Source organism: Athene noctua, chromosome 5, assembly GCF_965140245.1.
Source record: "Athene noctua chromosome 5, bAthNoc1.hap1.1, whole genome shotgun sequence".
Lineage (NCBI taxonomy): Eukaryota > Metazoa > Chordata > Aves > Strigiformes > Strigidae > Athene > Athene noctua.
Genome location: NC_134041.1, coordinates 46,681,332 through 46,814,180, shown reverse-complemented (window position 1 = coordinate 46,814,180; position 132,849 = coordinate 46,681,332). Strand labels below are relative to the sequence as shown.

The window sequence follows — 132,849 nt, the reverse complement described above, 5'->3', positions numbered from 1 at the left end:
CTCGTTATTGGGTGTCTGGAGTGCTGTAACGTTTTCTTGTTCTGTGTCTGTTTTCGCACTGTTTTTCCTCTAAATCTTTAGTGCCTCTGTGGGATTTTGAGTTACTCATTACCATTGCCTTTGGCTCTTGGCACCTGACATGAGTATTATCTCCTTGGTTTTTCAGCATTTTATTTGCTATACCATCTTTTTTTTTTTTCTTCTTTTTTTTTTTTTTTTTTTTTTTCCCCCAGGAATGTCACTGCTTAGAGATGAAAGGAGGCCCCTCAGCACCTGTAAGACATGTCAGTAGGGTTGAGGCAAGCCTTTGTATATTTTTACTACACAGTACAAAAAAGGCCTTATGACCAGTATTTAAATACATATAAAATCTTCCAGTTAGGCACAAGATGCTGTACAAATGGATATGTCACATTTAATTCATTGTCAAACATTTGAGTGGCCTATACCACATTTTTGAAGATGCCAAAGTGTTGCTGCTAGCAGCTTTTACCCATGTGTAATAAGCATGGATTTTTACATGGGAAGGGTGTGCTTCAGAATATTCCAGTTTTGCCCACCAAAAGCTTCACTTCCATAAAGCTGTCCATATATTACTCATATGCCAATTTTAGCGAGATCTTTGCACTCTGCCATTAAAATTCTCACTTAATTTAAGCAAGTCCATTTTCACTCCATATGTTAGAAGTGGTTCTTTTACAGTTCCCCACAGACAGATATATGATGCTTCCTTTGGATCTATACAAAAAAACCAAAACAAAACTATTGCTCAGACACCGTCCCCAGTCCTCTTGAGATGCCACTGGGATCTAAGTGTGTTTCTAAGACACACCTCCCACCTCACCTCTGATCATTTCTGTGGGACAGCACTGGAATTGAATTAGCCAGGGGTTTTCTTTAGCTTTGAGGCTTTTTCTTGTTGCCAGACATTGCATTCTCTTCCATGTATGCCAAAGGCAAAGCTCAGCTGGCAGAAGGGGCAATATGCATCCCCAAAATACACTGCAGGCAAAATTTAATTTGGGTAGGTCATATTTATCTTCGCCAGCAGATTATACTAGCCCTGATGATTTTGGCTGATGCATGGCACCTTCAGATGTTTCCTTCTATTGGTCTCTGGTCTCCTGGGGTAAACTCTGATCTCCTCTGCACAGCAAGAAACAGGTGGGGTGACATCATCTTCAGCCAGTTCCGTTATTTGCAACGAGAGCAATGGCCTTACAGATCACTGATGTTACTCCTAAACTTTTTGGGAGAGTAACTGTTCCTGATCATCGCATTTGAAGTAAGACTGCATTGAGATTTGCAAGTGAAGAATCACAGAATCATATCATAGAATGGTTTAGGTTGGAAGTGACCGTAAAGATCATCTAGTGCCAACTACTCTGCCATGGGCAGGGACACCTTCCACTAGACCAGGTTGCTCAAAGCCCCGTCTAACCTCTTCCAACCCATCTGACTTCTCTGGGCAACCTGTTCCAGTGCCTCACCACTCTCACAGTAAAGGATTTCTTTCTTATATCTAATCTAAATCTGCCCTCTTTCAGATTAAAACCATTACCCCTTGTCCTATCACTACCCTCCCTGATACAGAGTCCCTCCCCATCCTTTCTGCATCCCCCCTTCAAGTACTGGAAGGCTGCAATAAGGTCTCCCCAGAGCCTTCTCTCTTCTACCCCAACTCTCTCAGCCTGTCCTCATAAGGGAGGTGTTCCAGCTCCCTGATCATCCTTATGGCCTCCTCTGGACCCCTGCAAGCAGGTTCATGTCCTTCTTATGTTGGGGGCCCCAGAGCTGGACGCAGCACTGCAGGTGGGGTCTCATGAGAGCGGACTAGAGGCAAAGAATCCCCTCCCTCGACCTGCTGGCCACACTTCTCTTGATGCAGCCCAGGATACAGTTGGCTTTTGGGGCTGCGAGTGCACATTGCTGGCTTGTAGTCAATTTTCCACCCACTAATACCCCCAAGTCCTTCTCTGCAGGGCTGCTCTCAAGCCACTCATTGCCCAGTCTGTATTTGTGCATGGGATTGCCTTGACCCATGTGCAGGACCTTGCACTTGGCCTTGTTGAATTTCATGAGGTTTGCACGTGCCCACCTCTCCAGCCTGTCCAGGTCCCTCTGGATGGCACATCCCTTCCCTCCAGTGTGTTGACTGCACCACACAGGTTGGTGTCAAACTTGCCAATGAAGGACAACAGTCCCTTTAAATTATAAAATGGTATTTTGCTTAGTTTACAGATTTGTCACATTTCTTTTTTAGGGCATAATCAAATTCTCATTAAGATTTTATAGTTTACAAAGCCGACGCTTTTAAACAGAGATGTATTTCTAAGTGACTTTTTAAAACTAGTCCTCATAACCTTGGATGCCATCAGCATCTATTGCCATCTTGCATACATAAGCAACAGAAATAATGATGCAGAAATAACACAAAAAGTATTGGTCTTGTTGCAAAGCATAATGAAGAAGCGTATATTTTAATAGGGGCTCCAAAATCTTTAAAGATTTTATGAAGGAAAACTGTGAAAGGAAGATAAGAATTTAATACTGTAAATATGCTACTTATCAGTATAAAAAATAAAGATACTATGATAGATAGGCTGTAAAGGTCCTGTACACTATGCAAAATTTACAAGAAAAAATTTACCTCTAAGTAAGGACAAAGGTTTCTTTCATTGTGTGTGTAATCAATTGTTCAAAACCAAGTCCCTATATAAGAAAATAAAATTCTGAGTGTCATTGAGCATCACTATAGTATTGGTTTTGAAACTGCTTTGCAGAAGTATTTCCCTACAAGCGTAAGGGCATATATTGCATATGTCTCGGTGAAAAGTGTTTTCGGAATTGTCCTGACAGATATCCAAGAAAATACAAAAACTAAAGTTCTGATATCCATGAAAGTAAGCAGGTATTTTTGCAATGGATTTCATCAAAACCCAGCGTTTTTCTCTGGACCTCTTGGCAGATTAGAATGATACAGCAGAGAGCAACAATATGGATGCATTACAACCGAACATACAGGCAAGCATACAGGAGATTGATATTTGTTCATAGATAATCAGTAGCAGAAGGGGAAAAAAAGTTTTGCAGAACAGTATAAAGAGAGAAGATGACACAAGGAAGTGTGGCTACCTGGCAGGGGTGTAGGTCTTTTCAGCAAGGGCTCTCAGACTGTGGCCCTCCCGAGGCCACAGTATGACCTAACTTGATAGGATTTTTGGTGACAGGTTTGGCAATAAAAGCGAATGACAGCCCATGAGAAAGTCTAAAAGCTGATAAGGGTCTGTTTGACAAACTCATGGGAAACACCAGCTTTAGAACTTGAATTTTCCTTTCCAAAATAAACATGAGATTTTATATATAAGGAGAATCTGATGAGCAGTTTTATTTAATAATAGAAACTCCAAAATTAAGTTAATGAATTATCTAGAGAATTAAAATCATCCTCTGCTTACATGTAATTGTTAATCATTCTCTTACCTCCTCATTTTTGGTGTCCATGTAGCATTAGTCTTGGATTTGTACTGCTGCTTTACAATAAGCAGTTGTTGAGTGTTTAATAAGTATTTTGATAAAAAACTGTCAGTAAAATCTGGATTATGTCAAAATACTGCAAGCTTTCTCCCTCCCATATAGCAGTATACAAGTATGTTTATAAACATCATATTAAAACGTCTGGATTCAGCAGTCATGAAATTACATTAATAATGTAGTTTTGTAATTTTTAAATATTTTTATTCTTATCAATTAACACACTCTTAGTAGTAAACACAGTTTTAACATATGAATGTTTATAAACTGTAAAGCAAACAATTCAGGCTGAAATCTCTGGAGTCAAGGCAACAGATCTGAGTCTCTGACCCAAATTTTCGTATCAAAAATTAGAAACTATAACATAAAATAACAAGCCCAAAGATACATGAAACAGTCATTTTTGCCCACAAAACAGCCATAGTAAAAAATAATTATTTATTTTTGCACAGAAATGGATTAGCATAATACACATAGTAACTCAGTATGCTTCAGCTGTGTGGGACAGTAGTGAACAGATACAAAGTGGTAGCTGCTTAAACCACAATAGCTGTTTTTTAAGTAAATACCTGATTATGCCTACAGTCATTTTGAGACAAGCTGAAAATAGAAACAAGATATTCTAGGCATGTGTTGTAATGACAAGATATCAACATGTAGACAAAGAACTGCATATACTGATTTTCTTAAAAATCTTTTTATGTGTTTAAAAATATTTCTTCGCAAGAATGGGCCATCTAACCTTGCTTTTCTTACGCAATCTTCAATAGACTGCACTGTCAAAAATTTAATTTTGTGTGACTTCTCAGGCTGCACTACCTGTGCACACATGCAGGCACTGTAATTCTATCACTTATTTATTTTAGATGTTTATACATCATCATCACACAGGCAGTGAAAGCTGCCTTCTGGAAATTAACCAAATTAACAGACCTTCTCCTCACCTCACTAATTATTTCATCAAGAAGAGATCAACAGGAATTGTGGGTACTCAGGGGGCCCAGTTTTTCCAGGCTTGATTAAGTCACAGCCAGGATCAACATCCATGTCCTCTTATGAAAACAGCTCAATAAATATTGTTTGCTAAGGGAGATGTATGTGGAAAGAAAATCCAGACTTTAAAACAGTTTAGAAAATACTAGAAGTAATACAAATGTTTATGTGAAATGAACAAAGTGGTTTGGTAATATCTTTTCTTAAACATTATTTTACCATTGGTTGTGGCATAGAAGCTGCATTTCATGTAAGATAGTGAAATGGAAATTTGCTAGAAACTAATTACAACCACATACCCAAATTAATAGACATATTAACAGCCTAAAAAGGAAAATGAACCAGGAATCACACATTCTAATTGTTGATAAATACAGCTGATGTTAAAATGTTTCATTTTAGTAATGAAATAGATTTAAAAGAACCTGATAAAAGAAACATTATAACAGTTAGATTTTTTATTTAATTATGTCTTGAAAAGCAGTATGAAATCAACTTCGAGTAATTAGCTGGAGGGACTTGTATTCCCTCTTAGAATAGAACTAGAAGGAGTCAGTAGTTGCCAAATGCTGTTTCACACTTGAATGCTGACTGTTAGCAAATAATCATGAACTGGGATAATTTTTTTATTTTTTTTTTTTTAGTAGCAACCAAAATGAATTGAGCACTTGCTGGCTTGAGCAAATGTAACAGAAGGCAAGCAGCCACCATGGGGCACCCATGCCACAGGTTATAAATGTGAAAGTGAAGGTAGGGCCACCATGGCTAAGGGATACTGAAGCTCAGTAAAAGTGACATTTCTATATGTGTAGTCAAGAAACTGTGTTCTCTGAAATGTCACTAATACTATTAACCCCTTCCTTGCTGATCCTGCAAAGCTCTTTCTGAGCTGCCATAGTTCCATGTACAGCCAATTTATATTAATAGGTATATTGAGTAAATAGGCAACAAAGTATGTACAATCATTAGACATACTCAGCCAACTTGAAATTGTTTGTGGAGAGAAGTGTAACTATTAAAAACTAGTGCTTATGATGACACATGCCTCATATTTCTCTACACTGATATTACACAGCATAGGGTGACCTTTATACTACTATTCAGTTGAATTTTTGCATGGGCAAATTTAGTAAAAGTTCTTGGATTTGGCATTATCTGAGGACAACATTAGACAGTGGGCTCACTGGGCTGGATTGTGGCAATATATTCTACCTATGTCCCAACCAAGTTGTTGTGGTTTCTTTACTGGGGAAATAATGATTGTAAATGTATGCAGCTTTGTAGCTGTGGGGTTTAGTTCAGTGATCTGCCAAACACACTTCTAATTTTTATCTGTACCCCACACCTGTCTTTCTAAATTACATACTGGCATGCCTGATGTCCCTTCCTGCATCCTTATCAATGAAGGCTTTTTATTTGGCTTTCTAAAAATAATTCCAGAGCAAAAGGCATTTCCAGGATTCAGAACAAAGCATAGAGACTTTTATATCAGCTGTTTCTCCCTTGTCATTATAAGGTGACTATAGTTGGAAAAGCACCTGTACCATCCTCTGTTCATGGTTTCTGCTACGTGGGACCATTCAAAGTTGACCAAAATTTAGTGACCTTATACTGAACAACACCACTGATGGCTCTGGCACTGAACTCAGGGGATACCAAAGGCAAACTTTCAGTTTCATTCTCTCCAACCAGCGTTCAATGTTCTTCAGGCCTGAACTTGCTCAATACATCTTTCTGATTAAAAAGACTTATCATGAGTGCACCAATTCTTGTCAGTTTTCTAATTTCAACTCCTAAACGCTAACATCTCTCCCATGTTAGATAGGGTCATACATTATCTCTGAAAAGAGCTAGAGAATGGCTGTGTTTCAAATTAAATTGGACAACACCAATTATCTGACATCCTGTCTAAATGCTAGTTGAATGTAGCATTCCATATAATGATCCCAAAACAAAACCTAATAACTTTGGAATGTAGTTTTGTAAAACAACTAAATGTGGGGACTGTGAGCTAAATGGCAGGTAGAGGAATATGGGCAATTTGGCTCTATCTCTTTTCACTTGGTATTTTAACATTAATTAACCAAAGCATTTTGAAGATAATTAATAGTGTGTGTTACACCTATACTGCACAATACCATGACTTAGCAAGCCACACTAAGCAGAATAAAGAGGATAACTGCAATAACAAATTATTTCCCTTGGGTGAAACTTTACCTCTTAGTGCTAGTTTGGTGCTTGTACACACCTCTGCGTTGTGGAATACTACCCTGTGACCATGTATGTATACTAATTTTACATGAAATTAAAATATATTTTGGTCACTTCAGCTATAGTAGAGAAAATTCTTTTCATTCTGTAAGTAAAGTGTTAGTCCGCTATATACAAGTATATCTGAATGTATGCAGGTTTCATTGTGGTGGCCAAGAGCAAACCAAATATAAAATCTTTTTTCCAAGAGAGAAAAGAGATTCTTATTTTTTTTCCTTATAACCAGCAACCACGTAATTGCTGGCTAAAATTACTATTTTTAATGAAACTATATACATGGAATTCCATCACCATATTCCAGAAATGTTTAACGAAGTTTCCCCCTTTCTTTCCTCAGATTAATGGCCTGAATTTACAGTTCTTATTTAGAGAGTAACTCCATTACAGTGTAAGAGCATTTGTCATTAAACAGTGCCAGTTTATACTTTATATCACAAATTATTTGCTTCAGACCCTCTCTTCTTGTATCCAAGAAAGATGCATTGGAGGATGTATCATAGGAATACTGCCTCATTGAGTTATTTATGGGACCAGCAGAGCTGCCATCAGGTATCACAAACATGAACTACTTGTCCAATCATTTTTCATTGCTTCACATCATATGTCAAAAGCAGTGTAAGAAGCAAAAGCAAATTAAACAGATTGTATTAAAAGTGGTATTTAAATTGGTCTCATCCATTCATAGAACTTCCTAAAGATTTTGAAACCCCCAGGGGGTTGATCCAGCCTTTGCCAACTACTGTTTTTAAGGAAAAACAGTTACTGTCACCAGTGGCAGGTAAGAGTTACACTGCCTTCCTGCCCCCTTTCGAACACAAACTTAAACTGCAAAACACCTCCACTCTCAGTTTAGTGAATTTCTTTAATTAATTTAGGAATTATTTCTTAAAGGGAAACAGGCTGTTCTGGTATGTTTGGTCAGCTGTTCATTTGAAATTAATTTCCTTACATAGATCCTTTCTTTGTATCTTGCTTATATATTGGCTTCTTCTCTTTTTCTTCAAAACTGAGGTCAGGGCTAATCTGACCTGATTGCCATGAAGATACAGCTGTGAAATACCCCTGACAGAAAAGACCAGAACAAGAGCATAGACTCACATCTCTGTATTGCTTTGCTAAGCTAAATATAGATGACTGGACCAATTCTAATCTGCTTAGAAACTGTTATGGAAATAAAACTTTAATTTGTATGTATACTGGGCATAGGGAAGATGCATGGAAGTTCTCTATCAGAAGAAGTGGTTAGGTCCTGTTATTTGACTCGAGCAGACTTAAAAAAACAAGGGAGATTGCCTGATTTTTCTGAAAGTTCAAGTGATCTACATTTAGCTCTGACAGCTCAGGCAGTTCATGACCCCCTATATGGGACTCTGAACTAAAAACAGTTACAACTTAACAGAAACACTGTGAATCTTCTCTATTTAACAGAAACCCCTTGCCTGACCTGTGCTTGTAGTTTTGACAGCCTGCCTTGTACCACCATCATCTGAGAAATAAACAATAATCCTCACCTTTATGTAAACTTTAAGAGCTTCCCACACTTCAGCTTCTGTGGGATGAAAAGGCATTAATGTCAGAGAATAATTGGATTCTAACCCTTGCCAGTTCTCAGAAAGCTGGACAGAACATAAGGGAGGATCCTAAGCCTCCATCCAGCAGTTCCTTCACTGGGATAAATAGTCTTTCATCTTGTTAACCTTCTTTCATAGTGATCTAGTTACATAAAATTTGCCACAATTACATACATGTCATCTCTACACCATAAGGATTCAATAGGTGAGTAGAATAAAAATTGAAGCACTCATACTGTCTGATTTTATGAGTCTGCAATACTACTTTCGTTCAGACCAATATGATGTGAATAATTTTCTAAAATGGCTGTTTTCAATGACTATTTAGAATAGAGAAAGAACCATGGGTGATAATACAACTTCACAAATCTGAAAACATTGCTTACAACAGAACTACCACAGGTTTGCATTGGGCCTATGCTTTCATGAGAAGAATGACTGAGTCTTTTCTTAAAGCGATGGAGCATAAAGTATTCAGGAACTTTGATTAGTTAATCAAATCAACATTTCTACCTGATTTAATGGGAGCATATTCACATAACACATTATTTCTAGCAAAATGATTCAACAAGCCACATGCCCTATTAACTCCATAAACAGCATTATACACACATCTACTTAAATCAAATCTGGTAGCTACAAATGCACCACTCTAAATAACTTCCTATCTCCTCCCTACTCATTACTTGGGGAAGGAATAGCCACAAACTTCTGTGTTGCTTTTCTTCTTCTTTTATGACTGTACTGGACAACCAGGCTGAATACATCCCAAGGTGTATCAATGCTCAGAGTTTCTTTTTATCATCAACAGCCATTTTGCTGATCTGTTGGTGTTTGGATCCATGAATCCAAAAAATGAAGAGCACTATCAATCCCAGTGATCACAGGAAAAGAGTCAACAAACAGTCTTCATTGCACAGTTGGTAAGATTATAAGTAAATGTTTTTTTGCCAATTCTAAAATGTTCTGTTTGAGACATTTCAGATGTGAGACTTTTCTACATAGTTTTATTCCTGCCTGCATTCCAGTTTCCTTCAGATCAGATTTATGACTTCTGGACCAAGACCAAATTTAGGAAAAAATAGATTTATTTTGCTGCTATAAAGAAAAGGGACAAGAGATGGGATATAAAAGATGGGTTATGTGCCCAGTGTTAACATTCAGCAAAATGGACATTTTCAGTGACATTTTGGATAAGGCAATATTGCATTTGTCAGTGTCAGAAGAGAGGGATTTGCAGCAATTGAGATGATGAAAGCTTGAATACATTTTGTTTAAAGATAGATAAAGAATGCCATAGCTTGTAAATTTTATTCAAAAGAACATGTCAAGATAGAGATACAGAGGAAGGGTTGACCCAGGAAGAAGACCAAACTGAATGTGAGACCCAGGGTATGGGCTAGGGACAACAGTGATATCATTCACAGTGATTAAGAAAGGAAAAAGGAGTGAGAAATATGGAAATAAGAGGGCTTTTTTCATCCATGTTGAACTTAAATGACTAGTTGCATGAAGACAGGCAAAGAGAGACAATCTGGGGTTTTCATTTGGACACGGAGAAATCTACAGTGGAGACATCTGTGAGGCACTGGCATACAAATTGTTGCTGAAATTGCATTTGCAAATCACATTTCTCAGGGACAAATTAGAGGGAGAAAGAGTAAACAAATGCAGCTTTGTGGAATGCTTATACAAAGCTGGAGGGAGAAAGTGAAGGATCCTTCAACTATTCCCCAGAAGAGCACTTATGGAAGACAAGAATCAGTAGTGGAGACAGTCTTACAGTCCAAGGAAGGACAAGACACAAAGAAGAACATGGGAACATGGCTGAGTGTCAGCTGATAAATCAAACAGTATGAGGACCTAGGGTAATGATGATTTCAGCTTCTGATGATAAAATAATCTTGACTTGGGTCTACCACAGACATGGACTGCAACAGAGATGTCTGCCTGATGTAAATATTTTCCCTTTGTAGCTTTTGGCCTTTTGTACAATACAATATTTTCTGTTGTATCATCCAAATTTTTAGGGTCTTCTTTAAAAATAAAATGCTGTCTGCTCTAGCTGAATACTAACATCATAAAAGTGGATATTTGCCCTTGCAATACATAACATACATTTTGATAATTTCTTCTGTGTTTGGGCTTTTTTTAATATGTGGAAGTAAAGGAATGAATTCAGACTTTTTGGAGGCAGATGGGCTTTCTATTTAGCTTAAACCAGAAGAAAGCTGTTTAAAGACAGAAGGAATAAAATAGAATGCCAAGAGAAACATAGCTGGGAAGAATGGAGGAACAATTAATGTGAGGAGCTTATTGAATAAGTCCAATAGAATTCTGTTTTATTTTGCTAAGGTTTTTTTTTCTTTACTTTCTTATGCCCAGCTCACAGTTGCCCTGCAGCATCCCATGAGATCCCTTTGCCCTGCTCTGAGCATAGCTGCATCCTGCAATAATTAACCAGAATTTTTCAGATTGAGCAATATTAAAAAAAAAAAATCCAATTCCCTTCTTTCTGTTGTTTTTTTTTTTTTTTCCTGCCAGATATAGCCATCAAAATCTTATCCACATTGTGTATTGAGCCTGAAGAATTTTGCTGCTCCTAAAAGACACATTCACGCCCTTAGACCATCAATCTCTGCTTTGGTGTACTGCTTCTCTCTGGATTGGCAGAGGGCTGAATGTGACATCAGTCTACAGGGCTTTAGGTCTAATGCTCCCGTGTGTGTCAGGTAATCCAATAGAGTTCTTATATGTCGATAGATCCAGAGATTTATATTGAGCACTTCCTAAAAGCTGACTCTCATTACCTGGCAGGTGAAATACCAAAAAAAAGAAAAAAAAAAAAGAAAAAAAAAAAAAAAAGAAAAGAAACGAGGAAGGAGTGTAAACAGCCTCAGCAGACATGACGTTGCACTCAACTTCAAACCAGGAGCTGCTAATCTTGGCTTGCAAGCAAAAGAAGGAACCTTACTGTTTACTTGCTTAGCCATTTGCCAGACCACACAGTGCTTAGTTACGAGATATAAACAAAGCAGTAGAAAGAGAAAAAGGAAGAAGAGAGAGAGAAAGAAAGAGAGAGGACAGAAGGAAAGAAAGAGGAAGAGAGAAAAACCAAGAAACAGAAGTTCAAGCAAGTCCTGATTATGTTTAATGTGACATTTACAACTATGATGATCTAAACAATCAGAATTGGACAAAATCATAGAAGATTTCAGACTTCTGGATGTAGCAACTGTCCAACTTGTACAGGTAGGTTCTTACATATTTCTCTTACTCTCATTATAAATCAAATAAGTATTAAAGCATTCATCTTCTTGGCTTTGTACAGCAGTATCTCAGATTTACCCTGTTGTTTGGGGTTTTTTTAATATATATATATTAAAGCTAATTTAATTTCTCGCAAGTTATTAGCTAATTCTGATTAGAAGGCTGCTTGCTTGTATGAAAAATTATAATATAGAGTTGGTCAGATTGTGGTTCAGAATGTCAGTGCTTCATCACTCCTGCCTTCTTCTGGATTTAGAAAAATTCACCTATGACAGAATTTCACTGATAAAAATTCAGAGAACCTCAGCATATTTTTATTTTCTATTGAAGGCAAAGGAATAGAAGGCATTAAATTGTTACTGCTGTTATGGAAGGGATAATTCTTCATTAGTTAAACACAGTTCATATGATTCTGGAAAACATGTTTAAGTACGTTATGGATTTATGCTGAGTGTTATTATTTAGGAAACAGCACTGAACTCCAAACACCAGAAAGACATATCTCTAGTGATTACAACCTGGGACTGAAGACTTTCAATTAAGAAAGTGATTTCCTGATTTCTTCTCTACTGCCCTCTGATGTGTTTTTAGACACGTCCCTGCATTACAGTTTGCAGTTTCTAAAATAAAAGCAGCCTTATTTTATGGAAGTTTTTGCATATGCTTTGTAAACATTACTGATTTTAGAAATTTTTAGATGGAAATTCCAGAGGAATACAAATAATGGTCATTTACTATTTAGATCTGAAGTGGATCACTAATGATAGCAAACCATATCATCCTCAGTGATGTGGTGAAAAAAGGCACTGAGATCTTTTCAGGCGATAGAGCCAGTCAGCGTCAGAATCAATATCGGAAGCTTTGGATATCCGTCTACTGCAAATAAAGGTATAACTGTGACACTTTCAGGACTCATAAACTAGCTGTAGAGTACCTGTTTAACACATTAACGATAGGCAAACCACAGCAGCATTGACTACAGTAGGATTAGCTGCTTGAGAAGCTATGGAGAGACTTTGGGAAGCCTGGACTGTATAGGCTAAAATCTTAGTTCTCCATCTTTAATTTGGTATTTCATTTTTCTTTGGCACCTGAAGAAGCTACAGTAAAGCCTGCCCAGGTTCTTTTACATGTCTTGTGGTGCTAACTTTTAACCTCAGCATCAGCACATCATTTGACTCTTCATTCCCAGTTCTATGTCCAGAACAAGGCTGCCTCATTGGAGAGACATAATGCCTAAAAAAAGGACATAAGCCAATAAACACAAAATAGAAATAATACTATGGTGCTTGAGTTCTACTGTCCTACTATTTCTGGCACTGCAGCAACAGACAGCATGTCGTTGAAGCTCTAGAATGTAGATTATGTATTTGATACATTAGATTCAGTTCTAGGCCACCAGTTCATTATGCACTCTTGTACAATGAGCTTTTAATGAAAGGTGCATGAAAAAAAAAAAAAAATAGCAGTAGCTCTCTATCATAGATTGATATGACGTCCTTGGGGTTTGACATCAGCCAGGGTGGAGATGATAGGGCATATAAACTTAGCAAGAACAAACATAGCACCACTTTCTTTTGAATGCAGTTATCCTGTGAGATATTTTTATACATTTCTACTGAAATAGTATCTATTTGTTGCAAATTGACTGCAGACAGTGTAATATTCTCCTCTGAAATTCACAGGTAGGTTCTTTTAACAACCTTACTACTCAGCTCATGAAATTCCCCATAGAAAGGCACATAACCACATTGTTCAGGAACTAGATTTCAAGTCTCCTTCAATGATTAGACTTTTTAAAGACTGGTCCAACCCATGAGAAGTTTATGATTTCCTAGCAATGAAATTTGGCTCTCTTCAGCAATGAAATTTTATCCCCCTTGAATGCTGAATACTTTGAAATAGTCTGGTTAATTCTCCTATTGATTAAAGTGAATGTTTCTAGAAAGGACATAAAATAATTTACATCACAGAGGGTGAAAATATATAATTTAAAGAAGGCCGTATCATTACAGCTATAATTTCTGTAGCATTATCTAAGGAAATGTCATCCTCTAGCAACCAGGCCATTCCCTTATTGACTTGTCAGTATTTACAGATTTGTCTCCGCCTGTCTATTTTATTTGAGCAGAATTTTTAAACATCATGTTAAGTGTTTATTCAAATTATAAACCCATAAATTTCCACGCCATATTTCAGAGAGTTGCATTTCATGCTTAATGAGATTCATCTCTCTGGTATGAGGAATACAGTGTATTATCTCCAAAATTCTAATAATAAGTGTACAATGAGTCAGAGTATAAAATTTGTATATGGAATATATGTGAATAAATCAGGCTATGATTGAAATTAATTTTAAACTAGATCTTTCAAAAAATGTGCTCTTTCCAGTCTCTTCCAACTTTTTATGTACATAAAATGTATAGATATTTTATGGACAAGCAGCACTGAAATATAGTAGGTTGTACTTAAACAAAGTAATTAGTAATTATCCAGCTTTTTATCCAATTATTATACTTACATTTCCAGGTAAAAATCATGTTGCCATGAATGATAGCATGTAACAAGAACTGACTTTAAATATATTAAAGGGTTACTGTATTGGCCCTAAGATGTATTATATACACAAGAGGCTCAAGAGTTTAATTTAGACATTTAAAAAAGTCTAAAGTACACAGTGAGGGTTTCTAATCTCCCCAGGTTCTTTCCTTTTTTGTGTCTCTAATAATGAATACAGTTATGATTAAGATATTATATTACACTTATTTTCAATACAGTTTTTTCTTTTTTCTGTATTTCCTCGATTATCAGTAACAGTCATTAGTTTGGTGGTATCAACAATATTCCCTTAATTCAACTGCCTTTTAATATATTTTTGAGAACTTAGTGTTTGAGAATTTACTCGGGTTTTCAATTTTAAATGTTATAGATGAAGAGTGCCTATAAAAACAATATATTTAGCTGTGATTTTTTACTAAATTTCTATACTATATTTTTATAAGCTTAATTTGGTTTATGGAGAGTACTGTTCTTCAAAACAAAATATAACCTGAAGTATTAAACCAAAACTGTCATCAACACAATAGATGCAGTCAGACCCTATTTTAAGCTCACAATTACAGACTGAAGTGATCATTTTCTTACCTCTGTAGCCAATTGCATGTTACAGTTTTGTGGATTTTTATGAATAAGATGCAAAACAAAACAGGATTAGGGTTCTCACTGACAAAGAGTTTGGCCCCAGTTTTCAGTGCTTCTTCAGTATCTCCTAACTACCTTGTCCTAGTCATTTTGGAGACCAACACCTCTCAAAATTTCCATACAGTATTCCAAATCACAGGGTTTGGATTTTTTTTTTTTTTTAAGAAGCAAATAACCTGCAGCCTTGAGCCACAAAAGATTGTGATACTCATGTGAAAATTGTTCATTTAAGAATATTTAAATGTAGACACTCTTGGGTGGGGCAGAATTATTTCACTGATTCCAAACTGCCTGTGGAGACCCAGAATCAGTTTAATACATATTATACAGAATATGCAATATCTTATGCCTCTATAAAAAGTGTGAGATTATAAAAAGCAAGCCCTATCTTCCCTAAATTCAGAAATAATTCTGTACATCAAATATTTAATCTGTATGCATACTAGGGTAATTTTCAATTTCAAAGATGTCTCTGCATTCACATTTATAACTACATAATATTTAAGTGCATAAAAGAAATCAGTTAGGTGTCTTCCTGAAGCTAACACCTACAACATGTAGAGAGGTGATTCTGGCCCTGGTTCAGGTGCATGCCAAATGCTATCACTGCCACCACAACTCAGGGAGCTCAGAGGCAGTGAGATTAATGCTTGCTGCATCTGTTCTTTCTTTATCTGTGACTACAGAAAGTGTTCTGCCTTCATCATGTCACCTCAGTGTATTGCTAGGCTCAGGACAGACTGTTACTAAATTCTGTAAATTTACTTTGAAATTATTACTGATGATTTCAAAACTATATCTCAGTTCAAATATTAATAGTGGCCCTATTTTTAATCCCCCTAATTTTGTAATCCAAGTTTGATTTGTTGCACAGCAAGTCCTAAAATAGGCTGCAAGAACTTTTAGGGTATTTGTAATACTTAATATTAAAAAAGCATTTGTCTTTCTTTGTCAGGTATTATTTGTGTTTTGATTTACTTCTAGTCTCCAATGAATTTTCAGTCCCTTTTGATGAAATTTCTGAACTCATTTTACATTATAAAGATGTAAAGATACAAATTCATCACTAGGCTACTCTTGAACATAAGGAACCTCAAAGCAACATGTAACTGTAATTTATTAATTTTTGAGGGGTGTAACCACAGAGGAAAATCAAGAGATAGGATAGACAGACCAATTTTATCGAGGTTGAAGTCCTCACCTGGGTGTGTTCAGAAATGACATTATTTAACAAGTTAATTAACCCATTGTCCAGCATTATGTCAAGTAAAAGGATGCTGACTAAAAATGCATTTTTCTAGCTGCTTTCCATTCTAAAAGATCTTTAAGAATTAGCAAGTCTGTTCTGTTAATCTGTCTGCCATGGACCCCTTTTCAGCCCTTAAAATCAGTGTATTAGCCCTCCAGCACCCTAGGAAAATGTCACTTCAAGTTCCCATCTTTCCTGGCATTTGATCAGCTTAGATTTGAAAGCCAACTGCTTAACATTTTGCAGAACAGCACCTGAGGTGTCTTGGCTATGTCCCTTCTTCCAAAAAGTTTTTTTTTCCCACTTCATCTTGCTGCCACTGATACAAGAAGTTTTGCCTTTGGTTATACTGAAGCAGGATTAGGTCCCCTTGGTCCTTCGTTTACAGGAGGTGCTTTTAGACTATCAGGCAGCACCTGAGGCCTAAAGGGGTCTGCTAGACATAGCTAAGAAATTGGAGCACAACAGCTGAAAGGGATAGAAGGCTAAGAAAAATACTGTATCTAGAGAAAGCTGGCTGCTGAAGACTATCTTTTTATAGACTTTTGTGTAGTTTTACTGGTGTGTCCTTCAGCGCAGCATGAGAAGAAACAATTCCTGGTCTCTGAAGTTTCCCTTGAAAGTGTCTGATGGAGATTCAGATAATTCCACAACGTGTAGTGGTTAAATTAAGCAAAATCAGTATTAGCCAACTTCATGTATCTTTATGTGCATGGGTTTACAGCACCTTAAACATAGACAATTTTTTCTTGTTATAGTGGTGCAAATGGAAGAGGTTACACTCCAAGCCCCCTCTCACTTGCCTGGCAGTACAAGCCTACACTCATATTCTCTTAGTGAGGTTAGCAACCTCTCAGATCTGTCAGAGGACCTATTTATGTAGTGTCTCTCTGGTTCACTCATGTCAAAATCAATTAGTCACCTCTAGTAGAGAGGCTGTGATGTCCAAACCATAAATAAGCAATAGACCTTTGTCAGACACCTGTTTCCAAAATCTCTGTCTGCTTACACTCTTCAGCAATTTAAAAGCTGGTTGTTTCCAGGTAGGTATTTTGCAATATATGGATAGCATAATGGAGCAGGACTGGATGTTCAGTCACAAGAAAGACAAGATCTCTGCAAGAACAGCTTCCAGACTGTCCTGGTTTCTGGTTATCTCAACCTGCAAATCTCCTTCCCTTTACCCCCACAACCCTCTTCCCTGTCCCCTGGGCAGGGAAGGGTGAGTGAGTGGCTGCATGGTGCTTGACTACCGTCCGGGTTTAAACGACGACACAGGCAGTAAAAACTGAAAGGTATTTCTGTTTTGACAGAAGTCTTTCCAGTTCACAGAATGCTTGATTCCTACCCAAGGTTAATTCTTTGCTGTTGTGTTTATACACAAACTTTTGCCAAAGTTCTCATTTCCAGATGTTCTTCTGGATGCCCAAATGAGGCAAATGTGTTCTTGCTTCATGCCTTTAAAAGTAAACCAGAAACAAATCCAACCTCCTATTTTCAAAATCTAAACATGGTTTCTCCTTCCTCACCATTTTATTCACTGCTGTGTCCTGTGATCTCCCTTTTTTATCTGCTTTTTCACCATCATCCAGGTAATGGATTAAGACCTTTTTGGTATGGAAACTGATTCTACAGCTGAGCCAACTCCCCAGTAAATTCTCTCTGATAAGCTTCCATGAAAAGGACTGTCATTTAGTTAGAAATCCAGATGCCCCATTCCTCTTGAGGATGTTTAATTCACATGACTCTGTTTGATAAGGGAAGATCAGTTCCCCTATAAAAGTTTAGCTCCTTTGTTGTCTTTATGCAGGAAAACAAAGTAGCAAAATTAAAGATGAAGGTTAACAAAAGGCAAGTTGATCCCTTATATTTTGACTAAATAAGATTGACAAATTGCACATAAAGTGACCCTGGCATGTGAAATTACTATTGTGTGATTGTTATTAAGTATTAACTCAGATGCAAAGCTGTAGTTCATTATCTTTTATCATCAATTAAATTTCTTCCACTGACCCTAGATTTCAATGACTGTTTGGACAAAAGCTTACACATATGGTAAAATGAAATGTACCAAAATAGAATAAAATAATTTGGAAAGAAATGTGACAAATAGGTGGATGTTTGTGACAAAATGATGGATTAGCTTCACTTCAGTGTACCTTTAATATCTATGCAAGAAGAGTAGATTAAAATTCTTCCAGGGGAAAATCGTGGACAGCCCATGTAATGAATGAGTGTGTTGCTAAGAATAGAATGGGGAGGATATTTCAGGCTAATTTGTGTACTTCGATGGCACTACCTTCTTCCATAGAAGTGAGCAAAAGATTTGTCTTTGATCTCAGAGAACAAATTGGCACTGAAAGCCCTTCGCTACTTTTTCCAAGGCACAAAAACGTTAACCTCTATATCCTGGCCAAACTCCAAAGGGGGTGATTACATTCTGCTGCTCTAATTTTTCCCTGCAGGCTCAGCTAGATCTAGCATAATTTCCTGATATGTAGTGTCACTGTGAACAATCAAGTCCCTTTTTGCAAGGTTATTGTTAACTTTTTCCTCCTTGCCTCCTAATCTGTCTGCTTTGCCTTATCAGTTGTAGCTTGTTTGAAGATCAGAATTGTTTGTTTCTGGATCATAGCTTTTATTAGACAGAGGGACCATGAATACCTGTGGTGCTACAATGATAACAATATCTTTATGTCACTTTTACTCTCATATCATATACATAGCATAGCCTGGCTGTAAATGGAAATGAAATGTAGTTTTTTTCCCCAGCCACTCACAGTTATGTTTTCATCAAATATCACACCATGCTGGTCTTGAAAAACAAAAGTCAAACATACAGCCCAAAATCACAGGGCATTCTGAGTGTGTTTAAGAATCAATAGACAATTTTCTTGTAAAATAACACATCGCTTAACTCTACATTGCATTAAAGCAATAATTTCTTACACTTTAAATAGATTATGATTTCCATGACCATAAAATCTAATCATGTTTTGAAGAAGTTTGCACACCATTTCTAGCAGAATTCATTTAATTCATCCTTACTATTGATCTGAGACATTACTTTTAGAAAAAACATTCACTACAGAAGTTAAGCGGCTCTGGTGTAACTGCTGATTTCACTTTGGCTCTATAAAGCTGTTATGCCTGCACTCTGGACAGCTGCTTTTTGAGTAACTTAGTTAGAAATACCAGCACTGACATCACTTGGTATAAGCACTTCTACCTGAAATAAGAGGATGCAGTGCTTCTTCTCCCAGCATGTTCTCAAATGGAACAGTACTAAGTACAGTCTGGTGGAATACCCATATGGAGAAGCCACAGAGATTCTAGCTCTGGGGACATGAATTGATTGTTTAGTACCAGTACCACAGGGTTAAGTGAAATGCTATCACAGTAATTTATTATTAAGAGAAATGGTGATGGCTTAGATTAAGAAGATTTGTCTGTCTCTTCTAATTAAAGTTTGGTTCTTAAGAAGCTTTACTATCCTTTGAAGCTACAGAGACTAAAATTAGGACTCTGGTTCTGTTTAAAATGTCACTAGGTTGGTCCATAATCCCATAGTGACTGCAGCAAGGAATCATTCTTCCAATGTTGTGATTCTTTGTTTGGAAACTAGTGAGCCAGGACGAGATACCATGAATCAAAGTCTGAGTAGTCTATTAATCAGCACCAACTTGATCCTTTAGAACATCATAATGCTCTTGCAGTGACCCCTTGAAGACTGCATAATAAATGATAAACTAGCAAAGAAATCAGCTGTAAAACACAGTAAATTCTATTGCAGGCAGAGGCCAAATGGTAGCAGTAATTGGGCTGTGTACAGAGGGTGAAGAAAGGGTTAGGGGGGAAGATCTGTTTTCAGGCTGTAAGTAAACTCATTTTACAGTGGTGTTTATAATCCTATACCTGACAATAGCACCCTAGGCTCTGGTGTCCTCACTTGGTGGTCTACAGACGATGTCAAAACCTCCAAGCAATAGATCACTTCCAGTTTTTCTCATTATGCTCCTATTTACACAGCACACAATGAACCTATGGAGCTCACTGTTACAGGATAGTATCATCAAGAGCATAAATTAAGTCCAAAAATTTTTACCAGATTTTAAGCTTGGATTCAGTTTTCCTTACAGATGTGTAGACCTAGAGCACCTCTGCCAACATTAGTAAATTGCAGAAATGTAAAACTGGTGAAATGGAAAAATCAGACCCATTTATGAAGAACAGAACCTTCTTTGGCAATATTTAGTATGCTAAAATATTCTCAGGAAAATAAGCCTTGATACTTCAAGTTACAAGTCAGTTTCTAGTTGTCTGGGATTAGGAAAATACTTTTCCAATATGTATGACATTAAACTATGATTCACTACAGGATGCCTTTCTCTGAATGATCTGATGCTGCATTGCAACTGAGACAAACCAGGGAAAGTGTGTGGACCAACATTTTTCTGCAGTACACCAAGTCTTATGTACCTATCAGATAGGACAGTGTGCTGGAAGCCACTAAATGTCTATTTATCAGCTCACAAAGGGAATAATCTTTTAATTTGGTTTAGTGAAACAAAGCAAGTTTATATGTATATTGGTATGGATGAACTGCAAGTTCTGACTCTCAGGTATTTGACCAAGAAAATCTCTCATAAAGGAATTCAGTAAGAGTCTACAAGCTTTTACTGATCGATCTGCTGAGCAATGAATGGAACTCAACTGTTCTGTTGGACTGTGTTTATAAACTTCTCATGTTACATCTCTTTTGCTTTGCCATTCTTTTTCTCTTAGATTAACTCTGTCATGTTTTTATAGAAAAGAACATCCCATTAAGCAGCAAAATCAATGCCTACCATTCTGATAACCACTCACAAAGCCTGAACAGCACATATTCATGAAGGATGTCCTGAATAAAAACTATCCACCCCACAGAATCTTGTGATTGGTTTCAAATGATGAGTAAGAGGGCTCAAAAAGATTACAGGAAGTCACTTAGTCCTCTTTATTTACTCTTACTCAGATTAAGATAGGGATGAAAAATATCTACCTTTTGTGAACAAAGAAACAAGGTGGTTCACAAAATATTTCCTGTTGTGAGAGAAGGGTACAGCTGTAATCTGTTTGCTTTGAGCAATTCAGTCTACTTTAGTGTGTTCAAAATCTGGTTTCTGTTGCAGCAGGCATGAGCAGTTCCTGTGTGACACTAGCCGAGGCCCTGTGGGCAAAAGGAAGCCCTTTGGAGGAAGAAGAAATATGGGCACTCTTGTACATGTCCACAGTGCAGCTTCTGGAGGACCTTCACAAAGGTAAGTGAAAAGTATCTTCGTACAGTTCTTACTGTTGGAATTTCATTCTTGAATTATTTTAGCTCTTTTGCATTGTCTGGATTTTCTTCTGAGAGATAAAAAGCAGTACTAGCATATTGCTAATAAAAATGAGAAATCTTTCAATGCTGCTGGGATTACATGCAGACTGCTCTGCCTACATGAGATCTTCACACAGGTGGGTTTTTTTTCCAAATTACACACCAGATATTAACTCATCTAAGTACAATCATACACAGTGGAAGAGGACAGAAGAGTCCTTCCTAAAGTCTGAATAATATATACACACAGAAAGTGCAGTGCCAGCTAGGCTCATGTCCTTCATGTACTGATAGAGGAGGACAGACAAATCCACATAGGTCCTCATTCAGCTAGGAAGAAACTTTTATCCTTAATGATAATAATATGACTTGTCATAATGGCTGTGCAAGTTATCATGATGAATGCTTGCCAAGTGAGACAGCTGTACAAGACAGCACAGCTGAGCAACCTGACACATTTTGAGAACTGTTTGACAATGCATATTCCTTCTGAGGGAAGAATGGATGAGGTGTGTTCTTACCTCATGAGCATGTAGAATCAAAATACAAAATACTGAAAACAAGTGATGTGTAACTTCTGCTATAGCCGGAGGGGTGAACCAACTATTTTTTAATTGACTGGTACAATGACTCCACCATCAATTGACTATACCATCAGTTCTCTATTATCTAGTGTAATGAGGATAGAACAGCCCAGACAAGACAGGCACCAGGAATGTGCAAAGGAGTGCTGCACAGAGATACACACCTGGATAGATTCAGCTCAGGTCCATCACAGCTTATTAACTTAGTGCCAGACACTAAGCTCTCCTGATCTCTTGTTTAAAAAAAAAAAAAAAAGAGACTTGTTGGACATCTATTGAATTGAGATAATCAGGCTATGTTCCCCATACTGCACCGGATAAATTTGATGTATTATGATCAGAAGATGAAGAGTAAAACAAGAGGAAGTAGGGATGTAGAACCAGCTGGTCTATAGGTCAAGTGCAAGGCTGCTCAAACATATCTTTAGAGAGCTGAAGTCCAGAATTGATGCCAAGTTGGACTCATTTTGAAACTGTATCCCCAGTGTTCTAGCTTCTTGGAGGGCAGCAAAGGTGAAATGCCTCTGCAAAGCATCATCCCAGTTAACTAAGGTGTATCTCTGGCTCCACATCTCTTGAATTACAGCTATACTGCTTCTGAAATCAGCCTCTTCTCAGGGCTAGTTACTGCTGTGTTTTTGCTGCATTGTGCTTGATGTAATAAATCCTGCTAGAGTTGGTGATGGTCAGCACCATTTGCTATAGTAATATTTCCAATGGGTTTTGGCACTGACTGGTTAGGCAGGTATGCTCACTCGTTGGCTGGCCAACATTACAGAAGGCCAGGTAGTCTTCATCAAGGCTGAAGAACAAGCTGGCTATCTGTTTCTAAAACAGAAAAATTTCCCAGCATGTGCTAGCTGTACTTTTATACAATAATACAGAAAATAGGGAAGGAGCCAAAGAGAAGGCTAGCTTTAAGACCTTTAATTTTCTAAAGAAGTAAATGCCACAACTGTTGCAAATACTAGTGGTCCGTAAGTCTTGAATTTCTGGGTCCTCTGGTTGTACAAACTTCCTAGGTGTATATGAGTTCCCAGATTAGCATTTTACTCATTTTTACCATCCATTTTCCTGATGTAAAAGTCAGCATGTATAAGAATTAAGTAGCCATTTTTTAATATATAATTTTAAAATGCTAAAATACCAAAGCATTTAGGGCATGTTTCTGAGTTCTTCACCTATGGAGATTTGAATAGTCTCTGTTCTCATGGTCTACACTGAAGAGAGTGGTTCAACAGCCATTTTTTTTTTTTTTTAAATTACCTGTATTTCCAGGAATTCTATATCTAAAAATTGCCATATTTAATGCAGCTTCTCCTGTTTCTAAAGTAAGCAGATTGATCTTAGATGCTTTTTATCATGCTTTTTTAAATGAATGTTTTAGTGAAATCACTTGGATGTCTTTGGTCAAATTCACTTTATGTATGTATACAAGTGTGGAGTGTTTGCAGAAGACTGTACATCTTCATGCTTCCACTCCTGCCTCAGATCACTGGGACTGACCTCAGTGGATTTCTGCAGTGATATTTTTTAAGAGTATTCAACCTTTTACAAGAAGAATCCACTCCATTACTCGGGTACCTTCAAATAGATTTTTTTTCAGTGAACAGCAAGGGCAAGCTGTTCCCTAAGGGACAGGGAGCCCAGACCCAAGAACAGTTACAAGGGTGTCAGGGCAGAGGCTGAGCTAGCCAGAGCCTTATCCCCCCGTACTCAAGTAAAGCAAGCAGGGCAGGTTTGGGGTTAACAACTGACAATCCAGACCACCACACAAGCTGACAAGGCAGGTCAAGCTGGGAAGCTGAGTCAGATCTGGTCTGGTGTGGGCAACCAGGGTCAGACAGCACAGTGATCACCAGGCAAGTCCACAGTGACAAGGCAAGTCTGAGGTCAAGTTGGGAAGTCAATTTGTGGGTGAGGATCAGTGAGGTCCATAGTCAGGCAAAGCATGGCTGTGGCTGAACTGGAGACAGGCACACCTACACCATACCTCAGACAAGTACTCAAGGCCCTGGCTAGGCTTAACTGGAGCCTGAGACTATGGGCGGAGGATGAGGGTAGATCCCAGGTGAGGCTGGGAAGGGCCATTAAGATCTATCAGTGTCCTCAGGATCTTGTCAGGTTTAGGAATCTACATTTATCATTTGAAAACACTTTTGTTTGAAATATTCCCTCTTTTAACAGAACTGACACACAGACAGAAAGACTGAATGTGAGTAAGGCTGAAATATCATGGCTGTTCACATTACTGGTATAATCTAGTCTAAGTTCTAGTTTCAATAGTTTCCATATTTGTATTCTGGTAAAAAAAAATCTCAAAGTTCACATTAGTTGGAAACAATGAAGAAAATCTTAGTAGGTTATAGCACTGGGACTTGGGAAGTTTCTTTCTACTGCTACCTCAGCTTCTGTTGACTGACACAGTATAGTCATTAAAGCTGTGCTCTGCATCAGTTTCTTCATCTGTACAATGGAAATAAAAAGTTATTGACTCCTGACACTGGCTTTCTGGCAAAGTAACTTGGCCTTGCTAGAGACAATACACTGAAAAAGAGGTTACTAAAATGCAGAGCTGACTGACTACAAGCAGCACACAGAACAAAAAAATATCACCACAGATAAGAAATTTGTACCATGGTCATGCAACTTAATGGAAGCTAATTTAAGGTCTTCAGCAAATGCCAGCTTCAAAGTATTCATGCTTTACTGGAAGCAGTGTTCTAATCTTCTGATATTTCTTTGCATAAAAAGATCTACCAAAAATGTCAAGGTTTCCAGAATCTGCACATAGAATGTAATTCTGCCTTACCTTAGGCTTCAGAAATCCATCAAAATCAATATATTGTTTACATGTGTGAAATGGTGTGAGAGAGAAATCAAGCCTTTAACCATCACTGAATTCCAGCTGACAAAATCAGCCAGGCATAAATGAACATGATTCCACTGACTTCTGGGTACATCTCCAAGAAACTTCAGTGATGGGTTTTGCAGGTGAGACACCAGCAATATGACTTTCTGAGCGCAGTGAATTCAACACTAAGAACTCCATTATCTTCTTGAACATTTTTCAGACCCTGCCATCTGTGTGATTTGTCCATGGTCAGTACTGCTGTCTGCTGAAGGAAATTTGTCCTTCCAAAACAATGCATCTCAGACGGAAGCTGCTCCTTTTAGTGCACCAGAATTGCTCCACAGACAAAGTGAAAACCAGCGCATTGGACTAACAAAGGTGAGTTATATTACAAAATAAATCTTGACAGTACCTCATGAAGACAAGCTTGTGGGCTTTAATGCAGTATACCAGGTTATCGACTGTCAAGCTCCCTTTCTGGTAACACTAAAACAAATTAGGCTACAGTTAGAGAGATTTACATGTATCTTGCAGTTTGCCATTAGATTAGCATGCATGACAACATCAAAATGATTTTTAAACATCAGTCCTCAAGGTCTGCAGAAATGTATTATATGTAAATGCTCACAGAAAATAAGAATATTTAGATGAACATGGTGTTTGACCAGATATGGTAATTGTAATCCAAGAAGCAGACAACCACAGTATCTATACAATTAGAGAGTGGAAGCACTCCCAGCAAGTCAGAAATATGTTCAGCGCTGTTAACAATTTATTTTTCTTTTCCCTGCTAAATAAGTCTCTCTGGCAAGACAGTAAGATACAACACTAAAAAACCACTAAAACGTAGAAGTTTGGAATACCGATAGGACAACATCAGTGCATACTTCCCTCAGGCAGAACACAGTAGTTTCAGAATCCAACATAACTGATCAGTTAAATGCTATGCAGAAACATGAGGCTTTGGAATAGTCCTCACTCCAGTAATCCTCTTCCTGGACACAACTCCTAGCCAGTCCCACAGGTAGGGGAGGTTTAATCACCAACAGGATAGTTTCAAAACTAAGAAAGGAGTTCAAGTTCCTTTTCCTACTCATGGATTATCAGATAGAGGGCAGCCTGGCTCAGCCCCTCAAGCTGAAAAATACTCATTGCATGCTATCTAGTCCATAAGCCGTCACTACTGTACCTTCACATATATTTCATCTACTCTAGTTTTTGAAGAAATTATCTGTTTGGCTTTTGCTATTTTGTGACCAAAGACACAAAAAGGTGGTCTCTTTAGTATGAGGCTTTTATGAATTTAATGTTGACTACATAAAGGGCTTCCTTTTCTGTTTTGACAGATGTTGGTGTATTCCTTAGGAATGACTCTCTATTGGTCAGCAGACTACCAGGTTCCTCCAAATCAGGCCAGTAACAAAAACATTTTTGTTTTCTTTTATTCTGTTTTATATTGGTAGGTTCAAAGATTGAGAGGCATAATCTGAGGTCTCAGTAAGAGCAGCTTTTTATTTTGAACCTCCAGGTAGAATTGGAAACTTGTATCAAGGTCCAGACTTCACCAAAAATACCAGTTTATCCAAATCATGAATTTAGTTAGGCCTCATCTTACTTTGCTTTCTTTTTTTCATTCAAAAACCTGAATTGTTCCTATTAAGATAAATTGTACCTTGCTTTAACAGTAAAGATTATCTATTTCAAGACTGTAATAAGGAACAGGCTGCCCAGGGAAGTCATTGAGTCACTATCCCTGGAGGTATTTAAAAGATGTGTAGATGTGGCACTTAGCGACATGATTTAGTGGTGGACTTGGCAGTGTTAGGTTTACAGTTGGACTCAATGATCTTAAAAGTCTTTTCCAACCTAAATGCTTCTATGATTCTAAGATAGGAAGGGCTAAAAGAAAAACATCTTGTCAGTATGATTGTGGTGCAGTGCACATTTACATGCTTTTTCAAAGAATGGGATGCTGGAACAAAACTCTGTAACTCTCCTTAGTTCTGAGCAAATTCTACCAATATCTCCGCTAGTTGAAATTTTGCATTTACTGCTTACCCAGAATCGTTTCAAAGTTTTGTAGCACACATTTTGTTTTATTTCTATATCCATGCCTTTGATTGCATGTTTTTGATTTGGAGAGCACAAGCTTTTAGTAGATTTAACCTGCCTTTCATGGGTATACATGGTCTAAGAGGATATGCTCTGTAAGCTAAATGACTAAAATTTAAGTATCTGATCTCTATGGCAACAGTTTTGGCTGGTATAACTCCTCACCTTTTTGAAGCTAATGCTGCCATGTGTCTTGCATGAATGTTTAATACTCACAGTCTAATTGGACAACTGAGCTGTTGTCTGTCACCAAGAAGCCCCTGTATGGGCTGATGACCATCCTTGCCAGTTTCTTCCAAGGCTATACTGGATCCCATTAGAGGCTCCATTCAGTGCTGTTATATTGTCTGGAATTTTCCCAAAGTCTAAAGGAATGCAGTGCCCATTTCTCACTCAGGATGAAAGGATTACAGAAATTTCTGGTGCCGGTTTACACAGCATTTCAGACTACTGGGAGATGCCATTTAACAGTACCTCCATTTTGACTCAGTCCCTCCAGCTGAGTGACCAACTACACATGCTCCTGCTGACACTATGTGAAGATCTGCCACACAAAAGACTTTCTCCTGAATCAATTCTGGAAGCATGTGAGGCACACCAGAAGGAATCTGCTTCCTTACCAGCAGATGTCTACGTAAAGAAAATGGTCCAGTTTGCTGTGGGAAGTGTCAGTGAGGTAGGTGCTACTCTCATACTCTAATCATCTCCTTTTCTTTGGTGAGAGAGGTGAGTAGCAACATGGGACACAGGAGAGCAATTGTATGAAATTAATGCTTGTATGAATTAAGGAAGTGAGATTTGTTCTAGACTTCTAATCAGGAAACTGAGTGTGCATGTGTACAAGCAAATGAGACAATGAAGCCATCTCTCACACCACTCTTACACTCCTGGGAAGTGATACATATCCAACTTCTGCCCTTACATTATCTTAATTTCTTTGGTTAATACTGAAGCAATCATAACCTTTACAGAGACTTCATATTGGCCAAAGGAATAGAGATTGATTTTATTTCCCCATTGCCACTCTGGTTTCAGACTTTTTTTGTGAGATTCGAAGAAATCACATTTACATCATGTTGAGAATTTCTTTCATCATCCTTGAGTGGAACTGAACATTTGCTGTGCAATCAAGCCTGACCACATTAAATCTTTAAGTGAGGACCTGAGTCTTTTTCAAGATTTGAAATATCATCAAACATTTTTTGTTGACATGCTGAATGAAACTGGAAGACAACACACTGCAAATATTTTTTTCTGTTTTCAACCAGTATTCAACTAGACCTTTTCCCTTGCACTCTCTATTTCCCACTGTAACAGAGACTGTGCCCTCTTAAACACAACTAGCATGAGAGCATGAAGCCATTAAAACTCAATCCTACTTTGTGTTAATCTAAGATGAAATTGTTTATACCAAGCGAATCAGCAGCTGACAAAGCAGAGGGCAAGGATCACTTCAGTGGGAGAGTCTGAAGTCCACATATCGTGACACTGACTTTCAGTACTCTGTCTTCTAGGTAGAGCGGATAGCCATGGAAGACAGCACAGCCTCTCAGCTTAACAGAAGTCATGTAATAAGGAAAAGGCTGCATGAGAAAATATTGGACACCTCACCACTGCCTTCCCAGATGAATTTTCACCAAGGTAAAGAAAGACTTATAATCTGAATTGTCTAATAAGGATACAGACAGCTTTCTCTGAGTCTTTCCCAAGCTAGGTGAATTGTTTAATTTCATGCTGTAGTGATTACATTTAGTGTTGGATAGGATATTTATTGCTTTACATATAAATGACTTCATAATGGAAAGACTCTGAAGCAAGTCAGCAAGGTTTCTGTTCCTTATTTCCTCAAAGGACAGTAGTCTGAGGGTTGTGAAGCAATGATAATGAGTCAGCTTGCACAGATTGACTCTTAAAGCACTGTGCATATAAAAAACCCCCCACTACTTTCAAAACTGGTTTTGTACTTTGTATACTCCATTTTTGAAGGTAAAGAGTGGGATTCTGTGAAGTTATCCTGTTGCCATTAAGGAATATATATTCATCCTTCTTGATTACTCAAGCAAAGATTTGTGGTTTCTTTTTGACTTTAGTTCCATCTTTCTATACAAAAATTTATAAATTCACACATGGATTGCATGTGATTTCAAGACAGAAGGCCAAATCCTGTTCACTATATAAATAAACCAGCATAAACTAATTTCACATTTCATTTGACTAAGATAAAGATTTTATTATCCCTCAGAGTAATTCTTTAACTAAATGTGGACTTCAGATTGAGATAGTTCTTTTTTCTAGTCTCTATATTGTACTGTGCACTTCAACAGGAATCTGATTTTGGGGCAAGGGGAAAGTTGGCCCAAGATATGCAGGCTTTTTTTGGATATGCTCAACATTAGGCTTGTGAACAATCCAATGCCTATTCAAAAAATCACATATATGTTCCATTAACCTCAGCTAGAATTAAACACACACTTAAATACCTGTGGAACATTTCTGTTAGGTATTATTGGTTATAAGAAAAGGAGATTCTTTAGAAAACATACAGACAAACCACCTCCCAAATTATATTGTCTCACTCATTCGGAAACTGATCTTATGGGTTCAAACTTGCATAAACTCAACCAAAGTAAAGTTGTATGTACTCCCTAATGACTTAGGATGACTACTTAATGGAATTTCTTCAGCTGACTCTGGTAGTAGTGGATTGTGTCTGGGCACTGTCCATCCTGCATACAGAAGGGATACTTCATAGCTGAAGGTTTTGGACCCCAGAATATAAGGAAGGAGAGTTTTGAAGGTTGTCTGCACTTTGCAACCTTTCATTTAAACATGTAGAATTGAATTAATATATTAGATTTGTTTTATTTGGAATGGTTGAGGAGAACTATGAGAACTATTTTGGGTCAGGATAAGATTATGAAAGTAATAGAATGAAGCTACCAAATTTTCCTCAGTCCTTAAGGAATTGAAGTCAGAGTTAGAAAATAGACAGACATGGACTATATAAAAATTAGTCAGGCTAAATGTTATTTAAGCGATCATGAAGATACAATGATTTATAATTAAAGTATGTGATTCATCATACTTCCTTTCTGTTTCCAGACAAAGGGTCCAGATTAATGAATTATAGTCAGTCAACAGAAGACTACAGACAACTGTCTGTGGATTACAGTGACTCTAATAGCATTTCTGAAAGTACATCTTTGATATTGTCTAACCGAGGACACGGGAGGGGTAAGATTTTCCTGAAAGATTATGTTTATGAATTATGTACTCACCTCTTTTGTCTCCTGAAATGTGAGACTACCCCTATATGGTCAGGTACTCCCATGCACTTGCAGTTAGGTGACTAGGGAGATATAACTGTGCTAAGCTGCAGAGAAAGAAGATCCATTTATAATGGTTCCCTTTTTACTTGTGTCCCTACTGTAAAGCTATATATTGCCTGGCTACCATGCAGCATCATCACCTCTTTCTTGCTTCATGCCACCTTTGCCAGGTGAAGCTGTTCAGCAGATTGCAGACAAAGCCTGACAGCATGTTTCTGGCACATGGGGTCTTGAAACAGATGAGAAACTGTGGAGTTACCCCACAAACACATGTGATGGGCAGCATCAAGATGGCAGCCCTGAAATCAGTTGAATCTAGACATGAATGGTGGGGATTAATGTTTCTTCAAGCCCATTCAAAACAAAGGGGCTAATTCTGAAATCTAGGGGAGAAAACCAGCCAAACAACCCTTTATTTTATTTTCATTTTTGTCCTCAAGCCATTGTGTATTTCCTGCTCAGCATGTTGTTTTCGTTGTGCTAAATGCCAGATTACAATGCTGCTATTCTGATTTACTTTTTCCAGAGATATCAGTTGGAATTTTAGCTCCACTTTTAATCCTTTCATGGCAGGAACAGCATGAAAGAAACTGTTTGGGAGAGGAAAAATTCAGTGAAGACCCTGTGGTAGACATCAGTCAGGGTCCTTCACAAGCCACTTAAATCACAGTGTAGGGGGATACTATGAAGCAAAGAAGGGAATTCATCAGGAAGGGGATTACTGCTGTGTATGTGTATCTTCATGTTTAAATTGAAATCTGAGCTAGGGACACCAAGACAGGATGTTCACACTGCCCAAGAGCTACTGCCAAATGTCCTAAAGAATCTCCTAAAGAAACAAGCTCCACATCTCAGACTCCTGCCCATTTCTGTTCTCCATTCCACAGTTACCCACCCTCCCATCTGCTTTCAACCTTTTTTCCCACCCTGCCTGGTGCACTTCTCCTGAGCTTCCAGACCCAGAGGTGGAAGTTTACTTCTGTACTTCAGAGTTTACTTCCTCCCTCTATGAACCTCCATGAAAAATGAAGTACTAGGTCCTCCTGTGACAGGGATTCAAACATGCTCTGTAAGCATGTGTGGGGTTTTTTTATCCCAGAAATTTAATCCCTAAGTCTATAACCCTAGTGTCCACTACATCAGTTACAATGCAACAAGGTATGCACACTGACTGGTTAGTTCTTTGATGCCATAAATAACAGAAAGCTGCTGGGTAGTCCTTGCTTTTTTTCACTGTGGAGCATTAATTTGGGTTTATGATATCCAGCTGCTGACTGTCATGAAATTCATAGGAACATATTACCCACATTCTTCCAGATTTGAAAGGTTTAAAATTTACTAGGCAAAAATAAAAGGCATGGAGCATGATCTCAGGGGACTAATTTCTCTAGGAAAGATAGAAAAAAACCTGGGTGCCCAGTGCATTATCACAAGTCTGCCAGGAGATAATTGACACAGAGAAAGCAAATACATCCTTGGGGAGAAAAAAAAAAAGTAATAGCCTCTCAGCCCCAATCCCATATCCCCAATGATGAGGAAGGTGAGGTTACTCATACAACTGCTGTTGATACTCTCCTCCTTGAAAGGCACTTTTCTGAAGCTCCAGAATTGCAATCAGTATCAGTAGCAATAAAACCTCAAGATTTCAGCTACTTCCTATGTGACACATATGTGTTAGTCACATATCTAGTGGCACATAACGAAGGTAAACTCGGGAGCCTGTTTTGTGAGTCCTTTTAAAAAAATATTGGTCATAAACTGGGCAAAGGCTCCTTCCAGTGAATTTGTGTCTCAGTCTTCATTGAAACAGTGGTAGCTGTTAGTACTCAGGATTTTGTAAGATAAAACTCTAAAAATGTAGGAGAAAACATGGAATGTGAGATCTTGTTTGCCACAGACATTATTTCATAACATATTAGAAAAATGCAATCATTTCTGAAAAGAAATATTACCATCTAGTAGGGTACCATTATCAAGGGAGATCAATATCTCTTATCCAGATTCTACTTTAGAAGCTCATTTAACATATAATAAATTAATCATCTACAGGATCTATTTCTTTGAGAGCCACATGTTACTTAAACATCAGGAACATGTTGGGTTTGTGATCAAAGCATGGCAGTCTGTCCACTGAAACTAGCCAACTTGTCCCACTGCCATAACAACAGACAGAAAAACAAAGGGCAATTTTATGTGCTTGTTAAACTGTATTTATACAATTATGTGAAACCTATTGTCTAAGCAGAGAATTTTGCAAGGCTTTCTCATGAAAAATCATGTAGTTTCAGAACACAGGACTCAATCTTAACTTTGGTAACTAGCCCTAAGTATTTGGCTTATCTGAAATTTCACATTTTGTCACTACCATCTGCAGCTTGAAAAACATGTTTTTCCATATTTTAGCAATGTGACTATAGATTTTCTAGTTTTTAAAACTGCAATTGGTGGTTGGTACACTGGAATTCAAGGTCATGTTTTCATGTTGGAATTCAGAGTGAGGTCTCAGGGTGTAGTTCATGGGTATTTTATCTGGAGAAAAAGCTGACCTAAATGATTATTTCCACATAGCTCATCTTACCACCTCTATCATTCCACCTATGCAATAGTTTGATTTGAAATTCTTCAAATAAGATCAATGAAATGAACAAGTGAAGAAAAATTTAACTTTCCCACCCTTCCCTAAAGGATTTAAAACATGTCTGCTGCTAGAAGAAATGTCCATGGAACTGCCACTTGCATAACTTTCTGGTTCTACCTCTAAATTTCAGCCTTCATGTATCCAGACAAAGTAATGCCTATCCTTTCTGTAGCAGCAGAGATGTCTGAAGGTGAAAAATTATACAAATATTATTTGCTAATGACTCACAAACCATCCTATATTCCCAACAGATTCTTATGATGTAAAAACATTTACAATATATTTAATGTAGGAAATAACCAGTGGAATATTTACAAATAGTTTTCATTTCACTGATTTTATATCCTAGTCTGATTAAGCCAGAGAGGTTTCATGGCTTTTTCCCCCCAGTTTTATGACTGGAAATAGAAGAACAAAGAATACTAGAAGTCATTTCTGAAGAGCAAAAGCTGTTTTACAAATTACCCCCATACATACGGAAATAACAGCCATTGTACCTACACAGCTGTTTTCCAAATTACATTCACATGAAGCGTTATGAAGAGGAAGTAACAATAACTAGAGAACTGGGAATAGTGCTGGTGTAGTATTCACCTAGCCTTATCAAATTTATTGTGCCATTTATCATGCCCAAGCAAGGACACAAGGGAGGAAGTAGCCAGCTTAAATTTCCTCCTTGTTGTAATTAACCCAAGATCTGATGCTGAGTGCTGCTATAATTGCTTCAAATGTGAAATTTCCTTTATTCATTTCAGGGAGAGTTCCACAGACACACAGGTCATGGGACCCCACCCTTAGTGGGTCAAGGACACAAAGTAGCTACAAGCTCTTCATAAACAGGTAATCAAAACTCATATTCCTAAAAGATGGAAGCTGTTTTATTACCAAATGAAGCAGACAACTACTGTGACAATGTCATTATTAGAAAATTCCTGGATCACTATCTGAAACTGTTTTGGTAATTGATACTGTTTATGTAGAATTAAAGTGTACTTAGACTTGGTTTGGCTCCAAGTGAAACAGTCTGAATGCTCTAGTGAAATGGAGCTTGGGCCCTGAACAATCCATACAAAACAAGCACACTGAAGTTTTCCACTTTTACTCTTTACCACTGTGTCCTGCCAGATGTCACTGGCCGCCCAGAACAGCTGACCCTAGCATGTCTCCATCAGACTCAGACAGGTAAGCAGCAATAGCTCGCTGTGACTGAAACAACTGGGAATCAGCTCTACAGAGAGTGTGGAAGGGAAAAACCTGTTGAGAAGGTATGAACAGTCACTGCTTTCACTGGCAAGGCATTCTGCAGAGTCCATATTTGTCTACATTCAGATTTTGGATCTGGTCTTGCCTTGCTGTCACATTAGCAGAGGCTTGATGTGTTCCAGAGAGGTTATGACAGACCATTTATATGATCCATAATTTTTAGTGTATTATTTGTACTTTCATCTCAGGTTTTAGACTGATTTGTCTCACTTGTGTCAGCCATATCCAGACCTGCACTGTCACTTTACTGAAGAGTTATAGGTAACCCAGGAACAGAAGCAGTAAAGACCTCTGCTCTGTCATGAGGATTAGCCTCATTTCAGCCATGACATGTACATCAGCCCTGTAGACATAGACTAGGAAAGATGAGAATTGTACAACTGATACTAGCTCCTTTTCAAAAGCCAAGGAAACACCACTGCTGCCAGGCAAGAGTTTTCTAGACTGGGTGTTAGCAAAGCGCAGCTGTAATCATGGCTGTTTCCAAATGAAGAAGAGATGTAAGTACTGTTAGCCTCTAGGCACCACAGAGACCAGAATCCCATAATTAAGCACCATATAATCCCTACAGATATTGCATTTAAATTGAGTTCTTGACCCAATTAAACAGGAGTTTCTTCTTTTTAACCATGACATGAGTAATTCAGGCCCACAGGAAATGTTCTATTTAGATCAACTCCCAATTAAATGTATCCCAAGTAAACAGTTTGAACTTCCTGATAAATCAGCCATGAGAATCTAAGCAATGTGAGCTACCCCAGTACACCTCTAAATTTGCAATAAGAAAGAACTACAAGCAAGTTGCAGGATAGCAGCAGCTTTTGTGGAGAGAGAAGTCTGTCTACCAGTCTAACTACACACACACACATATATATGTGTGTATACACATGTCTATATATGCATCAAACATATTGATATCAGTAACAGAAGGTCTACTTACTGAGTATTTTGGAGCAATTGCCATATGTCTGACTACCAGCCTGGGTGTCACCTCAATATCCCCGATCTTAAATCATGCTGCCAAGATGTTCCCCTCCTCTGCTGAAAGATGAACTCTCTTCTCCAAATTTCTAGCAAGTTGTTTCCCATAGAACTTCACAGACTGTAAACCTCACTTTTGGCTGTGAGCATCTGTAATTGAATTTCTACAAAGGTCACCATCCTATTGTAAGTACCATGTCAATAGTGGTGTTGAAATAATTAGTTTGGAAACCACCAGTTTCCCATATAGAAGGACAACCGACACAAAACTTAGTGATGGGTTTACTATCTATGAAGCTTACTAGTATCACCATGATCACTTCTGTAAGCAGTCCAGCTGTCATAATTTACATCTCATAAATTTAACCTTGTAAGTATATGTAGGGTTATGGCCTATATATAAAGAAGACACAGCTGTTAAGTCTGGCATCTCTCACTTTGCAGGACCAACAACAGGAAGTGTTTTCCACAGGAAAATAAAGTCTTAATACAGCATCTTGGGGTTTGAGCTAACAGTATTTTTATACCCACAAAAGTCACTTCGGGTCATTTTAAAGCATATTTCTTAGTTAAATGTTGATCTTTATGAGGTTGCATTGATAGAAACAAAAATATCTAGATATTTTTATAGACAGAGGAATGTAAACTAGGATAGCATAGGATAGGATAGAATAGAATAGAATAGAATAGAATAGAATAGAATAGAATAGAACAGCTCAATTGGAAGAGACCTGCAACCGTCATCTAGTCCAACTGCCTCACTACAGTGCTGACAAAAGTTAAAAGCATGTTGTTAACGGCATTGTCTAAATGCCTCTTAAACACTGACAGGCTTTGACCACCTCTCTAGGAAGCCTGTTCTGGTATTTAGCCATGCTCTCAGTAAAGAAATGTTTCCTAATACCGAGTCTGAACCTCCCCTGACACAGTTTTGAACCATTCCCCAGTCCTGTCACTGGATACCAGGGAGATCAGCAACTACTCCAGTAACTTTGTTAAAAACCTTTTGAAACTCCCTGAATAGTTCCCTGAAGCAACTCTGCAACATGCAAAAGAAAAGGATAAAACTTTGGAACAGCAAAAAAGCTTTCATGTGACTTTGGCATTTGTTAAAAATCCACCGCAACAAAACCCTTCCTCCTACACCACGTAATCATCTTTTCCTCATTGATAAGGGTATATATTATATCTTAAGTTTATTCTAAGCATACACATGTGTGCTCATATGGAAAAGCCATTACACTACAGGTTAAAAGTATAGTGTAAAGACAGATTTCTGATCTGAGTTTTCACACATCTTTTTCTTAATTAAATTGAAAATTCCCTCAGTTCCCTAAGACATTAATTTATTCTAATGAATTAGTATTCAAATAATTTAGTTCCCATTCCTGGAAAGTTCTGAATAACGTAAAAACAAATGTTATGATTTTCTGAAGCTTTTTTTGCTTCAGAAAATAAGAAATGAGGAATTGACTCCATCCTATAGAATTCTCAGAAAGGCATGGGGCTAAATTCTTTGTCTGTTGGCTTCACCAGACTTAAACCAGCTAGATCTGGCTCACCAAATGATAAAAAAAAAAAAAAGACTGTTATTGAATTAAAGAAGAGTTTAGGTTTATTTATAAAGGGCATCAGTAATGTTATCCACGTTAAATTATTTTTATTTTTCTGTAAAGAAATATTTAACAATTTTTAACTGACATAGCCCTGGATTTCATAGTATACTGCCCATCAGTGTACCTTAAGCTCTTTGTCCTTAAGTCTGTGTTGTTTTGATTGCATGCTATATATATTGCTCACTATGACATTTCCTTTGAAGGTCAGTCAGTGCTGTAGAAGAAATTCCTGGTGGAACTCAGAAGAACAGCAGACAGAACCTACTAAGTTTAGGTTCCACCTTCTCTGTGTCTACAAAGGACTACACAGCAGCTGCTGCATCACAGAAAAGTTTATTCCACAGGAAGGAAAAGGTGACTAATGAAAAACATATAAGCTGATTTCAAAATCTAAATATCACTAAAGAGAAACCTCTCATTCAGTTGTTGTTTGCCAGTGAAATGCATTTTAGTTACTGAGTCATGTAATTAGATGAGTGTTCTAAATTGAGAGACTCCAAATTAGGCATGATCTAGTTGTGATAATTCAGAACTGAAGGCAATGAAAGCTCTTGTCCATAAAGACTAAGCAAAAGCTTATAATCAAACCCTCTCTGACCTACACCTGTGATTTTGTCAAGCATCAGACACCATATGGACTGTTTTCATCAACCACTTTGACAGGAACTTCAGAACAGTAAAAATGTTTACAGAGACACTGAATTCAAACACTTGATGGTCACCAGTGCCCAAAGGACTTAATTTTTTCTTACAATGGACAGAAAGCATAGGTTAGCAGTGAGTGTGCCAAACCATTAGTTCACCTAAGGGTCTATTTCTAGTTGCTGATTTGTTGTAGGACTCTGATAAATGGGAAAGATAATGTTTCTTTGGCAGTTGGATCACAAAAATTCAGAAATAACTGAATCACAGAAAACTCCACAATTCTGCTGCCCCTGGAGCTTTCTGTTGTGGAGTAGAATTGGCAGGTTTCAGGCTGGTGAGTCCTTTCATCTGGTCCCAGTTCACAAGCTCAAGACTGACCAGGGGCAGATTAGGAGTTTCAGATAGATACTTTGGAAAATTATCTTTTTATATATAAATTTAGTTTTAAATTTTGTTACTATGATTTTTTCTTGGATAATAATTGAGTTTTTCAGGAGGAGTCCAGCAACTGTTACAACAAAGTGTTAGTCCTTCTCTGTATGTGATACAAAACGACATTGTCTGTTGACAGGATAATACTAGTATTATGAAACAAACCATACATTTTCTCAAAAAAATGGATCAAGGTACTAAGTCATGGAGAATGGTTGGAAGGATCCACATCTTACCACTTACAGACATTTAATTATTTCTGTCTGCTTCAAGGATCTAAAAGCATAGATGAATCTGACAAAAACCCAATATGCAAAATTCCTTGAGGTGGATGCTCAGAAGAAAAAAAGCATCTTGTGCTGTTGAAGTTTGTTGAAGTTAAAGCAAAAGAATAAAGCAAAAGAATACAATGTCTGCTAATAAGAAATGATCAGTCAACCTTCATTACAGGGAAGATAGCAGCTCTGCATTTTAGTCTGGTTCCCTATGGAAGTTAGGCTTATGAAATCACAGTCAGTGGTGTGTATATATGTGTGTACATGTCTGTGAATGTCCTTATAGTAACTTGGGAATCAAATGGGAAAAGGTCTCAGAAGAAATTAAGTTTCTGTAACTGTAAGGAAAATAGGTGCCTTTCAAAGGAAATGGATCTTGGTTAAGTGCCTTTACAGAAAAGGTTTTAGCATAAGCTTACTTCTAATTAGACTCTAGAGAGTCCGCACAGGAGAGACCCCAAACAGAGAGAAGTCTTCAAGCAGCATTTGCACCTTATTAGACACTGAAGTCAATTAACTACAGCATACAGATCAACAGAAAGGGTTTCATTGGTTCTGGTGTTTGGGATCTTCATTACATTAAGGAGACATCAAAATTTCTAAACTGCCTCCTTATAGTTTTCAGGTCCAGAATTTATTATTTTGTCTAGCGAACCACCAGTGACCTTACAGCTGCCTGGATCAATTGTGGTAAGTATGAACATTAAGAATTTAGAAATAATCTAGTGACCTTTTAGTTGGGGCTCTTTGTAAGTTGCATCTGAGTCCCAAGCCAGTATTCTTGTCATGTCTTCCTCCCAAACAAAGTTAGGGTTCCTGCAGAGGTACTGAGACTTGAAATGAGGTCATTTAATTCTCAGTGCTATGTAGTTATTTCTTTTGGTGTTAATTTATCCTTCTCGGATAAGAATGCTCACTTTAGCGTAAGACTTTTGAGACAAAGATTATACAGCAAATACGCAATGTGACATGTAGTGCCAATGTACTGGACTCGTCCAGTTTGCAGGCACATCCTCTACCTTTCATTAAGATAAGGTAAAAGGCTGACAGCGTACAGTGGTAAAAATGAGGGCAAAGAAAATTTGGAATTACCCTCAAATCTAGAATAAAGCTGGTGATTGTAGTGTCTGAGTATGCTCAGCTGCTTTGTTGGTATTCCCTGTGTTCTTTAAAAATTAAAAACGTTTGGGATATTAATTTATGAAAAGGGATGCAGGGAATAGCATCATGTTGTGACCAATTCCAATCAGGTTATGTAGAGATGGGAGACTAGGGGGCCTCAGTAATAAAATGCTGTGGAACTTGCATTGCTTTTACTTGGCATTCATTCTTCATTCTTTGTTACCTGTTCTTAGACTAAAAAAGGGAAATCCTATTTGTCCCAAAGGGATCTCAATGTGATTCTACTCAATGGGCAGTGCCTTGAGGTGCAATGTGACATCAAGTCCAAGGCAAGAGATGTTTTCAACACTGTGGTGGCATATGCAAACTTGGTGGAACATTTCTACTTTGGCTTGGCGTACCTGAAAGGTAATGAGACACAGGTAACTGCATAACAGTGCTCTCCCTCAGTGCCTCTGTAATCACTTTATTGATGAATTACAGTAAGATCCTTTAAGATCCTCAGATGAAAGCAGCTCCAAAGCTTAAGGAAAGGTAAGTTATGTTGGTTTAAACTGTACTGTACTGATGTAAAGCATGTCTACCCTAGGGCTGTGTATCAGCACACCCATACCTTTACTGGCTGATATACCATGCAGAAAAGGCTGCATCCCAGCCTTGCACTGGAATAATACTGTGCCATGTAGCTCCAGCAGAAATTCCAGGAAGCAGTGTACTGAGGAAGGCTGACTGTCTTTGTTCCTAGATATAACTTGGAGTACAGGCTCAACTATTTAATCTACAAGACCCACATCTTGCTAGCCTATTTCTGATGGCAAGCATGGCTGAGACACTAGGAAGAAGCATATCTTGTGTGTAGGACATGAGGATTACAATGGGGTGCAAAAGCTGAATGGTGAGCAGAATGCAAGACCCATCAATTCTTGAGTGATCCATAGACACTACACCAATCCAGAATCTAGCAATTGTAATCCTAAATTACACACTAAGTGTTAATCTTAAGTTTTTCATCAAAGAAGCAATAAGTGAAGCCATGACACAGAGAAGTAAATCTCAACTGACATCCATGATCAATTTTGTTTTTATTATTAGTGATGCACTACAGGAAGACAGCAGACCTTTGAGCTACTGACGTATCTCCAGACTTATCACAGAATCCAAAATTCTCATTTCAGGTAAAGAATTCTTCTTTTTGGATGAGGAGACCAAACTCTACAAAGTGGCTCCAGATGGCTGGAATGACCAACCCAAGAAGAAAACCTCCATCATTAATTTCACACTCTTTCTAAGGATAAAATTCTTTGTCAACCACTTTAACATTATCCAGTAAGTGCATGGTTCAGCTGACTGCAGGAAAAACAGTAGCATTTAGGGTGACTGTTCAAGGCTCCTCCCGCGTTCCTAAACTCTTTTGTGTTCCAGGCACGACTTGACAAGACATCAGTTTTACCTGCAGCTTCGTAAAGATATTTTGGAGGAGCGATTATATTGCAATGATGAGACTGCCCTGAAACTCGGCGCTTTGGCTTTACAGGCAGAGCTTGGCAATTTTGCTTCTGAGGTGTGGATAAAAAATGCAATGTTTCTCAGAGGTCTCTCTCAACAGCTTTTGCAACTTTTATTTGAAACATAGAGTTTAAAGAAGAAATGTGAATAGCACATAATTTCAGCTAAGTCCTTCAGTGATCACATTTCAGATTTAATTTTTAAAATTACAAAATTTGACTGATTAAGGAACAGTAATGAGCCAGATTAATTTGGCAGGAGATATGGCAGAATGATGAAAAATTCTTGGTCCTTCATAATGGATAACACAGCCAAGAAACTCCAGAAAACCTGTAGAAAATTTCCAACATAGGCACATCTTGGATGTGCAGAGGGGCTTAAAAAGATTAGAAAACATGGAAAGAAAAATAAATAAATACTCCAGAATTCACAGCTGGTTTGTGTGTAGGTCAGATTGACAAGCTGCAAATACAGGAAGGTTGCTGATGGTATATCTGAACTAGTTATTCTAGTTCTGAAGTATACAGAAAATACCCACTTATGTTGTCTGCTATATCTTCAGTTATATAAATCAGTGTAGCCCTATGAATTGAACTCTGAGTTCTCTGATCCATCTGGTCAGATGCATCCTAGCACTGGGTCTGATGTACTGATGCAGCTGTAGCTGTCAGCTCTCAAGTGCAACATGCCTGTAGGCTCAGCTCTTTTCTCCCTCTGCTCAGAGAAGCAGCGTGTGCTTTGAGCGCCTGGCGGAGCACAGGTGCAAGAGGCACATTTGGCTGTCAGGACAGTACCTGCTGTTCCCCATCTTCTTTTAGGAAATGGCAGCAGGGTGACTTCAGCATATGGATCACCCTGAAAATGGAAATGGACCAAATAAGAAAAGTCAAGAAAGAACAGAAGTCTCCTCCCTCTTTTGTTTTTTTCATTTTTTTTCTCCCAAAGATGCATGGAAAGAGCTATTTTCGTGTTGAAGACTACGTACCAGCAAGCCGAATAGAGAAAATGACCCTGGCATATGTACAGCGAGAGCTTGCTAAATTACATCGTATGAATCATTCCCTATTTGAGGATGAAGCTGAACAAGAATTTTTGAAGGTAACTTGCCATACACCAAATATTATTTATTTATTTTGACATAGAAAGCCCCTCTCTATTTACCATTGTCTGTTATTTCCTTCTTGCCTGATAGAGTGGAATTTAGATATGGTGAACAAATTTGAATAGTCAACAAAAACCTCAGAATTTAATTCTGCTGTAAATACTGCCACTCTAAATAACTTACATCACATTTACACAGTAAGTTTCCTTTCACTGTTTATAAAGGGTTAATGCACATTTCAGGGTATTTTCAACTTCCTGAGGGTTGATGCAAATTTTCAGCATGTTACCAACACGCCTGGGTTCCAGATGATTCTAAATACACTTACTGAATGTATTAGAGATTATTATAAAACATGGGAATATATTTAAAACTATCTGTGAACCCTGGAAGTCAGGAAGGAGTTATCTGAAGTATTTTCTCACATGACTTTCTCGAGGGTGTCACAGTTGTGTGGGATCTGTTTTTTTCCCCCCCTAATTTCTCCTTCTCCCCCAAATTTCTCTGTTTTCTATCAAATTAAAAATATTAGGGTTAGATAATGGATAAATATCAGTAGCCATTTTGCTGCAGTGCCACATGCTTTTATTTATAGCATCATTTTAGTTCAGTTGTTTAATTATGTTAGTTCCTCATTAACACTATCAGTGGAATTGAACCAATAGATTCAATCTTAGCCTTAATGACAGTCCATCATGCATAGCAAATCCAATGAAGAAAAGTAGCTTTGTTAGTATCTGTTTCAATCAGTAAGACTGTAGAAGGAGCCAACACATCACACAAAGTGAGAAAGATAGCCCCATGGCAAAGAGATGCAAATTCCAAATACAAAAGGGATTAAAAATTAAAACCCAGATTCAGCCAGTGATTATAGATGCCCCAGTTTTCAGGATTTGAACATTTGTGCTCTGGATACTTTCTGAAAAACAGATCTTCTTAAAATGTTTTATTTTAGTCACTGAAAAACTTTATTCACCGTTGAAAAGTAATTTGGGGATTTTACATTTACATTTACATTTAGAATAAACTCATATTGATCTGCAGATCACAAAAAAAGGACAGAAACCCCTCCTCATATTCCATAATTCTGTAAAGGGTCTGAGTCACAGTTTAACATTTTGTGGCCAAGCGCAGAACATAGAAAGCAACCACACTCAAACCTCTGAGCGAGTTCCTGAGTATCCTCTGCACAGTTAGATAGCAGGGGCAGAAGCTGGCTCCTCAGTCCCCTGAAGTAATATCCTACTTAACTTTTCACTCAACAGTGATCACTGTGCAAGAATGAAGTGACACTGAAGATGTGTTACTATAAGGTCTTGCACTGAAGGGAATTCTGGAGCAGTGAAATTCCCTCAGAAGTCATCACTATATTTAGGTGAGATACTTTGAGGTACAATTTAGCAAATCCTATAACTTAAGATCTTGGCAATGGAAGTTTATAAAGTGTAATTTTAAAAGATGACAGTCGTGAAGGAATGGGTGTAGGCACCGGAGTGAGTTTGTTGCAGGGTGGTAGCTGTGGTGTCACTGCAGTTAAGATTTCCACTATTGTAGAAAGGAAACCACACAAGCCGGTCAGAGTAGCCCTGGCACCAAAGTATTAGAAGTTTTACTAAGATCATCATATTTGCTGTACCTTATGGCTTCTGGGTTTTCTCAGGGAAACAAAGACACCGAAAAGAAAATGGAAAGAAACAAGGTTTAGCAGGAGTCAAGCAGCATTAATCCTGCATGGATTTCTATTCAGGAATGTACACAAGTGCCAAGTAGCAGTACTGCTGAGTACCTCAATGCCACTGTTATGTTTAGATTATTGTGCAGGAAGCTACATAATCCTCCTAACTCTTCAAATGAGGTGTGTGGGAAAGTGTTTCCATTTTACACATGGAAAATGAATGCATGTAATACATACCAAAGTAAGGTGGTGATTCTGTGAGGCAGTAGGTATGAAAACTTGGTTAGGGTTTTCAAAGGTTTCTTGACAGAATGAAAGAATATTCAGTAAAGACACTCGAAACTACTTCCTCTCCCATCTACCTACCTTTTCTTCCTATGCCTCTTTTTTGAGTAATGCATGGTAAATGCACTTTTTCTCTACCAGGTGACTCAGCAACTTCCTGAATATGGAGTGTTATTCTATCACGTGTCGCAAGAGAAGAAAGGGGCAGGAGGGGACATCATCCTGGGAATCTGCGCCAAGGGCATTATTGTGTATGAGATTAAAAATCACACAAGAATTGCCAGTTTAAGATTCCAGTGGCGTGAAACAGAGAGAATTTCAGCTCATGTGAGTTAGAAGCAAGTGAATCTCTTCTCCACTCTACTTTACACCCCTTCTGCTGTCACTTTGATAAATTTATTGCATTCAGAGCCAGAATTAGACTCATTCTACACAGGCAAGTCCCTTTTGAAAACAGTCTAAAATCAAGGCTGGATCTGGATACCAAGATACCTAGTTCTCAGTAAGGTATAGTTCTGGAGTATTTTTGCCAAGGATGGAGTCAAATTACTATAAAGTTGAATAATCTGGTGTTGACTATTACAGAGACTATGTCAAACCTCTTTATGGCATATTCCATATTCATTCCTCTCTTATCTTCTCTCTCTCTTTTCTTTTGTTTTCCTACCTACATAAGGTCACGGGATCATGTCTCCCCCTTTCCAGATCTCATTATTTCCACCCTCATGTCTTAGTGTATTGATGTTTGTTAACAACCTGGTATTGGTGACAAGACTGTGACTCCTTCTAAATGGTATTGTGCCATCAGAGGTATATCAATCTACCATCATACAGTGTAGGTGTGAACCTGTATCACACATTTCCCAGTCTGTTTGCCCTGCCAAAGTGACCCTTCTGCCCCTTGAAGATATTTTCATTTTCACATTAAATAGGTTTGATCATTTTAACATCTGTAGGGCCAAATTTTGCCAGTTCTATCAACCTGCTCTCAATGCTGTCAATGTCCAAAGGCTCTTGACTTTTGACATAGGGTAGTTATGACAGGCACCTCACTAACAACTCTTTAATTTACAATAGGCATTTACTGTACCCAAAAGACCTGGAGCCAGGCATAAATACAACTAGACAAAGCAACAAGATTATACAAATGAACTTTCAGTGCTCAGTGTAATGACTGATATATATGAAGCGAGCTGTGCTTTTTTTTTTCCTTTAGAGAAAAAAATTCATGATTGAAAGCAGCTTCAGTGGCAAGAAACATACCTTTGTTACTGATACAGCAAAGACATGTAAATATCTACTGGACCTCTGCTCTGCCCAGCACAAATTCAATGCACAGATGAATTCTAGACAACTGCAGCAAACTTCATCAGGTGAGGTATAAATGCACTTTCATTACTCAGGCCATAGGACAAGGTTAGGTTTTAGGAAAGGTGCATTCAGTGAAGCTGAGAATCAGAACATGCCACATCAGCTTCACTGTGCTTCAGTTTCTCCTTTTCAGACTAGAAAATAATGTCTCCTACTTCACTGGAGGTTAGAGGTGTGCAAGTCTAATTTAGCATGTGCAGGTAAGTGGGCAGGTGCAGGGGATGGAGAGGGGTTCTCTGATTATAATAACTATGTAGCTAAACTCAGATTTAGTAAAAAAAGCATGATTACACTTTCCTTCAGAAAAATTGCTGAAAATTCTGAAGAAACATATCAGACTTACCCCAAAATGTTCCACTCAAAGAACAACTATAGTATCGCCCAGATATGCTGGAGCTGAATTTAGTTAACTGGTTATCTTTGCATAAGACAGGGGTTCAACCCTACAGCTCAGTTCCAGGACAAAAACACTAAACCAAAGGCACATCAGTCATACCCACCCAACTATGCAGCTGCTACCTGCTCTTATCTTAGATTCTGCCATGTCTGTGGAAGATATGACTAATACCTTCTTAGACTTCAGATTTTCCATAGTTTCTAAGACAAGGTTCTGCTCAACCCAGGGCAGTTACACAGCATTTCTCACCCACAGTTCTCAGCATGCTCTGTAAAGATGGGTGAGGAGGTGAGGATCATTATGGGGAAACTGAAGCACATAAGAAATAACAGCCTAGGCTGAAAACTGTCATCACTCTTGACTTGAGTGCAGCAACATGAGTTTTCACTAGCTCATCCACTGCCTTGAAGAGAATCATGATCATGTGCAATCATTGAGTATTCGACCTGGTGAGTCATAGCAGGAGAATCAAGTGTCATCTTCTGGGATACTTTTTTCCTCTAGTAAAGCTGTAAAAAGTGTTTGCAACAAATTATATCAGGGGATATAACAGGATGATTGATATATTGTTTCTTTCTCACTAAAATTATTTCATGGAAAGTGAAATTTCACCTGCACAAATTTGTTATCACAGAAAAAAGTGCTAGGATGACATTTAGGTTCAAGGTACCTTTTGTTGCTTTGGCTCCTGTAGCTTCAAACATAACTTAGTGGGACTGTGTTTTGTAGCATACAAATGAGTGCTAATAGTGAATCTTAAAGCTTCCCGTATCATATTTGCTTGTGGTAACATACCTTAATAAAAATTACTACATTCCGTGTATAAGAGAACAAAAAGATTGAGAGCTAAGAAAAGTATACCCCAAGTTCTGATTACAAGCACCCCAAATCACTGAAACAAGCCAGACTTACACAAACTGCGTGGCTGCAGGTTCTGAGGTTCGGTGTGTGCTTGCTGTCCCAGAAAAAACAGGCTTTGTGAAGGCAACAACAGACTAGTTTAAAATGCTGCCTTTGCCACACAGTAAGGCTGTAAGAGATGATAAGGCTCTTTCTGCATGAGGGAAACTCTTACTTCTGCTGCACTGTTCAGATGTATAAGTCACTATCTCTTCGAAACTTGCTAGCAACTCCCTACATTGAAATCACTATGGCAACTCTCAGACTGTGCTAATACTGTGGACAGTTAAGCCTTCTGATGCCCCAGATCAAAGTCACTGAGGAAAGAGGGAGCCTAGGCTTAATGCTTCAGAGTAGTGTTCTAGAAAGTTGCATTCAGGCTAATATTTGTTAGGAAAACAGGAGGTCAGCTGTCTAGTACAAGCAGCATTAAAGCCCACATTTGTGCTAGCCTGTACCAAGCAGGGTTCTTGTTTTACCTTCTGATGTGTCTTCAATTGCCTGTTTTCCCTCTCTCCTTTAAATCCCCTCTCCAGCCCACCAGTTGATAACCTAAAGAAATTAACAATGACTCCTCCAGCACTATCTTGTTTCAGGGAAATAAAATCTTTTGAGAGGATAGATTTGTACATAGCAAAGCCCAGATGTCATTAAGCAAGTAGCAGATTTCACACAGAGGGGGAAAACTGAATAGCAAGCATTGCCACCAGTGTTCTCCTACTCAACTTCATGCCACCATGGTCTCCTACTCAACTTCACTTGTGCAAATCACTCAGAGCAAACAGCCAGCTCCTTGGCCCCTCTCTGAACTTAAGAGATCATGTGTTAGTAGAGTTCCTGTCTTCTCAGATATGTGTGTATTGGAGTGGTGGGCCCATGAAGGATGGGAAACTACCAACCTGGCTAATTCAGCCTCTGACAGACAGGTATTTCTCATACACTGAATGCTTACAAAATACACTTTACAGAGATATTCAAGTTTAAATTAGAGAGGGTCGTATATTTCATCTGTCTTTGTGAAAAGTGAATTTGCAGTATAATTCATAGAAATGAAATCTAAATACAGCGTATACTTTCTGTGAAAGAAATGGATTGGGTACCCTTTCCACTCACTCCAAGGCCTAAATATCCAAAGGATACCAGAACAAATATACCTGTGATGTCAATCATTTTTGCTGGCAAGTTCAAAAGGTTAAGACAGAAATCACCTTTGAGCTTAAAAAGATGGAATAATATCAGTGGATTTATCTTTCTTTCCTCCCTCTCTCACCCTTCTTATTTAGAAGAAAGTAAATTTGTGGAAATAGACAAATCAAATTCTGCATATGCAGCTCAGCATGAACACCTTGCCCTGATTCAGAGGCTGTCTCGTTCAGAGAATGTGCTCTATGGAGCAAACCTGGAAAACCTTTCTGTTGGGATGATGAGCAAATCTTGTGACAACCTCAGTGTGGGAACCAACAACAGGACTAGAAACAAAATCAATCTTGGCAGGTAGGGTGTTTTTTCCTCTAAACATGTGTAAGAATACTCAGTCATAGACTACATAATTGCAAACCTTATGGCAAACTGTGAAGCAGACTTTTATTTTTTCAAGTCTTTATTGTGGTCACACTGAAAGGCCTGGGGCTCCATCGTGCCAGCGGTAGTACAAACACAAGCAGAAAGCTAACACTCTAACAGCTAAGAACTTGAAAAAGAGTGACATTTAAATTTGTACCAGACTCAGAAGCAAACCACTTATTGGGTTATGAAGAAGGACAAAAATTAGGTAGAATAAAAGTAAAATCTTTAATGTCTGTGCATCTTCTCTGGAAATGGCAGTATGTGAAATGAATGCACAGTGGAAGCTGGTTTTTGAGCAGGTCTTACCTAATTGATTCCTCCATGTCTAAAGGTTCAAATCACAGAGAACAGCATAAGAACTTCTCCCTTTTCATTTGCATTGGTACATTCACAAGTGTAGGTGGTTACTATAGCTGCACACAGTCTCAAGGCCTTTGATGAATTCTAGTGCCTTTTAGAATACTAAGAGTTAGAGCCAAGAAGAACATGAAATCCCAGGAAAACTTTCAGACGTGGTTTTGTCTAAATGGACAGCAGGGCTAAATGAATCATGTTGAGGCTATGCTGTGTTTTCCTGATGCCTGCACTCAGCTCAGAGAAAAACACAGGGGGAAATCGGTCATGATGTGAGTGGTCTAATGGGAGCTGTTATTTGGAAGCAAATGCTGGCAAGGATAAACTACCTCTCCCCTACAATGAAATGTGGCCCAGAAATCAGAATACTCATTGAAAGGCTATAAACATGTGCATTCCCAACTCTGCTCTGTAACGCTGTCTTCACTTCCTGCCATGCAGATCTACATCAGGTCTATCCCAGTCAGAAATCCACATCAATTTGAATGGAAAGCAAAGGAGTTATGACTACCTCTCTATCCATTCAACTCAGAACACAATCAGTGGTGAGTACAGTAATCATAAAGAGAGTCAGTACGCTTCCATATTTATTGTTTCAATAGCAGAAGACCAAAATATATTCTATGTACAGATTAAAGAATATAATTTTGCACTTCTAGTCCTGGGAATTAGCCCAGCGTTTAGCAAGACAAGCTGTTTTCTTCCTTTTCACTCCTGCTTTCCATCAGGATCAGTGGTAAGGGACTTTCTGAGAAAATTATTCTATCAGTGGTGCCTAAAGCTCTTCAGATCTGTACACCCAGGACTCTCACGTGGGGCAATATCCCTATGCTCAGTGGTCATTGTTTGGTTTGCAGTTGTGACCTACAACTCTATGAATAATGCATGAGACAACATAGGCTCCAGGTCCTTCCACTGTTCTTGCATTTGCATGACACTAAGGAAGACACGGAGTAAGAACTGGACACCTAATTTTCTAACAAGCCATATTGTATGCACACAGTGAACAGATCTATGGAATATGAAGATATGATTATTTGGGTAGTCCATTCTAAAATGAGAACTGAACTTGAAACACACTGAGGCAATTGCACAGTGTTAAGTAGTGTTAACACTGTGAAAGTCACCATCACTATCAGTGCTGACTGGATTGTACCTACAGAGCCAAAAGGGCCCACAGAGCCGAAGGCTAGCGTTTCCAAAGGAACCCATAGGAGGCTTTCTGTCCAAACCACCCTCATGTTCAATGGGCTCTACATGCCTGACTCTATCCTAATCTTAATAAAAACGTTGCAGATAAATGCATAGGAAGAGCTTACACAGCTACTGTACATATACTTTTCTAAAGAATGTAAATTTCCAAATGCTTGTTTGAGCTTCTTTTCTGAATTATACTGATTTAGAAGTAATGGTAATCCTGAAAACAAGGACAAAATATATTTTTAATTTTTGAAGCCCCAGTTCTGCATACTATATGAATCTACTGTCTCCCTGCCTTAATCTGCATTTATTCTAGCTGTTTTGTTTCTGCAGCACCTGGATCACCAGCCATCCAAAAGGAAGTTTTGCTAAGTGGTCTAGAAAGAGAAATCATTTGTGTCAGCCTAAAACGTGATGCTAAGAATGGATTTGGTAAGTAAGGAACATGAATGTTATGCTTGTTACTCAGACTATCAGATCCTCGTGCTAACACTCATAGTTGCTGACTCAAGCTGGGCAAGATTGTAACCTTCTTCACCTCATTTATCCTTACAGAATAAGACTACCAGTTTTTTTCCAAGGATTAACTAAGGCCGCAAAGGTCAAGGGGACCAAGTATTAAGAGTAGAATGAAAAAAACAAGGGTCTAGTTTTGTATCTGAAAGACACGTGCAGTGATTTTATTTATCTTAGACCTTACACAGGAGGAGATGATGTTTTACAAATCTTTCAGGTATTACCTGGGGTGGTGCAAAATGCGTACACAAGGTTAACATGAATGTTTCCTGACTTTTGGATAACATTTTTGTACACTGTATTCTGTTCTTGTGGATGAGTTTGGAAGTCTATCAGGTTTCACAGCTGACCATTAATACAATTAAAAATCATTACATCATTAATACAATTAAAGTTTCTAAATGGTGCAGGTCTGTGTAGGATATCCTGACACAACTATACCCAAACACAACTATTCTACCAGTGAGAAGAATATATTCTGCAAAGGCAGAATATTCTGAGCTAGGATAGTAAAATCGAACTACTTGACAGTAGATATAATTTTCTTAGATATCTCTTACATATTCAGTAGAAGTTTATATGGCCTATCTCAGGGGCCCTAGACTACATGATGTAGAACAAATTCCAAATTTACCTAATGAACTTTTATACCATTTTCCTCCTGCAGGTGTTAAATACTAAGGTCCATATAGTTTATGACTCTTAAAAGAAAGTAGATGGAATCTTTAAAGGTTCCAAGCCAGAAAAATATTCTTACTGAGAAATTATATTTTAAAAGCCACCAAAGTCACCAGCATGCTTTAATTGTAATGAGTTTAAAGTTCTCCCAAATCAAGACCTTGATGCCATGTAAATCAGAGCTCCCCATTCTTCAGACCAAGTATAAAACTTATGCCATTGGAGTAAGAGCCTTTTGTGCTCCTAAAGTTCATCTTTTCTAATACTGCCAGTGTCTCTGCATTCTCATGCTATCTCATTTTTGCAGGTTTTGTAATTATTGGAGGAGAAAATGTAGGAAAATTAGACCTCGGTATCTTTATCGCTTCAATTATCCCTGGGGGACCTGCAGACAGAGCTGGAAATATCAAACCAGGTCACTGTCCTTAGTTTTAATTGGAATTAAAATATTTTCATGGTTTAAAGTTAGCTACTCTGGATTTATATCCTTATTTATACGTACTTTGTTTTGGTTTTATCCCTTTTTTTAAGGAGGACGACTCATCTCTGTGAATAATATTAGTCTCGAGGGTGTTTCATTTAATACTGCAGTTAAAATCATACAGAATTCTCCTGATGAAGTGGAGCTCATCATCTCTCAAACTAAAGGTATAAAGGCAAATGCCTTTGCTGGCTGTGGAATGCTAATAGTTAACTCAGGCGATTGGTATTTATTAGGCACTGGGATGTAGTAGTACTTTCTTGCTACCCAGTGCCAGTTATAATAACCATAGGCTAGCAGTGAAAATAGTAATCTTCTAGTAGGTACCATGTGATCTCTGTTCTACAGTCAGTGTGAAAAAATCTATTATGGACTGCATTGCTGAATACCAAGGGAACTTTGGCATCTCTTCCTCTGAGAGATAGTCATAGTCCTCTGCAGTGATGAAGCAAACATATTTCTCCACAATTATAACAGCCATGCTCCATTTTACAATGACAGACTCATTTTATAGATCTGACTTCATAACCAGTTGATGTAGGAAGTTACTTTGTCCTGCTGTGCTGTGGCATAACAATATTTGCCTTAAAATTTACTGTTTGCATTCAGCAATGGTTTATTTTGGTATGGCTTTACAGACATGTATGAAGAAGGATTAAATGAAGAAAAGAGTCTGTCAAGAGGAAACAGCACTAGTGAATCAGAAATCTCTTGTGTAGACAGTGGGAGAAAAAACGTTAAGGATTGTCATACAGCTCTCTCCAAAGAACAGGACATAAATATAGATGAACTTGAGAAGGCTCTTTCCTGGAGTTTAGCACCAAAACGGGGCCCTAGGATTCCCGTTCCTTCAGCTGATAACCTGGATGTGGAGGTAACAGAGATTTTGATGCTGTTCAGTAATATGCCCAGCATGAGTCTTAACAACATGCCAGCTATATTAAGAATGGAAAGTAACCGAGAAATTTAAAAAAAATGAGAAAAGGGGAAAGAAAACATTGGAAGATGTTGCTTGTTAAATTACATTGGCAATGTCAAAATGATAGACGTGTCTGGAATATTGTGAAAAAGTGAGGAAATCATTCCACAAAATGTTATTAAAAATTCTCCTCCCTTTTCCAGTGGAGGTAAAAAATATTGATTATTTTCTTGCAGTCTCTTAAATTTTCAGTCAGACACAGAACAGCATCATTTTGTGTCTAATCTCCTTCTATTAGACAGCCTCCCTATCTATACTCATTTTATGCACATTTAGACAGATTATATTTTGAGTAACTTTGGTGTAAGCTTGAAATAATGTCAGGGATATAAATGATACCACTCCGGGCTTACAGTGACAGCAGGATCAAACCCTTTATATCTTCTGGAAACACTCTCCATCTTTTTTCCCTTCCTTTCCTCCCTCTTTTTATTGAGGTGCTGCAGTCTCATTAGTGTTTGTATTTTTGAGACAGGAAGCTGATTCTTCGCACTTACCATCTCCATCTGAAACCAACACAAAAGAAATCTATACTGTGGAGCTTGTTAAAGAAGATGGGACTTTTGGAATCAGTGTGACTGCAAGTGTTACTGTTAATCTTTCAGCATGTCTGTCAAACTGTTACATGACCAAGAAACACATAGGGAAGTGTATTTATGTGGAACAAAGATAGAAAATAGGCTAATCAGAAAAACTGTTAGCATGGCACGTTTCAAACCTAAGCATCCAACTGACTGACAGAGAAAGTATAAAGTACTGGCTCTGCTTATTCCCCAGTTGTTGCCTGCAGAATCTGTGAAAGAATTGTGCCAATATAAAGGATACGGTAGAAGAGCTAGCACTGAAAGTGGAGTTTGATCAGGGAGGGATATAGCCAGAACCTCTAGAAAATGCAGCGATGTAGAGAATTCTCCAAGTCATGACTAGTTTTGCTGCTCCCCTGTAGCTCCTGGAACTCAAAGGCTGTGTCTGTACAAGCAGATTACACAGGACCGTGTCATGGGCTCAAGCAGTGGCCCACACCCACTGTTTAATTTTTGACAGCCCCCTGAATATGGCTTTGATCTGTGCCTCAACAAGCAGTATAACAGAAGCCATTTCATGCTGGGGGCTGGAAGTTTAGCTGTGTGGACTCAAGATATGCCATGCTTCTTACTCTGAAGGCTAAAGAAAGGGCCCTAGCCAATTTATTTTCTAATATAAGGAGGTACAGTTCTCCATGTATTTAGAGGAACAGAGAAGGCAGCAGTGAAAACTATCTGCATTTGAGAAATCATTTGCTGTCCTGGCTATCAAAGTTGAATTTACCCCTACAGGCTGAGATGTCTTTACAGTCCTTGCTGAAATGGGAGTGGGAAACAACAGCCATTTCACTTCCCGCAGAAGAAATTGAGGGCTGCTTTTTTCTTTTTCATATGAATTTGGCCAGTGGATGTAGATCATTCTTAGGTTAATCTGGAATTCCTATGAGCTGTAGGCTCTCAAGTGGCTTCACAAGTTCAGGTCCATACTTTATATATTTTTGGAAAGGTTAATAATTATTGAATGGATATTGCAGTTTGGAAGCTGGGCTAGAGACTGACTGAAAGATGCAACCCCATCTTTATGTTAGCATAGGGAAAAATCTATGACCATTTAGTAAATGTTTTTGTATAGCCATGTAGAAATGCATTGCATTTTCCTAAGAAAATAAAAACAAGATTACTGCCGAGGGAAGTATATTACAACTAGATGGGACTTTGGAGTAAAATCCTCTTCCCTTTAATTCCTATTTTTTTTTTTTTTTAAATTTAATTCCTGAAGCAGTTGCTTTGCAATGCATATGTAAATTGCTTTGATTTTTATCACAGGAAGGACATGTGAAGACTTCACTCTAACCTGTGGACATATGTTTTGCAGGGTGGAATTAACACTAGTGTGCGTCACGGTGGGATATACGTGAAGTCAATTATTCCCAGGGGACCAGCAGATAAGGATGGACAAATAAAGATAGGTAACATGTCTGGCAATAAAACTCTGGGCTGCAGAACTCGATGTTGGTGTGGAATGCTTGCCACAGGGACAATGAAACACATCTGGGATTGGAGGTCATACAGCTGTGAAATGTAATATGCAGAGCATCATTCCTCAGCCTGTCCCTGTGCTACATGTAGATATCCCACTGAAAAACAGGAGCCTCATACCAACATTGTACTGTTACTCTCTGTAACTTCACATCAGGCTAGTGACTCTGACATCTACTTTCAGTTTTGCCAGGATAACCAGATCACTGCATTTACTTGCAGAAGACCCTGGTGTGTTTCAAGTGCTAGCTACAGAATGCTCTACAACAAGCAGTATTGTTTTCATACAAAGTAACAGAATTTGACACATGTGAGCATGAAGATCTATTGCATAGTGGGTAGCCCCAAGGTTTATGCCCACTGAACTTGAACATCAAAGCAACTGGACCCTTTTGTTTGCTTGCTTGTTTGTTTTCTCTTGCCTTAGGTGATCGTCTGCTGGAAGTCGATGGCATCAGTCTCTGTGGCATCACCCACAAACAGGCTGTGGAACACCTTAAGAAATCTGGCCAGGTTTGTACAACAGCAGAGCTCAATAAGATACCCAGTAGAATAAACTGCACTTAGTATGAAGCACAGTAGCAAAGTTGGGCCAAAAATACCCCCCCATCCCATTCAACCCCATTCTCCTAAAAAGTAAAGTAAAAATTCTTAGGGAACACTGTGTAATGTGTAACTGGAACCTGTTCATCATTGTTTCAGATTGCCAAACTGGTTCTAGAAAGGGGAAACTACAAACTGGCAGAGCCATGCCTGACTGCTAATGACAGAAAGGAGGACCAATGTGCAGTTGTTTCTGTGGCAACATCCTTCACAGATGGTACCAAGGACTACTGCTTTTTGACAGATGGTGAGTGATAAAAAAGGAACTCAGGGTGACTTCTAACGATGTGCAAGAAAGGAATGAATGAAAATAATTCTATGAAATTTCTGTGGGTTGGAAGGAAAACTGCATACTGAATAAAAATATACCATGCAATATTAATGGCATTATCAAAAATCAATTATGAACAAAATATTTCTGTTTTACTTAGAGTTACAGTTGCTAGATATAGCTGAATTTATCCTAGGCATAAATACTGTATCTCTCAAGCTTCATGAGATGGGGCTGGAAGGGGACATCCCTGTCAGGAAGCAGCTGTGTTGATGTTGCCAGCCTTTTACCCAAAAAGAGCAGTGGCAGCACAACTGCTGATGCGGTGTCAGTGATGAAGCAAGGTTGAACTGCTGCCCCAGGGCCAGGACTGGAGACTGCTATCACTTAATTTCTTAAAAGCAGAAGATTCAGAGATCACTTTCACTGAATTTAGCCAACAAATAAATGCTGTATCTTTTACTGTAAGGCTGTTTCATAAACACTAAATCTGATCCATACTTTCCCATGGGGCAGTTACTCCTCTACATTGTCCCTAGCAGAATGGGGTTCAGCTGCAAGTGTGGTATTTCATAAAGGGCTGGTCCCTTCTTCTTGTCTGGAAAGACCAGTAGCTCTGAGTTTAGCTTATGCTGGTTAGTGCAGGACCCAAACTAACATCAAGCATCCACAGAATAGGACCCAACATGTACAGAAGAATGTCAGAAAAGGATAGCACCTTAACCTTTTTATGTCTGTACAAAGGCTTCTTCTTCCTTTATGGGCTTGTACCAGATGGCACAAATTCTGTGAACACATGGTGGAATAGAATCCACTTTTTCCCATACTCCCTGTGCGATTTCAATGGCTCATATAAGTTACGGGAACACCAAACCCTCCTTTTGCCATTAGTATATCTACCTAAGGAGCACACAGAGAAAAGGTCTGCTGAGGGTTTAATTTAATTAGCTCCTTAGTGGGTACATATGCCACGCCTCCCACCTTTTTTTCAATCCCTGCTTTGAACAGATAATACATTTGAAGTCAAATTGACAAAGAATTCTGGAGGCCTCGGTTTTAGTCTTCTGCAAATGGAAGGAGATGCTTGCAGACACCTTGAAGGAGCTCTTGTCAGGATCAAAAGACTGTTTCCAGGGCAGCCAGCTGAAGAGAATGGTGAAATTGAAGTTGGAGACATCATTTTAGCTGTCAATGGGAAACCTATTCAAGGACTCTCATATCAGGTACCAGGCAGTTCTATCACTGGGACTCCAGATGGGTAACATGTTAATAAAGACAATGGGATGACTGCATTTAAACTTAATTATCACCACAAGGAGTCAGAATTTGCATATAATGAATCCAACTTCTATGTAGGAATCTTCTCTAGAAATCTTACGGAGAATTTCCTTCTAACAGAATTCGTACAGAGAATTTCTTCTGCTATTTAATTTATAACTTTCCAATACTTATGCACAAAGTCTATTGTTAGATGCATACCAGCTCTTAAATAGTTGGAATCTTTGTTGCTGTTATGCATAATTGGAACATTTTTTCCCTGTGGTCATTTGTCCTTTGTAATTTCATGCTAAATACCATGCCCCAGATTCAAATCTCTACCAGGTGAGGTAAATCCAGAGTAAATTTTTTCACCTGAAATGACAAATTCTATACTCACATGAAGAAATTAAATGGTAAAAAAAGGACTACATTTGGTTTATTCTTTTCATTGAAATGTTGTCACCTTATGAAAAATCCCTGGCTTGTATATGAATATGCATTGAATAGACTAGACACAAACAGAAATTATGAAATAATGCTATTTTCCCACTGACAGGTCATTCATATAATTAAATAGCTAGGGCAAAAGATAAGCCCTAGACACCTGGGCAAGGGGTGTGTGTACTGTAATTGTACTGCCTTTTTTTAATTTTTTTTTTTCTGACCTGGAGCCTGTCCTTTTCCAGCACTGTCTTTCTCTGACATACAGCCTTTTTACTTAGTTTGTACAGAGGGTCAAACAGGGTGTTTTGGCCTACATCAAGTTTTTTTCCCTCTAGATTAAGTATACTTTCACTATAGCTGAAAGCTGAATGACACTGAATAGATGTTGTGTCAAGGAAGGTCTTTGAGAAGGTCTCCCATTGGTTATGTCAATATGGCAGTCTGTGGAGCTATGCTGATATAATTGACTGAAGATGTGTCCCTGACACATGCAGTTTGAATGAATTTGTCTGAAAATCCTCTTTTCATCAAGAAAATAAAAAGAATTAATTTAAACCTATGTGTCTGTTGGTGGAACAGAAGTTTGTAAACAGAACTGATGTTACTTTAGATAGACATTAACGTAAAAACTATGGTTCACTTATATGACAAACATACAGTAGTGAATTTTGGCTCCCAGACACTGCTGAGAGGCACAAATACTAGGAATCTGGCATTCACAATAAAAATTGTCTCCATCCCAGCTAGTAAAATGATATATACTATAGAGTATGTTCCATAAGAAATCTAATATTCCTTCTTCCTGCTTAGGATGTCCTGCACATGTTGAGAGGAGCTCCTCCAGAAGTCACACTACTACTTTGCAGACCACCAAAAGGTGTTCTTCCAGAAATAGAGCAGAGTTCTCTGGTAAGGTAAAGCTTCTGTTAGTAAACTTTCTTCTGTAAACCTGGAAAAATACTACTATATTTTCTATCCAGTCTTGAACAAGGTGAAATTCCCTTTTCTCCAAGGCCCTCTATTCCATTTCTTTCCCTTCCTGACTTCAACTCAACCCCTAGAGTTCAACTGATTCTTCCTTAGAAACCAAAATGATAGCAACCTGGCAGGTGTGAAACATGTTTATCCCAGGCCAACAATTTTTGTATTGCAGTACTGTTATTGGAGTGAAACAGTACATATCCAAGCAGATCTTCTAGTGATGCTTCTAAAAATGCTCTACTAGATCCTCAGGCAGAAAACACAGATATTCTTAACTGCAGATATTATAAATTTTGAGATTGAAGCAGCTATATTACTCCCAAAAGCAAGAGGAAAATAACTTTTCCTATCCAAGCTACCTCTTAACAAACTTAACTAAATGAAGTAATGGTTTCAACTGGTTATTCAGCTTCTTATTGGCAGCAGAATCTGCAGGGTAAAAGAAAAAAACCCAAACCAAACAGTAGAGACTGCAGAGACTAGAACAGTGCCATTAGGTGTGCTAGCATTATTATTTCTGCTTCTTGAACACAACTCAGGGACACATACACAAGTACAGCATTTGCATTATTCTTGCTCTATGTAGAATGGCCTGCTCGTGGTTCCTGTCCCACCATGATTTATAAGAGCTGTCTATGGACAGACAAAAATGACTGTCAGGACCACCTCCAGATAATAGACTGGCTCCTGTTGCCCTCCTGCAATGTGCCCTTGGCTGATTTCTATGGTCAGTCGCACAGGAGTTAAATGTGGAAGCCACTTCTACACAATGGAGAGAATATAGACACAAAGTTGAGGCATGATATGAAGAGAAATAAAAAAGGGCCACCTCTAGCAAAAAATTAATTGAGAAAAGCGAACTTGTATAGTAGTTCCCTGGCTGGAACTCCTAAAGAATGTGGAAGATAAGCATAAAGACAAAACCAGTTATTTAATGAGAGAGTACCTCTCTCTATTTTTTCCCTCTCTTACAGCTATTATTTGATTTTTTCACATCCAGATGCTTATTGATATTGCCTCTTCAAATTATTTTGTTCTTAAAGGAAAGAAGGTGGGAATAAAAGAGGAGTTAAACTAACTTTTCTATTATTTTGATAGACTCCAGCACCATCTCCAATTAAGGAGTTTGTGGCAGAAATGCCAGGCAGTACAGAGGTAGGAAACTGTACGGATCAACCTACAAGTGATGAAAGTAGCACCTCTCCAGACCTGGAAGACTGCCTGGATTCTCCAGTGTCGGCAGATTTCAGTGAGCTTCCTGAAGAGAAGAGCTCAACTTATGAAGAGCAGGCAGATGAGTTTCAAGAAAAGCCCATACAGAAACTTATGACTCCCAGGGAAAGTTGCTATAAGCATCTTCAGAAGTTTCATCAAGAAGCTGCCAGTTCTGAAGTCTTCCACTCCCTAGAGGAAGAAATGAAGCAGAACTGCTACTCACCATGTGAGTTTGGATGGACTGAAAGGTAGGCAATAGTGAAGTCTGCTCTGCAGCCTTTTCTTTAGCTCTTAGAATTTTGAAAGTGAATTGCTTAAGTTTAAGTACAGGGCTATCTGCTTCTAATCACTGCTGATTACTGAAGATTTTGTTTTACCATCTTACTCTGACTATCCTAATCTGCTGTCTCTATTTACTCTCATCAGAATTTTGCCTCAGTCTGCATTGCAAGACAGCTGTATGAGTGCTGCACTACTGTAATCATTTATGTTGTTCAGCTGAAGTTGGCTGCAGTTTGAAATCAGTGGAAAGACTCTTGCTGACTTGAAATAGGAAGCAAAGACTTTCTTATTTATTATAGGATCTTTTAATTTCAATTTTCTCAAAGCTGACTTAAATAGGCACCAAAAATTTCTTTCTTATTGTATGATCTTTTAATTTCAAAATTTTTCAGAGAAAATAAAAAAACCTCATAAGACAAACTGATGAAGGAGCAAAAAAAATAGAGTTATTTTCCAGTCTTCATAAGCCAATAGAAGCCCTGAGCCAGAGGAATTATACAATAAAATACAGTGCAAACACACTCAGCCTCCTTTTACACTCTTTTGGATATACCAGGCACTGGCAGACAGAAGACAATCCATTGCATTTTAATCATCTTTCCCAGTGCAAAAGAATATAAAGTATCAGAACAGAAAGGATTGGTGGAAAGACGATTTGGTAGTTTTATCTAGAAACTAATTTCTATTTTTCCACACAGTCACTTGAAATCCTTTTGTTACTCTTGACATTCATCAAGCACAGAACCAGACAGTCAGAGATTCCAGTCTCTGGGGAGTCACAGCACTGACTGCAAGTCAAGTGGAGCCATAATGGCAATTCATACTTTTAGCTTCTCTCTCTTGAGAGGAAAAGCTTCACTCACATTCATGGGTGAAACTCCTGCTTATGTATATGCGTTTCTACTGCTGAGAATAAAACCAGCAGAAATATGTGAGTAGCAAACATAGCTTCCAAGAGATACAGTTTCAACAAAACTAAGTTTATTGTGGAAAAATCTCAATTTCAATAAGTTTTGGATTCTTCCTAAGAAGAAAGTTCTGAAATAAATAGTTTTGTTTGTACAGTCTCAGTATTAGTTAGTTTCAGACTTTGTGTTTTCAAAAGGCATCCAGGACAGTTTAGGACAGCATGTTTTTTAAACAAGATTTTAAACATAATCTCAATTTAAATGATCCTTCCATCTAAAAACATACAAAAACCCCCCCAGAAGGAAATAGGCATTAATGAAAGGATTCCTTTTGATTAATAAAGAAATTTCTTTTCTTCAGATTGCCCAAAACTTTTTATGCAAATGTAGAAATCTTCTGAGATTAATTTTAAAAATTCCCTTCTCAGGGTTTCACACGGAAAATTCTTTTTACTCTTCTTCTCAATTGATACCAACAAGAACCTTTGAAAAAAGCTGCTTTGTAAAACTTTAACCCATGGTTTTCCTCTGTGAAGTTCAGGTGCAGGGGTCACAAGACTTCAAAAGAAAGTCAAGCATGTCAGTGGACCCCATGTATGGGCCTGCAGGACTAAGAATCAGGTTATTTCCCATGGTGAAGTAGAGATGGGCTAGAAGCTGTGCTATCATTAAGCCACTGCTTGCTCACTGCCTTGAGCTTGTGTAGCTCTGCCAAATACTTTTCATACCCTTTGAAGGTCAGTCAGCACACCACGAGCCGTGACAGCTTCTATGACACCAACATTGACCAATGTCCATTGAACTTACTCTTTTCTTTCCTGACTCCAAAAGAAAGGAGCAGAATGCATTTGCTGTAATCCTTAAACATTTCTTTTAATTACTCCAGTTGTCTTCTACAGGTACAATAAGCATCTGTTGTCCAGCTGTTAAAGAACAAAGTGTCAGCTTCATTTTCAGCTTTGCTGTGCTACTGGAGATGGCCAACTTCTCATTTCCTCCCTGCACAGATATAAGCTAATGAACTAGGCTGCTTTCCTCACTAAGGGCATACAGCATGACCCCACAAGTTTTTCTTGTTTTCATCAGTATTTCAAAAATACCGTTGAAGGCTACTAGCTATGTCCAACCAAAATGCCTGGTTTGCTACTGTGCTTTATACTTTTCTTCTGACTATATACAACTTTTGAAACAAGAGCTTAACGCTGGGGATTGTCTGTGATTTCATACAAGACATGCAATTTGTGTTCTTTTTAGTTGTGTATGTTTTCTTGGGAGATGGTAGACACAGGTCAGTTTTGTCAGAGAGCAAAAGGTCCTAGGTGACTGTTATATATGAAATGACATGGCATCTTTTCTATGTGAAGCATTAATAAAAGATATGCCATTTTAAGTGTTTCTAAGGTGAATGAGGTTTAGCAATGTTTCAATAAAGATTGATATGAAGAAAACACATACTTCTATAAAAAATGCATTTCAAGCATTTCTATTAGCTTTAATGGTAAATTTAATGGGAGACAATGCTCTAGCAGTCTATTAGAGTTCATTAATGACAACAGCCAAAACAATATTAAACACAACACATATGATTACAGTCCGGACTTAAACATCAAATGTGTCAAATACTGTGTCTCCAACAGAGTCAATAATAATTTTAGTTCAAGTAATTGAAAAAATCCATTGATTTCTGTAGGACAATTCTTATGCTTCACAGCAAGCATAAGAATAAAAGCAAGCTTACAAAGAGAAGGCAAGACTTGAGACTTGTATTTTTTTCTGGAGAGACAGGATTCATTTTATATTTCCTGTTTCTGGTCTGTGCTCTAGTTACTCAAGAAAGACCTGTAGGAGCCAGGAAAGTGGCTGGCATTCCTTTTTCAAGAAAAATACAAATATGAAAATTGTAGTAGTGTTGTAATGTGCATACCACTTGCCAGATAAGTTAAGTTGGTTTTGGCAGATGAAATAATTAATGGTCTAGGTATTGTTCAATTATTCTTTTCAAGAAGCAACCAAAGTACTAATTAATGACTTAAAAGAACAAAGTGCAAGATTTGCAAATGATGTTTCCAAATTCTGAAAGCTTTATGATCTTTTAACTATCTTTGCAAAATATTGATTACTTATTTATTTTTATAGTAACACTGCTTCCAGACAGTAATTAATATGATAACCAGTACTTCGGTTAAAATTAAAATAATTTCACATATAAGCAACAGATTTTTCAGTGGCTTTCTAAGAAAGCATATGGAGAAAAATCCCATTACTGCAATAATTTATCCTTTTTTCCCAGACACGTGTTTAATAAGAGTGACGATGACCTATCAAACACAAAATGTATGCCTGAAACTCTCTGTCTAGCCCCTATTGATGAAGAGTATCTCACTATCAGCTCAACGTCTGTGACCTCACTTTCATTGGGAGGAAGCTCCGAGACACTCTCCACAACCATGGTGACTCCACAACCATGTGTTTGTGGTCCCTTCTCATCATCCCTGCCTGCTAGAGAGACACATGACAATGACAATGAATGGGAAGACTTGGAGGAACTAGAGGAAGAGAAGGAAGACTGCACTAGGGTATGTGATATGCACCAGATTATTAACAGGTAGAATATGACAAAGGAAAAGAAACAACTTTAAGAATGCAACAATCTTAAACATTAATTTAAACTCATTATACATGCTATTTCTGCATGGCTTTTTTTACTTTCCTGAATGTCAACAGTCTTCAAGTAAAGCAGACTTTCCACTATGCCCAGCTCTCCAGAATTCTCCACTATTGCCTTAAGGCCATCTCCTTGCTCTTGCCATCTTAGTATTTCTTCCACTTTCCAGCATTCTGCAGTATTATCCCCAGTGTACAAAGGCCTAAAAGCCCTCTAGTAGCCTTTAAAATTAGTTAGAGTCAGCTATTTGGTTTATTTTCTGTTGTGTTTTAAACCCATGTGGAAAATCAGTTTGTTACAGTGATACTACTGTAATGTCCTGATAAGAAAGTATGATCCTTGTGCTAATTACTATTCAAAATATAAGACTTAATCCTGCCAAATGCTGAACATCTTGCATTCCTGATGACACTAATGAGCTCTGAATTCTTACTACTTTGAGAGCACTGAGGACAAAATTTATCTCCAGTCATTTGCTTCAGTGGGACAGCAGTAGCAATAACAACAAAAATCTCTGCACCCTAGTATTGTAATGCTTGCGAGCTCAGAGGACTCCAAGCCTTTCTTTACTGATTTCAAATGCCATAATTCCAGTTCCAAATGTCATTCTCTGTCTTCTGAGGCTCAATCAATCAATCAATCACCACAAAGTTCCATTAGGTAAAAAGAAGTAAAATTAATTCTGGAATAAGGCAGTGACAGACCAGAGAAACCCTTATATATGCTCTTATTTATACCATCTGAGGATCTGATTCTTATCTGCACATAAAACATAATGAAGGACATTAATGAAGCAACAGAAAAGCCTACATCAAACATATCTTGTGCTTATTTTAATAGGAAATGGAGATCTCTGTGACTTTGACAAAGTCAGAGAACAACGGTTATGGATTCTCTGTAGTTCTTAACAAAGTGGACACCTGCCTGTATGTTGATGAAATCTTGAATGAGCCTGCCCTGTCTGATGGAAGACTAAGAAGGGGAGACAGAATTATTATGGTACAGTAATTCTTTCAGTTTATACATTGGAGAAAGTATTTGCAGATCAGTGTCATTTATCTTCAGAATTCCTTTTATAGGGTCCAGTTTATCACATACTTAGGTATGCAACTACAACTGAGTCATATAATAAGTGTAATTCCACTAACTTCAGTAAGACAAATTACAGACTGAATAGATTGCACAACTAGGCAAATAACATGAATCATCTAGCACCAATGCAGGACAAACAAGATATTAAATGTCTTACCAATTAAATGACATAAACTGAATTAATATAATAAGATAGGTGACATACAAAGGATGCAAGAATGATGTCCTTTTCAATGTATGAATAAAGCCTGGATTCATCCTGGTTCATCTTCAATTAGACTATCCTCCTTGTTTTATGCTTGGAGCCCTTGAGTTTCAAGAAAAAAAGAGGTATTTTAATGGAAGCTTTAATTCAGAAATTTAATTCAGAAAATTAGAAGTTCAAAAAAGAAATCTTACTGCAATCTTAACTGTTGCATTCACTGACATTAAATACCACAGCAAAGCTGTAACATGAAAGTTCATATACAAAATTCAGAGTGGAAGGAAAATTATGTGATGGTCAATGAGATCTATGACATCCTTTTACTGGTTTGTCATTTAGGTGAACGGGACTGATGTCACATCTTTGCCATGCAATGAAGCCCTGACTTTACTTCAAAGCTCTCCTCCTGATCTGCACCTTGTGGTTGGTCGTGCTGACAGTGATCTGCATCCCTCTATTAGGCCAGATGAGATTCCTGGAATTACTCTCACAAAAGGTGCCAATGGACAGCTAGGTGTGTAGTAAATACTATAATTGCTATTTTGGACAGGAATTACAGCAATCGTTAGATAATCATAAGCAACTGTGGTCTTGGACCAGTATGATCCTGAGTGACCGTGACACCTTTATGCTCTCCTCCATCACCCATGACCAAGGAATGAGGAGTTTATTTTGGGCCATGCCTATAAAAGGAAGACTAATATCTCTTATTAGATCAATGAAGTTGGAAAAAATGATCTTTGTATTATCACCCTATCAGATGAAGTTTCTGGCAGATCTCCACTCCCATATTTTTATGTTACTGATATACAGAAGTTGTTGGTAGTTAGATAATAATGTCTACTATCTGCTGAGATGCATAAAGATCTATTTCTAGGGGAAAAAAATAAAAGTCAAGGTTTGAGAAGGATGAGCCACTGGTTAGGGCAATAGTTTGCTATTCAAAAAATCTCCACTCAAATCCTCTGTTTGCCACAGACATAAGGGTTTATCTACATGGTGCAATACAAGTACTAAAAGAAATCCCCATAGCGTATCTTGGTGTTTCTGCAGAGTGTGGTGACTGCTGTGCACAGTAACAACCATAGGCTCAAGAAACAGTATAGATCTATGTGCTCAGACACAGCATCCTGTTTTCAGTTCAGAAACTTGCTTGTTCAGAGATTCCTTGAATATAGCTGTGCAATTCAGTTTTGCACTGAATTTGCTCCTTAGCTGTTGTATGCCTCTCTTCCCCACGGCACTCTAAAGATTTCAAGGCACTTAAACTCTGGTAAAGAGGGAGTTACTGCTATGCAGCTAAGTGTCTTATTCAGATGACTATTAAACATCAGGTGAAATAAAGCACTATGGAATAGCTAAAGGATAAGGATGGACGATACAATTTTTTTTCCATACTTTTAAAACATTTATTTGTATTTCACTCTCCCAGTACAGCTCTTATACCCCATCTCACTAGGGAAAGACTGTTATTTATAATGTCAGTGGTTTGTTCAGCCTATCTTTCAATGACCCACATCTATTTTATTAGGCTGTATGTCACTGACAGGGAGATTCAAAACACACTGCCACAAAAGATGCTTTCTGTGCATTATTCTAGGCTTGAAGCTGACAGGAGGAGCTGGAAGCAAATTACAAGGTATTTATGTGCTAGAGATAGTTCCTGGCTCTCCTGCCAGTGTGGAAGGCAGTTTGCAGCCACGAGATCAGATTGTTTACATCTGTGGACTGTGGACTGAGGGCATTAGCCTGGATGATGCAGTGAGAGTGTGTGAAGCTGCCACCCAGAATGTCCAAATCAAAGCCACAAGGTAAATCTGAGCATACTCAAATCTCAGTCCTAATGTTGTAGCAGCTTTTTAAACTTTACATCAAGTAAAACAATAAAAATGAGATAAACTACAGGAAAAATGCTTTACCTCAAAGGTCTGAATGATGCAACCTGATACTTAAGATACATAAGATATCTTAACTCCTTGTAATTACAGCTAACACAGTGAGTACAAGTAGACTCATACAACACAAACAAGAACTCTTCAAACTTCATCATGCAAACACAAATGTGAAACCTTTAACTGTGAGGCTGGCCACCATTTTCATACATCCTGTTCTCTAGGGAAAATCTTTGGATTTCCACCACTAGTGACAATCTTCTCCATACAATCTCAGATTCACAACTACAGGCAAGAAATTAGCTATGCTGGGAAACACTGAGTTATTTCCAACAACCAAATGCCTTAGAAAGGTATTAAAAATGCAGCATTTAATTTGCAGCATGTAACAAAAAGTCATTCCAGGCCTGATCAATAATCTGCAGTTAAGAATTTCTCTTATCAGTTCTTGGCTGCACTTTAGATTTACTGTGTTCTACAGTCTTATCTAGCACCAGTCCTGGACTGATACAGAAACAGCTTCCAAAGATGTCAGAGGAACAGTCAAACAATAACCCAAAAGTATGTGAATAAACTAAGTTACATAACCAGAGTGAGCAGTAGTATGTCTGTCACAGCTGTCTTAACATACCTCAAACTTTTATCAATGTTTTATTAACTTGCACTGGTCTAGCAGATGAAGAAACTGCAGCCTCACTATACTTCTTGCTGTACAAGCAGTTAGTAAGCAACACATCCTGATTGTAAGAATTTACAATCTAAGCAGACAAACAGAAATAGGGTAAGGGAGAGGAAACCAAAGCCAAATTCAAAACGTACTACAAAGCAGTTCTGTACTGGGACAGATGATTTAACATGTTCCTTCTTTCCCCAACCCATATAAATAAAATGTTTCACTATTGTTAAATAAGTCAAATATTTTATATACTAATATAAATGCTTTTTAGGAAAGCACCATATACAAAATCTTAGAAGTACAACTACAATTCAGACAACTGACTTTCTAAAAATATTTTTCATGTGTGCTTTACAAAGCATGCAGCTCTTAATGGTGCACATATTTCACTTTTTCTGCCCCCAGAAATGGCAATCCAGTGGTTCCTATAGAGCAGGAAAATAGTAAGTAAGGCTAATATTTTTGGGGTTTAGTTCAAAATTTGTTTCTGGTTTTGGAAATAAGCATAAGGTATTGATTCATTGCATTTAAAAAGTTATTAACAGATTGTAACTTGGCATTCAGTGTTTCTGTTATGGCCATTCTAAGGGTCTGAAAAAAATGTGGTAGCTCTTTAAAGACAGACATAAAAATGTATAGTTCTCTTAAAAATTTTTTTTTGCATTTTGCATAGTCAGTTTCTATTTTTTTAGTCTGTTGTTATTATTAAATGGGAATTTTATGTGTTTATATTTCAACATCTGTTTTGATTGAAACTATTCTTTAATGGGTTTTCTAGCACTTTTTTTTTCCTAGCCACTATTTAATATGAGCCAGTACTTCATTTTCTATACCAACTTTTTAAACTGTTATCAATAAATCTGTAGAAAATCAGAAACAGGCATCACCAATATCCCTTAGTTAATATAAGAGCATTTCTATCAGGGGGTGATATTTAATACTAAAACTGACAGAAAACTTCAGCAATCATCTGCACTACAAAGACTTGACCAGAATTGCTCTAGCAGTAGGAGTCTCAGCAAGCAGAGGTTGCATCTGCACCGTCAGATGGAACGATAGATATCACGTCTACATCACTGCATAGGAAGTCTGTTAGCCTTGCAAGTAATACTTTCCAGTCTACATTTGGCTGGAGTGTTAAATCAGGCCTGACTCTTTTTAATCATGTAAAGATGACCTGAAAAAGTAACCCTGGACCAGAATTGCTCATATGCCTATACTCGCCTGAATACCGGCATATGGCTACCTGAAGAAATTATTCCAAGCTAGTTACAGATTTTCTACCCTAAAACAACTAGCCATGTGTTTGTTTTTATAAAATGAAACAGATTATTTGGCTTACTGAAGAACAAGCTGCTTTGAATTTACAAGACACAGAGAAAGTTACGTGTACTCTCAGTTACCATGGTATAACTAAAGCATGGTAAATGCATATCCTGGTAGGACCTTGCTTACACAACCTTGCTCCATAAGCTTTGCAGATTCCAAGATTTCTCAAGACACCTTCAAAATAGATCTGACCCACCTCTGATACAGATTTATGAACTCTACAATGGTACAGTTACCTGACTCTCTTATAAAACAGGATTCTTCCCTTTTATAAGGCACTTAAAAAAATCTTTAGTAATTTGGTATTTGGTGTTCTGTTTGCTATAATCTCTGATAGATTTATAGATAAATCTATAATAATTTGCTATCAAGGAAGCAAGTCTTCATTTTATAGACTTAGTTACAAAAATGCATACTAAAATTACATTGCAACAGGGAGCTTTTTTTTTTTTTTAACAACAGAACACTCATTATTTTCTATAATCCATACATTAAGAGTGCTTTCTGGAGGACAATTATGATCACCAAGATATGATAAAGCAAACCTCCAAGACTGGGGGTGGGTGGGTAGAGGTGGGAGCATCAAGAAATGCACACTGTCTTCTTACATATACGTCTCTGCAGACACTAACTCACCTTGCTTCTTCCTCCGCCTGATCATTGCCACATGTCTAGAATGACACCGTCTGATCTCTGATTATTGTTACAATTTTAAAAATAGCAATGACTGAGATGTAATATCTCTGTAATTTGTAACAGAATTGTTTATATCACTGTGCAAATTGGCAAACTTAATCACACAGTAATAAGGGTCTCAAACTGCCTCATATAGTATCAATATTAGATATTGATGCTTTGTTTAATAATCTAAGCACAGAGTTTACATTCCTTTGTGTATATGAAGGTGAGCAGGAGGTCTCTCAGAACAAACCTTCATGTATGCTTTTAGGGCCACCTGCTGAGACAGAGGAAACCATTGTTTCTTTCTCAAATGAAAACCTGAATTCCCAAGAACAGCATTTGTTGCATCAACGTGCTAAGGAACTTTGTATTTTTCAGTTAGGGTCTGCAAAATTTAGTGCCCTGTCCTTGAAATAAAGTAAGTCTGGCAGCACCTGAGAAAGATTAATTCTTCATAAAGAAAACTGTCTCCCCCAGAGTTTCGGAGAACATTTATAGATTACCTGTTGTCCATCTGGTGTCTCTGACCCTGTAACATGCTGCTTTTAAAGATTGTTTTGGAACCTGCTCACTTTAGTCTACAGGCATAATAACATGCAGAAGGCTCAGTTCATTGTTCATGAGTGTAAACCCACATAAGTACACAAGAAATTTTTTGTATTTTACATGTCAAATAGAAAATGTTTTATTATGTCTCTGAATATGATTTTGAGTGTTATACTATAGAAGTTTTTACCAGTACAACAGTGTAAAAATTGTTGCTGCTTTTTCACAGAGAAACATTTGGTGGAAACAAACTGTGGTGCTCAGCAAAACATTCCCAGTTCCCTAGAACGTAAGGTAAGTGACAGTTTTATCAAGTGTGAGATGGCCCATCAAGCAAAGTAAACTATATGGAATGAGATTTTTTTCAGTAGTGGTATTTAATGTATTTTTTTCCTCTGCAGTTTCTTTCAAAAAGAGAATATAATACATTTGTAGAGTGTCCTGTGAAGTGTTGAATTGCTTCAGCATTCACGGACTAGAATGCACTGAGCACTTCATGGGGTCAGACTCCTCTATTGCTGTTTTTCAATGTATAATATCACTGTTTTACCAGCCTGGTAATATAAGAACATGATGTAGCCCCTCCATTAGGTCTTCATAGTACTCCTAACAGCTTACAAGATTAATCTTTAGCTTAAAAAGAAAGTAACACAGGAAAAAGATACAAAACGACACAGTGTGGGATTCTGGGGAAAATAAGTGCAATTGTAATTGTGAAGCATTTTCCACAATGATCTTTTCATTCTGAAATTTCAGATGGGGCATTTGAAAAGAGTGTAAAATTACTCCAAACCTTTGGAGTATTATGTAGCATTGACATAAAACATAATGGTTTGAATCTGGCAAGAGTAATGAATGCTATTTTTGAAATGATGAATTCCTAAAATACACAGGTGTGTTCTTTGAAAAAAGAAGTAAATTCAATGCTCAACATACAATGCTTCAAAATTCTTACAAGTGCAAACATCAATTCTGTTTGTAAATGTGTGGAAAATAACCTTGTGTGGAATTGAAATTACCCACATGGGGACTGATATTTTGTGGGAATGGAGTTACTACTTTTCTCTTGATTTGTGTTTTGTTAAAATTAGACCTCCAACCTGGCAGAAAAATTGCAACAATTTTCTCACTTTTGATTAAGTCATCACTGTTACTGCTTCTTCCACACCATTTAATCCATGATGGTTTATCTGTTCAACTTGCTAAAATAATATCTGAAAATATTTGCAACATTGAAACTAGTTATGCTAAAAGTCATAAACATTTCTAGGTTGCTGCTATTTCTGACATTATACTTGACCCTAAAAAAGCAGCTGATTTTAAAACTGAATGAAGTGCTAAAGCCAAATAGATGGGTATCTTGGGGTTGAAAGGTTAAGATTTTCATTATAGAATAATAAAAGAATGGAGTGTGTACTGTGTTTCTGTCATGCTGGAGATAAGAGTAACTTGTTTGTTAGTTAAAGAAATGCATTTGATGTATTAAAAAAGGATTACAAAATAACATGTTTCCTTGCTCTTAAGAGCTTATTTTCTGCTTCAGAAATGATTTAAAATACGATGTAAATAAGTATGCACTATTGTCAGTCTGATACATACATACAGCTGCTACGTTAATCACTGGAAGCTCTATACACCTATTCAAGAGATGGATATATCCCATAATCTACATTAGACAGTGAGGACTGTGAAGCATAATGGGATTCTTTGATATTAAAAATACAAACAAAACACAGCCCTAAATAAACTCCACTTTAGACTGCATCCTCTTTTTCTATTGTAGGACTTAATTATTAATATTGAGCTGGAAAAAGCAGAACACGGAAGCCTAGGATTTGCACTGGTAGGTGGAAGAAATGGCAGGGCTATCCTAATAAAAGCCATCAGCCCAGACAGCATTGCAGATCTAGATGGGAGGCTTCAAGTTGGTGACATCCTACTTAAGGTAATGCTTGATCTTCATTGGTTTGACCTACGTTTTCTCTAGTTACTTTATTATGAGCATTCTATTTAGTATACAGGTTGTGCAAATTGGAAATCTGAGGCTGTTTGGCACAGTACCATGTAGAAGACAGTGTCCTTGGCTCCTGGGGGTCAGAGGGCTGTTCTGCTCTGTTCAGCTTCCTGTGGGACTGGGCCACTCTACAGCTGGAGGTGGCAGTTGGGCACTCCAGCAGCGACTCAGACCCAAAACAACAGGGCAAGCAACAAAGTGCAACTAATCCATAGTGTAACTGTGCCCAGATTACACATGAGAAAATCAGGGAAACAAGAGTTAACTGACCAAGCATGCATATAACAGCTCACCAGGAGGATACTAGGAAGAACTGATCATCAGTGCCAGTTAGGTATTCTCAAGTCAAACAAAAATAATCTTATTTTTAACCCCAAACTATTTTTTCTTCCCCCTCCAGAAGTTTCAGTATTTTTGTTTGTTCTTCTATTTTTCATTTACTTCCATCTCTCCTCCATCTTCCACCTGAAGAGTGGGGGAAACAATGTCTTCCTAGTGTCTCAGAGAAGATGCAGACTATACTTTTGTGGGTACTGCTGAAGTTACTAAAATAGGACAGGATGAGGACATATGAAGTGCAAAGAAGTTATACAGAGATTGCTCAGTACTGGGATATGTGATTAGATAAAAGCTTTCTGTTGCAGGAATCTGAAAGTACATATCATTGTATTTTTCAGGTGAATGAAACTTTCGTGTCTGGTCTGCCACGCCAAACAGTTATAGATTTGCTGCGCAAGGCTCAAGGCACTGTTCAACTCACTGTCTGCCGAAGCGTATTTTTGCATTGGGCTTATTCGGGCAATCAGAGCAACAGTATACCTTCCCACCCAAACACAAAAGCAGAGCCTGGTAAGCAGCTACATCCACTCAGTATATGATAAAAGCGGGATCATGCGTTGCCTGAATTCAATTTTCCTAGTAGCAAAATAATCCAAGAATACTAACTTTACAGTTAGCCTTGATTCATAGCTGTAGATACACACATATTCTTCACCCGGATCTACAGCTCTGGCTAAGCTACTCAGGACATAGGAGCACAGGGAAGGAATGCCCAAGCGTGATTTTTGAGCCTAGGAATAGTGGAAGTAAAGCTGCAAGAACCTCAGAGATGCTTTAACTCAGCTTCTGTTTTTAAGTCATGAAGGTTCCTGGTCTGATTTTACCCAATTTTATACTGATGGAATCACAGCCAATCATTGACCCAGCTACTAAAACACATTTCCTACAAATTTCACATCCTACCTTATCTCTTGGAAGCACTACACCTCCTGTTCTGTGTGGCAGACAGCTCCTCTCCCTTCTGTGCTTGTTCATATTCAAATCCAAAAGCCTCTGCTCCCAGGTTGGTTGCTGTTGATTCGAGAGCACACCCACCTGCATAGGGCAGTACTTAGAGAGCTGACTAACTCCAGTGGAAGAAACTTGTACTGAAGGCTCTGCTCTAATGAATACTCAAAATTCAATACTAAGTAAAGCTGGGAGTGGAAGCAAGGGTTACTATTACCAATAGATTATCAGTCTGCATTCCTCAACTTTCTATTTCTCTGAACACTAAAATGTTTTCTATAATGTAGAGAAAATTCAGTGGGAAGAATATAGAATTCCTCCTTAATATACCTTCTGGCCTTCTGCTTACAGATTGGAGGCTTTGTTTCAAATGTGTAGCAAGAAGCTACTGCCATAGCTATTTGCTTTTTCCCCAGCTGACTAGGAAGAAATGCAGAGCTGACTGTGGATTTTGGACATACTTTACAGCAAACATTTATGCATCTAGTTAGCTTTACTGATGCCAACTTACCTGCGTACCTATTTTAGGCAATTCTGCTGTTAGGCAGCAGCAGCCTCTAGGTTCAAGGTTCTCAATTTTTTTCCGTATCTATTACACTGAACCTGATCCTCTTGAACTCCTAGCCTGTGTCATAAGCACTGTCCACTCCACTTACTGGAAGCTACCCTGTGTGTTTCAAGAGCAAAGCTTTTCCATAAGGATGAGAATGCTATGCTCAGCACTGGCCTGGAAGGAGGATGTTCACTGCTCAGTCTCTATTCTATTTTAATTTTGTGGGTTAATGATGCAAAAAAATGGAAGGATGGCCAGTTATAAAAAGGCTGATTGAAGCTCTTTCTCTATTAAGGGCTGTGGAAATATTCCCCTTCACTTCAGTGAGACTAGCCTTTTCTCCAGCTCTGCAAATTCAAGGAACTAGCTGTGGGGACATTCATTTGCATCTCACATGACATTGGTGAATTACACAGTTGCTGGAAAGTTTAAATTGTTTTCCTGGACCAGCAAAACCCAATAGTATTATAGAAGCATTAGCATTAATCTATGGTATTTGTCCCTTAGCATTGCAAAGGAATGGGCTGGGTTAGGGAGGGAAAACTGAAATGATTTTTCAGGTTTTTTATAACTGCCATTGATACAGGGGTCTACTTCAGTGTATCTTCCCACAACCTGAATTATGCTGGCTTCTTCAGTGATGATATATGGCAGTTGTGCTGTACTAACCATCTTAGAGCACCCATGAAAGGGATATTCCATGGCAATTTCTGGCACTGTATCTCAGTGCCTTGTCCAAGATCAAGGTCCTCTTATGTGGTGGCACAAAAGAAATGGATCTCTATTTTCATGCTTTTTAGGCATTTGACTTAGATTTTTGTTTTCTGGTATTCAGACAGTGCTGATGGAAGCCTGCAAGCTCAGCCTGTTTTCACTTTCAAGGAAGAAGAATCCAACCAGATGTCCACCAAGGTAAAATCTAAATCAGGCTTCTAGAAGTTATTAGGCAACTCGTATGTTTGTTTACAAAATGGGTTTGCTGCAGTGCAGGCAAGAACCACACCTTCTTAATGAAAAAAGATTAATATGAGGGAAGTGCACTGCAATGACTGGAACTGCTAACGTTTGAATGAGTCAGGGGATTTCAATGAGATAAGAGCATATGATTAGTATAATATATATGCTAAAAGGGCAGGGGGAAGGAAGGTTGCATATGCAAGTCTAGTTCTGGTGCTTTATAATATCAAAATGAATAATTTATTAATTTTACCATTCCTTCTGTATTCTAAAACAACATACTTTAAAATATTTCTATTCAACAGTCTTCCATTAATATTCATAACTCCAAGGCACCCAAACTTCACTAAACATGGTTTTGTTTTTGAATATTAGTAAGTCCTGCAAGACATTCCACATCAAATTTTACAGCATCTATTATTTTTAAGTTTACAACTGTAAAACCTCTCTTCAGAAAATGTGAGAAATACAGGTCGTCTTATCCTCCAGAACAAACAAAAAAACCAAACCCTGTCTCAACTAATATAATCAAACTAGAAAAAGAAAAATGGAAGAAATCCTTGACATGAATAAGCCGAGAAAACCTTGAAGAAGAGTGTTTGAGGAAGTTTTAAGTACACTGTTGGAATGTGTGTTGCAATTAAACTGTTAGGGATTGGTGAAATGTCATATTAAAACAAGGTCACATCTATGATCTGACAAAGAAGTACTCCCAAGAAATAATATCAATGAGAAGTAGGAGATAGTACTAAGTTTACAGGTTACTTACTAGATCCCTGAGTTAGCAAGGTATTAAGGCACAAATTTAGTTTTAAGCATGTGTTTAAGTCTATCTAGTTCAGCACAGCACATGCCTAACTTTAAGCACATGCTAAGATTTTTTGCTGAATTGGTTCCATTAACTCTCTTCTTTATTTCCAGCTTGCCTTTAGCTGTTTTCTGTGAATAAAAACTATTTATGCCCTACTTTATAGAGCACAGCTGCCATCGACTCCAAAGATGTAGACTTTGAAAATTACAAACCCCTGAAAAAGACGCAAAAAAGCAGCAGTAAAATAACTTTCCTTGGCAAATAGAAAACAAAAATCCATATAGCATTCTCCAATCAGTGTACTCAGTAGGTGCAGAAACTGCGTAAATGAATTCATGGTTAAATAGGCAGCCATGAATTCTCCAATTCTAATGGGGAAATACAAACACAAAAGTAAGAAAAGAAGGTGTAAGTCGAGCTACTGTTAAGATTCAGTAGTTTATACTGTGTAACATGCCAGGGTAGTTTCTGAGTGCATCTGGAATATTAAGCAAGGATAGAAGAAGAAACACTACTCTGAACTAAAATTTAAATAATTATCTATCAAGTGTTACAGCTGAGAAGAAGCTGCTTCCACATACTAACGGCACATATCCTGCGTCATTATTCAAATGCAGGACCTGGCTATCATTCTCTAGGATGGAAAACCAGCCACAAATACTATTGCTTATACTCCACATGGAGGGTTATCAAGGGTCTGCCTTCTCTGTTAGTTCGGTGCTTATTCAGTAGAGCAGCTGCAGCCTGCTTCTAACAGCTGGCATCGTTGTGTCTGAGATAAAAAAAGGAAATTATTATCAACAATTCCATCTCAGACACTGGTGCTTTCTGCTGCCAAGAGGTGGGAGGTGAAGAGTAGACTGTGACTCATGATTCCTGTGATTGCATTTTCTTTATGAGATCAGAGAGGATATAACTAACTTTTCAAAGTTTAGTCGTGCATGCTAAATTGTAGAGATGTCTGAAGACTGTGTTTTTGTGAAACTCACCAACACAGCTGATGTGGCTTTTTACTCCTAGCAGATACTGCAATGCTGAATCAAAGTTAAACACTTTCTTCTGAAAGTAGAAAGTATTCTATTTTCCCTTTCTTTCTTGAGTGAAGGACACATTTTTGTCAGATATAAGAAAGCATGTTGATGAAAGTAATGATATTCTTGATGTTTCTGTGTACTGATTTTTCACAGCTTTTTCTTATTTTAAACCTGCAGGATCCAGAAAGTACACACAATTCCTCTCTGCAAGGTCAGCTGGCTGGACAAGATTATAAGGAAATCATCAGTAATATTTCAGATAGGTAAGTCTTTCAAATACAGTAAAACTACTAAAATAAATAGTATGGATAATTTATTCTTCTATTTCCAGAACTGTCCTAATATGGTATGCAAATGCAGTCATGTGTCCCAAATGATAGAAATACAGTTCTATTGGAATGCAGCTCCATCTGCAGTAAGAGTTGCTAAATGGCTTCCACACAACTACTAAGACAAATGAAACAGAAGCTTCTAGTTGTAACAGCTCATGCAGAGATGCCTAAGCTAACTTGAGCCTTTCTAGCTAGAGAGGAGACAGAACACTGGTAGCACTGTCGTGCTGGTATGGGCAGGGTCCCCATGGGTTTTACTAAGTGCTCCAAGCAGGTCTTCCAGCCTGGGCTGGAGCCTGTGCTCCTATGCCTCTAGCAATACACATGTTGAACTCCAGACATTTGGGAATCAAGAGAATTTGAGGATGTTACTCCAAAGAAAGTACATAGTAAAAGAAGCGAAGAATTTTACTTCAAATTTAAGATCTACAGTACAATGGGAAATCAAAGAATAATGGAGTGTTGATAAGATGTGGGTAGTTTTGTCTATTACAGTGATGCAGAGTATATGAAATATTATTATTTTCATTAGCACTTATAACCCACATAAATAGAGAAAAGGACTAAATATTTACATTTAAAACTTAAAATTTTGTAAGAACAGTAGTGGCCAATCAGTTAGGGATGAAAATCTTCCCTAACTTACCTGCTTGCAGAGATAAAATTTGAAAGAAGCTTTAAGAGCATCTGCAAGTAAGAACATCCATGTGAACACAGGTTCAGTGCCACTTGCTATTATCTCATTGCTAATATAACACTATTTTGTGATATACCAGGTAATCAGGTCTGATTATTATTAAATTATCTTGCTCTGTGTACAGGATACATAAATACATCTCTATGGCTAATACAAAGTTATCATATATAGGGATGGCTGTTTTGCAATTAGGATGGTTTTCTGGACCCTGTCCTTTAATCTGAATTTTTTTACTACCACTGTTTTCTGGTAGTTCTGTTTTCTACTTACAAAAGCTTTGTGTAACTTGAACATACACAGCCTGCAATAGTTACTGATATTTGCAACGCTGCTACTTATTATCTTATTCTCCCTCTTAAGTGTAACTTTTACTATTTCTAACATTATGTATTATTATACATAGGATAGTATAATGTAAGACTGTGATACACTTAAGCCTACTAACATAGTTAAATGTTAGGTTTAAAGGTATTGGAGTTATCCGGTAGAGGAATATTTGACCCATTCTGCACACATTATAGTTGTATCCTGGATTGTAGGCATATCTTCTACCTAAAACATATTTAAGTGCTTTAAAATTTTCTACTTTAGGAAACAGTAACAAGCAAAGCCTATTTAGCTATGATAGCCTAACAACTAAAAAATGTCATACATGAAAAATTGCCTATAACTGTGACAAACCTTACTTCCAATCATTTTTTTGGGGCAGCTCTTGATATGAAATATGTTGTTATCTCTTTGAAAAAATAAAATACCGCATACAGATAATAATGGCTTTCACCAGCTATATTTGCAAACACTAGTCCAGACAAAATGCTACTATTAGTCCTTGAACTTATGTTCTTCAGAGTTCACACTCATTCTTGAAAATAATTGCTCAAGAAAGTTAAAAGCAATCAAAAATAGATTAAACCCAAAACTTTTGTATGGTTCAGCTTATCAAAGCTTCTGCCAGTTCTGTAAGACTATTCAACTAATGCTGTTTTACAGGTCACAGAAATATGCAGAATGTGAAGCCAAAAGAAGAGAGAGTCAGCAGTCTGAGTCGGATAGCTGGAACAATGAAGATGATGATATGCCCCACAGGATTTCTGTTCTACCTAGAAGTAACCATGCAAAAACTTCTCTTGTTCCTGTAACATTATAGGCCAACTCCTCTGTATATGTACAGTGAGAACAGCACTAATGCTTAGTACACAGGCTAAGCTCTTAGCTTAGTACACAAGCTAAGAATTTGCTCTTTGTGTCTCAAAGACCAGGGCACTCAGGACACAATTTTTACCATTGCTACATATGAAGGCCATCAAACCTTTGCAACATGCACAAGAAGGCAGCCTACATCAGGAGCTCTCCAACTCTTGGAGAACTGTTAGAAGGAAGGAACCTGAGTCTGAATGTAGTTAACTGAACCCAGGGAGGACAGCTCTCCCGGCCATCACCCACTTGCCACTGCTCTGAGCACCTCTGTTTTGGAACTCCAGTTTCAAAAGGATAAGAAACTTTTTTTTTTTTTTTTTTTTGTGGGTTTTTTGTGTTTGGGTTTTAGTTGTGATATTTTTTTTGGTAATTTTATATATCATGTAATTCCCCGAAGGAGGAAACTATCTGAACACCTTGATTATACTCAGTTAGGTGTGCAAATTGAGCAAGTAAGAGGAAAAAAATGTTGCTGAATTGAGCAACATCATGACATATGTTCAAATCATGCACTATTGAATAGTGCAGAGAAATGAGACATTAGCTCAGTGGCTGAACAAAAGAAAATGAACATTGCAATTTTGGGTCAGAAGCTTATTTGTGGGAGCTTTCCAGCGCATAATTAAAAACCTGAAATTTTTAGTTTGTCCCAAAATGAATAAAATAAAAAGCAGATGGATTGTTTTACAAGAGATACAGTAAACAGATTGGATGTAGTGGAAGGCCTTCTTCATATATGAAGAGCAATTACAAAGAGGACTTTGAGGAACATACTAAAAAATGTGCTTATTATTACTGGATGCAACAGGTTTTTGAAATCATTCTCCTCTCTCCCTTATTGTTCCCATATAACTCCTCAAAAATGTAAATTAAATGCTTACATAAAAACCTAGAATGAAAGGTCAAATTCTATCTCAAGACTTTTTTTCCCAGAATCACTAGATTTCACTTCGTATAAGAACTTCACTAAAACCTCTAGAACTGATCTGCTTAAACACATAATTAAGCACGTTCACTGCTGAGGCACTAAAGCCCCTGTGATACCAGAAGACAGTTTTACAGAGAGAATCTGCCTAGATGTTCCTGCACGAAAATAAGCTGCTTCTGCTCCAAACAAGAATAATTTATAATGAAACGAATCATACTGAGGGTGCTGTAGTATCCCATAGATTTTCTGAAATACAGGTCTCTCCCTGATTCTTCTTGCCCTGTGGAAGCAATGAATTGCTGATCACCCTTATCAGAAGTAAACTGCAGTTATCTCCCTCACATTACTTCATTTTGCTGGCTAGCAAACAGTAAATTATAACCAATCTATCCTCTACTACCTGCTCAAAGTTTGGGATTTTTATTCCATTTGATCTGGAAGGAAAGAAGTGTATGGGAAATAGCATGTTCTGTCTGGAGCAGAGGATCTGTCTTCATTGGCACTCTCAACTAGCGAATAGAAACACCCTCATATCTGTGAGGGTTAGAGAACAGAAAGTGTCTTAGAAGCTCAGGCCAGGCAGGTGCAAGTCATGGCCCAGACAAAAGCATAGCAAGCACAACACTTCTGTAACAAAGATTAGTTAAGCATAGCAACAACATCTTACAAGAGGAAAACAGACCATTGCTCCTTGTCTTCAGCCTATAACAGAACTGTGGAACAGATCATCAGGTTTTCCTTGAGACAGTTGACGTGTTATTCTTTGCCAACACTAGCCTATGACCAAAGGGACAAATTCCATAATTCCTCTGCCTCAAACCACTATTTTTTACCAAACAAGCTACTGTTTTTACTCTGCATGATAATAAAAGTTTTTGAATTGCTTCAGTAGAGAAGTGATATTTTTGGAGATAAAAATGTTTATCCATCTTCTTAATCCGTCAAGTTTTGGATCAGAACATATACTTCAGGATGAGCTAATTAGTAAAACTGAATCCTAATTTTGATTCATCAGAGATACTTCCCATTTTGTTCCTGAAGGAGAGTGTGAGGTAAAATGAAAAGAACAGAAGATTTTTTTTACTTCAGGGGGGAAGAATCTGCAGTGATTATTCCTAGCAATGGGGTGTGGCAATACTAATTTTCAGGACAGTGTTGGTAATGTGAAGATGATTGCCTGTGAAGATGTGGCCAGAGTGTCCTATACCAATATAAATTAGTATTAAAGTTTACAATTCTGCAAGAGCCGTTTATTTAGAACAGACTGTATTTAGAAACTCTATGAGGCAATAAGTTGCAGTAGTTGGATCTGCTTTTAAATTACGTGCTGGTTGTATCCATGGTGCTGACTTATTCTTCTTTCTGCTGTGAACAAAAGTAAGCCAAAAATACTTTTTTACATTTCACTTCCACAGCATAAGCATCAAAATATACTTAAGTACTGCAGCCCCCTAGTTTTTAAAGCCAAGACTTTGCACTATGAACAGTAATAATTAAAAACTCCTTTGTTTTTTTGTTGATATACAGGCAGAACCTTTGCTTCTGGAGATGAACTGACTCAGTTAATTAACTTTAGACCATCGTTGACTGGAGTAGGTCCAAGGACTGACATCACAGGTCTTATTCGAGGCCTTCAGTTGCAGAGTGAGAATCAGGAGGTGTTAAAGGAGTTTATGGTAAAGTGTGATTCCTTTTTAAGATCTGTTTAGCAGAGCTAAGAAAGTGACTTTTAGCAGCCTTCTGCATACTGTATGGGAGGTTGACTTGTATATCTTTAAGACTGCACTTTCTCAGAGGATTATTCCAGCCCGAATGGCGCTTCTATTCTTCTGTTTGGGTGATGCTACAGTATTTGGATCTCTCTTTACACACAGGTCAAGCTTACACTGTTCCCTGTCCAAAGATACTGCCCACACGAATTAAAAATAAATAATACACAAAAGTAGCGTATCAATCCCTTTTTTTCTAGATTGACTTCTTTGTATCCATCCTCAGCTCTGCTGAACATCTGCCTAAGAACTATTCTAGAAGCTGCACTAAAGCAAGAAATCCATGCTGCTAGGTATTCACTAGTGTTGAAACACCCAGTTGGTGAAAGGAAAATGGTTCACACAGTGCTCCAGTGATCTGTGGAACTCACTGCCATGAGGTGCTATTAAGGTCAGGAACTTTGTGAAATTAAAAAGAAAAGGTAATGTACCTCCACAGATAAGGAAAACACATAATTACATCTGATGGCATATAAAGGAAAAAGTGTAAAATTAGGAAAGCATATCAAATCTTATTTCAGGATATAAATTATCTGCAAATTCCCAAAGAACAGATTATTTCATAACTTTTCAACACAGTACTGGAATTTCCTATAAAGGATGTACTTATCACCAATGTAATAGATAGCTAATACTTCTTCCATAGTAATTACAATGTTACAATTTTCTTTCATTTGCCTTTGTATCTCTGACTTTTTGAGTATGAAATCCAACAGGCTCGAGTGTATAAGATTTGCTGACTTTCCCTGAAGGCTTAAGGACATGTATTAATTTACATTCATTTAATTCTGTTACTGATGTAGGTGTAGCATACTATGAGGTAAGTCCTGTGTCTGCACAGAAAATATAAAGATCTAACAGGGAAAGCACCAAAGTTACCAAAAGCCAATGGATATTTTATCTGAGTAAAAGCTGTAGTAACTGATGAAGATGTTAAAGAACTGTCACATGTATTTCAATCTATACACATTGTATAGTGGCATAATGTGATGGCTGATCATTGTGCAGTGCATACCAAAGAGGTAAGAGAATAAAGAAAAGTAAAGCAGTGAAGTACAGCAGTAAAGTTTGCTCACACCAACTCTGTAAAGATTGTCTATAAAGAAAGTGAACATGGACTGACTATTGCTCTTTGATCTAGGCTTTAGAACATGCGAAACCAGTAGATGACTGCAGAACTGGCAAAGCCACAGAAAATCAGGATAAAAACAGATACGGAGATATTCTTCCATGTAAGCATGCATGCTAATGGGAACATATATTCAGTGAACAAAGACATCAGAAAAAACAGTTATAACACTGACATGTAGGAAGTGCAAATCCCAACACATCCTTAGGCATAGAGAGCTCCACTAATAATGAAATGTGTTGAGATTTTTCCAGAAGAGGTAGAGTTCATGTAAGGATGTCTTAATTGCACAATATGTAATTTTCTGAAGTATCATCTTCCACAAGACAGGACTTGGTTTGGTAGGGGGCCAGCTGTCTTGGTGTTTCCTTCCCTCTTTCTCTGAGATATTGATCTACATTTCTGTGGGCAAGTGTAACTTGAACTGTAATAGCAATTCTTTAAATGTATTTAAACGTACAGATAAGTCTACTGCTTGTGACACAGTGGAATTGTGAAAAGTACAGTGGAAATCATGGAGTTATGTAGCTCTTGGAAAGACAAAGATTCTTTCAGAGGTATCTGAAAGCATAATATCCAAGCAGAGCTTTCAGCTGCTCAGGTCTCATCTGAGTCAGAATAAAGTTTAATTGCTGTTGAAAAGTCATTTTAGAAGGAAGATTTGAGTCTAAGAGGTGAATGACTGCTGTTAACAAGGATTTCCAAAAATTCATGTACTGCCCAATGATTCCCTGAGAGGTATCACGGCAGAAGGAGAAACCTTCGGGACTCTTGATGTCTTTCTAAACTGCAGCAGCAGGACAACAACAATGCAAAATTTGTAGCACAGTTACCTCTCTATATTAGTGATACAGTAAATATTCTCAGAAGTTTCCTGTTTTGTCAATATCCAGTGATAATGTTCCCATGTCATACATTAAAAACAGTGGTGGACACACTATTTTGAATCACTGCCAAACAATTCTATGGCAATTAAAAGGCTTGTCAGAGTGTTATGCAAGTATCTTAAGAGAAATAAAGGTGCAGTGAAACATTTTTTCTGTGGGAATCCCTATTAGCAGTGTTTAATATTAGTGCTACTAGCCAAATGTATTCTAAAATCAAGAGCATACTTTGCTGCTAGAGGCTGAGATCCTCCATCTCATGAGTGCTAGAGATGGTAGAAATGTTTCAAATCTACAGCTGAAATAGCAACTTTCTGTTTCTATACAGATGATAAGACACGAGTTCCTTTGGGAGAAGAGAATGGCTACATTAATGCAAGTTACATTAGAATGAAAGTTGGAGAAGAAGAACATTTCTATATCGTAACCCAGTGGCCTCTACCATCCACTATGGCTGATTTCTGGCAAATGGTCTGGGAGAGTGAATCTGATGTGATTGCCATGATGACGAAAGAAGTGGAGCAAGGGCAAGTCAAATGGCATCAGTACTGGCCTGAACCTCCCCATGACTCCATACACCTGGTTAATTTCCATCTCAGGCTAGACAATTACCAAATTCTGGACTACTTCATAATTAGAACAATAGAAATGATCAACAAGCAGGTAAGTTGTGTGGAGTTAATACTTTCATATATGATGAAATTGATTATTTACATGAGTAAATACTAGTACTGTTTGCTTCTTCCATAACATTAGGAATGTAAAAATCTGAATAACAGGCATGAAATTAGGGTTAATGAGATGCTGCTTCTTGCTCATTGCACAAGCAGTGGATCCAACATTACATACATTTGCACAAGAATATTAAAAAAATAGTTCTTTAATAGTCACACAGCTGATGAGTTCAGTGGTTTTCAGAATTACTGACTGTTCTCATCAGATGATTAAGGGCTGCCAGAGTGGATTCATATTCTGTAACGGAAGGAAAGAGGGGAAGAAGGTGGATTTCATCCTAGAATTTAGAACAAATGATCCTTCATTCATTCATGAAAAGACATGAATACACATGAAACTAAAAATCCAGAAGAAAATTTTTAGAAACCTAACAAATACAGAATCCAGGTGTAAGAACATGGAAATTGGGGCAACTGTAAGTCCATCAGTCTTTCCTCAACATTAAGTAAAGCTCTGCAAAAATTTCTGCAGGACATATTAATTAATAGAATAATTAAAATATTCATACTTGTGCCAGATTAACTTGGTGTCTTTTTCCACTGTTGTGGTTCAAGCCCAGATGGCAACTGAGCACCATGTAGCTGGTCGCTCAGTCCTTTCCCCTCAGGGATAGGGAAGAGAAAATAAAACAAAAGGCTTGGGGATCGAGACAAGGACAAAGAGGGATGACTCCCAAATTATGGTCATGGGCAAAAGACAGACTTGATTGGGGAAGGAAAAAACCTATCAATTTAATTTGAACACCACCACCACTAACGTATCAGTCAGAGTAGGACACAGAGAAAATATAACCACATCTTAAAAACACCTTTCCCCCACCCCTCCATTCTTCCCAGGCTCAGCTTTGCTCCCCATTTCTCTACCTCCTCTCCCCCAGCATCACATGGGGACAGGGGATGGAGGTTGTCGTCAGTTCATCACCCGTTGTTTCTTCTGACCCTTCCTCCTCAGGGGGAGGACTCCTCACACTCTTGCCCTGCTCTGCCATGAGGTCCCTCTCATGGGAGACAGTCCTCCATGAACTTCTCCAACGTGATTCCATCCCACAGGGCTGCAGCTCCTCATGAACTGCTTCAGCATGGGTCTCTCCCATGGACTGCAATTCTCCCAGAAACATACTGCTCCACTGGGGGCTTCCCACAGAGTCCCAGCCTTCTTTGGGCACAGCCACCTGCTTTGGCATGGGGTCCTCCATGGGCTGCAGGTGGGCACCTGCTCCACCACAGACCTCCATGGGCTGCAGGGGGCAGCCTGCCCTCTCACCACGGGCTGCAGGGGAATCACTGCTCCAGTGCACCTTCCCTGTTGCCTAATGATGCTTAACGACCTGGCTCAGGGAAAAACAACACGGCGGCCAACCCCAGGCCGCTCAGTCCATCTGCACACAGACATCAACATGATGGATGGCAAATGGCCTTTATTATTGTATAACACCGCTTTTTATACCCTGGGTTTATGACGTCACATCCGTCTGCCTACATTTTATCTTCCCGTACAACGCGATAGCTTCCGAGCGCCAGACCCTAACTCCCACATCCCTCCCCCCCCCCCCCCCCCCCGCTATTTTAATGATATGACAATATCTGTCAAATTTATTGGAAGGTTATATTGATTAGGAATTAGATAAACCTTAAAAAACACAGCGTACCTAAAAAAAATGTTTCATAAAGGCTGGAATTATATAGCAGCTGCAATCACTGATAAAAAGGTAAACTAAATGTATTATTTGTGATTAAAATATAAAATAGTGCACTTAATCAATAAGAATGCTAACATTCAGACCCGCAATCGCTAGGGAACCCTGGGTGCAGCGAGAATCAGAATGCCCTTCCTTACAAACCGGAAACCCTACGTGATGCATCCATCCGTAGGAGAGGCATCCAACATCGCTGCAAGCAGGCCCTGCTCTGAAATCAACAGGCCAAAATGACTGGCAAATTCCTTTAAGCGGGAACATCTGATTCTAAATCTCCTGTTGGGTTCTACCCAGAGTCTGACCAGCACTCTGGGGGAAGAGCAAGGGAGTTTATAAAGGTAAAATAATTAAAGTTCTTTGTTCTTAACACTGGTAAATATAAAAATAAAGCATACATATAAAACATTAAGGCTATAGATAATACTTAGACTATCAGGATTAAAATGACAGACTAAGGAGGTAATATATTGAGTGCCGAGTGAGCATGCTTTAGACCATTTGCTGGTGATCGATAAACAGAATGTTAACCTTTTCTAAGCAGCTTTTCACAAACGACACTAACTTATTCAATATGCAAGGCCCAAAAATTAGTACCAACGCTATTATGGTGAGTGGGCCGATCAGAGCAGAAAAAAGGATGGTTAGCTATGGAGATTGTCTGAACCAAGAGCCAAACCATTCTTGTAGGTTTTCTCTTTTCCTTTTTCTTTGGGCTAGCCGATCTCTCAATTCAGCCATGGTGTCCTGTACGATTCCTGTGTGGGCTGCATAAAAACAACATTCTTCCCCTAATGCAGCATGAAAACCTCCTTGATACAACAGTAGAAAGTTTAACCCTTGCCTATTCTGCAAAACGACCTTTGAAAGGAAAGAGACTTTTTCCAAAAAGGAGTTAGATTTTTCAATTCTTTGTAGGTCCTCATCTATGGTCATTTGCAGCTGGGATAATCCCTGGCGCTGGGTCGCGAGGGCCGAAACTCCCGTGGCTGTGCCAACCGCTCCTAGCCCGAGCAGCATTGCAATGGTGATGCCTGTTAGTACCGCTCTTTTATCAATCCGGTGAGGTTCTTCAAAATAGTGATATAGGTCTTCCTCTGGGTGATATAGGACCTTAGGAACAACTATAACTTGGACACAAAAGTTGGTAGAATTATCAAAAAGAATAAGGGACACACAGGGGGTTACTCCTGACTTGTGGCAGACCCACATTGCGGATGTAGACGGGATTGCCCATTTGTAGGCTCTATTGACCCTAACAGTTTTCGCACGAACAAAACTACCCCAGTTTGCCAAAGAGGGATTGCCCAGACATACGCCCTGGCCTTTGACCTGGTTCAGGGTGATCCCTCTCCGTGGTGTGTCCCACCTGCATTGAGTTGGATTATTGTCTGGCGAATAGTAAAAGGAGGCATTCAGGGCGACGCCCTCATAAAAGGGTGGGTTCATATTGTAGCACAGCCAGCAGGAGCTTGTGAGGTCTGGATCTGACTGGTTCAATGACCAAAAGGTAGCATTCAGTACATTAAGGAACGGCTTATCAGGTAAGCGGTAAGGGCCCACCTTGGGTTCGCTTGGAGGGGTTATCTGCTTAGCTACTAGGGGAGTAGTTAGGATACGGGTGGATAATGGCAAGCTTTCTCTTCCTTGTTCAGCGTCATTGTCGTTTCTGACTATGACATTGGGGCCGATTGCTGTGCTGCTTTGTATTCCCCGTTTTCTAATAGAAAACAAGCTCCCCCTGTCTGTACTAGATTCATAGTGTCTGACGCCCCGAGTTTTCCCAATCATTCATCTCGGATCATCCTCATTGGTGACATTGAGCATAAGGTACAGACACCAATTCTTGATTTTCCTATGGGTTGCTGCTAGCCCTGGTCTTAAGGGGTCTTTTGGAGGAATTACACACCCATAAAGTCCTGGTTGTACTTTCAAATATTTGTCTGGTCCTGCCCCTGGCGCCCAATCTGAGGCAATTGTCTCACATCCCCAGCGGGAACAGTAATACTGATTGGGGGTGTTACAGTAAGGCCTGCCGGGATTAGAGCTGGTACACATGCAATAGCTCGATGTGAGTAAACAGGACTCTACTGGGGCTAAGTCACAGAGTTTTACCTGAAAGCTAGGAGGCCCCGGGGTAATGATTGTTTGCAGTCTCTTGATCCCATCTCAATAATGCCCATTCCCACGGCTGGTGTTCGTACGCACCACAAGACACTATGAAACCTGAAAGCAAAATTAAACAGAAACATAGCAGCAGCAAAATTACACAAAAACATAGCAGCAGCCCTTTGCGGGGGCGTCTCAGCTGATGCTCGGGTTCTGGTGAAGCAGAGCTATCCGTTGTAGTCAGGGTATTCTCTGACTCACTCTCCTCTCTTACCACAGGAGCATACAGGTTACGGGGGCGCCCGATGGTTAGGTCCTGCGAATAAAAACTTATAGTTCTCATTAGTTTCATCCTAGAGGTCGGGTTTAATAGACTTAAGAGGGCACCATTTAATTTCACCATCTTTTTAACTGCGGCATACTCCTGTCCTGTTAAAACTAGCCTCCACCCCTGTTCCCATTTTCCCAGTTCATTTCTGATTGTGGCCAGTGGACCTTCTTCTAATGCTTGAGTGGTCCAGTATTTTGGGGTGGGGCTATGCGCCTCTTCTCCTCTGGGGAATTGGTTTAACGTTAGCAGGGCGGTGGCCAAAAGATGTATACTTGGTCTGCTGATGGAATGGCGTTGGTAAAGCCTTCTGTCTTTGCTAATATTTCTAATTTCGATTTCAGAGATTCATGTAGTTGACGGGCCTCCCTTAGCGTCTGTAATTCTTTTGCAGCAGTGTCAGCTTTATCATCACCTATTTGGAAGTACCTTTTAACAGGACTATGACTGTTGACATGGAGAACTGAAACAGTGCCTTTCCTGGCGGAAAGTGCCTCTTCAAGCATTAACGCTGTTGTGGATGTTGTCACTCCAGGACCTGACACGGCTAGGCAAAGTTTAGCTGCAAACATGGAGTCAGTCACTATATTGAGATGTTCCATTGGGAACAGCCCGCATGCTAGTCTAGCTGTTGAACTGAAAGCTCATAATCGGCTGTTTTGATACGGTGCAATTCGTCTCCTGATTGCCATGCTGCTACGGCAGTCGATGTCGTTGAAGATGCATCTGTGAAGACTGTTGGTCCTTCCTGAGGTCGGTCCATGACCTTAGATGGGGGGTCAATGTCTACAACCGCCAGCATTTGAGTCCAGGGAGGTTTTGTGGCATACTGCATTTCTCCACCAAATCCAGTAAGGGCTATAGCTAAATACTCTGATGTCGTCACTGACTGCGTTGAGAGCTGCTTACGGAAGGGTAGGTATATTCTGGCGGGCTCAATGCTTAAGTGTCTTAGGGTGAGTTTTCTGCCTTTCATGATGAGATTACCAACGCACTCGACCCCTGGAGAGAAAGCACATGATGGTTTTCCCAGGGCTATCCATTGTATTGGTTGGCCTTTTTCAGGGGAGCCCTGAGCTAGTGCTCCTACTCCTCCTCCTGACATGAAATGTACGTACAGATCAAGTGGTACATTGGGGTCCCATCTGGCGAGCGTGCTTGACGACACCTGCTGTTCGATTAAATCAAAAGAGTTCACTGCTTCTGTCGTCAGAGCTTTTTTCTCCCATGGGTTTTTTCCTTTTAGAAGATCATACAGGGGGGCCATGATTTCAGGGGGAATTAGGACGATATTGCGGAGCCGTTGTAAAGACCCTACTAGCTGTTGCATATCATAAAGCGTTTCAATGTGTCGATGGATTTTTACCTGAGGAGGGGTTATATAAGAACCTGTAATTCCTACTCCTAAAAAGCTTACACATGGTCCTTTCTTAATTTTTGTGCTCACAATTTTGAACCCGTTTGCTTTCAGGGTTTCTGAAATTGTTGACACCAAGTGGTCCACCTGATTTTCTGATGGCGCGGCAATCAAGATATTGTCCATGTATTGAATGATGGTTGCAGTTGGGGCTGTGGCGCAGGTTGAGCTATAATAAGTTGAGCCATAAAATTAGTCACTTCTCGAGGGGGGAGCAGGTTCGGGAGTGCTTCGCTCCATCCAGGGTTGGAAAATTTCTTTGGTCGCTGAATTGCATTGTTGACATATGCATTCTGTTACAACTGGGCCTTTTGCCTCTGCAGGTAATGTTTAAGAGTTGATCGCTGCCTTGAGGCGGTCTATGAACTGTGTAAAGCTCTCCCTTTCATTTTGTTTAATAGTAGACCAAGAGGACGGCTTTGCAATGACCCTACAAGCTATGCGAATGGCGTCTCTGGCCGCACAAGTAGTTGCCATAATTTCCTGGGCTTGTAGGCCTTGAGCTTGCGCTTGAGGGGTAATTATCGCTGGATCTGTGCCCATCAGATGTTGCAAGCTAAATCCATGCAAGGGATGGTCTGCCCCCGCTACTTGAGCCAATAATCTTCTACAAATATCCTCCCATTCTTGTTTAAAAACAATCATCCCTGTTCCGTCAAAGATTAGTCTACAAGTTTGTATTATGTCAGATGGGAGCATGCCGTCTCCCCCCAAACCACCATCAATAAGGGTGGAGACTAAGGCAGAATTGAGACCTTTATCGGCAATTACTTTACCAATTGCCTGTATGTCTTTAGGGTTTATGGGTGAGTAAACCCTCTGTCCCCCGTCTGTCACCCGGACCGGGAATGCTAGTGCTGCCGGTGGGAATAAGTCGGCGCGTGTCATTTTTATTTCTCTCCAGTCCGTGAGGGGGGTTTGCTTTTCTCGTGGATTCTCTTTAGAGTGGGTGGGTGGGGGGTGTTGGCCTTTAGTTCTGTCTGCTCACGTTCCTTTTTCCTTTAAGTCGGCTGTAAACCATTTGTCCTCACTACTTTCTGACCCGAAGTCGGAACTCGACTGCCAGGTCACTTCCGGGCTCCAGTACCTTTTTGTTAGACTCCTTCTCCTTCCACTCCCCTTACGGGTGGCCCGCTCCCTTCCCCGAGGCTCGCCCCACCTCCTGCTAGGGGAGGGCCCTGCTTTATCAAGGTGTCTCTCCGGGTGGCCGCTTAGATTGGCTCTCCGCCCCTCGCCTGCGCTCTCCACTCCTCCCTGAACACTTCCCCCACCTTTCCTTTTGTTCTCTCCGGCTCTGTACTCCTCACCCGTACACTCCTCCCCTCTAGCCTTGCTCGTGGTTGCTGGCACTTCCTCATTCTTTTCGTCGGGACCATTTTTATCTTGTCCTCCCGCTCTTTTTTTGGCGCCATTCTGAGGCACATAGGGCGGTGGTCGGTCCCAGGTTCATATCGATTCTGATATTTCTGCAGCGTTCCTTGCCTCCTCTACCAAACCGCCCCCGAAGGATTTTCTTGCCTCCTCTACCAAACCGCCTTGGAAAGATTTTACTTGTTTTTGCCCTTCCCCTTCCATAAGCGGATTGAGGTCCGAGGACTGAGGGAGTGTACCACCCTCCTGCGAATTCTTTGGCTCAATATAATCAGTATCGCTTGGGAGGTTAGTAGTCTGAGCTCCAACCCCTAATCTCGGGGTGGCCAATAAATAGTTTTTTGCCGCCTTCCCAGTTTTCTGCTTCTGTATAGTTTTCTTAAGGGCTAGTTTAAGCCTCCCTCACAACTTAAAGTCTTTCCCACAACCCGAGGGTTGTAAAAGCCTTGCACCAGCACGAGTAAAATCTTTAGACTTGCACTCAATTCCCCACTGCTTATGTAACTGTGATACGACCTTCATGAGAGCTTCCATTGTCCTCGCGGGTCCTTGGGAACTGCAATCCGACCTTCACAAGGAGACCTTCACAAGGATGTTCTCCCTCCTTGTTGGTCCTGAGAACTCATATTCTCTCCTCCTTGTTGGTCCTGGGAGTGTCCTCCCTACAGCAGTGGAACACCAGGCGTCTTCCCTAGCATGCTGTTTCCCACTTCCCGGGTTTTGGCACCATTTGTTGCCTAATGATGCTTAACGACCTGGCTCAGGGAAAAACAATAAGGCAGCCAACCCCAGGCCTCTCGGTCCATCTGCACACAGACATCAATGTGATGGATGGCAAATGGCGTTTATTATTGTATAACACCGCTTTTTATACCCTGGGTTTATGACGTCACATCTGTCTGCCTACGTTTTATCTTCCCATACAACGTGATAGCTTCCGAGCACCAGACCCTAACTCCCACACTTCCCCCCTCCTTCTCCTCCTTTCTTCAACTGACCTCAGTGTCTGCATAGGTATCTCCCTCACAACTCTTCCTCCTCTCAAATTCCTCTTATCACAGAGGCGCTGCCACTGTTGCTAATTGGCTCAGCCTTGGCCAGAGGCGGGTCTGACTTGGAGCCAGGGGAGCTTCTAGAAGCTTCTCACAGGAGCCATGTCTGTAGCCCCTCCCCCACTACCAAAACTCTGCCACACACAAGCCCAACACATCCATCAAGAAAACAATTTATCTATATGAAGAAAACACAATTCACCTTATGTCACTGAGTGTGAAGCATAGTAAAGCACTTGACATGAGTCTTTCCAGAAGATTATTAAGATGGGAAGATGGGCCATTATATGTGATTGTTTCAGTGAACATGTTATGTTTACTATGTTTGTCTTGAACCAGTACAAAATTACTACAGAAAACAACAGGTTTACTTCAGCAGAAATCCAGACATGCATACAAATTCTCCTGATGGTAAAAATCCAGGTAGTTCTTTTGCATTCAGCTTAATGCATTTTGGCAAGATGGCAACAAGAAGTCATGTCACAGGACTATTCAATTAATAATACTCTTTATCTACATTATGATTATTTCTGTAAGCATTTTTTTAGTTGAATTGGTTTGTATGTTAGGGTATCCAATCACAAATTATTCTTTTATATCTGATAGCCAGAATAGCATCTATGATCTTACTATCCTGGCTATCATATTATTACTCTTCTACTAGTATGGCTTAGTTCAGTTACAAAACCAATTTTTGCAAACAGTACTGGAATGTTCTAATTTAACAAATGTTTTTTGTTTTTTTTTTTTTTCCTTTCTAACCAACAAATACATCCTTTTGGGGCAAGAGAGTAACTTCAGTGTCTCATCAAAATTCTATGAAGTAAATTATCTGAGTGCATTTCTGAAAACCTGAAAGAAACCTTAATAGTGTCAAGTATGAAAAGGTGAAGAATTGACAGTAGAGTAGACATTGACTAACACTGAGGCTGAAGGAAAATTTATGGGTGAAATTCCTTGAATATTGGTCTTAGGACTGATCATTTTTAACATTTCTGGTCTTTCTCTTCCAGACAGAAGAAAAGCGCGTTATAAGTCATTTGCAGTTTACCACTTGGCCAGACCACAATACTCCCAAACTGGCTGAGCAGCTTGTAAAATTTATTTGTTACATGAGAAAAGCTCACAGTACAGGACCTGTTGTTGCTCACTGCAGCACTGGCATCGGAAGAAGCGGAGTTTTGCTGTGTGTTGAAATTCTGCTCAGCTATATAGAAAAAGATTTATGTGTAAGTATCAAAGAGATCATCATTAAGTATTACAAACTGGTATAGATGTCAACAACATGTGGGGGTATCCTAGACTAGAATAATTCCTAGTAGAATTCATTGTAACAATATGGAATAATCCCATCTTTTGTTGTTTTAAATAACAAAACTCATAGCTATAAATATACTATTTGTAAAAGAACTGAGTCACAGCTTCCCCATCTGAACATGCTTAAATCTTTCTTTGTAACTTGCATGTCAACAAAATAAAAAACCTGTTCTCTTCTGACAGTTCAACATCAAGCAGATAGTGAGAGATTTGAGAGATCAGCGTTTTGGCATGATCCAAACTAAGGTAAATTCTCAATATTCATCTAGATTATGCTTTTTAAAGGCCTCAATTTGTGGTACATATCCACATGCATTGAAAAATCTGGGGCCTAAAGCATCATTTTAGCCCTCTCCTTTGAAGAAAATAAGAGCCTTCCAGGCAAGTGGTGTCTAAAAATATGAAAGGTCTGTCCCTTTGTAAGTAACTGAAATACAAGCAAAGCACCAATACAGTACAGATAGCAGACACCCCACCCCACCACTCCCTTTACTTTAAGCAAAAAGAAAAGCAGGGATCAACAACAAAACTGGTGAGATAACATAAACTCTACCCTGCAAAACTGCATCCTTCAGCTGAATTCTTGCTGTTGCTGAGTTATCATTACCTCTGTAAACCCTTCTACTGCTGAGTTAAACTTACCCCTAAAAAGAATTTTCATACAGGAAAAGACAAGATGTGGCTAACTCAACTTAGAACAAACAGCTGGTGGGAAGAAAAGCACAACAAAAATTAGGATAAATTCTTCCTATAAGCAAATATTTTAGCACATGCTTTGGTATATTTGTCTTCAGGATAAAATGACTGAGCATGTGACTAAAATTAAGCAAAGAGATAACCTTCACTGACCTAAATGAGACTTGAGCACATACTTACAGGTACTGCATTGAATAAGCATTCATGAACTTTTACGAATGATGGAACAAAAAGAACAAGGATTCTCTTAAAAATCTGTTTTAGTATCCATGTTATAAAGACTCTGATGTTATAAACAGCACTTCAGCCAGTCTATACTTCTTTGTCCTGAATTTATGTTGAATGTAACCAGGTGTTTCACACTGGTGTCTCTGCATACAGGATGACTATTTATTATGTTACAAAGTTGTGCTGGGAGTCCTTCAGAATCTTCAAGCAATGGATTCCTACTGACTGCAGTATGACTCTTCCCTGTCACTATTCCCCTTGGACTCCAGGGACCACTCAGCAATTGCTTTAAAGAGATGTCAAGCCAGCACAGACAAGTGTTATACTACATACTCTGTTAGACTACTCTGATTTCTAAGGCATTTCAAAACCTTGCTTAACATGTCCTGGGTAATTCATCTAAATCTTGGCTCACAGTTTGGAGAAACAGCCAGCCAGCACTGCTACACTGCTGTGGAATTGCCATGGACAATTTGTGTGTTCTGTGTAATAACATATTAATTATTAGGAAACTATTTTGGGGCTATGACAAGGAGATGGAAGCCCTTGGAATTAGCTTTACTTTCCAGAGGGCAACTATAAAGATCTAAGATTCTGCTGGTGTTGGTGGAAGATTACTTGTCCCTTATTGTTGTGGCTTCTGGACTGCAAATCAGTATTTTCTACAGTAGTTATGCTTTTGTGTGGAAAGACTCAATTTGTTTACCTTTGGTTGCTTGAACATTGTAGAACCATTTCCAGTCATCACCCCAGCCCAGGAATTTATACCAGCATCACTAGACATCTTAAATCAAGAAACTGAAAGAAACATAGGATGCCTTTAAACCCCAGTTGGTTCTCTTCAAAGCAGGAAAAGCATTCTAATAATTGGATTGATTATTAATTTTTCTCAGCAATATGAACAGCTGTAAATAGCATCAGTACTCTTTCATTCTGGATCCATGTAAAAAGGAATGCAATATTAAGCCAGATGAAATTACTCTGTGTCCACTGTGGCACATATATACATTTCATCTTCCCATGCTCCTTACCATCAATTAAATATCTTGTCATTCTTATCTAGGATCTGAACCAATCTATGGGAAGTCCCACTGGTTTCAGTGGGAGCTGAATCAGATATTTAAATTAGAGTAAATAAATCTCTGTACAGTTTCTTTCTCGTGTAAAAAGTGTTTCTGTTTGTGTGAATTTGAGTGGATTTGAGAAGAAATCGGCTGTTCAAGTTTATAAGATTTCACTTGTTTCTATAGTACTACTTCTAAGTCCTTTATCTAGAAGATGATGTATATGGAAGTGATTAGATGTACATAGGAAGAGTAACTTTTAAACATAGGAAATTATAACAGCATTTATTTAACTGAATTGTATATATTTTAAAAGCGTCTTTGATTTCAGGAAAGGAGAAAATATTAAGAGGCATTTGAATATAAAAATGCAGTAGAAACAAGACAAAATAGCCATTTATTTTCACTATGAATGAGAGATTTATGGTTCAGAAAGAAAGAGGGATTAAATACAAATTTAAAATATGACTTTTAGAAAAAGCCAGTGTAATACAACTATAATTAATGCCAAGGGCTATTTTTTCTTTCTGCCCTCAGATAGTCTGCTGGAAGTTGGGAAAAGATAGAAATACAATTTATGATGTGAGCCAGATGCTAATTTCAAAGATACCGATAGAGATACAGAGGAACACTAAATTAGTGGAGCAATTGTGGACTTACACTGGTATAAATATAAACAGATTTAAATGTTTTGTCTTAAATTAATTGAATTTGAGCCTTCCCAGAAGCATTACTATCCATACATTCTGCATTTCATATCTTTATGTTGCATATAATTAACTATTTGCAGTTTTGTCAAGTGTCATCAGCCAAATTTTTCTTCATAACTTTATTACCTTCATTTGTTATTTGGTCTTTCACTTTGATTTTAATTACTGCAGACATACTACTATGCAATGAATGCACTACACCACACATGAATGCACAATTCACTTTTTGTACTACAACAACTTTAAAAAGTTTTTCAGTGAAAATATTCCTGAACTTTATGAAAAGGTATTTTTTCTGTGGTTTAGAAAAAGCATTCTGGATTTAGAAGACAATCTTCATGGCATTATTTGTTCCCCCACATTTGTGCATCAGCTTTGCATCTGTTTGACAGAAGTGTTTGCTGTTTGACAGTTTTTCCCTTTTACAGGATTATTAAAAAGATTTCTGAATATACTGCATTTTATTTCCATTTCTTTTTATGAAAAAGCAGCTGTAATACTTAACTACTAACCAGTAAGAGCTCTAGGGAAAATAATCTTTTATTAATTGAGGCTTATATTTAAATTTCCTCTAAAGGCTGAGGATGGTATGTTTTGTACATTCCCCTAAAGAAGGTATTACTCTTAGACACACTGCCATATCCCATGTTCTTATCCTTTAGGAATGTAATAATTAAATGCTTTTAACAGATAGTATGGTTATGATCCCCATAATGATATTCTCACTCAGACTGAAGTTTGCTTTGGATGAGACATACACTTTTACACATTTCTAGTCCTCTAAGGCTGCTAGCAGAGTAAGATAACACAGAACTGTCATTCCAGATGTCTTGTAATCTGTTATATAACAAAGAAACTTTCACCCCCAAAAAATCTCTGAGCCTCTCAAACCAACTTTGAGCAGAGCCAGATAGATGCAATTTACCACACGCTGGGGGAAAGGCCCTCCATCTGTCATGGTCTCAGAGTGGCCCTACAGAGCAAGTGTCTTAATCCACAGCCTGAAAACTTTTAAACAAAACTAAAGACTCGCATGGGTTCTGTGCATGTTTGAAGCTAAAGGATGGTCACCTTGGTACTAGCACTGCTCATGATCTCCACTGCTGACAGTCAGCCTAGACAGCAGATAAATTTTGAGAAGGGAAGGACTGAAATAATAGATACGGCTTCTTCCTACAATAGACACTATGTTTGAAGTCATAAAGAATGAGTCATCACCAGAAAGTACTCAGCACATGTGGCTGCTGTATATGCTCTCTCAGAGATGCTAAGGAACCGTCTGCTCTCAGCTTCCCCTTTAAAAGTAGGTTCAGATTCAACTTCCAGCTCTGCTGCAGACTTCCTGAATAAGCCAAACCACTTCAATAGGATTGTCTGCGCCCCACAGGTTTCTTCTCTCACACTGTACTACTGGGGTACACTCATCTCCTTTATAGATGGGCCCACTAAGCTCAAAGTATAGATAAACTGAGAACAGTTAGAAGACTGTTGTCATGGTTTGAGCTCGCAGGACAACTGAGCACCACAAAGCTGCTTACTGCCTACTTCCCCTTCCCCAGCGCTGAGAAGGAGAAAATAAAGCAAAAGGCTCAGGAATAGAGAAAAGGATAAAGAGGGATCACTCACCTATTATGGTCACAGGCAAAAGACAGACTCATTAGGGGAAGCAAAAAATAAAAATAAAATTGATACAGACACTAACAATACCACTATTTGACAGAGTAGGTCAGTGGGAAGCATTACCCCATCTTAAAAACACCTTCCCCCTGCCCCTCCCGTCTTCCTGGGCTCACTTTTGCTCCCGATTTATCTACCTCCTACCCCTCAGTGGTGGAGGGGGCAGGGAATGGGGGGTGGGGGTGGGGTGTACAGTCAGTCCTACCCCTTCTTCCATCTCGGGGGAAGGACTTCTGGGATTCCTTCCCTGCTTCAGTCCAGTTCTCCTCTCACAGGAGACAGTCCTCCACAAGCTTTCTCTAACATGGGTCCCCCCCATGGGCTGCAGCCTTTCCCTAGCTGCTCCAGCACAGCTCACTCCTGCATGTTGCAATCCTCCCAGAGCTGAACTACAACAGCAGGGGCTTCTTCTTCTCAGAGTCCTAGCCTCCTTCAGGCGCAGTCACCTGCTCCAGTGTGGGGTCCTCCAGAGGTTGCAGGTGGGCATCTGCTCCACTGTGGACCTCCACAGATGGCAGAGGGGTGGCCCTGCTGTCTCACCACGGGCTGCAGGGAGGGGCTCTGCACTGGCACACCGCCCCCTCCCCCCCCCCCCCCTTTTTTTTTCCACTGACCTTGGTGTTCGCACAGATGTTCTTCTTGCAACTTTTCCTCACAACTCCAACTCCTCCTCCCAGGTTCCCCTTCTTAAATACATTATCGCAGAGGCACAGCCATCATCACTAATTGACTCGGCCTTGGCACAGAGGTGGGTCTGACTTGGAGTGAGGGGAGCTTCGAGAAGCTTCTCACAGGGGCCACCACTGTAGCCCCCTCCACTGCTACCAAAAACTTCCACTACTCACTTAAACCCAGGACAACTGTTAAGAATAATTTAATTATAGGGGAATCTGGCTACATCCAGCAGCTCATAAACCATTTTCCCCCATACATAGCACAAATGAGAGTCCCACTTCTGTGTTCTTTATTCATGCAAAACTCCCATGGAGATCAAAGTTCACCGATACACAACCATTTGGGACAAGAGATAACCCACTCTTTAAAGAGCTCATACTACTTGACAAGTTAGGCTAAACTGGAAAGAAAGGAAGATCTGCTGTCCCATTTTGGTCACAGGGGAGTGAGGCAGGGGTTGGTGGTTTGTCCAAGGTCTACAGAGTTTTTGGAAACTTGGGAACTAACTCAGATGATGTAAGTTCTGATTCTGCACTTACAGGTGAAAGTGCCTTTCCTCAGTCAGAATATAGGATCATACCGCTCTGGCCCATTTCTGATGAGGTATTATTTAGCATATAAAGTGGTCTGACTGGAACTTGTATACATCCTAACATGCAAGAGATGTATTATGGTACAAAACCTCAGTCTGTGCCTGTGGTCACACTCTTACTTCAGAAGTGGCAGTGAGATCACTATTTGTATTTCTAAATCATCTACTGCCTAGTCAGCAATCAGGACAAACTGCAGTACAAATGCAAACAAAAAGGACACATTTGTCAGAGGCAGTTCCTGCCACAAAAAACACTCAAAACAAGTAAATATCTGCTAGTCCTCAGATTCATATTTAAGCACAAAAACTTGTCAGTGATACTCTGTGTTCACAGTAGCTCTGTCCACAGAACAGCACATCTCATCATCTTACTCTCGGGAAGTAACGGTTTTACTGCCATTGAGACTGCTGCTAAGTTTTTTACATCTACCATTTTATCTCAATTTAAAAGCAAGTATAGCAAGAACAATCGTCTTATAGCTACTAAGGTAAAAAATCATGTGAGTAGGGGGAAAACAGTGTTGCCATTCTTTCCTTTAACATCTTCACTGAGTTCCGTGAACTCAGGACTGCTTTGTGCTGATGGCTCTGTGTATTCCAATACCCCATCTGCAATTGCAAGATATCTTAAAATAACTACACATCCCATAAATGGGTGCTATTTGCTACAAGAACATTGTCCTGTTTCAGTAACTGACTTTCTAAAGTACCAACTTGTATTTTTATGACTTTTACTAATATAATCAGGATTCCTTCTAATTTTCTTGGAAGGTCTGAGAGATGAGTCAGTAAGTTTTCTCTGTCTTTTCGCTTGGAGTTTATGGCCTTACTGAACAAGTGAATCTTCTGTGATCGAACAAATAGAGTCCATATAAATACCCTAGTATTGCAAAAGAACAGCAAATACTGCCATCTATGGGCAAATCGCTACTGCAACAGCATTAATCGCGCACAGAATCCCTCCATGAACTTTCACCGAGGTTCCCGCAAAAGTGGGCTTGACAGGGTGCAGTGCTCTCGCTCCAGCCTGTCAAGTGCCTGCCTGGCCAGGCAGGTTCTGCATGCTGCTGACAGTTATATAGCCACATTGCTGTTCATCCTACAGATCCTAAAATAACGATAATGAAAAACGCAGTCAGCCTCAGGAAAGGGTATCTATAAATCTGACAGGATCTGTACAAATGATGAGAGCCTAATTTATGAATAAACTTGATGTTGACCTTAAAGTAGGGTTGCTTTTGGAATCAAGCACTTTCTTTCTTCATTTACTGAAAATTATGATTAATGGGAAATCCTCCTGGAGTTTTACAAGAGCTCATTTTATGAAACACTGTGAGCAGCTGAATTTAATTGGGTTGGGTTATATTCATTGTAAAATAATCCGTGTAAAAACTGGTTTCTTTTGTCAAGTATGTTGCAAATTCATTCACATAATGCAGACTGGAGATAGCATCACATATCTCAATGTAATGATTCCGATTCTTGTACATGGAGGAATGTGTTCCACATAGTGGTTAACCTGAGTAGGCTCAAGCCTATGCTGTGCTGTGCTGCACATACAGTTTAGCCTTCAGGCCTGTGTTGTGCTGTGAATGTCTCTTAGCTGCAGAACAAACGTAGCCAGCTGTTAACAGAGAGCATGTAGGCAGTTCCCACTTGCTACTGGCAATTATGTCACCTGCGAGTTCTTGCCTTTACCTAAAAGTGCATTAAGAAGCTCTCGTGAATATTCTTTCTGTTGGATAGTAGAAATGCTGAAGGGAGTTTGTTTTCTTCTGAGAAAATCATATAATATTTCAAATTACCAAAACAAGGTAAACCTTTCATGGACAGGGTCTGCACAGTGTGTTGTGCCCAGATCAGATGTCTGTTTGATGCTGCACAACTTGGAATTTCTGGCATCTGAAGGCACGTCAGATTATCTGTACTATTCTCTCTTCCTTTACAGTGTTAGCACTAATAAATAGCACTTTAAATGATACTTTGCACAGTCTGAGTGACTTTCTTACTGGAATTATAGCCATAGAAACATAGAAGACCGGGTTGGAAGAGATCTCAAAGGTCATCTGGTCCAACCTCTCTTGGAAAAAACAAGGTCTAGACAAGATGGCCAAGCACCCTGTCCAGATGAATCTTGAAAGTGTCCAATGTTGGGGAATCCACCACTTCCCTGGGGGGATTATTCCAGTGGCTGATTGTTCTCATTGTGAAAATTTTCCATCTTGTGTCCAATTGGAATCTCCCCAGGAGTAACTTGCACTCATTGCCCCTTGTCTTTTCCATGTGACTCCTTGTAAAATGGGAGTCTTCATCTTCTTTGTAGCCACTCTTTAAACACTGTAACATGGTAATAAGGTCTCCCCTAAGTCTTCTCAAGGCTGAACAGACCTGATTCTTCCAGCCTTTTCTCAACATGCCAGGCTTCCCAGTCCTTTGAACATCCTGTGGTCCTTCTCTGGACCCTCTCCAGCCCATCCACATCTTTTTTTGTACAGCAGAGGCCAAAACTGAACACAGTATTCCAGGTATGGCCTGAGTAGAGTGGGATAATGACTCCTTTATCTCTGCTGGTGATGCCCTTGTTGATGCAGCCCAGCATCCTGTTGGCTTTCTTTGCTGCTGTAGCACAGTGTTCACTCATATTGAACTTGTTGCCCACCAGGACCCCAGGTGCCTTTCCACAGAACTGCTCCCCAGATGAGTAGATCCCGGTCTGTGCTGCACTCCCGGATTGTGTTTTCCCAGGTGCAAGATCTTACACTTGCCCTTGTTGAACTTCATAGGGTTGCTGTTAGCCCCCTCTTCCAGCCTATCCAGGTCTTCCTGCAGGGTAGCTCTCCTTTCCAAAGCGTCCACTTGCCTACTCGATTTGGTATCATTGGCAAACTTCATCAGGGTACGCTTGATCCCATCATCCAGATCACCCGTGAAGATATTAAACAGTGATGGTCCCAATATCAATCCCTGGGGGACCCCACTTGTGACAGGCTGCCAGGATGCCAGTTTGAAAAAGAGGAAGAGTGCCTCCAGGTGCAAAACATTCTGTTACTGGTGAAGTACAATGGTATTTCTCACAGTTGTTAAATCACAAAGATGGGCTCAACATGAAAATTGCCTGCCTACTGCTTGAAAAGGTGACAGAATAATATCATAATATTGAAAAAAAAAAAAAGATACCAGCTGAGTTTTCTATACTGAAAAGAGAACTCACCCTTGCTGTCTAAGCAGACTGAGGGTGATAGTCCACTATTCGATCGATCTTTTAAATGTCCATTAATGTGTGTAATGGAAGGGCACAGCAGTTATAGAGGTATGTGATTTGCACATAATCTTGCACTGATGTAGCTCTGTAGGTTTAGAAATAAGTTTGTGAAACCAGAATAGTGTTCTGTAGTGCCATACAGGTATAATTTTTCTTGTCTTCATCAACTACTTAATGGACACTAGGAATAACAGATCCTCATACTTCATTCATGCTTCTCCAGGTCAAACAGCAAGGAACAATTAATACCAAACCACAGAACCACAAAATCACAGAATTGTTGAGATTGGAAGGAACCTCTGGAGAGCATCTAGTCTAAATGTCCCAACTCCGAGCAGTGTCATCTAGAGCTCAAGACTGTGTTCAGTTGCATTTTGAGTATCCCCGAGGATGCAGATTCCATGACCTATCTAGGCAACCTGTTCTGGTGTTTGACCATCCTTAGAGTAAAAAAGTTATTTCTTACGTTTAAATGGAATTTTCTGTATTTCAATTCGTGTCCATTGTGTCTTATCGCATCACTGGATACCACTCAGAGGAGTCTGTTTCCACCTTCTTTATTTCTTTACTCCCTCCCACCTAGGAATTTCACACAGAATCATCTAGGTTGGAAAGGACCCTGGAGATCATCTAGTCCAACCATTCGCCTAGCACAGTTCCCACCTACAGCATATACTTAAGCTCTAAATCGACCCTACTCTTGAACACCTCCAGGGATGGGGACTCCACCACCTCCCTGGGCAACACATTCCAACGCCCAACAACCCGTTCTGTAAAGAAATGCTTCCTAATATCTAGTCAGAACCTTCCCTGGCACAACTTGAGGCCATTCTCTCTTGTCCTATTGCTTGTTACTTGGTTAAAGAGGCTCATCCCCAGCTCTCTGCAACCTCCTTTCAGGTAGCTGTAGAGGGCGATGAGGTCTCCCCTCAGCCTCCTCTTCTCCAGACTAAACCCCCCCAGTTCCCTCAGCCGCTCCTCGTAGGACCTGTGCTCCAGACCCTGCACCAGCTTCGTTGCCCTTCTCTGGACACGCCCGAGTCATTCAATGTCCTTTTTGTAGTGAGGGGCCCAAAACTGAACACAGGAATCGAGGTGCAGCCTCACCAGTGCCAAGTACAGGGGTAAGATCACTTCTCTGTCCCTGCTGGCCACGCTATTGCTGACACAAGCCAGGATTGGCCTGCTTGGCCCCCTGGGCACACTGCTGGCTCCTGTTCAGCTGGCTGTCAATCAGCACCCCCAGGTCCCTCTCTGACTGGCAGCTCTCCAGCCACTCCTCCCCAAGCCTGTAGCGCTGCTGGGGGTTGTTGTGGCCCAAGGGCAGCCCCCGGCATTTGGCCTTGTTGAAACTCCTCCAGTTGGCCTCATCCCATGGCTCCAGCCTGTCCAGGTCTCCCTGCAGAGCCTCCCTACCCTCGAGCAGATCAACACTCCCACCCAACTTGGTGTCATCTGCAAACTGACTGAGGGTGCACTCAATCCCCTTGTCCAGATCATCAATGAAGATGTTAAACAGGAGTGGCCCCAAAACCGAGCCCTGGGGGACACCACTCGTGACTGGCCACCAACTGGATTTAACTCTGTTCACCACAACTCTTTGGGCCCGGCCATCCAGACAGTTTTTTACTCAGCGAAGCGTGCGATTGTCCAGACCTTGAGCAGTCATTTTTGCCAGGAGAATGCTGTGGGAAACGGTGTCAAAGGCCTTGCTAAAGTCAAGGTAAATTACATCCACAGCCTTTACCTCATCCAATAAACAGGTCGCCCTGTCATAGAAGGAGATCAGGTTTGTGAAGCAGGACCTGCCTTTCATAAACCCATGCTGACTGGGCCTGAGCATCTGGTTGTCCCTCATGTGTTGTGTGATGGTACTCAGGATGAGCTGCTCCATCAACTTCCTGGGCACCGAAGTCAAGCTGACAGGCCTGTAATTTCCCGGATCATCCTTCCAACCCTTCTTATAGATGGGCGTCACATTGGCCAATTTCCAATCTGTTGGGACCTCCCCGGTCAGCCAGGACTGCTGGTAAATGATAGAAAGGGGCCTGGCGAGCACCCCAGCCAGCTCCTTCAGCACCCTCGGGTGTATCCCATCTGGTCCCATACACTTGCATATGTCTATGTGATGCAGCAGGTCACTGACTGTCTCCTGGATTGCAGGGGGGTCGTTCGCCCCGTCTCTGTCTTCTGGCTGTGGAGGCTGGATTTCATCAATACAACTAACCTTGTTATTAAAGACTGAGGCAAAGAAGGCATTAAGCACCTCAGCCTTCTCCTCATCACTTGTTACCATGTTTCCTCCTGCATCTAGCTTTGCTACTGACATACTTATAGAAACTTTTCTTGTTATCCTTGATTTCAGAGGCCAAATTAATTTCCAGCTGGGCTTTAGCCCTCCTGATTTCCACCCTGCATAGCCTCACAGCCTCTCTGTAATCACTGTGTGTGGCTAGCCCCTTCTTCCAGAGGCTGTAAACTCTCCTTTTCTTCCTGAGTTGCAGCCAAAGCTCCCTGTTCAGCCAGGGTGGTCTTCTATGGCATCGGCTTCTCTTAGATCACCTGGGGACCGCCTGCTCCTGAGCCATTAACACTTCCTTCTTAAAGAGCGCCCAGCCTTCCTGGGCCCCTATACCCTTCAGGAGAGTCTCCCAGGGGATCCTTTCAAGCAGGTGCCTAAACAAGACAAAGTCAGCCCTTCTGAAGTCCAGGATGTCAGTCCTGCTTAGCTCTCTCCTGACCTCTCTAAGAATAGGGAACTCTATTATTTCATGATCGCTGCGCCCTAGTCGGCCTCCAACCTCCACATCGTCCACCAACCCTTCTCTGTTCAAGAAGAGGAGATCCAGCAGGGCACCTGCTCTAGTCGGTTCACTCACCAGGTGCCTCAGGACGTTGTCTCCCACACATTCTAGGAATCTCCGGGACTGGTCTCGTTCTGCCATGTTGCATTTCCAGCAGATGTCTGGGAAGTTAAAGTTGCCCACAAGAACAAGGGCAAGCATCTGTGAGATTTCACCTAAGTGCCTATAAAATATCTCATCCATCTCTCTGTCCTGGTTGGGTGGCCTGTAGTAGACTCCTACTACAACATCTGCCCTGTTGGCCTTCCCCCTGATTCTTATGCAAAGACACTACCCTGTCTTCACTACACCTGTGCTCGAAGCAATCATAACAGTCCCTAACATACAGAGCCACCCCACCACCTCTCCTTCTCTGTCTGTCCCTCCTAAAGAGCTTGTAGCCATCAATTGGCACACTCCAGTCATGGGGTCATCCCACCATGTTTCTGTAATAGCAACAACATCGTAATTTTCCTGTTTCATCACGGCTACAAGCTCCTCCTGTTTGTTACTCATGCTGTGTGCATTGGTATACATGCACTTGAGATGGGCCGATGTTTTGCCCCCTTCCCCCTTCAAATCTAGTGTAAAGCTCTGTCAATGAGCCCAGCTAACTTGCATCTTCATAAGATTCCCCTTGAGCATTCTCTTCTCCATGCTAAACAACCACAGGTCTCTCAGCTTCTCCTTATACAACAGACATTCCCATTTCTTAATCATCTCAGTAGCATGCCAATACTGATTCAGAGAGAGGATGAGATTTCATTCAACAGATGAATGTCTACCGAAATTAGGAGATACAGTTTTCTGGTGCCTAATAGCACAAGAGAGTTGCTGTTTTAATACCACTGATCAAAGTCTGAGAGACCAATATGGGAGTTTAGGGGAAGATGCAAAGTCTGGAGTTATCTCTTGGATGTCAGTCTGCAAGATCTACCAGTGATCAGCTCTACTTTTTAGCTAGTTTTAACTCTTCGGTGTCTTTCTTTGTGTAAGTGAGTTCTGAGCTCCCTCCCATAGGAAGCAGGTGGCTGTTCAGAATTCATTGCCCCTTCTGCACAGCACCAGATACATATGCATGCCTGAGGGACAGTGAACGTTCTGAGATCCTGCTCAGAATTTTATGGCTATTTATCTTGCTCATTAAACTATTCAAAACCAAAACCCAGTTAAAATGCCCAAGAGCAGTACACCCCCAACCAGGCGACAGACACAATGGGGACTATACAGTAGCTGTACAGCACCCCAGCTCATTACACAACCTAGCAATTAACTGAAGTTGCCTGTGCTCCCTCCTCTCCCTGCATTTGTTTTCTTGAGAGATGACAATTCCTTCTCCTCCTTTCTGTTCAACCCTCTTGGAAAGGCACACTAGTGATTGTAGGCTTTAATTTCTCATCACATTGCTGTTAAAAAGCTCCTATTTCCCTGACCACTTCCTTCATGGTTGAAGTAGCTTTAGCCCAGGCAAAGCACCAGCTGCAGTACCTCTTGGCCCATTCAGTACACCTATCAATAGCTTCCAAAGCAGAAATGACATGCTGTGAGCTTGCTCATCCTTGGATGAGTGACAAGAACACTATAGGAAATAATGAACATTGGAGAAATGTAGTATTCACAAAGCAAATCCCCACCATGAGAGAAAGGAAACTGCTGTTATTGTATGTGTAAAAGATCATATAAAGAAGGAACTTGGGCTGCAGCATCAGGATAGAGGATGCCTGGCCTGCAGTCTTGCTGCAACCAGTAACACACACAAAAACATATCTATAGCAGACAGAAACTTAGTTCACACACTTTTGGAAATATTGGGTGAAACAACTGATCCAAAACTGTTGAGTCTTTGCAAGAAAATCCCAAAACTCACTCAACTGGCTCCAGGTTTTACTGCAAGTTTAGCACCATGTCATCAAAGGAATCATCAACTGCTAACACTGTCATGGTGATCAGGAAGCTGCCCCTGTTCCAGAGGCAGGAAATGAACCCTGGTCTCTCACTAAACTATTCTGCCTCCACCTCACATCTATTTTATCCACTGAAACCAGGAAAAACTTGCAATTGTGTATTCAACAGAAACACATCTGTAATAATCAAATGACTCTTCGGGAATTTCAACTTTCTGCAGATAAAAGAAATAAAAAGTGAGTTTATTTAGCTTGGAATAGCACTGCACATATTCCTCCAGAACTTCTGGGTTCTTATCTGTAATTCATTGTAAGACAAGTTCCTTAACAGTATCATACCCCATTTTACTTGTCTACTGTTTTTCTGTCTTAGAGGAGGTGCATGAGTCATGCTTGAGAAGTGTCAAGGAAGTACTCAAGGAAAAGACAATAGAAGGCATAAAAAATTCTTCATGCTTGCACTTTTCAGTTAACCACACATTCTCCTCCACCACCTTGTATGAGTTACAGTACACGCAGCAAGCATCTGTCTCTATTATTAGGAAATTCGTGCTGCTTCATTAAGGGAAACACTTCACATGACTGTGAGCTATTTCTGCTGTATGTGACTGTCCCCTGGAAAAAGTAGGATTCTGCTAAAGCAGAATTTGAACAGTGAGTAGGAACAAAGTGGTTACTTCACAGCTATTATTATTACCTATTCTATTAGTATCACCTAACTTGAGCCACTTAGTGCAGACTAAGCATCATTCCTTTAGCTTGACAGCAATTTTAGATCAAAATATCTAAAACTGTTCCTAATCAGAATCCGGACAAAGCCTGGGATGCCACCAGCAGTGGGACAACCATGCCTCTCAGCTCAATGGAAATGCTCAACTCTCTCAGAGCAACATTGCTCTAGACAACAGGTAGCTCCTTCTGGAGCACTCTATGCCAGCTCTGGCTGAGATTTTCAATCTCATGGAGACTTCTCCACCTACTCCCCTTCTCATCAACGTTCACTTAGATCCCTAACTAAGAGTGTGGGTGGCTGCTGGTTTATGTTTTTCTGCTAGACTTTGTCAGCAGCTCAAAGGGCCACGTTCAGTTATCCAAGGAATCCTCCCAGGGACTTACATAATGCTGGTTTGAGCTCTATCAAAGCAACTGGTGAAATTCAATTATCTCATTGGAGTTCAGAGAAGGGCACAGAAAAAGCTGGGAGCACCACTAAGTAAATATGTTAAAAATATCCATTTGATAAAACTTTTCTTCATTCCCCTTTGTCAAGTTCTCCCCTCTTAGTTGTTCAGTTAATAGGGCAACACATTTGCACATCCTACTTCTGATTGTGCACCTTGATTCCCAGTATTTTGTAAAGTCCTTGAGGAATCCAAAGTGCAGCTAGGCTTCCTCCAGGTGGTCAGGACTGCACTAGTCAGTGGCCTGTATCCAGCTGAAGTGATTACAGCCTTGGGCAGGGAAGAGAAAATTTTATGAAAACTGTTGCTCTCTGTAGCTTAAGTCCAAGTTGCCTTAAAATCATTACACAGATCAGCTCCCTGAGAAGTCTTCAAAAGCAATCCATGTACAATACTTGGAACAGACAATAAAGTTTCTTACCACAGTCTAGGTTAGCACTTAGCTTTTCTAGGACCTGTAAAAAACTGCTGCTGATAGATGAGTCTTGTCCTTAATCAAAGCACATTTGGTTCCATTCACTTGTTGCTCCTTACCAATGCAAGGCTGGTAAAGTTTAATCACACTCTCAACCCTTTTTTCCAGCATTTACACCAAAATGATCCTGTGACTAATGAATTAGTGAGATGTGTTCTGGCTGCTCTTCTCCCTGTTCACGAAAGGTAGGACATCCTGTCCTCTCCACAGCGTTCAGCTACAGAGTTAACACGCCTTCAATTCCCTTTGAGGTTTCCCTCCAAAACTCCAGCATTTCTCTTCCCGTCAGGCTGTTCTCTGAGCACTGACTGGGATGTGACCAATCTGCTTTTAATTCTCAGTTACTTCCTCAACAGCTGTGGGTACTGAGCCTGTATATTCCAATTGCCTTGGCTTCTGGAAGAGGTAGATTATACCCATTTCCAATTCATCTCATACAACAAACACACATGTTCTCTACTGGTCTGAGACAAAACTGGCAGGATTGGGAAGGGCATCTGCATTAGTGTGGATGCATTCACCAGCCTACAGTGCCACAGCAGCAGGCTGATGATGGATGAAGGCTGCCAATAAATTATGCAGGAAATGGGACAGGCAGGGAGAATGTCCACCTTTCTTTAACAACTTGGAGTAATGTCTTCTTTTCTTTGTTCTCACCCTCTGCCAAATCATAGAATAATCTACACTTAAATAAGATATCCATCCACTCCTCAACCTGTCACAGTATGTTTGTATGTGAGTGCACAAGTATGCATGTAACACTGCTCTCTACAGAACATAATCAAAACCATTCAAATACGTGCCCCTTTACAGCTACTAGAGATTTTGTCAGTGGGGATTTTGCCTTCATTTCTGTCTGTGTTTTGTGCAGGAGAATCTTTCTGCTGTCCAAAATGGCATGCTTGTAGCATGGTGGTGAACTTGGCTTTCTCTCTGGGTATGGACTTAATTGCTTATCACTGTGTCATAATAGTACCATGAACACTCTGGTATCAGCAGAACTGTTTCCTGCTCCAGTGCTGGTCAGGGGAGCTAAAATAATGGGCTTACCCAACACCAAACTGCAAAGACTCCATATAGTCTGCTGTGTTAAAGGCCTAAGGTTTGTCCAAGTAGCTTTAATGACCTGTGCTCACTATGCCCATGCAAATATCCACTAACTAGACAAGCTTTCTGTAAGGGTCCCATCGGTGTGTAGTTTTGTGTTTGCATGAACATGAAGCTAGGGCTAGCAGAGTACTAGCAGGAGGGATGGTGACAATGGCCTGTCAGAAGGGAAAATCACCCTGTGAGGATATGTGTGATAGATCCACTGGAGTGAATTAGGTCACCTAGTGCTGCCATGAACAACAGGGTCAGAGCTCACACTATGACAAGCAGCCTCCCATATGAAGGTCTTTGGACAATTGGCTCTGCTAATAAGGTTACCAGCAGTGATACTACATGTTATGACATCACTGCAGAGATGAGCTGGCATAGGAAGTGAGGCAAAGCTCTGAGGAGCTTAAGGCAGCCAACCTATCCTTAGAGTGAAAACCTTTCTCCTAAGTAGCTAAGAGGACATCTGCTTTGGACTTGATAGATTTCACCCTGCTTTGTCCTCTAACCTAACTCTTTCTTACTGAAGGATGAAAAGATAAATAGGCTGCAACAAAAGGCTGTGATTGTTTAGACTTTATCAGTGACTTTAAGGTCCCAATTCAGCATTCTTCAAGGGAGGTTGTATTTCAGGATGTGCTGTGTATCCACATTCTGGATTTTCAGTAGTAGCTAGATCTGTGGTGTAGCCTTCAAAATACCTTCTGAAAACTTTGACCATCGTTTTACTGATTTTCTCCTTCTATATCCATTATTTACCATTAAAAGTCCTAAAAAGGGATGAAGGAGAAAAAGAGATTGATTGGTAACATTTCAGACTCTTCCCCTTTTATCAAAGGCCTCACAAAATCCTTGGCAAATGCAGGGAATCCTCTGTCTTTCAGGGGAATACTGCTCTAACATCTAAAAAACACTGGGAGAAAATTTTGTTTGTTATTACTAGATGCACAAATTCTGTACAGAGCCAGATCCAAAAAGTACACTTGCAAAAATGAGATCAAAGGCAATAGTGCTTATATTTTTAGCATTAAAAAGATCTAGGAAAAAAAAAATGGAAAAACTTATTCACATGTATCTGCATGCAGACCAAATGAGAAAATTAATTTGAACTTCAAGAAACCATTTCCAATTTCCTTACCAGAATTAGCCAAAATATAACATTAACTTCACTACCTTTCCCTTTGCTGAAGTTTTGTGCCCATTGTCAGATCCACACCTAACCCAAACTCTGGACACATATGTAACTGCTCACAAGTGCGTTGCTGAACATTTCCACAATGGTATGTCCCAGGCTAAGGCATGTATGTGCTTTGTGCAGTTTAAACATGATGGAGGTTGGTTATATTACAGGGGCCTGGCACTGCATGATGAGAAAATGTGACCTGCATCATTTTCTTTTTATACTGATATTCTGAACAGGCTGATAAAAACACGGCATTTACATGCCTGCAAAAATCCAGCGTATTTCAGCTCTGTTATGTCCCATCAACATTTCAAACCCTTTGATCTCTAAACTATACAGTGTTCAGTATGCATCATTATAGCATCATGTTTTGATTTTGTACTCTTGTATTACAAGAACATGAAATCAATAGAAATTTTTGTGACTTGTTTTGGGGGGACTATTTTTAAAATTTGTTTTTATAAATTGGGAGTGAAATCACAAAAGGCTTGTGATCCTTCCAGTTCCCACCAGATGTCACCAAGCTCTCAAGGATCTCTGAAGTCAGGTCAGCAGAAGCTTCCTGCCTGAGTACCAGCCACATACAGTGTCTTTCCCTTTTAAAGAGAACAGGGTAAAACAGCAAAGGTAAGAAGCTGAGGACGGAGCCTTTCCTTGTGGCAGTGGATGAAACACTGCTGAATCACTACTGAGCCAAAGTCGCTATGATTTTACTGCTGTTGGACAGTTTAATCCGAAAGAAGTCAACTTCCCTTCACTTGCTACTAGGGAACACTATCATCACAGTTCTGCTCTCCTCTACCTGAAACACTCGGCAAAGCAGGCAGGAGGTATACTGTAACATGCACAAGGAAGTTTGTGTTACTGCTTTATAAGCTACAGACTCTGAGATGAAGTGGCCTGCCTGAAACTGCATAGGGAATCACGAGCTAAACTGAGCACTGAAGTCAGTTTTTCATACCCATCTTGAAAAACACTTGTCAGTAAGCATCTTGCTTTTCAAGGCAGTGGTTCTCTTCTAAGTTTTACTGAGTGCTGAGCATGGTGGTGTCTTGCACAGCGTAAATGCCCGAGGTATCACTACTCCAATATGTGTGTTGCCCAAGAATGAGCCAGCTTGCCAAGAGGCTCTCCTCAATGCATCCCATTTGACAGAATAGCCCTCTTAAAGCTCTGCCATCACAGGAAACGTTTAGTCTCAAAGAGATTAGATGCGCAGACTAAGTAAAATGAATAGGAGTTGACAAATATCCAAGATGTATGTTTGAGAACCAAGAGGCTGAACTTGAAATGAATGGATTTTAATGAGACAAGGGAAGGAAATTCACCCTGAATTGCAGACGTGTATTGTCCTGAAGGGGCATTGTTCCCCATGGCCCCAGAACAAACATGAAAGGCACACATTCCATGAGGTATTGTTGGGGCTGGCTTGACTATGGCAGCTTGGGCTTGTATAGCACCTTTCATAGAGGGCTTCAAATCATTTCACTTCTGAGAGGCTGGTAGCATTATTCTGGACTTTTTACAGCCACTGAAGTATATGCACTGAGATAAAATGGCCTCATGGTGAGCAACTGCCAGAGCTGGGAAAGTGAATCCTGATCAGTATAAATGAACCTTTGGTCCAGCGTTTTATTTCTGCAACCTTGTTCCTAGGGAAGCATGGCAGTTGATTTCTATTGTGCCAGCTCTTTCAAATGACATTGTAATGAAGAGATCCTTGTCCATAAGAATAGCAAAGCCTGTTTGTCCTGTGTAGCTGGGATTATAGTGCATATTGCTCCCTAGAGTGTACACAGCAATCAAGGGCATGCAGAAGAACAAACACAGTTTGGCTTTACTCTTCGGTGCCCTGACAAGCTGACGCCATAGGGTGATTCAGCTCAGGAGTTAGTCTTATGTGTTATTTTTGTGACTCAGCAGGTAACCCTAGTCTTGTCTCCTGCCTGCTGCAGCTATCAGTGTTGCGTTCTCCTCCTGGCCTACCAAAATAGCTTCCAATCTAGAACTGCAATACTCTCATTGTTAAAGTGTGAATTGCCTCTAAGAGTTGTGTACATCTTTTAAAAATAGTTCATGACTGCAGACAGAACATACACAAAACATTCACTGTTCCATGACTACATTGTCCCAATTCTGCTTCCCGAGAAGGAGATGGGAACTACAGTCCCAGCCTGGGGTCTCTCTCCACTGTTTTTCCCTACATCAATAAGTGATGTACACAGTTATCACAAACTCCTTCTGGGAACTACTCTTTGTCCTCGGCTGGGCTGGGCCAATGACTAGTATCACAGCATTTCCAGTGCTTCATTTTCTGACAGAATAATAGTTTCTTTTCCTTCCATAAACACCTTGCTTTGACAGGTACACAGAAGAAACTAACAATTAAAAGGCAAGGTAGGCATTGTAACTCCTCCTTTTCTGGTATAGAATCAAATCACCCTTCTTTTCTCCTTCCCATCAGCATTCATCATCATGCATGCCCATGACAAACCCTACTTATACACACATGAAGAGGAAGTGACTATGGGATTGGAAGTGCAAGCCTCCACCACTTACAGAATGCTGCTTCTCTCCTCCACTATAGACAGACATGACCACAACTGACACAGTGCATTTGCTCACACACCAGCCAGCCTTGCTTAGTTTGTTGTGCAGCCTGTCCTATTGAACGTCCACTCCTTCTGGTACCCAATTTAGCTAGATTTAGTAATTCTAATAGCTGGCAGGTCTTTTGCAGATGCCTCAGCTGCAATCACATCCATGAACACAACGTTGCTGTAAACTTGAAAGGCCATCTGAACATTTTGCCTGTTGATTGTTTTGTAACTAGTGGGAGCTTTTCCACCTTTGGGGCTACTGGAAGGAATCAAAGACATAAAGCAGAAGGGTATCAGGACTCTGATGAGATGAACACTAACTTCTAATCTAAAAGGCCTGTATTTTATTTCCGACTCTTTTCTTGATCCATTTGTCTTCTCAAGATTGTTCTATTTATCATCTGTTAATTATAGCTCGTAATTTTTTTCCCAATAAAAAAGGCAGATGGGGGGAAAAGAATGAAAAAAAAAATCAACAATGAATTTCAAAATGTATCTGAAAAGCCAAAACCTCTTTGGTTTCCCAAAATCTAGACAAAACTGCAGAGGCCCCCAGGATGAATTCTTGTTTCCAAGCAGTTCAATAAGCAATTTGAGCCAGGGATTACTTTAATTCTTCTCTAAAAAACATTCCTTAGAGGGAAACTAATCTTGAACAGTCCTGCTATAATAAAATATTAATGGAGAGAAATCAATTTCCAATATCACTGCCATGTCATGCTCCCAGAAATAGGTGCATATACCATGGCTCAGGTTTAATAACTTTGGTCCTGCTGTAGAGAGGCAGTCTCACCTGTTGTCTGGCCCTACTGCAAAGCAAAACAGTACCTGCCATCCTGAGAAAGCACATAGAGATAACTGGTTCCTTAATTGCATCAATGGTCCTTGCTTGCCTGCGTGTACTTCCTTGACTAAGAAATGAGTCTCACAGAAGTTGTTCATAGAAATCTCCCTATAGTGAAGGTTTGTGGTTTCTTCCAGTCATGCAGTCCCTACAGGCATAGCTGCATTCCAGCATGTGTTTAAAAAATTGCTAATGGAAAATACTTCCACACCCAGTGGCTAATTAATTTCTCCATCAGAAGTAAAATCTTGGTTTTGTTATGAAAGCACTACTTTTTAACTATTAGTTTCAAGGGATAGCAGAAAGACCTAAAATGGACAAGGGAGATCCTGTAATACCTACAGTACTGCTCTTATTATGCTTTGCTTGTTAGACCCTGCTTTTATGTAACTGATAATTAGGGTTTAAAACCCAGTTTGGTTTCCTGTTGATTCATGTATGAAAATCTAGAATATAAAAAATGTATTAGTGATAATTCACTGAACTTCCTATAAGTCCCTATATTCCCTAGAAGGTTCAGTGTTGCTGGCATCAAATGCCTTTCTTCAAAGCTGTAAAATTAATTTAAAAAGAAGCATTTCTTTTTCAGTGAGGTGTTGGGTTGGTGTTGCAGTTGTTTTAGATAACATGCTCAGATTTTCTTCCCCAGCCACAAGTACTTTTTACTTCATAATCACTTGACTCCATGAGCCAGGTTTTCAAGGAAAAAAAAAAAAAAAAAAAAAAAGTAAGACTTTCCTTTAAAGCACAAGACTTAGTGATGCCGACAATTCCTACATGGTTCCAAACAAAACTGCACATGGGTCACATGTTGTAGGAAGTTTCTTGCTGGCACACACAAGTTCAGAAGATCTGCTCTCCTCCCTGCCCCATCACCACCAAAAAGGAAAAAATATAAACTGTGATGATGTTCTTGGAATGAAACATAACAGGTTAGCAGGTAGGAAAGGGACCGCATTGCTCTTCAGAAGACTCCTCAGTTTAGATTATGAGAGGCATTGTGGGTTATACATACTCCAGTTCCGGTATAGCAGTTGTGACGTGCACAATACGGACTGGAGAGTCAGATCCCCTCATTCAGACCCACAGTTTAGGGGTGAATGATGATACACATTTTAGGGAAACACTGTTCTTTCTCATTCCCTCCCTGGACTTGAAGATGCTTAAAAGCCAGAATCATAGGGACTGCATCTCTGTCTAGATTTTGGCTCAGCTGCCTCTTCTAGCATGAAACAAAACATCCTGAGCTGTGATATCCCTCAGTTGTCATCTTATCTGAAAGAGGATCACTCCAATTGGGACATCTGGCAAGCTAAAAGTAGGAGCACAGTGTTGGGGTGAGAAAGGCAATGCTGAGAAATTAAGTCATTTGGTTCCTGAGCACAGCTGGCTGCCTTCATGTCCCTGAGAGGGCTAGGGCTTGGGGGAGGGGTATAAACTGCTTGCTTCAAACTGTCCTTATTAACTAGACATTTCATTTAAATTGTACTTAGCACCTGCCTCCAATTACCTGACTTCAAGGCCCATGCATGACAGAAGCTCAAGTTCTGATTAAATCCATGCTTCGTACTAGTGAGCCATTAAGCCAAAACAAGGCTCGCTGCTCCTTTGAAGGAGATCATTTGTCTTCATTAAAAGTGGCCATCCTTGATTGCCCTGACAGGAGCTTCTCCCTGCAAGATAATAAGGTCTGTTATTGTTGAGAGGTAAAATAATGTATTGCAGTCCCCTAGAGAGTGATTTGTATTTATTAATGTTCTCACAAATTACTGTACCCTGATTAACATATGATTGTGACAGGCAGTGGTGTTGTGCTGCTCATCACGGCCATTCATGCTGGCCACTGTGTCTCCTCAGATCACTAGATAGTAACAGAACGTAAGGAAGCTGCTTCCTGCCCTTTAATGATGCCTTGGGTCTGTCAGGGCATGACAGACAGAGACTTAGCCAGGTCATGAAATCCTGACTAATTGCATCTCTGGTCAGGTCCTAATCTTCAGCAGATACAGAAGACTACACAGAAGTCACCTCTTTGTTAATAATATAATACTGCATATTCTCACCACTGTGAACCAGTATCATATACTTCTTATCCACAGATTTTAAAGTGTTTTTCAAAGGAGATTCAACTTTAGTGGTGGGGAAAGAGAAAAAGAGGAAAATCATAAACTGACTTTCTCACAATCACCTGGGAAGCCAGGAAAAAAAGCAGGTGTAGAATTCAGGTCTTTTGAATGACTAGCCTCACCATTTGGCACACTGAAAACTGTACAAATCCCAGTGCACTTTTGTGACAATCAAAATCAAACTAGAACTAGTGTAACATGTTCTTCCACAATGGTATGACAGGACGCACACAGGAGATTTAGAAGTAGATAAATAGCTGTGATACCTACTGCAGTGGGACTGTTTGCTAGCCCATCTCCGAGTTCCAGCTCTGGGCCTCTTTACCACTCCCCTGAAATTCAGAGGTTCTAGTTTGGGACAATAGCCAGTTCTGGCTAAAATAAGCTCATTCCATATCCTGGCCTTAAGGTAATTTTCAGCATGCCAATATGCCAGTTCACTTTCTGAGGGAAAACAGTGTCAGACAAAAACTTCTAAGTGCCCAGATCAGAAAACAGGACTGTGTCTGAATAGCTGCTCTCATCTCCACCACCAAACTTCTGTTAGTTGAGCAGAGTTCAAATGGGGACATTTGATTCAGACCACTATAAATCAAGGAGATACAGTGTGGGGAGAAGTTGAAAGAGGGCAGAACTTTAGCACAAACTCAGAAGGGATTTTTCATTTAAGCTTTTGGGTGTAGCCAGTTCCTATTGTTTCTACTATATTTCCAAGTCAGAGGAGTCTATGATCATGTTGCCAGTTCCACCTAAATCCATAACCAAACTGAGCTGTTGATACAGTGACAGAAGCTCACAAAAACCCTAAATGGCTTTATGTTCTGAGTTCTCTAAAGTAGAGGTGGGAACTTTCCAAGCAGACAAGCTTCATAGACAGTTAGAGAGGTAAAGCCTGTTGGGTAACTGCAACTATGTCCACTGGGCGAGCAGAGGCTGATATCCTCCAAATGAGCACAGTCAGTGACACCGCAGAGTATGTGAGAATTCTGGTCATGCAACATGTATCTCCAGTGTCATAGTAGGACTTGCCCTGCTATGGGACATGACTTTCAAGGGGACCCATCACATGTCCTTCTGTAAGATATTCTTTTGGTCTGTAATAGAAGAAAGCACTTAGCTGCCAAAACAATTCATTTAGTCTGTCTCAGCACTATCTCTACAGCTGAGAGATGCCCAGGAAAAAGAGAAGTTGCAGTAGCCTGAAGGCTGGCTAAACTCTCTTGCAGGCTGAAGATCTATCTTGTTCTAAACTTTGGATCTCTTTGATTTTGGCAAGTCTTCTCAATTCTTTAATACACATTTAAATAGTAAGTTGTTTAGAAATGATTTGTTAGTGACATTACCCAGATGAAAAAGCAGAGCATGTGACCTTAAAATTCTTCAAACGTCTCTTTAAAATTCTCTTCCATAAAGATCTCTGCAAAACATTGGGCAATGTTTAGACAGCTGAAATGTCTTTGCACTTGTTTTAAGTATCCCACTGTCAGTTCACAGAGAGTCTGTGTTTGCTACAGCCATTTCTTCTGACTATGACTCTAATTCATTAAGCCTAGGAGCTCAGAAGGGGTTTTTTTGATAATCAAATTGCCTGTCACACTGGCCATGAAAATAGCCAGTGCTCTGTAACTACTGTTTATTACACAGATCCTTACTGTTTAACTTTCCCCTTGTACATCTTTCCTTGTGTTTCACTTAATTGTTACTTCACAAGTGGTATTTAGATGCTGTATGGAACTATTTGCAGCATCTCCAGTGGAAGAGTTTCATTGCTATCTACTGATGTCAACAAAGTAAGTAACACCTGAAAAATATTCAGGGGGGAAATCTTATTCCATAAATCCAACTTTTAAATTAATGAGTTTTGACTTGATAGTTTATATTCTTTTCATCCCTCTTATGCAGCACAAACATGTGACTGGGTGAACAGACATATGAGATAATTTAAAAGTGTTGTCTTATAAGGTGTGTTTATTGTTCTGAGTGAAATTTTCTGTAATTCTCTTTCTCTGGGAATTTTTGAAATGAAGCCTAAGTACTACCCAGGGATCTAGGTCACTGAGCCCAGTCCTATCACAAATCACATATGTGAACATTCTTCTACTCTACATATTAGCAGTAGAAGTGGTATGGGAAGGCATATCTGAAAGTACATACTGAAAAGAATACAGACTTCATCTTCATACTGTATTTTATTCTGCCATCAGAGCTCTTTGACCACAGTCAAACAACTGAGAGGTCTACAAGAAGAGAGCAAAGTCTGACTCACATGTGTCCTGTTAGCGCCTTACTGAAAGCAAACTCACTGCTCTCACAAGCTGCATGGCTTCCTCAGAATTCCTCACATGCAAAGTAAAGCCTGTCATCTCTATTAATGTGTGGCTGAGAACATCAGCCACTTATCAGACGCTGTGTGATCTGGCAAAGGCATGTTCCTTGGGATGCAATGATCAGGTAGCTTTGATCGTGCCTGTGCCATTAAAAATGTGGTAGTTCTGTGTAACCCGTGAGTCTCTCCATACCACAGAATTCTGGATTTCTCTAGTCTGACCTTGAAGTCTTTAATTAGTCCATTACACCAACCCTCTGTCACTTCCTTTCAGGCAAGGAATCCTTTGGCAACCTGCCCTGTTATCTCAAAGGCAAATATGAATAAGGGTCCTGATGATTAGACAAATAGCGCAGAAAACAGATGTGAGGGGCTGCAAAGTGTATACATTATGAATAGTATTGCAATAACATCTTTAATCCCTTAATGAGTGCACTTTGTCAGGGTAAGGGAAGATAGACAGACTGAGGGATTTTGCTGTTGTATACAGAAGCCCAAAGAATGCTCTTGAACTAACAAACGTAACCAACACCATGACACATTCTTACTTCTTATCTTTGTACTCCATGAAACTTGCACTCATTTACACATGTTTTCAGAAATGTCATTTTTATTTTCATGCAAGTCTCCTCTTTCATATATTAATATATTTGTCTGTGACTTTAACAACAACATACAGGGAGAGCTGTAAATAGGAAAACAGTTGAGAAAAGTCAAGCTCAACACATTTGTTGAGCTTTTTAGGCAATACTTTTCATGACCTGCTCACAGAAGTTGCCATGAGCTGGACTGCTTCTGTGTTTGGAAAGCTCTCGTGCTGTGTAGATTTGCTTGGGAAAGTTTGCGCGTGCCCAGTGACCAAGAAATCACATTCTAAGGAGCTGAGGGCCTGACACTGCATTACTTCCCAAAGCTCTGGGGGATGCCTGCTAATCCTGTAACACATCTAGGCCCTTCTGGGGGGCAGGCCAGATTCCTGTCCATGATCAGAAGTAGCATGCAAGAGGCTTGTCTTGTGGTATTATGGCATTTCTGCCTCCAGACCCAGATGGAAACCAGACATGAAACAACATCTTATTCCAATAGCTGAGACACTCCAAAGGTTTGGGTTATATTTGGTACTAAAATGGTGGGATGAAAGTGGGGAGAAAGGAGGAGGGTGGGCACAAACAATTTTTCCCAGTTCCCACCTAGACTTGGATTATGATTTTTGTTTTCCTTTTTTCCTCTCTCCTTTAAGTTGTACACCTAACATGTATAACAGAATTTAGCACTACCGATGTCTGTGGGTGTTAGTGCATACTCACTCAACCCTGGTGTTATCTGGCAAATCAGCACTTTCACTCTTTTTACCTTACAGGCAGCAGCAACCTGATGACACACTGCGGAATAAAAGATGCAAAAAATGTTGGAATAAAGAAAGGAGAATTTTGTATACCAAGGTACCATCACAAGCCAGCGTAGTGATCTATGCAACTGTTAAAAACAGTAAGGATAAATAAAGCACTTAAAGTTCCTTGAACTCTCAACACAGAGTTATCATTAGCTCTCTCCTTACAAGTGTAAAAGGCCAGACATGGAAAAGATGATGCGATCTGTCTCCTCATTACATTGACCAGCATAAAGTATCTGGCACAAGAAAAAGCTACCCAGAAAAAATGGTTGGAAAAGTTTAATATTATTTTAGTAAAAAAAAAGAAGAATGCGCAGCCAGTTTCCCCTTCAAGTGACAATCTGCTTCCAGCCTTGGCCTTTACAGCTTTGTGCCATACTGTTCTCAAGATACACTTCAGCCTGTCAGTACTAACCTTATGTGGAGAGGGTAGGGTAAAAATTGGGAAAGCATCTAAAAATGTTGTCTGTCTGTCTCTCTAGATCACAACCAAACCATCATAATCTGAACGTGTGAACACAGGCCTGGTAGGGTGCATCCAGACCATCAAAGCCAGTCCTCCACAGCTGTAGACAACCAAGCAACAGCTGAGCTGGCAGATATATGCAGGCTCTTTTGCAAGATTTCCAGGACTTCCAGCATCTGGCTGGGCTGGAAAACCCCAGCCTGTGCTGTGGAGCATTAACACAGTACTTCCATTTCAGACTCCAGCTGGAACTAGGGGCCACAGAGACAACCATGAAAAAGGATCACTATTAACAAAAAAGGGACACTTTGAACCAAGCTTTTCCAAGCTGCCAAAATGAGTCACAAAATCCATTTAAGCAGACACTGTTTCAAGCAGAACAGAACTGGAAAGATTGAAGTCTGCATTCATTTGGGTGAAAAGCAGGCAGGTGTTATATTGCTGTGTCATGGCATGATCAAATAGGGAAAGGCATCTTCTTAGTAGGAAAAGGTTTCTGCAGTCTCTGCTGTATGTATTATTCTGTCTGCTATCACAGATTGTACTACTCAAACTGTCTCCCATCAGGGTTGGGACTTCATTGTAATGGGTGCTGTGCAGTCCCAATTAATATATGAAACATCATAAGAGATACGGATGTTTACACTGGAGATGTATACAATACCAAAACCCTTGTTCCAAACACTTACTAAGTTTATAGTAAAATTATCCCCCACTTTCTTTGATTCTAAGAACAACCAAAACCAAAAGAGACCTAGGAAAAAACACTAATATTTAACTCACATTTGAGGAGGTGGCTTCACTCAGCATAACACTTCTTGTTGCTTACAGAGGCCAGTTAGTACTCCAAGTGATACTGCAACCCCTTTTTATGAAGGTTTCAATTTCTCCATTCCATTGTTCTTCTGGACATACACTCTTCAGAGGTAAATTATTATAAACCTCAAACCTCATAAATTCAAACCAGAGTTTTCAACCTGCCTATATTCCATTAGCACCTTAGTGAACTCAAGGGAAATTGCAAGTCCTTAGCACTGTCCATATCAGAAATACAAACAAAGAACCAGTCCAGCCATTTGGACTATTCTATACATCATGAGAAACAATCAACTTCTAAGTATTTCCTGCATGTTCTATACAGTCAGAGGTTGCTCTGAGTAGTGCCTGATCATATATTAGTTTGGGGGTTTTTTTGCTACGCGGTGAATCCAAAATGTAATTGTAAAATGTTGTCTTTTATTCTAGTGAAAAGGGGATTTACAAATCTCAGAGTAAGAGGCCTTCCTTATCTGTGGTATTCAAAAATTGTCACCCTTTGGTCTTCCTCCAATTTTTTTCAAATAGCACGAGGGAAAGAACAGGCATTAGCCAGTCAGCCCCATTTCATGGCTTTGATCGGTCTGTAAATGAACTTCAAGATAGCTAATCATTCTCCAAGTGGGGAAGCTCAGCATCCCCAGTCATGAATGCCTATATTTTGTGATGAGGTCTATTTCCATCTGCACTGAGAATTCCTAACAGCACACATGTGGCAACTTCTGCACCACTGCATAATGAATTGAAGAAATTGAAAAGCTTTTCACTCCTTCTATATACAGAGTAGGCAAAATGCCAGACCTGGGATAAGGAAAGGTGCCAAGTTTCCAGTTGTCATGAATCACTACTGCTAAAAGAGAAAATGTGCACACTTACACATATATGTATATGAGTGCATGTATATAAAACATCCTCTGCACTTTCTCACTCTTATTCAAAGTAGCCAAATTCAGGACAGTTAATTCCTGTCTAAATTTTGGGGGGGAGAAGGAAGAAGTCTCCTCCTTCTCATATAGTTTTGCATTCCACAGAAGTGGATCAATAGCACCTGTTTCCAAATCCTACAAGGCACATTGTCTACAATTTAATAGGACTTATCTGATAAAATTACACCTGATACATCTGATAAAATTAATGGAGAGCAATGATTCCAGTATGATTAAGAATAGATGTAAATTTAATTCGTCACACTCATTTTTGCCTCTATAGATAGATACACGGACAGTTTCCTGTATTAAGCCTAAATTCAGATCCTCTCCAAAGTATTTGGGCATATCCCTGTAGGAAGGCTGCTCTATAACAAGAAAACAAATTTAGCACTACATTAATCATCAGCATGGGCCCAAGTATGCTTCACATTAAGAAGATATGTTAGTCACTATATTACACCTAGAAAAGCTTCATTGCTGTGTTTGCTAAGGGATAATGGAGCGGGTAGGCAGCCTAGGTTTGATTTGCTTTGCATCTGTGTCACACTGAGCTGAACTACAAGCACCCTAGGTTCCAGAGGTGCGTATAATGTAGTCAGGTCAAGGAGCTTGCTGTGCTTTAACATGCTTGCTCATCTACATTTTGTCAGCAGTCTAGCAGTAGCCTGTATGACACTGGAGTTGTTTATACCATAAAACGCAGCTATGTCCTGGTTCAGCTAGGATAGGGTTAAGTTTCTCCAGCAGAGAGGGGGAAGGGATCTCCAGGTGGGTTATTCATACCATGCTGATGTCAGGTCCAGGCATGAGAGCGTGGGAACTTTTTCCTTTGTGGCTTTGGTCGTGGGGAGCACGGGGCTGTCTGTAAACATTGCAGAATTTCTCTGAATATCTTTTGTCTTGTTCACTCTTATTGCTGTTTATTGTTGTTATCATTGCCACTGTTGTTGTTCAGATTGTTTATCACACTGTGGTATTAAATTTCTTCATATTTTAACCCGGGGTTTGTGCCTCACTTCCAGCCTGACCGGCTGAGGGTGAGGGAGGGGCAACGGCAACGTGGTCTCTGGTCCCGGCAGGGCTTAAACCACCACAGCCTTTTTTGGCACCCAATGTGGGGCACAAGAGAGGCCAAGAAGCTGGGATCTTTGGCCAAGGATGCTGGCATTGATAGGGAAATAAGGAAACAGACTCAAACCCTCAGCCTTTGGAAGCGACTCCTGTTCAGTGTAAGGGAGAGGCACCCCTACAAGGATGATATCTTATGTCAGCTGAGCAAATGGACCAGCATTGAGAAAGGCATCCAGAACCTCGGGGAACTGGTCGTGTTTGAGATGATCTATGGTGATCTGAATAATGAGCAGTCACCCATGGACCCAGATCAGGCCCCTTGCACACACCTGATGTGGCGAAAGTTCCTGAAGAGTGCACCAGAAGTGCACTCAAAAGCATTGGCAATAGTGTCCTGGTGGACAGACACCCACACTCAAACAGCGGATGGAGTGGTTGGCAAGCTCTGGCAATGAGGGAAATCTCCCTTCATCTCAACATTCCTGGGTCTCAGCTGTGCAGGAACTGTCTCAGAGGATCCAAAAAATGGAAGAGGACATGTCCCACGTTCCACCTGCATGGGCTGATGTCTCAGCCATTAGAAGTAAACGTTTCCCCACCCAAGAGAAAGGCAGCAGAAGGCACACACCATGAGGCACCCTGTGGTTTTTCCTCCACGACTATGGAGAAGACATGAGGAGGTGGGATGGACAGCACACTGCCGCCCTAGCTGCATGAGTAGAGCAGCTGAAAGGGAAGACCATCACAAAAGGGGAGTCCTCCAAGAAAAGAGCAGCTCCAATGTCCAATCAGAAATCCCCCAGACAGAATAGAATGGCCAACGTTATATCTGACCCTCTTGAGGGGACCAGTAAATCAGTCTTACAAGAAGTGAGTGATGATGAGCAGGATTAGAGGGGCCCTGCCTCCAGCCAGGTGGAGGAAAGGGTTAATCAGATTTACTGGACAGTGTGGATACGATGGCCTGGCACATCAGACCCACAAGAGTATAAGGCTTTGGTGAACACTGGCTCACAGTGTACCCTGATGCCATCGAGCTACAGTGGGGTTGAATCCATCTGCATCTCCGGAGTGACAGGGGGATCCCAACAGCTGACCCTATTGGAAGCTGAAGTGAGCCTGACTGGGAAGGACTGGCATAAGCACCCCATTGTGACTGGCCCAGATGCTCCGTGCATCCTGGGCACAGACTATCTCAGGAGAGGGTACTTCAAAGACCCAAAAGGGTACCGGTGGGCTTTTGGTGTAGCTGCCCTGGAGGAGGTTGAACAGTTGTCCACCTTACCCGGCCTCTCAGAGGATCCCTCAGTGGTGGGGTGGCTAAAGGTTGAGGAGCAGCGAGTGCCGATTGCTACCAGGACGGTGCACCGGCGGCAGTACCGCACCAACCGAGATTCCCTGGTCCCCACCCATCAGCTGATCCGTCAACTAGAAAGCCAGAAGGTGATCAGCAAACTCACTCACCCTTCAACAGCCCTATATGGCCAGTGAGAAAGCCTAATGGCGAATGGAGGCTAACTGTGGACTACCGTGGCCTGAATGAAGTTACGCCAGCCACGAGTGCTGCAGTGCTGGACATGCTAGAGCTCCAGTATGAACTGGAGTCGAAGGCAGCCAAGTGGTACGCCATGATTGACATTGCTAACACGTTCTTCTCCATTCCGATAGCGCCAGAGTGCAGGCCACAGTTTGCGTTCACTTGGAGAGGCATCCAGTACCCCTGGAATCGATTGCCCCAGGGGTGGAACCACAGCTCCACCATTTGCCATGGACTGGTCCATACTGCACTGGAGAAAGGTGGGGCTCCAGAACACCTGCAGTACATTGATGACATCATTGTATGGGGGGACACAGCCGAGGAAGTCTTTGAGAAAGGGAAGAAGATAATTGAAATCCTCCTGAAGGCCGACTTTGCCATTAAGCAAAAGAAAGTTAAGGGGCCTGCAAGGGAAATTCAGTTCCTAGGAATAAAATGGCAAGATGGGTGTCACCACATCTCAATGGAGGTGATAAACAAGATAACAGCCATGGCCCCACCAAACTCTAAAAAGAAGACTCAGTCTTTCCTGGGCGCTGTGGGGTTCTGGAGGATGCACATCCCGAACTACAGCCTGATTGTGAGCCCTCTCTACCATGTAACCCGTAAGAAGAACAATTTTGAATGGGGCCCTGAGCAACAAGAATCCTTTGAACAAATTAAGCAGGAGATTGCGCAGGCAGTAGCCCTCGGGCCAGTCCGGGAAGGGCAGGAGGTTAAGAACATGCTCTACATGGCAGCCGGGGAGAATGGCCCTACCTGGAGCCTCTGGCAGAGAGCACCTGGGGAAACCCGAGACCGACCTCTAGGCTTTTGGAGCCATGGACACAAAGGTTCTGAAGCTAATTATACACCAACTGAGAAGGAGATACTGGCAGCATACGAAGGAGTTCGGGCTGCCTCAGAAGTGGTCGGCAGTGAAACACAGCTCCTCCTGGCACCCCGACTGCCGGTGCTGGGGTGGATGTTCAAAGGAAAGGCTTCCTCCACACATCATGCAACAGATGCCACGTGGAGTAAATGGGTTGCATTGATAACACAACGGGCTCGAATAGGGAACCCCAGCCACCCAGGGATACTAGAGGTGATTACGAACTGGCCAGAGAGCAAAGATTCCGGGATGTCACCAGAACAAGAGGTGACACGTGCTAAGGAGGCCCCACCATATAACGAGCTGCCGGATGAGGAAAAGCGATATGCCCTGTTCACTGATGGGTCTTGTCATATTGTGGGAAAACATTGACGATGGAAGGCTGCTGTATGGAGTCCCACACGACGGGTCACTGAAGCTGCTGAGGGACAGGGTGAATCCAGCCAATTTGCAGAGGTGAAAGCCATCCAGCTTGCTTTAGATATTGCTGAGCGGGAAAAGTGGCCAAGGCTCTACCTCTACACCGACTCGTGGGCAGTGGCGAATACCCTGTGGAAATGGCTGCAGCAATGGAAACAGAACAACTGGCAACATAAGGGTAAAACCGTCTGGGCTGCTGAAGTACGGCAGGACATTGCAGCCCGTGTGGAAAACCTCGTTGTGAAGGTGCGCCATGTGGATGCCCATATACCCAAGAGTTGGGCCACTGATGAACATCGACACAACCAGCAGGCAGACCAAGCTGCTAAGATTAGAGTGGCTCAGGTGGACTTGGACTGGCCGCGCAAAGGTGAACTATTCATAGCCCGGTGGGCCCATAAGACCTCGGGCCACCAAGGTAGAGATGCAACATACAGGCGGGCTCGAGATCGAGGGGTGGACCTCACTATTGACACTATTGCAGAGATCATCCACGGATGTGAGACGTGTGCTGCAATCAAACATGCCAAGCGGGTGAAGCCCCAGAGAAATGGAGAGCGATGGCTGAAATATAGATATGGAGAGGCCTGGCAGATCGACTACATCACACTGCCACAGATCTGCCACAGGAAGCGCCACGTGCTCACAATGGTGGAAGTAACCACTGGATGGCTGGAAACTTACCCAGCGCCCCACATCACCGCCCGGAACACCATCCTGGGCCTTGAGACCCAAGTCCTGTGGTGACACGACACCCCAGAGAGAACTGAATCAGACAACAGGACCCACTTCCGAAACAACCTCATAAATGCCTGGGCAGAAGAACACGGCATCGAGTGGGTCTACCATATCCCCTACCACGCACCAGCCTCTGGGAAGATCTAGCACTACAATGGGCTGTTAAAAACCACATTGAAAGCACTGGGAAGTGGGACCTTCAAAGACTGGGACATGCATCTAGCAAAGGCCACCTGGCTAGTCAACACAAGAGGATCTGCCAGTCGAGCTGGCCCAGCTCAGTCAAAACCTCCACGTGCTGTAGATGGGGATAAAGTCCCTGTGGTGCGCATGAGGAATATATTGGGAAAAATGGTCTGGTTTAGTCCTGCGCCAGGCAAAGGTAAAGGCAAACCCATCCACAGGACAATGGAGAGGTCCGATGCGTACCACAGGGGGACTTGATTCTGGGTGAGAACATGCCATGAATTATGCTGTGCCTTTGTAAATTGTTATTTTGTTATTGCTAACTGCTAAATGGCAGCTGGACATGACGCAGATGGTATAGAATAAAGGGGTGGATTATGTCCTGGTTCAGCTGGGATAGGGTTAAGAGAGATGGGGGGAAGGGATCTCCAGCCGGGTTATTCACACCATGCTGATGTCAGGTCCTGCTGCGGGAGCATGGGAACTTTTTCCTTTGTGGCTTTGGTCGTGGGGAGCACACGGCGGGCTTGTTCCGTAACCATTGCAGTATTCCTCTGTGTATCTTTTGTCCTGCTTACTGTTATTGCTGTTTATTGTTGTTATCATTGCTACTGTTGCTGTTCAGATTGTTTATTACACTGTTGTATTAAATTTCTTCTTATTTTAACCTGGGGTTTGTGCCTCACTGCCAGCCCGACCGGCTGAGGGTGAGGGAAGGGCAACAGCAAAGTGGTCTCCGGTCCTGGCAGGGCTTAAACCACCACAAGCTACCATCATGCAAGCCAGTGCTTGTAAATGATGCAGTGTAATACTTACATTAATGTAGGCTGATATTGGACTGTATTTTGGCTATGAAGACTATCACTTGGCATGACAGTTTAAGCAAGCGCTTCTTTTACATGGCTTTATTGCTTCCAGTGCATGAAAATTCCTCAAATGTTGTTAGCTTGGGGTATCTATACAGGACAGTAGCACAGTACTGTGTGAGATAAATACACACTTAATGACATTCTGAGTTCCATATCTGTAAAGCAATAAAATTCTTTGTCTATTTGGGTTGTTAGATGTTAATAATTGATTAATTTAATCTCGATTTACATGCTGTAGCAGAACTCAGAAGTATCATGTTCAGTTGTAGAAATATTAGTTTAGGCTCTCTGAAAATGATAACCACACCAAGCTCAGGGGAGTTCTACCTGATTCTCCCCACTCTGTGATGTGCATTAATTAAACTGCATGCAGATCTGGCAGTTACCTCTCAAAATGTGACAGCAATTTAATGGATCACTACTTAAAAACAGTGTGTGTCTCTGACTGTTTCGACCTAGCAGCAGTACAATGGTTCCCTCACATTAAAGAGAATAAATGTTTTTCTTTATTTCTGGCTCATAATGTCTCCTGAAGAACTGTAATAAAATGAAATTTGAAAACTATGTGACAAAATACAGAGAAGGTGATTACCGAGAAAAGAAATCTGCACTTACATAGTGAAGCAAACAGTGATTTTCAGCAACATACAGAACTCTCATAGCTGCAAAGCATCAACAAACAAATAAACTCCATTCTTTGTGAATTCAAAATGGAGCTCTAATTATACCACACCAATGAAGTCCATGACATTGTTGGAAACATAGATAAAGAGACAAAATGTTTTGCAGTCATTTTTTATATACTGTAACCTTTGCTGTGGAAAAAAAAAAAAAAAAAAAAAGAAGAAAGGAAAAAGAAAAAAAGAAAGACTGCTTCTAAGTAGGGTGAGAAGATGAGGAGGAGGAGGAGGAGGGGGAGTGGATGGGTGGTACCCCAGACCGAGTGTCTCTTCCCTTTAGAATTTGTTGCACATGTCAGCATTCGACAAGCCAGTGGTATTGTTCAGGGCAGACCTTATTAATTACTGTTCGGTAGGTGGCAGAGATAGCGCCCACAACTGCAATTGTCATTGTGCCACCAATCATCCCATCCCATACACTTGCCAAAGCAACAGCCTTTATGTAAAAAAAAGCAAGCACAAGCAATGAGCAGACGTCTGTAATGGGGCTGCCCTGGGAATCTGCTTCTCTTTGGATTCTCCACCTTGTGACTTTTGATGCCCTAAGAAGAGCAGCCCCTCCTACTCCACTTTGTTCTTTAAATTAATGGATCTTGTTCTCATCAGGGGGTGCCATACTCTGACTGGCTGGATTGGCATGATAAGCTTTCATTCACATAAACCTGTACTGCTCATATAGCAAATATTCTTCTATAACACTGGAATCTAGAGGAGGAAGCCAAAGTAAATGGAAACTCTAAATACTATTGTTGAGTGAAGGTTTCCAATTTTTTGGCTGTGAAACTGGGGTGTTTATTTTTAGAAATGAAAATATCGACTCCATCCCGACCCTCTCCCCCAAAACAGATGGAAAAAGAAGTCATGTCAACATATATTGATGAAAAGCATGTTCCAATACTTTGGGAAAAAGCTCAGGAACAGTTTATACAAAGGAAAATACTGGTCTTGTGTTTTCTGGCCAAGTCAGTGGCAGCTTGGGTTATCTGCAGCAAACATGCCAGTTAGACATGCCCAGAGAAATGTCAGGCTTTTCCAGACTGCTAACTCATAAACATAATTCTGATTTGTAATACTGATTTTTCACTTGTTTATGCCAGGATCTCTTTGCTTAGCCCTTCCACCTTCCACAGGAAACAGTTGCTGTCAGTGATGCATTCTGATGCAATTCCAGGATCAAGTCTAAATGCGATAGCTGCTTCAAGCCAGACTTCCATGCTGGAATGGAGTCTGACTGGACCTCATAAGCAAACATGATTGACCTCGTTCACCATGCTAGAGGAAATTCTCAAAGACAACCTGGGCAGTGCAGCAGATGGTGCTAATTTTTTTGTGGTAATTGTTGTCTTTCTAGTTTCAGGAATAATCTAATACAATATACTAATGAGGGCTCTGTTGCTCAGGTTTGGTGAGGGTAGGCATTTTGGAGATAAAGCACAGAGTCATATGATTGTGACTGCAAGGAGGTTCCAGTTTTCTTAACCAAACTCTGGTTATTTAGAGGTTCCCTTGCAGACCAGATGGATGAGGAATTAATTTGCATTGCCTGAAAGCTCATACTCTGGGAACTATTTGTTGTATTCACCTTTTTTATTGCTAAGTTGTTCTTCCAGTTCTCAGCATGCTTTTCTGCTGTGTTCCAGGAACAATAAGAAAGTTCTCCCATTGCATATTCAATGCATTAAAGTTTCCGTGCTTGTAACCTAACCCCATAAAGGCTAGAAAAAGTCAAGCTGGTGTGGCCAATGATTTCCTTGAAATTTACGGAGTGCTGATTAGGTTCTGGTAAGCAGTTTCTTAACAACAAATTTCTTGTTTACTGATAATAATGAACAACATCATATTCAAGTTTATTGTCATAAGACACACACACTACTGCTGAAGCCTTACTCTCTTCAACACACTACCATGTCCAGAATATTCTGTTGATGAAACAGGACTGAGATGGACTTTTTTTTCAAAGTAATACTGTTTCATGCAATACAGTTAGTCTCTCATAAAGATGGGTCATAAGTGGGCAAAAGATGAGAGCACAGTTTGTCAGTGCTGCCCCATTACAGCACACACCCTGAATATAATCCAATGTACACCCACCCAACTCTTCATTTCACTTTTAATTTGATAAGAACAGACTTAAACTTCCAATTGGAAGTGACTTCTCTTTCAGGACTCTTTTGTTCTGGGATCGTTTTGATTTGCTTCGGAAGTACACACAACCCTTTTACATACTGGGGCAGGCAGTAACAGGACCCACCTGCTATGGCTGCCTAGACAAATTTCAAAACGAGCTATGCATCTCCTTAGTGTTTACTAACTTGCCCTGTACCTCTGGGTATATGAATTTAAACATTACACTGAGATCAACATGTAAAATGGTTTAAAAACATAGGGATATCACTAGTCTCCATAGAAAAGGAGGCCTGATCCATTTAAAAACATTATTTCTTCTGTTCCTTTGTATTGAAGTGTCTTTGGAATTCTGCACATAGGAAAAAAGCAGACCATGAGCAAGCTATCCAAGTGGATAGACTAGAAATAGTTTTGGCTTGTGAGCACAAGAAGACACATAACCCATCTTTAGGGGATATGATGCCAAGAGGAATGTGTTGAAAAACAAAGCAGAGTCACTGGGCTTTTATGCAGACAGACCATACCTCCTAATAAGCACAACCTTTAAAATCTATGAGGATTGCAGACCCCACAATGAAACAACAAAGGAGAGATTTTGTGAGATTCCTCTGGAGAGACAATTATTACTTACCTCAGAAACATATAAAGAAAAAATATCAAGACATTTTAAGCAGAAACACAGAAATGCTAATAGCATCATAGGACTGGATGGAGGATAGAAACACAGTAAGTAGGGTTTTTTTTTCCCCCCTTTAACTTGTTAAAACTATCGAAACAGTGGCAATTTAATCCTGAATTATTTTTTTTTTTTTCAATACCAGATGTCAAATATCAAAGGACTGATATTTCATATCATGCTAGTGGAGTATGAAAATTTAAAACTAGGTAAGAGGAGGAAGAGAAAGGTCATTAAGAGAGACTAGGCAGTGGGCTGTGGAATCAAAGTGGTAGGGTATAAATTAGAAGGATTCTGGAATATTTCTGTGACCAATCTCTTTCCTATTACATATAAACTATTTGAAATTAACAATCACCTCCAGTGCAGCCAAAGGCTAGGGCAGTGGTAGAGTGCTCAGGTTTTTCAGATCTTCAGAGAGGACCAAGCAACATGTTCTGTCAGTCTTATGGCTTCTACCTGAGAACTATTTTTCAGTATTTATTCTCATGTAATGCTGACATGATACATGATGTCTGCCTTTTCTGAGGGCAACACAGTTCACTTACATATAACTCTCATTCCAGAAAAAGCAAATACGAATCTTTTCAATGCTGCTAAAGAACATGAATGTGTATCCTTTGAGAAGACCAAACCTAACGTTTCTCTTAATCTTTTATTCTGTAATGCAACCACAAGGTAAGGTGGTACTGACTAGATGTTAGTTTGCCAGTCATAAAGTACTGACCAGCTCTATCCACGTATCACAGACACTCCTACAGCCTAGTTGAAATGCTCTCATTAGTCTCCTAAATAATCTGAATCCATATATGTACATTTTACTACGACAGCTTTTGAAGCCTTTTCTATCTTTAAAAATTAAAATTGAAAAAAAAATATGGGTAGGTATGTTTGAGTGTTTCATAATTATTTTTAAATGAACTTTTAAAAAAGATGAATAATGTAAAAAAAAGGAAATTACTAGGAAAATTAAGAAAAATAATATGGAAAGTATGAACTAGAATTTGAAAAAAGCTTTTCGAACAGCTCTTCTGTCATTAATGTGGATGTTGTTATGGTACTGTTGCACAATCTGGCACAACTGTAGGATGTACCACTTAGGCATTCTCCAACCTGCATGGTGGAATATCACAGCAAGGAAATGGATATTAGCTGTCCAAGTGATGCCTCACTCCAGTTCACACTTAGCTGTTTAACTTTTTAGAAAGCACAGTTTCAACCTTGCTTCTCCCTTTGTGTTACTGTACAGCTAAACAGATTCTGTTGAGTATCTGACAGGAGAACAGAAAACACATTTTTAGACATCTAACTCGAGTCGTATTGTGTAGAGAGTCTGATCACCTAATTCAGGACTGTAATTCCATTTTATGACTTGGTATCTGAGTTAGACATCGTAACACTGAGTCTTAGCTGCATCATGTTTGGGATTGCAACTCAAAAATGTATCAGTTCTCTGTACAATGGGAATTTGTACAGTATGACATAGCATTAGAGTATTTCCTAACTTTATGTGAAAGAACAAAAGCATTAAAAATTGTGAGATGGCTATG

At 39.8% G+C, this 132,849-nt stretch overlaps 1 protein-coding gene across 8 annotated transcripts; it reads left to right on the top strand.

Annotated features, from left to right (window-relative positions):
• The first annotated feature begins 11,190 nt into the window (after positions 1-11,190).
• Positions 11,191-96,176, top strand: FRMPD2 (FERM and PDZ domain containing 2). 8 transcript variants are annotated; one of them, XM_074907374.1, is made up of 47 exons: positions 11,191-11,621; positions 21,264-21,389; positions 25,107-25,264; positions 26,233-26,298; positions 27,489-27,678; positions 28,517-28,639; positions 30,101-30,232; positions 33,721-33,805; positions 34,091-34,147; positions 37,029-37,179; positions 38,796-38,867; positions 39,533-39,707; positions 40,475-40,625; positions 40,722-40,860; positions 41,751-41,903; positions 44,009-44,194; positions 45,084-45,240; positions 47,819-48,029; positions 48,897-49,000; positions 49,989-50,087; positions 51,157-51,264; positions 51,381-51,497; positions 51,969-52,204; positions 52,785-52,889; positions 54,209-54,302; positions 54,800-54,885; positions 55,075-55,222; positions 56,255-56,469; positions 57,761-57,859; positions 59,030-59,394; positions 62,627-62,912; positions 63,842-64,000; positions 64,638-64,812; positions 65,899-66,109; positions 67,272-67,309; positions 69,652-69,716; positions 71,206-71,367; positions 72,114-72,285; positions 74,112-74,188; positions 76,256-76,341; positions 78,098-78,213; positions 80,760-80,908; positions 82,143-82,233; positions 83,343-83,677; positions 92,733-92,948; positions 93,220-93,282; positions 94,114-96,176. In XM_074907374.1, the coding sequence occupies exons 2-47, from the start codon at positions 21,266-21,268 to the stop codon at positions 94,183-94,185; spliced, it is 6,579 nt and encodes a 2,192-aa protein (XP_074763475.1). In that variant the 5' UTR covers positions 11,191-11,621; positions 21,264-21,265; the 3' UTR covers positions 94,186-96,176. The 8 variants fall into 8 exon arrangements, with proteins under 8 accessions (XP_074763475.1, XP_074763476.1, XP_074763474.1 ...); XM_074907375.1 differs by having other exon boundaries at positions 21,261-21,389; positions 47,822-48,029; XM_074907373.1 differs by having other exon boundaries at positions 21,261-21,389.
• The last annotated feature ends 36,673 nt before the right edge of the window (positions 96,177-132,849 follow it).

Coding starts and splice junctions, on each gene's coding strand:
- FRMPD2 (XM_074907374.1), top strand. CDS start 21,266: ATGAGCAGTTCCTGTGTGACACTAGCCGAGGCCCTGTGGGCAAAAGGA. Junction 21,390..25,106: donor TCTGGAGGACCTTCACAAAG/GTAAGTGAAAAG, acceptor AACATTTTTCAG/ACCCTGCCATCTGTGTGATT. Junction 59,395..62,626: donor GAGTTTGGATGGACTGAAAG/GTAGGCAATAGT, acceptor CTTTTTTCCCAG/ACACGTGTTTAATAAGAGTG.